Here is a 144,179-nt window from a genome sequence, read left to right on the forward strand (position 1 = left end):
CAAGTTTTTTCATCATTTTCATCAGCCCTTGTCCAGAAACCTGTTCATGAGTTTCTTTCTACCACATCTTTAGCACCTATCATCTGAATTACATGTAAGGTGATGGTTTAAACTTTGCTTTCCGAGATGAGCTCATTAACCAAAATTTGTTCCCAAGTTATGGACCAAGAAGATTGGTTAAGGTGATGAACTACTTTGATGTGAACTTCTACCAAAGTTTTGCATCAGTTCAGATCAAGAGCTCCTCTCAATAAGCACAACTTTCAACTGTGAGTGCAGTTTCTGTAAAATAGGACTTTATTATCATTAGAACAGAACTGAGAACAGAGATCTTCTCAAATCAGTTTCCAATGCAAATAAAATGGCAAACTGTAGAATCAGCACATATGGCAGTAGATATTTATTAATTGTTTAACAGTTCCAATAACATAGATGCTTACACATCAAAGTCATGTAAACAGAGCTCGATCACCATATGGAACTAGACCAAGATGATAATGGGCAACAAAGCAAGACAATCATATTCATGTTCCATATGGCTTCTGTTGACTTCTGTCTATTATGCTAAAACTTCACTGTATGCTATCGTGTAGTGTTTTGCTTTTCAAAATGGATGTATAAAATCAGAAATGGCCAAAAATTACAGAGAATATATAAAGAGAACTTAAACTGTATTATTTAATATTATTTCTTTTATGTATCAGTGTCATGCTTGCTTTAACCCTATTTACTTTTTCCTGTTGATGATGATGGTTCAGCTAAGTCTTACTCCACTACCAGGAAAGCCCCTTCTACACTAATGAAACTGGTCCTTCTGTTATAGCACAACTATTGCAATATTGAACCTTGGGAGAGAAATACAAAGTCTGCTGGCAACAAATATCAGCTAAGGTATCTACATACCTTTCTTTATACACATTCCTTTATCTGCAGCATTCCAAGTGTATAGCACAATGTAGATTATTTCCCCTTCTAGCAAGACAAACAGACTTAGATTTTTATTTCAATGAAAGGGATAGAAAGGGAGAGATACTCTGAGGAATCGACTTGGGAGAAACAAATCATTATTGGGAAAAGCCTAATGCTTTTCTTGCTTTCAGCTTGAAAGGAAATATCATTTGGAGCTAATAATTAACAGTTTGGATTTTTCAGACAGATGTGCTAAGTACACGTTTTGAAAATCAGACGTAGATGGCCCTTGCAGAGTGAATTGCCATTGAAATGTAAGTGCTTTTCCAAGTGACATGGAAAAGTACAATCAAAGCACAGTAGCCTTCAGCTCCCAAGATTCAGTGAGCAGGGGGAAGAGATCAGGAGAAAGCAGAAAGAATAGCCTTCCACCTACTGGAAGCTTTGTTTTTTACTAGCTAATTCAGAAATGTCTGCAATTCTAACAGCAGTACAGTCTAGTAACCACCACTTGCAGAGCCCTTTGCTTCCATATATTGTAGCATATAACTACAGATTGGGATGCTTCAGTGATAAATGGATCAGCCTCAAACCACTGCCTGTCCTTTCCTTGCACACTCCAAACTCTTACTAAAGAGTCAAGTGTTCAGGTCTAAATTATTTCAGAAGTGAGATGTGGGAAGAAAGGTATTGCCTTTATATTTCTTCCTAAAATAGGAAAGTGATTTGAACTGCAATACCTGTTTGAACTTGGAGCTTTCATTCAGAAATTGAGAAGGGCCTAGATGCTGTCTGTTGAACCACATCTTTATACACTACTAGACATAAGTCTCATGAGTTTAAGTGCTATTAACCATGGTTTCTGTCATTGTGACTGGAGTGTTAGTGATTTTTTAGCTGGACTAAAGCCAGTTTGATGTCTGGTGTCCAGTGTGTGAGAGAAAGCAAATGAAAATGGGGCAGCTGTTGTTTGGGAATCCACTATCTTGGAAAATGAAGTGAGATGAGAAAACTTGCAGCATCAGGAATGGCTGGTGGTGCAGAGTGAAGGAGGCACTACAACAGCTAGTCATGTTTCCCCATAAATAACTACCTGCTTGAACAATCAACATTAGTGCCCTGCATGTAATTAATTTTGACTCAGATCTGATGCCACTTCTACGGTCAAGTCAGAAGAAGGTAGTGCTGCTTGTTTCCTCAGCGATCTTGTAAACCTGAAGTGTCTGCCTGAAAAGGATGACCTCTGTCTGGCAAAGCACAAAAAAGAAACATGGTCTACACCATAAAACACACACTAGTGGGATTTTTCCTCTCTCCCATCAATGCTAGTCTTATGAATAAAAGACAGCTGAGAACTTGCATGCTTCATTTTCCTAAACAGATTTATAAACCACAGCAGCACCCTAGCAGGTGCTGAGGTTTGAAGTCTCCCATTTGCTTTTTTTTGTCCCCTGAGCAAAGGCAGCTGGTGAACTATAGGGAAATTGCAAACTTTCTTTAAAAGGGCTTAATCCACCATCTGAAATTCATAGAAGCATTAAGTCATTATTCAAATGAAAAGCTGCTTTTAGCCATTAACATATTTTCATCAATAACAAAAAAAGGAAGATGCTGATATGAGAGGAGATATGCACATTCTTATTTATATGGTAATTGAATGGTCAGGGAGTTTGCCTGTTATTTTCCTAAGACATGGTATGCATCAATTAAAACTACGTTGCGCTACACTTCTAATAGAACCTGGCACCATTAAGAAATCTTTTCTTCTTCCTGAGATGTGATGGGGAAAGAGGCATTGAAAATCAACCAATTTATGCAACCTACTTTGTAACATGATTGCTGGCTTTTGCCTTTCCACAGACAAAGCAAAATTAATAATTCTTCTCTGTAACAAGTGACAAGAGAATTATTTCTATCAAACCCATCCTAAATAGGAGTAAGAATATTGCTTCCCCTCCCATAAATTTGCATATTTAGTGTGTTCTTAGTAAAATCTGGCGAGTTGTAATTCAATGGCTCATATTCTTCATCAATCAGGCTTCTTTCAAGAGTGAAAATATTTTTAAAAGCCAGTGTACAACTGCAGTTCTCTTCAGTCCCAGCAGCACATGTTGCAAATGACGGTGCAAAAAACTCTGGCTTCATTTAGATGGGCAGAGTTCCACAGATGCTGGTGGTGCTGCAGTTTGCCTGAGCTGGGTCCAAGAAGTTCAGCAAGCTCCTCTGCAAATGCATCATTAAGAAATAATTGTCAGTGCTGAAGAAACACCATGAAAAGACAACTCTTAGTGTTGTATAAGTACGGTTTTACCACCCTCGAGATGACTTAAACACCAAGCAGCAGCTCCAGAGGAGCCATTCTTTACGTTGTACACTACCCTGTCCCTCAATGTATGCAAGTTTATCAGGGCCTCATCAAAAAGACAAAGGCAAGTTACTGTCCAGTGGTGTAGAATTATTAGCATGTTTTGCTGAACATGCTTACACACGTCCCATTAGTTTTCCTACCTATGAAGCCTCAGCCTGAAAAGGGACAAGTTAAGGTAAATATTCAGTGCTATCAGGAACTACAGGGATCAAACCCATCATTTAGAAAAGGGTTTGAAAGGGTTGCTGTTGTGAAAATATGAACTGTTCACTAGAAATTTCTAAAAGGTGAATTGCCTAAATCTCAAAGTAGCATGTCTAGATAAAAAATATAACACAAAAGGACAAAGCTCAGATGTGCAGGCTGTCCAGCTCCCCTCTGCTCTGAATGAGTTTCTGGTGTCCCATGTGGAGGACACGTCAAAGCATGAGCATGGAAGACAAATTGCATAAACACTGTGCATGCTAAGCACAAGACCAGTCCCTAAACACAGACTGTAATTCTGAAGGGAAGAATAAAATATCTTCCCAAAGATATTTTTGCTAAATCTGTATGATGCCTTTATCCTATCATACATTTTGGCCATGGATTATTGTTCTGCAAGTGTAATTTGGAGAAAGTTTTAAGGAATAATTGGGGTAGGGTGGCAGTTCTGGTTTTCTAGTACATATGACAAATAATGAGTATTTACAAATCCCAGTGATGCTGTCATACAAGTTCTCAGATTTGGATCCCACCTGCAGAGCCTTAAAGTATATTCATTTTTCATTAAAAAGGGGGAATGTAGGATTTAGAAGACAAGAAGCATTAATAAGCCAATTAAATATATGTACTTAAAGCTAAATAACATGAGTTGCCAAAGCAATGCTAGACAGTCTAATGATCTTGGAACGGCAGCTGAGAAAATGGGGAACTTGAGTGTGCAGTAAGCAGTTAGACTAGCATGGACAGTAACTATAATTCATAAGAGAAAAAAAAAAAAGAACCAAGAAAAAGCTATACTGGACCCTGTGGTTTTGTAGGACAAGGTGCAGCAGAGGAAGTCAAGATATTTGCAGGTTGATTTAGAATGTCCAGAGTGGTTAAAGAACTCTGGCCTTAGCTGAACATGTGACAAGTGGAGTTAGGACTTCCCCTACTGATAAGGTAAGCAGCCCATTAACAAATTCCTATTGAAGATGATGGTTCTACTAGAGCTCTTTGCCTTAAGAACAGGAAGTACATAGTACATGCCCCAGCTTCAAAGGCTTGTGGTGTTTAACCTTTTTAAATACCTAACTGGCAGAAATGCATCCTAAGAAGATGACATGTAACAACTTGCTAACACTAAAAAAACTTGTACTGCATTAGCTGTATTGATACACTTGTTGCAGAACAACTACCTATAGAAATGAGTGCTGATCCAAATAGGAATAATGTATTCTGCCATTTTCACCAAGAATCATAATTTCCGCAAAAGTGTTTAGGATTATTAAAACAAATAACAACAACAACAAAGGAAAGTCAAACAAAGGCTTAGACCAGAATCACATATTGTAGCTGTACATGCTCAAGAGCACTACTGGTAACCACATGTACCAAAAGGCAAAAGTACAGATTAAAGATAGGCAAGTTATTGGGGAAAAAAAGAGAGATATTAAAAATAGATGTTGCACAGATTTGCACTGGGATTGGAATTCTCCCAAGTTACAGGACTGTAAAAGTTTATAACTTTTAAATTTTTAAATCATAATTCATTGAAAGACAAATGGGTATTGTGCATTATTCTTGAAAACATTGATTCAGAGTTGCACGCTATTACAGAAATATCCCACTTTCCAATACCAGAGCTTTTAATAAAAAAAACTGATTTGAAAAGCATTTCATTTCATCCATTTAGTCATGATCTGAATATAATACTTGGGGAAAAAAAACCCCAGCAAAACAAGAAAAACACAAGACAAAAAAAAAAAAAAGAGTACATTTTCTTACTGAAATTATAATGTTTTTCATCAGGAAAGTAGAAAACACTAGCTGCTATTCTGCCTCCCCTTCATTTTCTGAGGGAAATCTGTTTGTTATATACCCCCTCAAAAGATAAGGGCTATATGCAAAGACAGTGCTGGAGCCTAGAACAGAGTTGAATGTTAGAGCTGAATGTTAGAGCTGATGTACTGGAAATAAGCCTGCTGACAGCTAGTGCTCATCATGTGTGCAGGGGGGGTGAGGAGATGACAGGAATATAACAGCAGAGATTGTGGGCATCCACTGAAGCTTTGCGTGGCTGAAAATAATTCTTTGTAACCAAAGAGCTTATGAGGAAGAAGGAGTTTCTGGACCAGAAAAATTATAGCAGTTACAGAGCCTGGCAGAGCAGTGCAGGGGCTACACTTTATTCCTAGGAAGGCTTGAGAAATCAGTAGAAAATAACAGAGAGTCAGAGAAGACAAAATAATGCTATAGAAGAACTGAGTTCTGGAAACAAGGAATTTGTGCTTTTTTCATGGAGTTTCCCAGTTTTCATGCATATTTTCACTCTGAGCCCTTGAATGTACTCCTAGAAATCTGCCAAGACACAAGAAAATGAAACAGACCCCATTTTCCCACTTCACCCCTCTGTGAGAGGTTTTTTTCTGTCCCTTCTATTTTAACCCCAGGCTTTCCTAATGATTTATTTTTCTCATTCATCATGTGTGCTGTTCTGCCTGCCTCTGGTACGTTTATACATCTCATTGTGCTGCACACCTTACAGGACACAGAGGTTGCCAGAGTGACGATGAATATTTCAAGGATGACAATAGAAGTCATTCATTTAAATAACACACCAAAACTTGTGCTGAACATTCCCAAACACATCAGTATTTGGCAGATAATCATTCTCCTTGACAGCCTCTTCCTAAGGACGTACCAAGTGAAAAATACTCAGAATAGGCTGTAAATGCAAAACTGAGTTGTGTTTGAAAACCACCAAAGTTGAGGCAGCTTGACAACGTATAGTTTGGAGCTCCTGTAGTTATAAAACCCCATAGATCAATTTTTTGAATCCCTGGTCCCATTATAAATTCCACAAACAATATTCTGCTCCTGGATGCTAACATGCTGAGTGTAGCAAGGAATCAGTTTACAGAAGTCCCTGTAGAGAGAGCAATGATATTACACGCATCTGTTGTATTTTCAGAAGTATTATGCTGCCTTTTCTCTTAGGGGTTATTACTATGAACAACCACTGCACATGAAAAAGCCAAAAGCTGTTGTAAATAAAGCAGGAAAAATTTCAAGAAATGTGTATAGAGCTTAGAAATTCCTTGAAAATCTCTGTACACAGAAACTTTCTCCAGAAAGTCCCAAAACTACAAGGGAAATTCTACATATTCTATAGATGATACTACTCAGCCTCTGGGCTATAACCTTTTATTTCTTTATATGTACTGGAGAAACTCAAGCCTAGGGCTTCTCCGTGCTAGGATCTTCACAAGTGCAGAACAGAAGGGAATCAGGCCCCCAGGAATTTACAATCTAAGTAACACATAGGAATCAAGCAGAAAGGCAGGGCCAGCAGTGATACAGGCTATCTTAATAGAAGGTGTTCCAGAGAGTGCAGGCCAAGTACTATCTTCTAGCTTATCCCACCAAGAATCTCAAAACCAATAAAATTATGAGGAAGTAACTTAAAATAATTTTTTTGGTGCTTAAAGCAAGATTAATCTCTGTGTCATATTAATATTCCTTATCCTATATGCGTGCCTGCATTTTAGCATATGATAGCAGTTTATTTTTTTATTAAGGTTGATTCTATCAATAAAGATAGCTGGAGTTTCCAGTGATAGCAGATAACAACAAATAACTTTCCCAGTAGTTGAATAGTATGTCTGATGAAGATCTTTGCATCAGAAGTGAAAGGATTTTGCAAATCCACTTACTGCCATTAGAGGTAGTTTTAGAACCCCTTATACAGTGTCTTTAGAAGCTGTAAGCTAAATAAATTCCTTGGCACCCAGGAAAAAAGGCCAAACAAAAAGCAAGACTCTAAACTTGAGCAAATAAGCCTTTCACTTTGCACTAAAATCTCTAAGCCTATGCAGATAATCAAGCATTGTACACTGAACTTCAATTAGATTTTAATTCAAGATTTGCCTGGTAGGCTTTGATATTTTTCCTCATGTAACTTTACATTTGATCCATCCTTGCCAAAAAGAGTGGGAAATTTTGGGGCACAGGATATGCTTCATACGTTTCTGTTACATCTGTGTAAACTCATCCATAAGTATCTATTGTATCTATGACCAATTAGGTATTACTGCTAAACAATATATGTACATTAAGTCCTCCATTTGGGATGATCAAAAGTCTCCAGATCTGGAAGCAGCACTACAGCAGTTACTGCCCAGGAACTTTAGCTATAGAAGAGAATTGATACTTCAATTTACTTTGCCATCTCAAACAGCCAAAGAGCCAGTGCCATGTGTGCTTCCACAGAGAGCAGCTGAAGTCTTAATGGAAGTAATTGGTAGCTCACCAGTTGAAAACTTAGGTCAAAATCAATGGCACTGCCTGCTGGCTTTCTACGAATTGCTGCTATCCATTGCTGTAAATTATTATAGGTCACCTTGAGAAAAGCACTGGAAGAACAGACCAAAAGCCTACTTAAGTAACTCATCATTAGTTATATTTAGACAAAACCTCCTGTACTGAGTTCACCCATCTTTCAAGTAATTTAAGCAACTATGAACAAAAAGGGGTCTGTAATTATTTAAAGCTGAAGTGTATCCATCCTTCATATGTTACATAGATTCTAGTGAAATATTGGGCTTGTCCTGTTCATTTATGTTAATGCTTTGTCTCTCATTAAGGTGAAGATCTCCAAGTCTCTGAATCTTTTTCCATGTTTAAGATGAAATGTGATTTGCTGAGCACTCCATGGTTTATAGGAGAGGGCACACAGTGCTCGAAATAAGCATTTGGCAAGAGAAGAGTGTGCTATCATTTCCATACTATCAATTTTATTTAGCTTTGTTATTTTTTTGGCAAGACGCAGGCATAGTTGAAGTGACTTGTCCCAGTATGTAAAACATTAATCTCTGGTCATATATTGCTGTTCTAGGGATATTTGTTGTGCAAAGTGATCTTTAAAAATAGAGAAGTGAGTACAATGAAAGCCAACATTATTCTGAAACCTATTTAAGAACAACAAATTTCTTTGCTGGAACTCATAATGCATCATTACCATGATCAAAAGTTAGAGGAGGCTTTCTGATGACATTGCAAATGCCTCTGGCAGATGTGAGAAGTTGTACAAAGATGTTGCATGAAGTGTCATTACAAATAGAGTGATTCTTAAACATTGGAGACTGCCAATTGCCCTCATGTAAAGTGAACAAAGCCAAGTTACACCAATTAGTGCTACCAGTAACATCCTCAGCTGGCATAAAGTTTTTAAATGAACATTAGGATAGCAGTGCCTAACAAGCACTCAGAGACAGATTCTTACCTTGCAAAGTACTCGGCAGGGCACATTTATAACTCACTGGGCTAAACAGACAAGGTGACGGCAAGTATCAACTCTATAATTATTACTTTTTCCTCTTGTGGGTTTACTCTGGAAGTGAAGTGGTATATGGAAATCAAAGCAACAAAGAAAGGGAACACTGGAGAAATAAGTATTAGGAGAATAGGAGATAGGGTTTGAGCAAAAGCCAGGTAGCATGAGATGAGAGAAACCTGAGCAAGAGCTGTTAGGTGTCTGTGGGCTCCTGCTTTCCCTATTTCTGTTTACTGAAATTGCTGCCTGGTTCTCAACTCTAGTGTTTCACCACCACCACATGGTTGAAGGGAGGGGCTGTTGATTCAAATTAGTGCCAAGTGCTCTGATGGATGGTAGCTGGATGGAATTTTGCTCGATGGAGAGGTGGCACCCCTCATGCTGTGCTTACCCCACACCTTTTAGAGCAGTTCCAGAAGACAGTAATAGAGGAATTGCTGTAATGCTGCTGAAGTCTCACCCTAATGTTGGAGTAACAACCTCTGGAAAAAGGCTACTCTCATGCCATCCAGACTGTCTGCATTTTACTCTATCATGTGGCAGGTGGCCTCAGTACTGCAAGGTAGAAACCATTGCTCAAAATCAAATAGCCTTCACTGGCATCTCACTGGACTGAGCTCAATTTTGCTTTATAGGAAACAAAGCCAGATGAAATTAGAAGCCAAGCAGATCTTGGCCTCCAGCGTAATCAAATAAAATAGACTACATGTAGCCCATCCTACAGTGGGGCCAGTAAAAAAAAAAAGTGTCAATCAGGTGTTAAACTAATACATGAAGAAGCAATCTCCCTGCCCATGGCAGGGGGGGTGGAACTTGATGATCTTAAGGTCCTTTCCAACCCTAACTATTCTATGATTCTATGAATTAAGATGTTAATGCATGTGTTTCCAGGCATGGAAGTAAAGGGTTTCACTGAGTAGTTCTAACTTCCAGGTAAGCCTTGGAATTCAACCAGATCTCAGTTTTCTAACCACATTCCCCATAAAACCACATAGCATTAATAAAAAAGTAAAGTAATAATAATATTTGTACTGCATCTAACATCTCAAGATCTAAAATCCAGCATCTAAAATTCTAAAATGCTAATAGCTTTTTTTATGCCTTAAAAATGTAGTTTGGTTTGTGTCATTATTATCTATTTCAGAAACTTGAACATTAATTGAAGAATCTTTCTGTTAATTCATATGACATTATCAAATTATGCCTAGTCTGAGAGTATTTCAGTAAACAAAATTCTGCTTTAGCTTTCTAAGTAAATCTGCCTCTGTGCAAGATCCACTAGGTGAATGTAAAGTTAATATATTGAGCTGCTAACAACCAACAGCATGCAGAGAGCGTCACTGTGGCAATGAATGTTGCTCAAAGCCCAACATACGAATTTTAAACCGCCACACAGTTCTGTCCATGTCAGGTATCAAAGCAACAAACTGGAAATCCAGAGTCTGACATGCGTTAACAGCCTGTACTCTTTCTTTTGGGGTGTGTGGATGAACTGCAATCACGGCTATTTGCCTGGAGATGAGGAAGAATAATCTGCTGCTCTCAGCACCAAAGCTCATTGAATTTCCTCTCACACACATGCATTCACATACCCCAACCTGACAAAGCAGAGTTAACACTCTATTTATTAAACAAAAAGATAAGGACAATTGAACTGATCTCAGTGTTTAAATACGCCATAATGTTTCCGTGTCTATAAATCTTGCAAAACAAAGCTGAAAATAATTAACAGTGCTGAATTCAGCTATTTACACTGAGGCTAAAAACCCTCAGCTGGTATTTCCTGACTGCAAGGTCAAAGGCTCTGTGGCTTTGGAGGAGGAGAAAACTTTCAGGAGTAGGAAGGAAGCATCGTTTAGTTGCAAAGCAAGAATATATAGAAAACACTTTCTAGCAGGGAAAAGAAAACCCAAAACTATAACAGCCTATGTTATAAATATATAAATTGGATCCTTCTGTTCTAATTTTCTTCTCAGCTTTTTGCTACTGTGCTTTTAGCTTTCCTGTCTGCAGCCAGGCCTCAATACTGCAGTGAAATCCAGACACCAACTTAGGCTCAGGCTTCAGTGTCTCAGTTAAATAAGGTCTACCAAGATGTATGATTTTAAAAAGATTCAGTCAAACCTGTGCAAAAGGCTGCCTGAGTGCTTATTTTGTCTTATTTTAGTTCAGCTGATATGAGTTAACAACAGTTTTGCTCAATTTGTCCTGGTCTGGCATAAACTAATGAATTACAGCCGAAAACAGAATTCTAAGTGTTAGGGAAAATTACACACTTTGAGCAGTAAAATTTTCCTTCTGGTCTACAAGACTTTGATTATAATAAGAGTTGGGTCTGTGTTATAAACAACAGCAAACAGCAAAAAAATCTACAGAAAAGCTGTTTAGAGGTAGAAAACAGTCACAAATACAGTGTCTCTTGAAGGTGAAGAAATCTGCACGAGTAACAACAGACTATTCCTTTTGCTATTCTTTTCAGTGATGTAGCATCTCTGAGATGCCCTTAATGCTCTGTAGTGATTAGGGAAACCTGCACTCCCATCACCTACCACCAGCCAAGTGGTATGTACCCTGGAGGACAAGCTCCATAGTAATGCAAATACAGAAAAAGAGCATGGCCTCACTGGAATACATCATTTAGACCAAAGAAAATGAACATCTGCACACACCTTGACATTTTAAAAAGTATTATTTCAATGTGGAAAAATGAAATTGGTGCCATCCCCTTTGTTGCAATAGTAATTCCACAGCAGTATTGTGCGGTTGGTTTCTTTCTTTCTTTCTTTCTCTCCTGGGTATAAAACAAAATAATTAATGAAGCTAGGATAATTTCTGTTAATTTCCTCTCTTGAGAGATTCCCTGCTTTGCTTTTTACATTCTTTTTTCTGCAGGTAATACATGGTGAAGGTCAATACTGAAGAGTATGTACGTATCTTTGTGCTTCCCGCAAGCTGAGCACAGATATCTTATCCCATCCATTTCAAATCAGAGGATTCATCCATTTCCTTTCAGGAGACAGAGAGATACCAAAGGCAAAGAATTGCCTAAGAAAGTTCTGAATGCAGTTGGACTCAAATGATCTTAAAGGTCTTTTCCAACCTAAATTGTTCTGTGACTCTAAAATAGATTTATTTTTTTTGTTTCTTAAAGGTGAAGTGAGAGAAGTATATCTAGAAATAGAAGGTGATTGCATCTTTCCTGCTTTGGTGATGAAAGAAAGATACAGCTTAAGAAGTTTTCTGGGGAGGAAGAAGCATATTAAGAGTGATAAATATTTCTTTACAAAAAAACACAACGCAAAGATCAAAAACAGGCCTGCCACTTAGAAAACAATGAGTCCATACAGGCAGGGAGCACTGGAGCCTTGTCCTTTGGACAGATTCTTGGATGCTTATGTTAGTGCTGGCATGTTACTAGTGCTACTTAGGTGGAATGAATTAATGGAGTAAAGGACAAAGTTTCCCAAGTTTCACCTCTGGCCTGGGCTTCTTGCACCCTTCTTTGCACAAACATCACAGAATGGGATTTTCTTCCTCTGCACAGTGGCCATTTATATCCTGCTGGTTTCAAGAGAACCAGCACAGAACAAAGCACAAATCTTTTTGAAACTTCCATTGTTATATGCTCTGGGTCATGACTGAAGAAAAGCATAAAATATAATTTTTTTCTTCTAGATGTTGTACTGTCCATTCAGACTCAGGGCAGGGGTTTCATTCAGTAGTTTTTATGAAAATACCTCCCACCCTAACCTGTCAATTTACTTTCTCCTCTTAGCAGAGCAACATAACCCAATGCTATATGAAAATTATGGTTTGAACCCATTTCTGTTTCTGCTTGTGCTTTCTCAAAGGCTAATCTTAGCCCACAGCTGCCACATTTTCTGTACCTCTGATGATTCATCTGACCATTTGGAGGAGCCTAACAGCTCTGAATAGAAGGTAAATGGCTGGTAAATCAATTTCTTGTTTCCATGCACAATAAAATGTCACTTGCCTCACCTACAAAAGTCAAGTTGGCTATAGCATCTGAAAGCTTTGGCTCAGGGACTAAGTAATCAGTATGATAGCAACTGGATAATTAAAACATGTTGAACATAATCTCTTTTGGCATCAATCCAGTTATAGAAGGCTACAGTCTATACCAGGAGAGCCACGACCAACAGTTACTGAAACCATCTCTACAGGGAGGTCAAAGGGAAAAAAAGGCCTTGCACGCTATGTTAGACTGATAGAAATTGGGCAGTGGAAGTGAGCTTGCCACTCTGCTTGTCCTCCTTGGGTAGAAATTTAAGTTTGCTTCTTCCTCCCAAAGGGCAGAATTCACACCAAGGAAAAAAAAAAAAAGAAGCCAAAAAACACAACAAACCCCCCATATCCTTGAAAAGATTGTCAGCAAGTTCTCTGTGGTTATTTGCTTGGCATTTAATGTAATGCTGATGGAAAATAATTTTCCCTTCCCAGTCATTGTCAAAAGTCACTAAGCCTTTTTTACGGTGTTTTCTACTGGTACAAAAAAGCCTGTGCGCAAGAGATGTCCTTACACAAGGATAACTTCAACACATGGTACTTTGCTGCCAAATATTTAAAGGGATGGAGAAAGGGCTGTGTAGCACATAGCAAGAGACAATCCAAAAGGGAATCAGGATTTGATATTATCTCTCCCTCCTTGCAGTCTGTCTCCCACACTGCCACTTCTTGACAGTGTTATTTTATCTTTATAGAGAGCTTTTAATTTTGCGCAGATGAATGCCCAGAGACAAGCACCAGTGACCTCAGGGCACAAGGCACCAGGCATCATCATTTAACAGCTAGAAATACCATGGCATTGCTCTGTAGCTGGAAGTAAATGAGTCAGCATGTGACAGTGTGCATCTCAAAGCCACACCTGTGTAGCTAAAGCCTGAGAACTAGGGGAAGGTCTCTAGAAAGCATGGCATGTGTGGGTGCTTGATAATACTAACCAAAGTATAGTATGAGACATAACACTCAAAAGGGCAATGCTTTTTTTGCTTAACATGGTAGCTATTGAATGCCATATCCTCTCCATTCTGAAGCATCAGGTGATGCTTCTAGCACCTTGGCTTCTGGTGAAACCTTAACAATTTCAGTGCTAAGTCAAAATAAATCCCACAAACCAACCAACCAAAAAGAACCCCCCCAAAAATGCCACCAAATACAACACCCTCCCCTCCGCCACCAAAAAAGGAAAAGAAAAAAAAAAGAGGAGTGAAGGGCAATTCCAACTTGTTAGAAAGCTTGGAAAAGGGGAAAAGAGTCCTTGCAAGAGAATGGAAGAAGAGAATGGTATGGGAGAGGCTCCCAAGCAGAAATGCGCTCCATGCAGCAGCCCTCATACAGGGGCATACTCTACCCTAAAACTTCTCGGATTGTGAGCAAAAGACTAAAAGAAAGTAATGACAAAAAAGAACAACAACAGAAGGAAATAAAATCAAATGGTTTTGGAGGTTAGCTGCTGTTTAAGTCTCTTGTCCAAAGGTGATTTTGGTTTTAGTCTTCACATGGCTTTTTAGGAAACATTTGCTCTCAGTAATTACGGCTCATTTTAACATGCTGATTTTTTACAGATATTTTTGCAGTAAAGTGGGTTATGTAGAAAGATTTGGAGGAAAGGCGTGTGGCTTTATGGATCCTGCATCTCATTTCGAATTGCACTGCGATCCCACAGAGCCCACCACAATCTCCTGGGGTGTCTCTTGCCCTCCTTCCCCTTCTTGCTCCACTGCAGAAAGCGTATCCTTCAAGAATGACCTAGAAAGCCTTCGACTGTTTCTGGTGGCATTCCTGTCTTGTGAAAGTACAGCTATTAGCAGAGTAGGATGCTGATTGAGAGGAAGAGGATGATTTGGAGAAATGTGGTTGGAGAAACTCCTCCCAGAATCCACATCTGTCTGCAGCTGGTGTTCCTGCCTCAAACAAAATGTGGACAGACATACGTATTTCTCCTAATTAACAGCCAGTTTGTTTTTACAAAGCCTTTCATGGTACTACCCAGCCCCTGCCAGATATGATAAATGCTGAGCTTATGATAAAAAAAAAGTGTTTTCTTTTCTGACTTAAGAACCAGATAATGAGATTGAAGAGCTTTGAGCCAGTACTGCTGAGGAACACAAATGATTTGTTAGTCAGATTCTTAGAGGGGGAAAACACAGCCAAGCCCTTCATCAAGCACATGACATTTGAGAAGGCCCTGAAGACCAAAGAAATGAGAATCAAGTTACACATCTTGTTCCTCCCCCATATTCAGCCATCAGACACTGACCGGTTTCTGCTTCAAAACAGCCTTCACATCTGTAAAGAGAAAATAAGGCATTTTGCTGCGTTTACCCACATGTCTCCTCTCTATTAATGCTCAATTGAAGTGGAGAAATGAGATCAAACCCCTGCAGATTAGAAACCCTAGAAAAATCCCACCCGAGAGTTACTTGCTCCACTCCAGATGAAAAACAAACAGTAATGTCATTCTGCTCCTTTTTGGTGTCTGAAAATCTCAACATAAAGTCTGGTCTTCTGTGCATAGCTTTAGGTTCACAGCATGCTCCTACTCCAGAGCTTTTGGGGTGCCTTACTTCCACTTGATATTCTGTCCCTTTTTGCACTTCTGGTATCTGGCTGCACAAAGTCCATCAAAGGGAGTTTAATTCGATGTCCCTGCTATGCATTCCTTGTAAGGTCATGGATTAAACACCACTGTCCTTGTCCATTACAAGCCCTTTTGTTCCAGTTCACAAAGTTAAGGAAATTACATGCTGTTATTTAGTCCAGTGTACAGCAAGTGCTTGTAGTTATTTGTATTTTTCCAAGTGCTTTCCAGAAAAATCCTGTTGCAAATTCCCTTGGAGGTACAAAGCAAGATGGCTTTTATGGCACCACACAATTCCATGCATCCTAATAACTGACCTTCATATGACCAGGTCACTTAACCATTGTGCCTGTGTCTAGCATTCATCACATTTCCACAAGTTCTATTGCACTCATGACTCCGAGCTTATGCTGAGTGCAAAAAGGAAGGCCTTCATTGGAAAGTCTGATGTCACCTCCTGAACTGAGACTGTTAAACACTGCCACTCCAGTCTGGTGAAAGCCATTTGTGAAAGGCTTCATCTTGAACTCTTCCTAGTCGTCCTCATGTGGCACAGGGCAGAAAAGAGCCTGCAAAGTGAAAAGACCACTTCAGGTTTGGACCGTTTTGCTTGACCCTGAGTGCAGAAACAGTGCAGGCAATAGCCAAGGTGCCCAGGCACTGCAAACATGTGGAGCTGGGAGAAGTATATGGCACCATCTGATGTAGCTATGACCTTGATGTGAGCCTTCAGCACAGCCAGAAAAAATAAGGACTTGTGAAAGGGTAGAGGACCAAGATCTGATTTTCTAGGAGTGAGGCTCTCTCCACTGATGGGAGCTTTGTGCAATTCCCTTACAAGTGTCCTCAGGCTTTAACTTCTCAGTCTCATTTGTGTTTCCTAGCTCTCTGCTTCATATCTGAGCCTGGAGGACTGTGTGCTCACTGGACTATGAAATGATCTGCTCAATCATTAATTTAGATAAGTTCCTTTTATAGCCTTGGACAAGCCCTTGAACTTCTGGATCATTTGTGCTGGTTACCTAAGAAGAATAATAGAAACCCCCAAAGGACATGAGTAATAATACAGTCTGCCTAGGCCACAAGAATGCTGTAAATACTGTAAAATGACAGCAGATATCTACACTTACCCCTGACTTCACCTATACTTTCTTTCCCCTCATGCCTAAAGATTTTAAAAACCTGAGCACAATATTCACCTTCACAGTATATAAAATGTGTTGATCCAGAAATGTCAGCAAGTTAAATGTAGTTTTGTCTTTTAAACTAGGTGTGCAAACCAAACCAGCTACTATGCAATTTAATATATTACCACATTAATGGCATATAAATAAAAGCACAAAACCTATTATCTCAAGCTCCAAGTTATATATTAAATTCAGGCTTTTGTCAGACATATATCATAGACCTTTCTTTGTAACATAGGAGGAATAACAGCATAGAGCTTTTATCAACAACAAACAAACCTTCTTGCAAGCATAAGTGAATCATCCTAAGCATCCCTGAAAATGACTGAAAAGTTACATCAAAGAATCTCAATCACAGCTATTTGTCAACTTGTAAAGCTGGGTTACTTCCTACTTATATTGAGGATATATTTTTAAGATACAGATTCTTTCTGAACCCAGCATTTCCTTAGGGCATCTTAAATTACAGCTCAACAATGACTGCAAAGCTGAACTTCCGTGTTCCCACAATATATCTGGTTTTCAGTGAAATAAATATGTACTCTGCCTTGTTTCTTAAAATACCAGCGCTGGACTGTATTGTACAGATAATCATTCCTGCATTCTCTATACATACAAGTATTCCACTGACTTTTATTGAAATTCTTTTTTAATTTAGTCAAGGTCTTGGGTCACAGTGATAAAGCAATGAATATGTCCTGCTAGACATGAGTTAAGCGCCTCAGTCTGAATTTGTTTTTAAGTCTGCCTTGCCTTAAGACCATCTACACATGAGCTAAACAACTAGATGCAATGATAATCACTCCTCCTTTTGAATGCTTTGTGAATGGGTGTCCCTTAGCTGTGTTGGCCCACTGCAACACCTGAAACAAAGCAAAGCTATTCTCATGATTTCAGTACCACCTCTTCTCCCGTGCCCACAGCTGTACTAATTCTGTGCAAGTGGCCTTACATCTTCCTCATACCTCAGAAAAGCCATCAAGGTGGCTCATCAGTCATAGACTTGTTTAGGTTGGAGAAGACCTTTCACGTCATTGGGTTCAACCGTTAACCAGCACTGCCAAGTCCACCATTAAACCATGTCCCTAAGTGCCACATCTGCAGATCCTTTACATACCTCCAGGGATGGGGACTCAACCAATTCCCTGGGCAGCCTGTTCCAATGCTTGACAACCCTTCCAGTAAAGACATTTTTCCTACAATGCTAAGGTTTTCCTCATCATTAAGGTTTTGCTCAGCATTTCAGGGTCTTTAATGGTGACTGCATTCTCTGAAAGGTTCTCAGTTAACATCACAGATTTCAGACACAAGCAATCAAGTTAATACTCATGAGAGGAGCAGTGTCACTGGAGGAAAATGGGTCGTATTCCATGCTGAGCTGGGCAGCATAAGCAGGGCACAGATGAGATGGGAAGATACAGAAAGCCCAGCCTAGACGTCCAGAAGCAGAGAGAGCACAGCTCTGGCACAGGCACACAGAAAGAAGGAAGACTGAGCACTTGGCTGAAATGCAGAAAGCTCAGTACAGACCACTGAGCCTCACATACACCATTAGCAGGTACAGAACAATGCATTTCAAGTAAAAATGTTGTGAAATGGAGAAGTCAGCTGCCTCTTGGCTATATTTTACCTCCACTGCTTACAGGAAATACATGCCATTTGAACACAGGGAAAGCAGGGGAGGATGTCTCTCAGAGGCAAGGTGCTTCTGAGCTTATTGACAGTATTGTGCATCCTGAAAACTTCACACAGAGAAAGAGACAGGAGACTGCCTTGCTCAGGACACCCTGGCCCTCAGTTCTTGACTCCATGCCAGCCTCTATGTAACCTGCCCATTTACTCTGCTTGGGACCTGTGGAGGAGGCTGGAGGGCCTTCCCTAGACACCTTGATGTGCCAGAGAAATGCCTAGACTGTGGTTTTCAGGTGAACAGCAGGATATGAAATGTGGCTGCAAGGCAGCCAATTGAAAGTCACCACAGAGAGTCATGGTCTACTGGAAACTTGCAACAACTGAATAGCACCAAGGCAAGACAAAGAAGGATCTAACTGACTGGATGACCAGAGATCTCCAGTATAAGCACAAGCTGTGGCAGGTCAGGTTTGGGGAAGCTCCCCCTAAGACCTCAGAGGAAGCCTGCTGGTGGACCTGGACACTGATGGTAGAGGTCCCTGCCTTGCAGAGTACCTGAGGCAGAGTTGCTGTGTGGGAACCCAGGTCCAAATCTGTAGAAGGGTCATCTGATCTCTCTGCAGAAATGGATCATGTAGTTATCGAGCTTCGGCAGCCCTGTGTCAGTGCCCCAGTCTCAGGCTGCTGGCTCCTGAGCTGCAGTATCGCAACTCCAGGCATGCCTAGGGTTAGAAAGCTGATGTGTGGTATGAAAGCAAGACAGCTATTGCAAGAGCCATTTGCTCCAGCTCATTAAAAAGGCCTTCTACATCCCAGCTTTCCACATCTCAGAAATGGCCCTGCTGTGCTGGCTGTGTTAGGCAGCCTGAATTCTGCCTTTCTGCTGCTATCCTGCTATCCTTATTCTCACCAATGTCTTTCAAAAGAGCAATTAGTTCTTCAAGTTGCTCAAGCTTCTCACCTTCACCATGAGATGAGAGACCATGGGAGGGGTGCTCTAAAATGCCACACAGCAGCTTTTGCCCAGCTCATCCCCATACTGTGCGTGGCTGAATATGCCATAGGAACCAGGTCCTGAGGAAATAAAAGGGTGCTAAGGTTGTCAGGTTTTTCAGTTCTCATCAGCCCTCAAATCATAGAATCATAGAATGGTTTAGGTTGGAAGGGACCTTAAAGCTCATTTTGTTCCAGCCTCCCTGACATGGGCAGGGACACCTTCCACTTGACCAGGCTGCCCAAAACCCCATCCAACCTGTGGATGGGGCAGACACGGCTTCTCTGGCCAACCTGTTCCAGTGCCTCACCACCCTCAAAATGAAGACACGAGTTTGATCAAAGACTGATTACCTTGTAACAAGCTCAGCATGTTGCTGCTAATTCTCTCAGAGGGACTTTGGAAAGTGAGAACACAAGGCATTTATATTAAAAGCTCTCCTCTGCTCTCAGATGCTACATTGCTTCCAGATGCATTTATTTGGAGCAATGGTGCAATCCAGTGGCCAGCTGGGATAGTAGCACAATAATATTGTACAAGCTCTTAACCACTGCAAAACCAGGAAGCACCTAAAGAGAGCTGTGATACCACTAAGCCTGCAGAGAAGCAGTGATGCATATCAATCAGCAATCTTAAGATGTACAGGAGATCCATGTTTCTTGGTAAGGCTCAGGAACAAGCTATTGGAATCAATAAATGGAGCTGCTGTTCTTTAGGGGCAGTAAGGCCCATCCTCAGAAAACTGTACAACCCTCACTAACACTTTTTCTTGTATACTATTTTCCTGTGGTGCCAAGCACATGTGCTGTGCATGCTGACACCAGGACATAGAAATCCTGCAGGAATAGGCTGTAGAAAACCTTAGTCTGAAGGCTGACTGCTACACAGCCAGTTGTGAGGAAGGATTTCCCCTCTGAGAATTGCCTTTAGACTCCTGAACTGGGAAACATCGGCTTGTGGCAGTGATCGGAGCAAAGCTTGCACTGTGCATCCCTCCTGAAAAACCTCTGCTGGAAGGGGGACTGTTTATGCTGAGTGTCTCCTTACTCTGAGTAATTTTTACACATGCTTTGGTCTGGAGAAGTGAGGGGAGGAGGTGCTGCGGGAGGAAGCTGTTCACCACTTCTGACCATGTAAGGGAGGAATTGTCTTCTGCAAGCCAGGCTACAACACAAGTACCTCCAAGGAGCTGCTCAGCTCGGTGCATCTCCTTGCCATCTTCACCTCCCTCCTCAACAGGCTTCTTGGTCATACCAAAAGGAGCCTAAGAATCAGATCTTGAAGCCCAGGAAGAGTGTTCTGGTGTTTTCTTTTGTAGCTTGTAGAGTCAACAGACTGGCCTGAGAGGCAACAGCAACTAGATTAATGAGGGGAAAGTGAAATTCCAATGTAAAGAGTAAACAACATCACCATTTTAAGTCAGTGCTCTTTATAGTTATGCAACAATTATGTTACAGTTATCTTAAACACCCAGCCTAGACACTGGCACATCTCCTTACATGAACCCAGTGGTCAGCTTTCGTCAGAGTATCACAATAAGCTGGCTGGCAGGGCTACTGCACAAAAGAAGAAATAAAAAGTGCAGCCATCTGTATTGGAAAGACAGAGGAATAATCCTGGCATGTGCCAAGAGCAGAAAAGCAGGAATTCGTGTTTGATTTAAAACATCCCCTGGGAAAAACCAAACAAGTAAAAAGCCCACCCACCACACACAGAAATCACTAAGATCTACTTAACCAGTAAGAGGGAAAAAAAATGACAGTTTCAAGAGTAAGGGGGGAAAACCTCCAAACCTATATCTTTGTATGTATGAGACTCTTTAGCAGTGACTAGGTGCTATATTTGAATACTCCTACAACCTGAACCAAGACTGACACATTCGCTGTGAGTGTTTAAAATGAAGCATTTGAACTGCAGCATTATCAGCCAAGAACCCCCCATACAGAGCATTTAAGGAACAGCTCTTGGAATATGCAATAGGTAGGACATCAAACTAGTTCTTCAGCATGAGCAAATCAAGTGAGTCTTGCTGGCAGAAAGTTGGATTCACTTGGTTCTACACAGTAGCCACGTGCTTGGTCCTTTGGGACTGCACATGCAAACGTGATGTGCAGCTTCTTCCCTGCTAAGCGTGGCACCAGTTTTTCTGTTTCTTCATCATTTGCGAATTCCAGACTGACAGGGCAACCTCCTCAGCTGCTCTGAATGCTTGCAGTCTCTGGTTGCAGAGTGGTGCTCCATGGATGAGTTTAGTTAAAGCATCTGGATGGATATATACAGTACAGATGCATCTATAGTATCTTTCAGGGCTTGACACATGCAAGACCAGTTCCAAAATATTGGAGCAGTTTGTAAATAGCCAAGAATTATTTGCCTTAAGAAGTCAAAGAAAAAGAGGAGGCAGGTGGACTAGCACTGCCAGAGATACGTTTGTCTGTGTCTAGATCTGACAGAGTAAAACTCCAGATGCCACCTTGGGTCTTGACAACCAAATGCCAATTTCTGCATAAGTAGAGTCCTTGGTGTTTGACCCAAGGAGGGGAGAAGTCAATCTGGAAAAGAACTAACATTCCAAGCTTTTCCTTGGCAATGTTCATCATATCCCAGGGAGTGCAGCTGATCACCTTCCCCCTCGCTGCGCACAGCAGCAGCTGGAGAGTTGCAGGAAGGTTTGTGCAACAAAGCCTTTTCTTCCTCCTCTCACTCAGCCTGCCCTGGTAATCTGGACCTTTCTTCAGAAAGCTTTTATCCACTTGAGTACTGCCTGGTTTGCCAGCAGTACGATGTACTCGACTGCCACCGTTCCTCACTCTGGGAGTGGGTGACACAAAAGGCAGTTAAAAATAATTTTAAAAGCAGTTTTACCAAAGATTGGGAACATTTGTGTGGCAAATCAGAACTGAAACTGAACCAGTGAAACTGAAAACGCTTTCCACTCTTACCCTGACAAACGCCTCCCCTCACAAGCCTTACAGAATTCTCTGCTCAGAGCTGTGCACAGCCTTTTTCTTCAGAATAATTTCTGTTCTCTCCTCCCCCAGGGAGGCTTGAACAAGGCTTAAGAATAGTGAAATCACAAAGCTGCTGGCACAGAGGTGAGGCGAGATCTTTGCTGCATTTGAAGTCAGTTCAGTTTTGCCTTTAAATAGGTTACATCTTTCGCCTGCACTCACATGCCGTTCTGCTCCCAATTTTTAGGTACAGCATTTCCATTCTTCTATTACTACTCTATCTTACTGTGCAAAGAGGTTGCCTGTGGATACCCCAAGAGGTTACCAACTTCTTCAGCTTTCTGCAGTGTGTTACCATCCACGATGACTGCATACCCATGAGGTTTAAGAATGAAGTAGCTTAATAATTCACAGCAGATAATAGAGTATTTATGAAAGACAGACATTGTCGCAGAGAACTAGGGAGTGCAAGTACCATACCTGTATTTTAACATAACCCTGAGGCTATCATCCAAACACAAACTAGCAACCTTTACATCTGTATCTGGGAAAAAAACAGTTTAAGTGATTGTGAAGAGCAGAGCATTATGATCTCAATTTTCCACAAAACTATCACAAGTGGGAAGATAAATTTTCCTCTTTGGAAGTCAAGCCTAATGGCTTCCAGGTTTTTGATTGAAAGAGATGGAAGAAGTGTGAAGGAGAAATATTTGCTCCCAGGGATTACTAAGTATATTCAGGACAGAACATGAAGCATTTCAGAGGGATCGAAAATATTTAGAGTAATGGGCAGTAAGAAGCTTGATGCTGATAAGAACAAAGTTACAAAGGCTGAGGGGAAAAACCCCACAAGGTGCTCAAAGCTCACAAAGTATTAGAGGTAACATCAGGTAAAGGAACAGCCTAGTGTCGTGTGTCAGCAAAGATTGCTGCTGAGGAGAAAAGCCAAACAAGGCATGTAGGCAGATAGGGAATGGATCATAAATAAGAATTAATTATCATGTATAGACCTAAATCAGTGATGCAGCTACATTAAAAAATATGATTGCAACAAAGTTAAATACACAGGAATTAGGGTTGTACTGCGAATGTTTGCTCAGTCATTCTGCAATACACTGCCTCCTCTCCTCTTGTCATGCATGCTTTATCACAAAACCTTCAAGCAACAGAAAATCCACTCAGCAATTTAAAACGTAGGAAAGACGGATAAGAACATTATCCCCGTGTTCTGAAGAGATATAGAGCTATTAAGTGACTTAAATCTATGCAAAAAGCCTGTGGAGGACATGGAATTAAGCCATCTCAGTTTCTGAGTTACAGTGCACCAACCTGATCCCAAGACTGATCTTCACTGTAAAGACAACAGTGCCCTAAGAACTCCCTTCAAATCCTGACTTCCAAACCCAGAGTTCAGAGGGCTAGGACTTATTTTAGAAGTCACAGAATAATCAGGAGCTAAATATATTCTGAAACAGTTAGCAACCTGAAGGTGAAAATGCTGATGCTGACCCTCAGTAACAGAAATACCACTTTAGCCTCTATTACCTAATTTTATGAAGGTAACTAGCAAAAATCTGTGGCAGGTTATTACCCCAGCAGTCCCACGGCTGTTCGCACACCCAGTTTTCCATTCCCTCTCTCCTCTGGCTTTGGCAGGGCATCCTGGCAGTTCCTCTCTCAGGTAGGCAATGCTGCTATAAGCAGGCGAGCAGCCAACTTGCTAATCCAATTATGCAACACAAGACCTGAGGGGTGCACCCTTTCTGAAAGAATAAGCTATTTTCATTATTTAATTACCAGTCAAGTTACTTGCCTGAAGAATATTAAAATGCCAGTGTAATTATGACATTAAGGTACTCAGTCAAAGCAAGCTGCTTTCTGCTGATCACCCCAAAAAGTGGCTTCTGAGAGTGATGCACAGGAGTAAGCAGCAGCTTTAAACCACATAAATGATTCAGGGAGATGATGCATTAGCTTGACTCTGATGAAACTCTGAGTTTAAACATCAGTTTTGATGGCGCAACTAGGCCAAAATACAGCATCTGGAAGAGTTCATGTCTACTTGTTTGCAGTATCCTGGGGCCATAAAAAACATTTGAACCACTGTCTGGGCCTTCTCTCAATAGCTTGAGGAGTTCAATCAGTTGGCATAATCTCTATCCCTCAGAGATAACTATTCTGTCTGATTTTGCCAGAAAACAGACAAGAGCCTGAGGTCCTTCAGGCCATACATAGGGACCAGGAGCCACATTGCATGACTACAGCAGCTGCTCCCTGGCAGCTCTTCTCTGCATCACGCTCCTGGGAAGGGTAGGCTGGCAAGTGAGCCACAGGAGCCTAAAAAACCCCAAGTGGTCTGTGGTGTCCTGAAGCCTGCTGCCAGTTAAGGCAAATTGTCTTGAGCAGCTCTAATCCAAGTTGGATTCTAGGAGACACAATGGCACCGCTGCTTTCTTGGCGCTTTCCACCCTGTGCCCAGCTCAAGATGCTGGTCTGCTCTTCCAGCCCCAAGCACCATCTCCTCCCTTTGTACAGGAAGAGTAGTCTAGGAACTTCCAAACCACTCAGCACAGCAATCTGCTGCTGTTGCTACCACAGCATGTGAAGAGAAAGGGATGTTAGAAAGCTCTTCGAGGCAAAATGTATTTATTCCCCTCTTAGAAGCAGATTTTCCTTTGTGCAAAAAAGACTCCAATTGTAAAGCTAGCATTTTATTCTCCTGGAGAGCATGGTAGCAAGGATTTCTGTATTATTAAGATAGCTGCATATGTTATTTGCAGCAGTGCCAGCTCAACTGATGTCTGGGTTTTCGCACCCCACCTCCAAATTTTGGTACTTTGAGAAAAGTTCTAGAATGACAGTCACATTCTAAAATGACATGACAGTCACTCTGCAGACCAGAGCTCAAAAAAACCCACTAAGAGCTTTCCTACATCTTTATTTCCAAGGTGTTCTCACAGCATATTATCTTAATAAAGAGTTAATCCATGCATCTATAACCAGAACTTGAGAGGTATCCAATATTTTCGTATTGTCACATGTTGATAAGGTAGCCCTAGGAGAACACAGCCTATAGTCTCTGTCACCACAGCTTAGTGCTTCAGATGGTATGGGCTTGTGCATTTGTTTTAGTCAAAAGCACTACCAAAACCAGCCTGCCAGGAGCTAATAGAATAATGTAAAGTCATTTTCCCCCTTTCTTAGGAAAAAAAGCCCTGTATTGGGGCAACACTATTTGCAGCCAATTATTCCGTTATCTCCAGTTGTGCTCCAGGGAGCTGTGTTACACAGAGCTTAGAAGCTGTTCATTAGGTTAGTCTCCCAGTTCCTTTTGCTTGCATAATGCCCACCCTGCAGTGCCATATGACAGGAGCTTTAAGTGCTATCTGTTGCTCTGTATTATCTCTCGTAGGATTTTGGAAGCCGTCCTAACCAGGAAAATTGCAGAGAGCTTTTAATTTTTTTGGATTAGAATACAAAATGCCACAGTTTATCATAATAAAGAAAGGGTGGAGAAAAATAACTGGCATACAAAGAATGCCCCTTAGGAACAAAACTTGAGTACCACTGGTGAATTGGAACACTTCATGTAGCAGTATTTGAAGCTGAAAGCCATCACTTCATAAATATATTTTGGCAAGAACCTGTGCTGTTCTTCAATCCACATATTTGTAATGACTTCATGATTTGCCTCTTAGACCACCACATCTGTGACCTGTCTGCATTAGGATTACTAGTAGATGAATCGCAAATCAGGGTAGTCTCACATCTGTGCAGCATTTAAAGTCACTGAACACTGTGCTTTGATTGCCTGCACACTCCTGGTTCAGCATCATTCGCATGATTGGTCCTCCCAGGGCCAGGTCTGGTTACACCACTCCGCATCTTGCACATTCACACACATGAGTTCTTGCAGCTACAAACCAGACATACCTCAAAGCCCAGAGATAAAGCACAGCTGCACTTGCATCTGCCTACGGAGAACACATTGGTTCAAGTCATGCTACTTCTTGGGGAACAAGCTGATGAGAAACATCGTCTCTGAGGACAATGGAGATGGTGGCTTTCACAGGGATCAGATAGGCCGTCACACCCAGTTTTTCAATTTACAGTTGTATCTGCCTACATATTTTAATACAAACTTGAAGGACAGACAAAATGCCACCCTATCACCGTTGCAGTAAGGAACTTAACTCTTGACTTCAGAATTTTAGGCTCTTCATAAGCAACCCCACCAAGATAATAATGTTTTCTTTAATTAAAAAAGACCCCTGAAACTGCAGCTGCAATTCCTAAGTTGGAATGTGTTTGCTCCCTCCTTAGCATTACCCCCGTATGGGAACTTTAGCATAGCAAAGACAAGCTTAGTTCAGCAAGCTCTAAACCACAGCAAGAGGAGAGCTCAGCCTGCTCCATTACACTACCATCAGGTTTAAAGCCTCTTCATCCCCCAAAATACAAGCCTTTTACTTCAGCTCAGCAGTCCTCACAGAACATCTCAACATCAAGTAATGAATCCTAACAGGTCTGAACCCAACTTCCTTAAATACTCATTCAACCCTATCATAGCGGGTAGTCACAGTTCTGTTGGTGGTGTGAGGCAGGGCTAGGTTTGATTTGGTTTTGGTTTGCTTTTCTGTCCTTCTCCAATGTAGTCCTGGACCTTGGTCGGTGTATTTTGAAGGGTTTACATGCTGCTGCTGCTGCTGCTGCTGTTGCTTCTGAAAGGTCACAGAAGATTTTTCTGCTGCTTGAGCTTTGACCCTAAAGAACCCACTTAAGGGATGCCACGCAGGCATCCAAGCTGCTCTTGCTGAGGGCGTGTTCTGCTGCACCTGTGTTTCTGCCAGTTGCTGTTAAGTCCCTCCACACTGACTTTGCCCCACATCCAATGGTCTCATCCAAGAGTGTTCCCCAACTGTTAGGTTTGAGACTGTTGGAACAAAGAAGCAATTATCTCTGTCTGAAGGAAACTATGAAATATGACCTAACTTATGTGCCTACCTGTAGGGAAGGCTGCCCAGCTGAACATGCCAAACACAAAGAAACAAAGCAGATACTAACCCCCTGCCTCATTTACAGGGCTCCTTCCTCAGCTGGCTTCTGTGGTTCTCAAATCCCTGTGTCACGGGGAGCCTGCACGTCTCTCTGGAAGCTGAAATCTGCAGCAGTGAAGTAGGGTGGTTGCAAAAGATTGAGCTAACGCTTTTCGAAAGGTCAAGTAGCGAGGCCAAAGGATATCAAGTATCAGAAGTGGGGCCCTGAGCCTAGAAATGTAATCAAAGCCTGGGGAAGAGTTTTGCGAATGCTGGGGTCAGCAGTGCAAGTGCGGAGCAAAGCTGGAGAGTCCTTGAGCATCTGAACTAAGCGCCAGGTGCTGCCAGACTGAGCTGATGATGAGTCTCTGCTGAGCAGCACAGGAGTTACCACCAGACTCTTTCTTCCAGAGGAGATGCCTAGGATGGAGTGATCTGAAGGAGCTCTTTATTCACTGGAAAACCATCTGATCAAAAATATATAATGCATCAGGATTTCTACTTTACCCATGTACATCAATCCTCTGTAAAACCATTGACACCGCTCTTACAACAGCATATTACTGTGAGGGGAAAATCAAAGAGCTGGGAGTGCTCCGGAAGAGAAGAGCTCCAAGGTTCACAATCCCCAAATATCAGTACATAATTGACAGTATACGCATTATTGTATTTCTTTAAGAATATAAATATATAATGAGAATTTCCACAAAGGACATATTTTTATTTATTTAGGAAACAAGTTGAATTCTGCTGGAACTGCTCCATACAATGGATGTTCCAGGAGTTAACAGTGCACAGATTTCTTTGAAGTGCCACATTCAGAGCAAATTAACATGGTCTTAAAAGCCAGTTTCAAGACAACTCTCCCACAGACACAAGGCATTGGCTGTGAAACAGAACATGAGACATGAGGCATCGCATGACATCAGGTCGCACATTTCTGTTTATCTGCCTTTCTTCAAGAAATCTTAACTCACCATTAGGCAAAGGAGTGCATATAAGATGTACCAGATTAAAATAGGCTTCTTTATCACTGGATTCTGTGGCATGAAGGCCCACAGCCTCTGGGCTTTTTTGTTTTTTTCAAAAGGATATGTTTTTTTACTTTGGCTGAGGTGTTACAGTTCAGAGAACAACCTGCCGTACAGGAAATCTCTTGAGAAAATTAAAAGTGAACACAGCTATTTGCTAGGCTGTTTTACTGAACAAACACTGCCAGCTGTACTAATAGCATTTCACCAGACACTTGTCAGCTTCTGAACAGCTCCGTTTAAAAAGACAACAGGAAATTCAGCTGCAAAGTGATGGAGACAGGGAGAAATGGCACTGGAGTTTCTTCCCCCTTGCAGCAGATTCCTGCCAGCCGTAAACTTGTGCCTGTGTACTTCAGTACAGATGTGATGACCTACAACAGAGGTTCTGCCCTAGACATAAATAGCTTGCCCATAGTCCAACTCAATGCGCTAGTAACTTTCATATATTATATTAAACTCCAAGGTTTGTCTCCTAATGTCCTTCACATGATGCTCTGTCTGTTCACGTCCACATTGTATGCCGATGAATTAGAGCAGCCTCGGCCAAAATCAATAAAAATGCCTTCAGAATCAGAGTCAATTGACTCCAAAATCTGATCCACTATGTTCTCAGGGCTGGAAGAGGGAACTGGAATCAAGGACGGGTCCCTGTCCAGCTCAAAAGACCTATGTGGGTCATCCATTGAGTGGAAGAGTCCTTTCTGTTGCTCAGCTGTGCTGAGTTTGCTAGAGCACTGCACTGACCCCGTGCTGGGCCTCTCCTGGTCTCCTGACAGCGAGCTTTTCGTGGCTGTCATGGAGCTCTTGGAACCATTGTCCATGATGGTGGTGAGGTTGGAGTACCCCTGGAGCTCCAGGCAGGAGGTCATTTCTGAAACAGAGTGCCTTCGGATGCCTGTTCCATTGGCAGCCATGCCCTCTGTTTCATACTCGGCCACTGGTGTCAGCAGTGGATTGTTGTAGCTTTTTGATCGCACCACGGGGTTCTTGGCAAGGATATCACCCGATTTTGAACGCCTGAAGAACCGCTTTTCTGTGAACAGAGGAAGATCCAGAGTAATATCTTCAAAGTCACCAGTTATCATGGTACTAATAATTACCAGTATTAAAAAGAAAAGTCATATCCCTGAGCTTTTCCTGTGTGACAGACCCCTTTATAAGCGAATACATTTTACTAGTTTAGTATCACAGTATCACAGTATGTTAGAGATTGGAAGGGACCTCAAAAGATCATTGAGTCCAATCCCCCTGCCGGAGCAGGAACACCTAGATAAGGTTACACAGGAACGTGTCCAGGCGGGTTTTGAATGTCTCCAGAGAAGGAGACTCCACAACCTCCCTGGGCAGCCTGTTCCAGTGTTCCGTCACCCTCACTGAGAAGAAGTTTCTTCTCAAGTTTAAGTGGAACCTCTTGTGTTCCAGTTTGTACCCATTTCCCCTTGTCCTATCATTGTTTGCCATACATTGTTTCCCATAGTAGATCAATGGGCTTCAGATTTCCTAGATTTCTTTAGCGTATTGAAGACCCCAAACCTGTCTTTACAAATAATAGCTGAGATTTCCTTATATTCATGCAACTTCAGCAGCTGGAGTAAACCAGTAAATATTGTGGGAGACCTGACATACAATTGCAAATACTTTCTTCAGGCAAGAACAGAAAGTGCAATTCTGTTCTTGTTGAGGCTGTGAAGGTCATCACTAATTTATAGTACTTGAAATTTTAACTTTTCTACCACGTCAGGAAAATCAGGTGTCCTCAAATCTAGGGCACAAGGATTAATACAGGCATTTTTACTAAAGAACTTAGATTTAAAGCATCATTCAGAGACCACAGAAGGAGAGAGCACCAAGCGCGTTTGGAAATGTTAACTGGAGGGCAGTGCCCACAGCAACTTTTCTGGGGAGCAAACCTCCACTCTATGCGTCAGTGACTGTGTGACTACTGCTGTTAACCAAGTGGGTTCTTTCCAAAGAATGAGCAGCAGGTGGCAGCAAGTCAGCACGGAGATCCTCCACCGGTGGTTTAGGGCTGGAGTGCTCTCCAGGAGCTAGACCAAAATGACCATCGTGCAAACTTACTGCAGACCTCAATGCTCAGACTCACTTGTACTACAGAAAAAAAGCAGTGTGAACAATAGGCCTCACTTTTGAAGCTTTCTTCCTACTATTCGCACTTTGCCATTCCCATGAAAGGGGCACGGCTGGAGAAGGGAACCTAATTGCACTCTGAAAGTCAACCACTGACACTACATATAAATTGCCTGCTTTAAGTCAGGCTGAAAACCACACTAATTCCTTTACAAATGCCAGTCTCCTCTAAAATTATGTATAAAGTGGACACAAATTCCAATTGTCTGCTGTACTACTGAAACCACCAGTGTCTGTATTTAAGATTGTATTTTTCAGTCGTGTCTGCCTCAGTAGTGAAATCAACTGAGCCAAGTTCACTTTTTGGACTTTTTCTTTGTTAGGAATTTGACTTGGCAAACAGAAAAGGTTCCCTGGGGCTGCCCTGCCACAGGAACACTGGCTTTTTGCTCACACCAAGGCCTGAGTGGAAGGAAAGGCTGGGTGCGCTGGCCAGACAAGGAAGAAAAGAGGTCAGCGACCTCATCAGTCCCAAGGATGGTATGTCACAGCTTTAAATCATTCTACCAAAACAGTGGGACAGAACAAGATGTGCTAGTTTAAATGCAGCAGACTTAGGCACCCCACAGTCATGTAATACTACATGTATTTTCTAACAATAAATTTCACTGGGGTTTTATTCTTTTTTTGAATGCATTTTTTCTGCCCTGACATACAAAAGCTTGTATTCTGAAAACACCAATTTGGGGCTCCTTTTAAATGTGTATGACCTTTTAATGGCAAGCAATGAATACAAAGTAGTAATCCCAAGCCGTTTTCCATAAATAATTGGCCTCTATTTACTCATGTAAAACTGATTTGTTTCTTTAACACCTAATGCAATACAACCATTTTTCCACTCAGCTTCAAGGGAAAATCATCTACCTTATTGACCATTTCTGACAAGCAAACAGATTAAATTGACTGCACAGGAAACACACAATTGAACTTATTTTCCCCTCTGTTTTCTCTATTCAAGCAGGACATCACAGTATTTACACTGAATTACTCAGGGACTACCACATTTCCTTTTTGATTTATGCTGGTAGCATCCCCTTGCAATTTCAACAGATTGAATTACTACATGGGATATTCAAAACACCTTCATCTTCACCAAATCTTGCCTTCACTGAATGCTTCAGAGCTCAAAGATTCACAGAAAATAAGCTGGAAGGGACCCAAGAGGGTCCATCACTCAGCTTCTGCCACCAGGCAGGACCACGTTTCCCCACCTTGCTCCTTACAGATACCTATGTATGTGAAATGTATACAGTGCAGTGAAGATTTAACAGCCTCCAGAGGTGGTTTATGTGGCATTAGAGATTTTTCCTTCCATGTTATCTGAATTTCCCCTGGTATGTGTGGTCCACTTTGTTGTTTTTATCTCCAGTGGGTTGAAGAACAGCTTATTACCTTCTGCCCTGGAGAAAGCTTTTTACATGTTTGAAGGCTTATCAGTTAGTCTTCTCTAAGACAAATTCCTACTCTATTTCCTGTTTTAAACAGTCTTCTATGATCTTTGAGCACTAATGAACAGGTACTACCCAGTGCTCTAGAAATGGCTTCTTGCTTCTTCCTCTCACTGTTCATAAGGCATCCTGTGTTAAAGCTCTCCCACTAAAAGGAAATGCTAAACACACTCTAGAATCAGATTCATTTATGAGCACTGTTATGATGATCCGTTTTCATTTTCTGCCTCTGTAAAGTTCCACTGTGGCTTTGCACATTGCAAAGAGTATGACCTTAGGAAAGGAGCCTGACCATGCTGAGTTATTACTGGCAGTCTCCACCTGTGAGGCGCTGGCCCTGTGTGGACCAATGTTTTCGTGAAGCCCCCTCTGCTGTGTCAAATCAAGCCTCTGTTATTCTTACCCAAGATACAGGAAGAGTGCATGAAGGGTCCATCACTGGAATACAGACCATATGTGCCCAAGTAAGGAGAAACGACTTTCTGGATTAGGGATTCCAGTTTCAAATAATCTTCAGTCACACCTTTTGACTCGTGAACACCCTGGAAGAGAGAAATACCCAGATGAGCACTGTCCCCTCCAACCATTAGCATTCATTGCTCAGCAGGGCAAACAGAATGGCAGCAAGCATTTTCAATGAGTTGCATAGCAAAGGTGCACTGCGATGTGATAATGGTTTGTTACTACAGCTGATTCCTCCTACTGTAAAGGCAAGAGATGTGAGTCAAAACAGACAGACTCTCCACGCAGGCACTACACACGTGCTCAGAAAGAGGCAGTAGCTACTTCCAGGACATTTAAAGCCAGAAAGGTACATCCTGCTTAGTGCAAAGGCACTCAGGGAGGAAGGAGGATGTGGTCTGTGAAGGTGAATTAAAAACAACCCTGGTTGGTTGGTTTTTTTGTTCAGGACGACTTCCTGAAGAAACCACGGCCGAGGGCTGCAGCAGCGGCTAGTACCACAGGGTGTCACTGCCATCTAAGCAATACCAACACTTGCTCTGAGACGCCCGGAAATGTTCCTTCCAGGATGTTTTCAGCAAGAAATATTTATAGTGGAGAGGTTTCTCTCTCTTTCCGCACCTCCTCCCTGGCACTTGCCATTACCCAGGCAAAAGTCACGTTATAATTATCATGGCAAGATTCACCCACAGGCAACATCTTTTGTCCTTAGCTGTTAACTCCGCACTTCCACACAAATGGGCTTACAAGGCTGCAGAGGTGACAGGAAAACCCTGTGGAGCTATAGTACCCCTTCCACTTTTACAGCTGCAGTGTGCATGCTCCTGCATTGTCACAGCACAGCCCTGTATTACTCATGTGTAGGATTCTTCTTGCAACCCTAAGTAAATTCACATTTTTAAAGTGTTGCTATGTAGGCATATATTTGACATACCTTCTTTCAGAATTAAGATCCTAAATGTCACACTCAGCAAGAAGTTTGCTTGAATTTAGCAGAATTTCAGATTTCATAATACATCCCTGAATTATTGTAAAAAGAAGCAAGCTGGGATGAAAGCCTCCACAGAGCAATGTGCAGATCAGATGAGTGAAATTGCAACACTTCCTTCAGCATGTGAAAGGATCCTGATGTTCAGGGTGTATTCACTGCTCAGTATGATTCACCAGCCAGTGTCTGCGGGTGACTACCAGCCTGCAACGTGTTTGTAAATGGCTTACTTCACCTCTTGGCTGCTGCAGTGCCTGAATGCTGCCTGGCGCAACTTGATGAAAGTTTATGAATGGAAAATAAATAATGGCCAGCACTGAATGGATGGAATTTGGATTTCAGTTCACTGGGTTTTAAATAAGGAATAACAACCCTTGGAGATGTGCTATGTCCTGCAAAACTTTGGGAGAATCACAAATATAAATACAAACACAAGGGCATATGCAGTGAATCTGAAAGCTTGCAAACACCAAAATAACAGCAGAATGATCCCATAGCTATTCAACCAATTTAAATCAGACAGAAATAACACAGGAATAATTCAGAACCCTTAGTAAAGATGCATATATTATTTCCAAGTCATTGTTGTCCTATATCAGAGAAAATGTTTTAAGTAACAGAAGGAAGGGTCTCAATTTTTATCATGTTGAAATCTGCTCCTGGGTTTTCCCTCATGTCTTGCTGGGATCTAGCCAAGATCTTTTCAGCCCTCAGAAGGGTGACAAGCCTGCTACCTTACTACATATTCATGATTGCATCAAGCTCATAACCCACTGCCAAAGGCCAGTGCGTTAGGCCATCTGCTCCAGGCTCCCATACCAATTACATCTGGAACTAGTCTCCTAAATGTGATACATAATACTAGTGGCAAAAGCCAGTGATATTTAGCACTGTTCATGCTTACACTTTGTGGTAAGGTTTTATTTACTTTTCTGACATTAAAGTATTTTTGGTACTTGTGAAATAGGATAACTAAATATCAGCTGTGGAGAATGAAACCCTGTAAGTCACTAGTACCACGCTGCCCATAAAATGACTTTTACCATTAGCAGAACTACAACAGTGTATGAGTGATAAAAGTGTCCTTGCCCAGTAGTAAGGCTGATTTCATATCAGTCTTACATGCCTGAAAAGTTCTTTTGGTTTCCCTCTTGCCTGTGACTTATCTGTTCTGGTACACAATCTTGCTTCTCTGATGAATGCTTCAAAAGCCCAAGCTGTTTTCTGCATTGACTGATGCTCTGGCAGGAATACATGGAAGCTTTCAGCAGCTCTGTTGGGTTAGGGAAGGCTCCTGGGGTGAGCTTAGAGGATGAAAACTTGACCCCCAAGGTTCAGCTGCTGCAACACTCCCATCACAGGGCACAGATTTGCCTTGTCCCCACCACTGCTGCCCTGCAGTTGTTGTGCCTGGAGAGCCCATTGGCTCAGTGCTCCTGATGAACATCTTATTCTCTCAAAATCCCAACTCCCTAACCACTTGCATCAGCTTTTTCTTCAGCCTTGCCCTAAACCTTCAATCCTGGTCTCCCAAGAGTAGAGCTAATCTCCACCCCACTTTTCACTTCAGCCTCTTTCAGTTCCCACCTTCAAAGTGAAGAGGCTACAAAACATCACCTTTACTATGTAAAGCTCCAAGTATTAACACAGCCTGCCATTAGTCTTATTCCTCAGCTCTGCAATCATCCATGGGATGCTTTTCAAAACATACTGAAAAGTCATAAAACATCTGGTGTCTGCTGGAGCCATGGTAACTTCTCTTCTGCTATTGCACCTTGGCACAGATGTGCTGTATCCACCTGTGATATCCTTCCTGTGTTGGCCATTGTTCCAGGCCTTCCTGCAGGAGCCCAATGGGACAGTTCCCTTAAACCATTTTCTCAGTGAGGAGCTCCTGTGAGAGCAGGAATGTAACAAGCTGCAGACCATGCCCTGAACTTGTAAAAGAGTGCTCTTCCTGCATTCCTTTCTGCTGTGTTATTCAATGACAAACATCCTCCAGGCCTCTATTTAACCAAACACAAGTACATCCCAATAGTCAGCAAGGGCTTTCTCAACCATTCCACACAATAACACCATCACTTATTTATTACTTACTCCAGTGGAAGTGGCCCAGAGGAGTGTCTCAGAGCAAGCTCAGAGTAAACCGGAGCCACCTCTGCCTGGCTGCAGCACCTGCCCAGGGGCAGAGTAGCACCATCACTGCATGCCACTCAGAAAGCCAAATGTCCCCTGACCTAGAGGCAGCTGGTCCTTGCTGCAGCTGTGTTAACATGACACATCTGGGAAGTGTCCTGACCCAGGGGTCTGGGCTGTCGGCTGTCAAAGGCTGGGTCACAGGGTGTAAGGCAGCCCCTTGCTCCTCTTCATGGGCTGTTAAGATCATGGACCTGGAATAAGGTAGCTGCAGGTTCACACATCAGCTCACAACAGGTTAGCTGAGCTATATCAAAGGTAGTAACAAGGTCAGGGGTGCTTCACAACCCTATCAAGAATGAGGGGCTTTACAATTCAGCAATTCTTCCAATTTCACTTCTTTAGTGAAACCCAGGCATGGCTGGGCTGCCCTTGGTGCAGCTGAAGGGTGGCCAGAGCAGGGGCTTCTGAACCAACTTGTAGTTCGGCATGAGGAACAGCAAGTGTCTGAAATGGTGACTGACCTGCCAATTCTTGTTACCACAGCAGCATGCAAACCTCACTTCAGAGGGTACTGTAATTTAGCACCATATGGGGCTGAAGCAGGCAAGGAGCTTCAAGGGAAAGGGTGAACACCTCTTAAAGCACACCAGCTCTAAGAGGGTGGGGGAAGCTTTTGATTTACTTTAGCTGCCAGCTCCAAGGGTGCATTTAAACTTTTCTCTCCACCAGAGGTTTCCACCCTGTGCATTGTGCCATATGTAAAATCACTTGTTCATGTGACACCATATTCAGTGGAAGGCACTTCTGGTGGAAGTTTAGTATGAAGCAAAGTATGGTTATAAATGCTTCATATATCTATGTGTAAATATATATAGATATACATGTATAGATATTTATGCATCTATCTACATGGTTATCTATATATATTTAAAGATATATGGAGTCCTTTTTAGACCCTTTCTCAAATTTGTAAGTGATTGTGCTTATACAGGCAAATTAGCTTCATTGTATAGCCAAACTGTGATTGTCATCCATGTCACAATAGTTTCTGAAAAACTGATGGAAGGACTTAAAAGCCACCAATAAAATAACAAAAAGTATTTTATTGTTATTGTGGCAGCTCATGGTTTTTCACGTACTTACTACTTGATGCCTGACTAGTCTGGCATGTCACTATACAGCAATAAAGCAAAAGTATCTAGCAGGCTGGCTGCTTAGTTTGCACGAAGCTATATCATAATCTGGAGGAAAGAAGAAAACTTTTAATATTACCGCTAAAACAGACTCTAACCTTACCTTTAATGCAATATTTATTCTTCAGACATGCAAAAATCTTACTTTAAAAGGTAACTGTGACCTTTCATGAACCCAATTTCATTTTAGCAGTGGAGTTTCATGCTTCTCTCCAAGTATGAGATGTATCTATTAAATTTCTTTCAAAGGCCTTGCCTGACCTATTTATTTCTCAATTGAGGGACAATATAGCTCAGTATCAAATAGCTGCAAGTACCTTAGTACTTCTGGAGGAATGTAGCTGCTAGATCAAATGCTCATCTTGGTCATACTGTTTTGAAATGCAACAACAGTCACCTCATTATCTTTGGAAGGATTATAATGTAATATTATGACAAGAGTCTGCCCTACTCTCAAGGCATGGGTAATGGTGATTTCAGTCCTGAATATGTGAATACCATTGCAAATGGAAAAGGTCTATGCTCAGCATCAAGAGCAGAGAAAGATTATTTCTGCAGGTAACACGGTATCCAAGTCCTTTACTTGATTAAGCTGTAATTAAATCATTTAGAAACAGAATTGTATGTAGTAGTCTCAAAGCATTAAAAGGACCCTATACACTACTATTTTTGATATGTAAGTATGTACACACTCTCAGAAGGGTCTTATACCCTAAAGACTACAAGTTATTGAGGTAACTACTCTGTGAAGTTACTGTTCCGTCTGCTGCACTGTGGCACCAACCACATGCAAACCCCCCATTACTGCACTCAAGCATGTTGCTGGAGCAAACATTCCTTGTGTTTGAGAACAAAACCCCATGAGTCAAAACTGTAAGTCATTCCAGTAAGAATGGACACACTGAACCACCCAGGTTTTTATCCCTGTTAATTAAGTCAGTTAACCACAACCTCCTTCCTACTGAGTTTTTAAAGGGCACAAGGCTTCTTATAAAAGCACAGAGGAAAGAATACATTTGTCTTTTGACACTGAAAATAAACAAATGTGTTCATAAGAGTAGCTGGGGTTTTTGTAACCCCACATAAGGCTACAGCCTCCTTTTTCAATATATAGAACTTCTCTAAGCCTCAAAATGGTCCTAAAGCAAAGGCCACTCTAAACAGGCATTTAAGGACTTGAAGAGTCCTCCTCAAGCACAACATTAAACCTTCCGTGAAGCTAAGGGGAGTTATTGATCTCCCTAGCCTTTTGAATGCTGTGCAACAAAGATGAATCTCTTTGGCCATTTTTTAATGAACATACGTTTTAACAAAAAATACTACTAAGCCATTATCAACCTTGTATCTAAGCACAGGGTACACGACTTGCAAATCTGACAGAAACTGAAACTATTTTGGTAACACCTGCCACTTTTCTTAAGGAAGAAATAAAAAAAAGTTAAAAAAAAGAAGTATCAAACATCCTTCCTTATGGCAATGAAATAACCACAGTCATAGCCCTTGATTTCTGTATCCTATTATATCATTTTTTAACACCCTCTTCTCTTTACAGGGAGTGAACAGTGACAGTAGTAGGTATAACTACCATCAATCCAACTCGGGGTAACATGCAAGTCTGCCTGCTGCCTCTGCCCCTCTGCAATGAGGTCAGCATTGCTACACGGCCCCAAGGCTCCAGCTCTGTTTTTTTATTCATTACCATAACTAGAGTCCCTTAATTTGTGTTAAAAAAAAAAAAAAACAACAACAAAAAAAAAAACACCACCTAAAATGTAACTGGATAGTATCAGCACTTCCAAGCAAATGCTCTGAAATGACCATAAACTGGGCTGCAGTGAGCCCAGCCCATCGGGAAGGAATTCAGACTGTGAGTTGCAAAGGAGTGCAGAAATTAATCATCTTTTCACCTGGTGTTGGATACTTCACTTCCTCAGGCTCTGGTAAAAACCCCAGACATGAAGTGATCCCCAAAGACATCACCACGAAAAACTGTTTAGGCTGCTGCTGGTGTGGTATGTCATTAGACAGCGCAGCTAAATTAGGTTCCAGGATTGCAGGCTTCCCATGCTCCTGTGACCAGATGTAGGACATCTCACAGAAAAGACCTGGCTTGTGAAACCCTGGCATGTGGCAGAAAGGGAGCTTGTGTATCATTTGCTGTTTATGCCTCTTGCTTCTCACCCCCAAAACTGGATGCAGAGCTGAACATCTCCTTTTCACCTGCATTAGGGAGCAAAGAGGTAGCAAACCCTTGCTGTTTCAGTGGCAAATCCCCGTTGTTAATAGCCTGCCCAGGGAGCTCAATAACAAAATACAGCCCCAGAAACAGTCTGTTCTTGGGCCACTGAGCAGGTTGCTTCATTTTCTGTCCCACTGCTCTGCGAATTACAGCCTGCTCACAAGTGCTTGCTAGCACATCACTAAGTAGAACAAAGATGAAATTTTCTTCCCAAGTGGGAAGAGCAGCCAGCAGAACAATGGTACATTCACCACTGCACCCAACCATCTTGAAATCTTGGGAATTGGCCGGTTACACTGACTTAAAAATTATTTACCAAAAAATCCTGAAATGCATCACCCTCTTGAAGGCAGGCAAGGCACCAGACCAGAGAACTGAGCACATAAATCACAACAGTTGGATACAAAATTGCTACAGCTAAAGCTGTCAAGTCCTCTGGCTATCAGGCACACTTCAAGGGTGATGTCTCATGCAGGCCATGAGGCTAGAAATAAACCTAGCTGCTGGCTGTTCTTTTTGCTACCTACCTGCTTTCCACTGATGCTTGGCTCATGTTATTCTACTCCGGTTTCATAGCTGGATTTCCACGTGGCCATCACTCTCTCATGCCTGACTCCTTTTGTTTTAACCCTCTGCTTTGTCCTTTTGACACCTGCTGTTTCATAATACCCCACATCCATCCTGATCTCCTCTTTCAGAACCTGGGCAAGCTCTCCATCATATGCTGAGCTCCTCTGCTGTATGAGCCTCCCTGTATTCATCTTTACCACAGGCTGCTTCAATTCTGCTGGGACAACTGCAAGTTGCCCCAGGTAACTCCCCAGTCATTCTTCTGAAAATAATCATAACCCTGTATTAAACACCAAACTGTTTTTAACTGAGCAGCAGTAACTTAGGGTTTTCCGAGTACTTAGAAAATGTTGTAGGTCCTCTACAGTTTACAGTTATGACTAATGTTATTACTACGTTACCACTACTTATATCTACAAATGGTGCTATCACCCAGTTTCTTTTCACTTGCTTCTTTAACACAGAGTATTATAGAACCATTTACCTAATAAATTACACATTAAAAGATATCTCCCATTTTTAAGTGTACCTAACAACTGGATGTAACAGTGGGAACTACTAAATGCCCACCTGCAAATGTAGGTGTGCTGAAGTATACACTGGTCATTGATCAAATGATGTAGCACTCAACTTTAGCATTGATGCTTCAGCTGATCAGCATGTTTACATGAGTAAGTATTGGTGCACAGTTGCCTTCTACTTCAACTGACAAACTGCTGGATGGCTTTTAAATGAAAAATAAAATATAATAGAATGTGAATAAGATAAAACATAAACAAAATCTCTCTTCTCTGAGGTCAGGGTAGGCAAAAGAATCAGGACCCAAGCCCAGCATCTTGCCAGGAGTGGACATGGCACTGAGGGAGGCGCAGCATGTCTTGGTGCTTTACATGGGAGTAGCTCTACCGCAGGGGACACCAAGCAGGAACAGCCATGAGCTAGATCCTGTGTTACCAACTTCTAGACTCAGGGAAGGTAGGAGTAAAATCCAGACTTCTGGTTTATTTAGTTGAGTCATTTCAGCAATGATCACTCTTGGTGACTTGATGGCCAAGAAAAGCAAAGTTCTCTGCCCAAGGGACAGGAAGTGGTTGTATACAACTCATGGCCAAATAACACACCCTGAACCTCAGTCTTCTGGGGCATCCCTGATGGCTGGCCTCCACCTTAGTCTGCCATCAAAAAGGTGTGACCTACCACCTGCTGAAGCAGTCCTGAGCTAGTGCTATGTGAAAGGAAACACGCTGCCAGAAGAGTTTACAGGGTCAGACCCAAATGTAAAGTGAGGTCCTGGCCTCATGTACTGCCCTGTCTTAGCCACACAGGAAAAAGCTAAGAAATATAACTACTTCCTGCTTAAAAGCAGCAGATTCCTTGGAGGAAAGGAAAACTCATTAAGAACCACATTTCTTTCTTTAACTGACAATAGGTCAGATCAATACATCTGAAAGAAACACACATGCAGTGGTGTTAAACTAACAAACACTAGATATTAGGTGCCCAACTACTCCCAGGGAAAACTGAAATTAAAAGTCACAAGACATACCGCAAATAGTATCTATAGTGAAAACACACGTCATTCAGCCAACCCTGCTGGTGGAGAATTGGCAAGTGCACACCCTGGTGACCACATAAACAGTAAGATCTGCTTCTTATTTTAGTCAAAGGGATAGCAGCAGCCTTGCTTGTAAGAGATTTGGAAGACAGTGTCCTTCCAGGCCATCACTATCCCATTTTGGTGCATGTAGCACCTTTCACTGCATCACATTTAGCCTTCCAAAACTTGAGTGACACAGAGATACCTGGTCACAGGGCAGGCATGAAATCACTGTGGGGCGGAACTGAGGACAAATGGGCTACCAGTCCTTGCCATGTGCACCACTAGTGGCACAGCATGTGCTCCTGGTTTTGATACATGTGCATATTCTGGACTGAGGTCTGCATTCCTCCATCTTGCTTTGCACACACTTAATATAATCTAATAGCTAACCATCTAATTTTTACTGATATGCTCAAGCACAAACCTAAGGCAATGAAGTTATGTTACCATTTGTTTGGTTGAGAAAAGGCTTCAGGGCTGTTCCCCAGGTGTGTAAAAATTTTGTTTTCTCTACACCATTGTGGCACTTTCATTGACCAAAGCCACACAGTCTCATGCTTTGAAGGAGAGCACAGTGCTGTTTAGAGCTGCTGCTCTTGCTGCACCGTGGAGCATCATCGTGGGAGTCTCCCACTCACATTTACTCCAGCTGACATGCACAATACTCTACTGAAAAACTTGAAGATCTTGCTCTCATAACCCCTGCAGGAATCCCCTGAGTTCCAACACAAAATCAGGAAGCCCAAATAGGTAGAGATAATTGGGCCCTCTCACCCCCAACTGCCCAACTGTTCCCTGGGAGTCAGCCCTGCAAAGCAAATCCCTAGTATTATACAAATTAATTACATTTGTAAAGCAACAGAGTAAATTCGTGGAGGTATCAGATGTGATAACAAATTCTTCTCAGTCTTTGCAATCCTGACACCAATGGTAACCCACTGCACAGAATTAGCTGTGCAGTGTCAGACCAAACGTTAACTAAATTCAACATTTTCTTGCTAACAGTGGTAGCAGGAAAAGTGCACAGACAAAAAAAAAAGGAAATAAGGCAGGCTCAGTGCAGGCTTTCCTGTAGAATACATCTGTGCTTCTGGGAAGGAGTGATGTAAAAAACTTGCGGCACGGGACTTTGCAGTAGCCCTTAAGCATAAACAGTATGTGCTAGAAATTATTTAACCAACAAGATGAAGATGGTCAATAATTGATAGAATAACTAGCTTCCAGAAATAAGGAACCAACATAACTACTGAGCCCTCTGAATGGAAGAAGATGGATTTCTTTCGGCTTTCACTAAGTGCTTTTCTTATGTAGTTGCAAGCCTTCCAGGTGAGCGCAGTGCTGAACCCTTCTACTGACAGAGAAGGACCAGACTGTTAGCCACAACTATTCAGCTCAACTCTGAATGCTAATTGCAGTTGACTATGCTGACTGGCATCAGCTGGCAGTCCAGCCCAAGGGTGGAAACTGGGTGAAAACAGGTCCGTGGAGAGAGTGATGAATTTTTCTACTTAATATTGATGAAATCCTGATGTTCACAGTATCACAGAATGGCTGAGGCTGGAAGGGACCTCTGGAGTCACCTGGTCCAACCCTGCTGCTCAAGCAGAGCCACCCAGAGCAGTTGCCCAGAACCATGTCCAGGTGGCTTTTGAATGTCAACAAGCATGGAGATGCCTCCACCTCTCTGGGCAACTTGTGCCAGTGCTCAGTCACCCTCACAATAAGACTGTGTTTCCTTATGTTCAGACACATCCTCCTGTGTTTATTTTATACCAATTGCTTCTGGTCCTGTCACTGAGCACCACTGAGAAGAGTTTGGCTTCATCTTTACATTCCTGTTTCAGGCATTTGTTGGATTAATAAGATCCCCCTGACCCTTCTCCAGGCTGAACAGTCCCAGCTCTGTCATAAGAGATGTTCCTGTCCCTTTATCATCTTCATGCTCCTTTGTTGGTCTCTCTACAGCATATCCATGTCTCATACTGAGGAGCCCAGAACAGGACATACATGTGATCTCAAGAGGACTTGAGGGGAAAGATCACCTCCCTTGTCTAATGCAGACCAGTGTATCATTAGCCTTTTTTACAGCAAGAGCACATTGTTAGCCCACGCTCTTCTACTACTTTCAATGGGGTTCAGCATTTCTGGAGGGCTCTCCAACTAAGAGCTTCAAGTCCCATAAAAACATTGAGTAAACTCTGGTGGCTCAGTAAGAGAGATTACAAGATCAGTCGATCCATTTTGAAGAGACATCTAGGTCAAAAGAAACACCCTCCAACAAAGTAACTGGGAGCAGAAAGGGGTCAAGGACTGGAAGTTTAATCTTCCTGCTCCTGGTTCTAGCCCATTTGTCGTTTTTGCCAGGACAGACTATTTCAGGTACTTCCTCCTGGGTTTCCCTGGTGATTCATACCACTTTCATTCCAAGCAGACAACTTGGGCATTTTTTTAACCTTTAGGAAACAGAATCAAACCAGAATCAAAACTGCTTCAAGCAGGGATGAGATTTTGTTTTGTTCAAGCCTGTGTTGACTAAGCTGAACCTGATCTGCTTAAACTACTTGTGCCCTCTATCCTGTGGAAGGTTTCTCTGCAGCAGTCCAAAGCAGTATGAGAAAGTGTGCCTCAGTTGGGGGGAAATGGAGGACACAACTTTGCAGACTGGAACAAGCTGGAAGAAAGCAGTTTCCCCACTCAGAGGGCGATCTCAGTCCAATGGAGGAGGCTAAGAATTCGTAATGGACTCATTTTCAGTAAACCCATAAGACTTCACTATGTGTGCTGCCAAACAGGTATATCTCACAGTGGGAGGAAACGTGAGAAGCAGGACTTGTACGTCAAATTCTCAATTGCTTTTAGGCAGAATAATTCCTGTTAGGTTAACAATTTTATACTGGTTTAGAACCACAGGAAGCTGTGCCCTATGCATTACATGTTAACTCCCAGGCACCGATATCCTTTTTGCAAAGTAAGGACAGATGCAGCTGCACAGTTCATGGCTGTATTGTTATGAGCCCTCGGTAGTGTTACCTCACAATATTTTTTCCTCTCTTTATTTTATCCTAAGTTGCTGGCACACTGGTAAAGCCTAGAATATTTGAAGGGTTAAATCATGTCTTGTCTCATCTCAGCTTCTTGTTTTTCTCATAGCAACAACGTGCACGGGAGGGAGAAGGAGAGAAGCTTGCCATTGCCATATTGACAGAAGTCAGCACTTCAGATCCTTGTGGCTGCCTCAGAAATAAAGATCTTGTCATATTCACTTTAATCTCCAGCAAGTGCCAAGTTATGTCAATGTCAGCGTGAGAAGCTGCTGTGTCTCTCTCTTCCTTTCACTGGTGGCACTGAGACACAGACAAAAGATAAGGAAGACAAAACACCCAGACACGGTTTGTGTTCAGCTGGTGAGACAGTTTTTCAAATGGCTTGGCTGCAGAAAGATAGCAATAGGATTTTAGTTTCCAGAAAGGATCAAAGACTACGAACAGGCTAGTCTTCCCATGACCCACAGAAATCCAAAGTATTATCTCCCTTTAAACTGTTACTAGACATTTTATATGAGACTGCAAAAGACAAAGCAGAAGTTGAAGACTGAAGATAAGTAAAATATGAAATGATTAAAACTAAGGAAGTCCCTTTGAGGACTTAAGTACTGTGCTTAGGATCCTGCAGAAGCTGAACAGCCAGTTTGCTAATAAAGATCCTACAAAATAATGGTATGCGCTTTTGTCTTTCATAGTTTTAGGGCTAGAGGTTGTCTGCTTCCCAGCTAAGTGACTCCCCTGGGCACAGATGAGAGCTGCAATCATCTCAGTCAAATAAGCTAAAATGACTTTGAAACAACCCACCAAATGAATCTATGCAGAGGTAAGTGTCTCTGAAGAGCAGTTTATTAGAATAAATTTGACCTGGAGTTAGTTTATCTGCATTTACAAATGCTTTACCACTGCCACACTGCAATCACAGGCAAGCACACGTGCATAAAAGTGCTTGTGCAGCCCCATGCAGAGATCACCCTGCGAGTTACCAAATAATTAGATGTGATGTTTAATGTCCAAGAGAATAAAGCTTCTCATTTGTTTTTAGGCTCCCTCTTGAAGTTCTTGCTGATCTATACACATTAAGCTCATCTAACCTTGCTGGGGAATTGATGACTTTTAACTCAGCATTCAAGTCTTTGACCTACTCTTGGCTCTGAGTGTTTTCTCATTTAACATTTATTAACATTTATTACAAGAAAATCCATCTTGCATCTATTTTCAGGTGGGTACTCATACAGAAAAAGGGATGGCAGAGCCCTCCCTCAGTGCATCCAGAGTCTTTTGAGGAGACACTCAAGAAAGGCTTTTGAAGAGCTGCAACTGTTAACTTGATTGCTGTTGCCTAATTGTGAGGATTTCTGATACTGCTTTTCACAGCCACACTCCCCTTTTAAATCAGTAATGAAAATTCCTCCCTCAGCATCCTCCTTGCTGCCTCATCCTTTACAGGTGACTGAATCTACTCCATGAGTTGTCTTCTTTTCTGAAATACCCTTGAATAGACTGAGCAGATGTGCCAGCTCTGCCTTCTGGATTTTTAAAGTATCTGCTATTTCTGGCAGCAACACCATTTTAGTTACCAACAACTCATCCCCCTGAGCCAGGAAGCAGCAGATCACCTCCAGATCACCTATTTCTCCTGGCTTAAGAAGATGCATGGCTCAGACACCAAACAATGGCCCAGGCAACCAATCTCTCCCGACAGCTGCTTGCCCTCAGCCTGCTGCTTGTGTAGGCACAAGTAACCCACCAGGGTAACTGGAAAATGAGCAGTGCTTCATGGTAATTCTCTTGCACAAGTAGGTAGAGCTTCCATCAGTCCCACATCACCTAAGTTTTGGAGTCCAGGTGCCTGGCATCCTGGGCCTGAGGGAGCCCTCCTGGCTTGCAGCAAAAGCTTTGCTGAAAGCAACACATTTGTACAGAAGGATCTAATTTCAATAAAAATGTCTTTGCCAAGTCAGAATACTTGGAAAATAACTGACTGGATCTAGAGCAGAAACTCTCTCTCAGCAGCCCAGTAAGTAGTGGATAAAAAGAAACAAAAAAAATACAAGCATACAAAATCTGAGTTTGCAGGCAGAGAGCACTGAGCAGAGCACTCCCCAGTTGCAAACACTACACAGATTAGGGATGTGATTGCAGGAGTGGCTCTGAAGGACAGACCTTCCCTCCTTCATCCCTACCACCCACTAGGGACATGCACTCTGGCAACTCCATGCTCTGGCAAAATTCAGCAGCATTCAGCAAGTTGTGGAACAACTGTGCTAGGTCTTTACGTAATGGAAACCTGTGTGGTTGAAACCAGCAGATGCCCTGACCTACCTCTGGTTGATATGACTCTAATGCTGAAATGAAAGTCCCTTTTTTTAACTCTCAGTGCTGGCTGGTGCTTTAATCTAATTCACAGAATATCACACAGCCAGCTCCTCAGAGCAAGTCTTCTCCTTGGTTCTGTTTTAAATGTTAACAACACAGCTACATATCTAACCATGTTCTAGAGCTTTCCAGGCAAAACTATTATGCAATTCCTCATCTACTATACACAGGTTTTACTACAGCTGCATTAGCTTCATACTGCCTAAACATCTATCCTCATGCCATTCAGACATTTTGAGAAACAGTGGAAATACCCCGATGCTTCTTCCAAGGTTTTATTCTCTTCATCTAAACAAGGAAACCACAAGAAAGGCTCATGAGTGATACAGGAGGAATGAAGGATTTAGTTTTTTTTTCTTGAAGCCCAACAGGCAACCTACAAGAGGGCAAGAAGGACCACATCTAGAGAACACCTAGACCACTAAGGCAAACAACATATTATATATCATAAAATCACTTTGAGCATAGAATCATAGAATAGTTAGGGTTGGAAACGACCTTAAGATCATTTAGTTCCAACCCCCCTGCCATCGGCAGGAACACCTCACACTAAACCATGTCTCCCAAGGCTTTGTTCAACCCAGCCTTGAACACTGCCAGGAGCATTCACAACTTCCCTGGCCAGCCCATTCCAGTGCCTCACCACCCTCACAGTAAAGAATTTCTTCCTTATATCCAATCTAAACTTCCCCTGTTTAAGTTTTAGCCCATTACCCCTTGTCCTATCACTACGGTCCCTGATGAAGATTCCCTCTCCAGCATCCTTGTAGGCCCCCTTCAGATACTGGAAGGCTGCTATGAGGTCTCCACGCAGCCTTCTCTTCTCCAGGCTGAACAGCCTCAACTTTCTCAGCCTGTCTTCATACCGGAGGTGCTCCAGTCCCCTGATCATCCTCATGGCCCTCCTCTGGACTTGTTCCAAGAGTCCCATGTCCTTTTTATGTTGAGGACACCAGAACTGCACACAATGCTCCAAGTGAGGTCTCACAAGAGCAGAGTAGAGGGGCAGGATCACATCCTTTGACCTGCTGGTCATGCTCCTTTTGATGCAGCCCAGGATACAGTTGGCTTTCTGGGCTGCATGTTTGTCTTCTTGTTTCCTCCTGTTCCTTATTTGTCTGTTCAGATACATCTACCATCTCTGGCATCAAGCTACACAAGCTTTAGTGCAGAGACTATATTTTTGTTGTGTTTATATAGTGCACGGTGCATGAAGGTTCTTGTCTACCCACACTAGAAAGAAGGGAGGCTTAGAGATACATGGTGGCCAGCAGCAGAAGCAGCTGACAGCTGTCAGCTCCTCAAGAAGAAATGTAATTGGTTTTATGTGAGAGCCACTCCAGCAGCTGTATTTTGCAAAATACCTTTCTGACAGATTCCAGCCAGGCTAAACAATGGCTTTTCCTCTTGCCAGCAGCATCTGCTTGATTGCAGCATGCTTGCTTTTAGCTTTGCATTTGAATCAAGAGCACAGCAATCTCCCGCCTAATGACTTAAAACCAGAGACCTCTGGATCCATTGTGAAGAGCGGTCCCCTTCCCTCGCTGCACCCATGGCTTGCCCACCACAGCTCTCACCCTCCTGATGCATGGTTGCTTCTCAGCAAAACCACACCACCATGGCCAGCTGGTTCTCTCACAGCAAAACCATGTTGTACTGGGGATGCTCGGCATGACTACCCACACAGCTGACTTGCAGTCATGACCTATCACATCGCTGTCACCTTGTGCTGAAGAAGTTTTGCTGCTCGGCAGCTTACCAGAAACAGGAGAAGGCTGCCAACAAATAACAGTTTAAATCAAAGTAATCTGACTCCTGCTCTGTCACATGATTAACTGTTTACCTTTTAATTGCTTGTAATAATTGGGTAGTGACAAGTTAATGAATTTCACAGTATGTGTCACATATCACTGTGCCACATGGTTGTTTCTTCTGCAGCTGCAGCAGAGCTAAGGCTAAGTCTGTGAAATTACTGATAGACGATAGTTAACCCTGTCCACTCACCATGGAAGAAAGGATGCCTCCAAGAGACTCATTCAATCACCTCCCTGTCTTTTCCAGACTGCAGCACACAGCCTTTTTATTTTTGGAAGAAATAAACCACAAAGCCCCTTGCACAAGTCCCCATGCCACGAGCATGGTACATGCTGTCCCTGTGGGCTCCTGGTTCTGCCACTATCAACCACAGACCAGGAGAGGAATGGCTTGGGGTGAGCTTGGGTAGCACTACAGAGCAGAAGCTTCCATACTTTTCACAATGTTTTCCCTTCTCAGTGCACCTTATGGGGAGAAGGCAGAGGCTAGGGCATTTTATGTAACCTGTTTTAATCACCCTGTCAGCATAAATAGGAGCACATCTTTCCATAATAATAAAATTCTATAGTATAGACAGAGAAACAGGCAAGCGCCAAAACCCAAAGAGAAATCACTCCTGACTGAAAGCAAACAGCTGCCAGAGTTGCTTACAAACAATTCATACAGGAAATAATTCGTTTCGCTCCTCTCTAATTACAGGGGACTCTTCCACAAAGTTGCCATTCACACCAATGTGGGCAAACCATTCAGTGCCTGCTGCTGGGGGACACCTCCTTTCTAGGTAAAGGACCTCTGACTGTGCCCTTGTCTGTTCCCAAACCAGATAGACAGATGGCCGCCTGCCAGAGAACGTAACCAGCTCCAGCTCCCACTGCCTGGATGGCAAATGGAGCTTCACAGCATCTGCATTTCCAACAGCTGCTGCCCACATCTCCGTAACTTGCTCAGGTCATCACTGCTTCCAGGAGGACTCTGCAGTTTGGACATCGCTGAGCGATGCTTGTCAGTTGAGGCTGTCTAACAGGCCAGTGGCACAGTTAGGCCTCCATGTGACTAACAGGCTGCCAGCTATTAACTTCTCTGCCTTCTTCCCTTCTGTCCCATGAGAAAAGAAGATGGTGTTGGGAGGAGAAAAGAATCAGAAGGTAATGTATGGGAAGGTAAAAGGTGACACAGCAGCATGCAAGATGATGGAAGAAGCTGTGCTACCAGCAAGCACTGGTGTTAAAAATGCAGTGAGCACTTTGGAGCCCCATGTCTGCCACAAGAAGGGCTCAAGGAGCAGAACAAGCACATGGGCTGCCTCTGAAATCTCCTGGTGGGAAGTTTCTCTGCTAGCTTCTCAGCCAGAAAGCTTTAGGCAGTAAGAAGACATAGGCATGGTGATACCTGCACAGGGGACTATTGAAACCACTCCAAATCCAGCTGCAGCTCAGTACAGATCCGACTGGAAAGTGATGTTGACTTGTTTCCAAAAAAACATGGGGAAGCTCATGTATGCAACACTACAAAGAACCGCGCAGTCTTTCTGTTGGACATTACTTGTGTTTTAGTTCTTGTGAGCAGAGACAGGTGAAACCCAGCAGGAAGAACAGGAGGTGCTGCACCAGTGACCCCAACCACAGAATCGGCTCACCTGGCTACCTGCATGGACACAGCTCAGTCACAAAGAGCAAAAGGTCCTCCCCTTTTGTGCAGGGTACCATCACTGCCATAGCTGGTGGCACCTGGGATGGCTCCCAGGTCTGTGGTCAGATATGACAGCCAAGAAGTGACTCCCCCTCTTGGGATCCCATCCTGTAAAGTCCTGGGCAACTAAGCACATTTCCCCTGTGGCTTTGTCTACCTGGGGACACTCAGGAAAATGAAATTATATTCACTAAATTAAGAAGAGAAAGCTGTTTAGATAAGTTGTGCTTAGGTCTCTGATATAGAACTGAAGTGTGATTAATTTGTATCCCTTCCTACCCCTTTAATTCTCAGAATGAGTGTCCATACTGAGTTTCAATGAGGTTTAATTAATCGTCTTTAAAAGGTAGCTTAGATTAACTTTCTTATGTTCCCCCTGTAGACAACCCATGAATTACAGTATTAAAGCACCATGCCTCAAAGGATTCTTGCACCGTGGGAACCTTTCCTACTCAGAGTTTTTCAATAGTCAAAATTTCTAAGCTATCTTTTATGCCAGTTTTAGTCTACTGGCTCAAATGGGTCCACAAAAGACATTTGTACAAATTAATGCAATTAAGTGAAAACCTTCCTCTCTTACTTGATAAAATCACAAGTTCTGCAGGGACATTCTAATTCAAGTTAAGAATTATTTTACTGATTTAACTCTGGTTTGTTAAAGATTAAGGATTTGCCTAACAATGAACTTATAGTGGGTTTAATAGGCCAGTTTCATTAATGGAGGCAAATTCCAGGAGACAGACATATATTTTAGTATAGCTAACCTGGTTTAGCTGAGGTTCAACATGCATCTAACTGACTTGAGTTGAAACAACTTACACTTAGGTTGCACAAGTAAATTATTATGGGCTAAGGTAGTCTCAGGTGCCACAGGCAGCAGCTACACCAGAACTCCATGCATGCCCACTCTAGCCCCAAAGCAAGTGTTGAGTAATTTGAAGGAGGACAAGTAAGCACTTTTCACCTACCAAAGTGCAAGACAGCAAACTGGCAGTAACTGCAGAGGACCTGATGGATCATAAGTCAGGGCAGTCTAGACAACTGCTGCAGTGTTTGATCAACTCCATCTGAAGCCATACCTTTGGTAATCTTCATACTTAAAGAGAGTTACTCTTAAAATGCAGTGTTAATGTATGCCCAAAGGGAGTTTGCACAATGCAAACTGCCTTCTAAAATTGTTGTGTTTAATTGACATGGACAAAGTTACGGTCATGTTCCACTGAACACTGTCATTCTGTTAAAGAGGAGGGACAAGGCACACATTTGAATTACTACAACACAGTGTTCATGAGACTGGTTCGTATGTAAAACAACTACAAAGCAAAACAACTACAGTATTTTTATATTGCTTTCCTGTTTTCCCACTGCTTAAGATTACAGAAGTGGCAACACAGTGTTGGCAAATATGATGAGAGCTAGTTTTGGAGAGTACCTGATTTCAAAATGAAATCTGTTCTTTTCACATGGCAATGCACTTCCATTGGCCTTAGTTACAAATAGGATCCACATGAGTGCAGATATTTCAACCTCTGTGGTGCAGAAATGGAGGCTATGTTGGAACTAATACTGATAAAGCCCCTGTCAGTCAGGCTTACAAAATGGTTAAGAGCAACCACACTCACTCCCCCTATCACTGCCCCTAGAGAAAATACACTTGTGGTGAGCCATGAAATAAGTGCCAAGTGGAAGCAAAGCTAAAAGCATTACAGAGGGAAAAAACTCTGATGTGGTTTCCCTCCTCAACTATAAGCCTACAGCTTGTAAATGGAAAACAGATAGCCACCGACTGTCACTGACTCACATTCTTACCACTTACATGAAGGTCCCCAGCTATGGCAGGGTAATTACTCTTGACTGACAATCAAGCAAGTCAGTTACTACTTTGGTTAGTACAAATAGTGTATTTAGCGCTCCTGCTTGGCACCATTGGCCAACCAAAGTGCCAGCCAATGGTTGGTACTTGCTTCCCCTTCACTGCATTCTGGCTAGTGCTGCTGTCACTGTTTTGAACTTTCTGGTCAGTTCCCAGCTTCTTGTCTCGTTAACACAGCACATCCTAACCTGCTCTAGGCAATACCCCACAATGTACATGAAATAGTTCTAGCATTTTTGCTGCCTCCATGCACAAATGATTCCCAGCACCAGAAAACTAGCACAACAATGAAAACCACAGGAAGAAATTAAAAATCAAATATGATGAGTACTCAATAGCAAAAAGGTCAAGACTGTCTTTCAAAAAACTTTTTCTTACAACAAATGAATGCTACGCCTTGTTAAAAATGGTGGCAATACAAATTCATTCCAGAATAACAAACCTGTGTCAACTTAATTATTGCAAACTCCACTTGCTGGTAGAGACAGATACTTGCTGGTACTAAGGCAGATGAAGAGAGAGGATATTGCTTAGAAATGAGTGTTGTTTCTACAAAATACTCTTAAGGTGCAAATCTTGAGGACCAGATTCTCAGTTTTATGTATGTTAACACAAAGCAATGAAAGACTCTTCCTTTAGTGTCAGCCAGTGTCCCAGCTTTGAGATTTCCTACCTGACTCTTTATGTGCTTATGGGGCTGATGCAAATGACACAGACAAGCCACCCTCTCACCAGAAAAGAAGAAAACACATTCATGCACAACTCAAGGGAAGTGCTTGTGGTTTATGGGGATTTTTTTTTATTATTGTTTTTAAATGTATTTTAAAATACATTTATTGGTTTCTACTTTGTCTTATAAACCAAGAATTCAGAAAAAGATAAAGAAAATTAAAGAAATTTAAAAGCATGTTAAAACATCAGGCCCGCACTGCTTTGTTCAACCTGTGCTTCAGGTCTAAGAGACTTAGTAAGACAACCTCTCAAAACCAACCACCAAGTGCAAAAGCCTATGACTATAAAAATTTGACCCCAGCTGACACATACTGTAGTATTACGGCAAAACTGCGGGACCCTGCAGTTTTCTCATAGCAAAGGGTGTTTTGTTTTTAACCACTACACTGTCTTCAGTTTGCTATGTGGCTGCTGAGATGGAAAACTAGAAGTCTGGATTTTGCGTTCAGCTCTTTCAGTGTGTTTTTCCACCCCTCTAAAGTGCAAGGAGCTGAACTTATATTTAGGAATTTTTTCAGAGATAACAAATCTGTCCCACTGTGCAGTTTTATGTATTCATTTTGTCTTCTTTTACAGAGAAAGACAACAGACAAGGGAGTTCAAACAAAGCTCAGAGAAGCCAAAAAGGAAACCACAGGTTTTATTTTTCTCTTCAGAGCTTATGTTTAGTGAGGCCTCATCCCTCAGCATGTAAGATATTATGCTGTGCTCTTCTAGGATTTTTAAATACCACGGATTACCCAGAGAGATTCTGTGAATGCAAATAAACCTGATGGTAACTGAAAGACACATATAAACACTCTTCAATGCTTCTCCTCCAATATTCTCAGACCTCAGGAGAGATACCTGGAGAAAAGATGTTCCAGTTTCAGTGGCAAAGGTCGCCTTTGGCAACATCCTTTGGGAAGTAAGTCAAGATTGTTTACCCTCTAGTGGTACTTTGGTGTTCTTTGGTTCCCAAAAGCACAAAGGAGAAAATTCTTTTCCAATCTCTACTTCTGTTTATCCTTCTCCCTCCAGCTTCTTAATTTCACCCAAAGAGAAAAGTCATCAAGGCAAGACCAACTACTTGGCATAGTTAGGTGAGCTCTATCTAGAGCCTTGGGCAATGTGATATAGGGTGAGGTATCCCTGCCCATGGCAGGGGAGTTGGAACTAGATGATCTTAAGGTACTTTCCAAATGAAACCATTCTATGATCCTATAATTCTTTTACTTTACTCAACCATGACTCTGCTCTTGAAGACCCTGAAACTTAAAAGAGGAATATCCTGAAGGCACTTCAGCTTATGTTGCCTGTAAAGTTGCCACAAAGGATAAACATTTCAGTTTGTGCATTGTAATTGGGTCAGGCTATGCTGGCCCGTTTACAGTGGACAACAAAAAAGGATACAAAGAAGGAAAAAAAGTATCACCCAAACAGTGAAGTTCAGGCCCTTCTATTCAGGAGGTCTTCGGCAGGGACTGTTTTATTCTCCTTCACAGAGTGCAGCCCACTGAGCAAGGAAGGAACATGTGCAACTTGCAATAGGTCAGTAACTTCACAGGAGTCAATAAAATTGCTCACATGCTGAAGCCAGTGAAGCTAACGCAAGCTCAGGTAAAATGTGTGCTTACTGAGCTTTGCCAAATCAGCAACTACCTCCTGAATTTAAAGTCCAAGGATTGCTGCAGCTTCCATTTCCTCTTTAAAAAAAGTTTCCTTTCCACTCCATAAGGAAATTGTCTTTACCTAACAAACTGATAGATCTTTTCCCGTACACTACAACAAGCTAAAACATAAGCAATACCAGATGTACCCTGCATTAGTTACCAAATCTCTGCCACTTTAATCCAGTCTAACAGGACAGACTAGTGCATGTCAGCATGGGCCTTTGTCAACCTGTAACCTTCAGCTGACATTACAGCTGCTGTCTTGAAGAACATGGCCTACTCCATAATTAGGTAATACAGCTGCACAAGGCTGTCCAAGACAAAAATAGTTCAACTTAGCACCAAGTTCAATATTGATCCAGGGTCAGCATCACTAGACTCATTTTCCAGACACAGGAGTCCAATCCAGTGTCACTGAGATTCTAATGGAAGAGATACACAAGGCAGATAGAAACAGGGATTAGACAATGCCCACACTGAGACACCAACTCCCAGTCTGGAAAGTCTCCACACATAATTCCACCATACGCTCTTTAGACAGCTGAATTGTCATCACTTTTCCAGCCCTGTTCACATGTTCAGTTAAACTAAGACAAGAAAATTCCATTATTACACCATAAAAGTATAAAACTTGCTTTTGTTTAATGTGACATTTGAGCCTGGGAAAAAGCCTTTGCTCTGAAATCCAGTGATTGACTAACACTGCTAAGCATGTAAACAGCTAATTCTCAGATCTTCTTTTGACCTTTTCCTGTAACTTCCATTAGATTTTAAAGCACAAGTTTGGCAGAGCTATTGCCAAGAAAGGGCTTTCACCATCCCCACCACATGTAGGTAACGTATGCAGAAATAAACGCCCAGGGACAAACTCCCTTTCACTTCATTATTGATTTCCATCAGCATATTTGCAATGAGAATGGATTTGGTCATTTACGGTAAACAGGCATCCATCTTGTTAACACTTCTGGTTGTTGAAGAAAGCAGATTTGCAAAGCAACAGTTTCTTGTAGCACTGATCCTGGCAAATGACTCCATATCACCTCCTATGAACTTTCTAAATCAGGATGTTACTCAGTTCCCAGCTCACCACTGAATTCATTCGAAGCCGGATCCTGCCCATAGCCAACAGACTCTCTAATGAAGGAACCACAAAAAAAGCCTGCAGATCTGTTAGTAATGACACTGCTGAAGCCTGGTTTAGAATGCATCTAAGGGATGAGGCCTGATAGACAACCCTCCTGTGATTAAGCTTTCCGCGATGGTGCTCTCTCTCATGTAGTGTCTCTGGTGTCTATTAACACAGCTGGGTTCACAGTTCAATTATGTGAATTCTTTGATGTCTCATTATGCAGTTAAAAACATACTCCAGTTTTACCCAGAGGCTCCTCTCCTCTCTCCAGATACTGATTTCCATGAACCTCCTAGGAATCTTAATATCTCTGATACTACTGTCATTGTGCCACAGTTGGCCAGCAGTTTCAAGAAGCATTTGGCAAGATGGAGGCTAGGGAGAAGTGAGACATGGGGCAAGATGGCAGTCCTATCATATAAGTATCTTTTTCTGAGAAAACTAGGTTCAACACACCATTATACACACTCCAACAAGTACACTGTGATAGTAGGGGTGAAATACCATTTCTTCACGCAGCAAAGAGAATCTTACTCCTTGCTCTATTTTCATCACTGAACTTTAGATTATCCTGTTATTTAAAACAATTTCAAATACAGAACTAATTCATATGGAAATGTACAGCAAAAATTCTAAATGTGAGAAAGTATATCTTTTCATTTGCTGTAAATCAAATTGTTTATTAAAAAAATCACCAGCCAAGAAAATCTCAACTTCCTCACCCCCTAAGAATCTGTTTCTGACTTTCTCCCTTCCTTCTGCCTCAACCTTTCTTCTCCTCAACACAAAGTCATGCTTTTCTTTTCTTTTTTTTTTTAAGCAAATTAAGCAAAAAAATCTTAAACCTGCTTTTTGCCTGGAATTCCCCATTTTGTTTCTCCTCACTAACACTTAAGACAAATAACAGTATCTGGTCTTAATGGTTTTATATCAACAGCTTTGACAGAATTTGGTTCTAGTGACCAAATATGACCATGATTCAACCATAAACTGCCTACTCCAGATGTGAAGGTTCATATCCAGAACTGCTAATGCAATAACACACAACATTTAATGTCACATTATTACCACATACACTGATCTGCTTGCAAAACTTTGTATTTCAAGGCCCAAATTTCAAAACAAGTCTTTACTCTCAGGCCCTCTGGATCGTAAGGCATGAGATCTGAACCTCTGCAGTCTCTACTTTTAGGTATCAAGACCACAGTTAATTGCACAGAAGCTCTGTAATTCTGCGTAAGAAATGTTCAATGAATGAGCAAAATCAGAGACTGCTTAAGAAGGCTTCAGCAATACAGTACAAAAAGATAAAGAAAACAGACTGAGAAAAGTAGCCAATTTACCTGGAGTATTAACAGCATCTGAATAATAGAGGGTGGAACTCTGGCCCGAGAACGTGATAATGCATCTTCCAACTTAATATTGAGGGTAATTATATTCCTAAAGTGCAGAAGAGCCAGCTGCCGAACTGAGGGCTCCTTCCCCTTAGAAACAGAAACAAAACAAGACAGATTATGAGCAACGTGAAAATGAGTTTCAATATCCACTGTCAAAATTCCTTCCTCCACTAGTGGGATTACAAGAATGGTAAACCTAAATGGATCTTAAGGTCCTTTCCAACCCTAACTATTCTATGATTCTATGAAAAGCAAAGGAAACATACAAAGGACACAGAGCAGCCCACAAGTCTGAACAGTGAATTTGATTTGGCAGTAATGAACGCTGCACACAACGACTGAGCCTGACTGCGTGCGAAAATGGTGGGGTGCAGTGTTGGGGATCATATCCGAGCACAGGATATATATGAATGTTTTGTACTTTAACAGTTTGGTTTGGGGGTTGTTTGTTTTTTTGTTTGGTTGGTTTTTTTTAAAGCGGGGTTGAAAAAGAGAATTTCTATTGCTTCTAAAGATTTTTAGTACTGTCTGGTTACTGTCTTCAAATTACAATGGGAATCCCAACTCAGCCCACCTATGGATCCCCCTTTTCTCTACAGTCTGGAAGACTTCACTATAAGGCACGAGAAGAGCTAAAGTTTCATAATGCATTTTCAAAGGCATCTTTTTGCAGGTCAAGAATACATTCGCATTGAAGAAAATCTCACCTGAAGCATATAATGCTAGGTCTGCCTGCAGAGATTAACACTTCATGCCTTATGAAGGGCTGCAAAACTGTTCCTGTGTTTCGCATCAAAGTTTTTTACTTGGGTATATATGGCTGTACATACATATTCTTGCCTGCAGTTATGAGTGCTGCCAGCCAAATATTAGCGCTTCCAGCAGGTCTGATACGCAGCTAGTACTGACTTATCTTAGTTTGGAATAAAGAAGTCTGACCCAATTCCACTCTACCTCACCCATTCCTTTTCACTTTGTTAGCAATTTATACTGAAGGCCGCAAATTTGCTTCAATTTCTAATGAACTGGATTCACAAGAGCACCAGCTGGGCTCTTAGAAGTAACCTCAGAACATCAGGCACCCAGATCTATTTGAAATTGCATGGGATTTAAGGTTCTTACCCCCTCTAGGCTCCTTTGAAAATTCTAGCAATTATTTCCATCTCAAAGGTGAGGAGACTTGTGTTGCTAAATTATTTTCAAAGGCTTCAGGAACACAACAGTGAAAAGGAGTATTTGATGCATTTTTCAGAAACATCTGAGTTCTAATTTAGTCAAGTGCTTTGGAAAACCAGGTTAAGAGCCTACCTATATCTCCAGGTGTTCAAATGCCTTACATCTGAATTATGTGGAACACAAAATCTCCCACTGTGTTCTAATACCATCTTATTTCTATCATTTTTAAAGTTTCTGTTAGTAAGACGCACATGAATGGGTGAAGTAGCCCTGCTTGTTTTTAGAGGTCTTCCCTTTCAGAATGAAATTCTGTGTAAAGCTGAAGCTTTTCCATTGAATTCATGCCTGTATTATCTGCAAATGGTAATACCATTAGCATTGGCACCATCGTTTTAGGCATAAAGTCCACTTGGAAAAATGGTAGGTTTCTGAAGTTTCCTCAAATATGTTTAGGCACCAAGCTCCTACTAAAATCCTTAGGCATATAGGAGCAACTCCAGAAGGTCACTTGTACCTATCTGGTACAAAGATTTCCTTGGGATTTAAGTGACAAACAACACCCTGGCCATCACTAAATTAGAAGATTGATCCTTCATCCGAATCAGATCAAGTACCTATTGTGGATCTAAAATTACCGGGGTCAAATTCTGTGCTCATGTAAATTGGGCTCACTCCACTGACTATTGCTGTGCACTTGCAATAGCATAGAATTCAATCTCGGAAATACAATTCCTCTTCAAAAATGGAGATTCTTCCAGTACAAATTCATATGCAGATATTTAAGTCAACACAGCTCCACTTACTTCACAGTGTGCATATTAGACCTTATCTTCCATAACCTTTTTGACTTTTAGTGTCAGTTGGCAAAAGGAATCACCATCCTCTGCAGTCACTTTGGTTTTCAAAGTCCCCCTTCATCTTTTTCACACAAGCACTTCAAACCTGTTTGCATAAGTAACTTATTTGCATGACATGACTATACAGAACAGCTGCACTGGGAGGTTGGCCCAAGGGGAGAGAGTTAAGGATTGCATCAATCTGTTGATAAACCAGTAAGGTTGCTTTTTCCAGTTTTTCAAGATTGTATAGTAACAGAGTGATTTTTCACCTGCACAGGATAGAAAATAGCCTGAAGCATGGGCAGGACATCACTGAAGAAAAAGTCCCAGGTTTCAGCTAAGGTATCCAGTAGTTTCTGCCCTGCAAAAACACAAAACAAAACAGTGAACTATTTATGTTGCAATAAATAACTGCAACAATTAAGACATGTAGGAAACAATGTGAATATGCTACTGTACACAAAGATGAATCATGTAACAGCTACTATTAGCAGTATGGAAATAGTATTCCTTTTGTGTATCAGATCATTCAGTATTTGTGTCTTTTCAGGTGACACATCTGATGTTCTTAGTAAATTCAAAGATTTTCAGGTTAGAGCTTACTCAAATTTTCTGAGTATGAAGAATAAACAGTAATAGCCCAGGTTGCTGCCTCCTCCTCCTCTTCTTGCAGTTAATACCTTGTGGACAAGGAGAGCAGTAGGAGGAGGACACAGCAGGTTAAACATGGAAGCATTCCTACAGAGAAATCCCTCCCCCCCCCCCCACTCTTCCCTCTGTCCTCCAAGCGGCAAGGCAGCAGAACAAACCACTCTTTGTGGAGATGCTCCACAAAGCAACTCCTCAAATCAAACCCTTAAGTTCCTTGTATCTCTGGTTACATAGAAAATCTCACCCAAGATCTATGGAAAAAGATGGTGTGTTGTGGCTCAACTTTTTACTGTAATTTTCAAAGGATGCAGTCAAAATCTGGATGCTGTCTTCAAATCCCTGATCCCCAGAATAGCCTGTGTGACCTTGGGGAAGCTCTTTAGCCTTGCTGTGCTCCTATTCCAACTGTAAATGGAGAGCAATGCCACTGCACCTCCACCAGCAAGTATTATGGAGATATATGCATCAATGATTATGAGGCATTCATAGAAGACAATATGGCATATCAGGAAGCAAATTCAGTAGCAACCAATCAATACTACTATTGGTGTCAGAATCAGATACTATTCTTAATTTCTGTATTACAGCATTACTTAGGGACTCAGCCAAGGAACATTTTGCCCAGAATTACCCACATATCACAAAGAAACTATGCATGAAAGCATCTCCTACTCAAAGTTAGCCAAGTGCCAATCTTTATTGTGGGATATTTGATCTGCCTGCATTTTTAAGTACATGACAAATAGCACCAGCTCTGGCCCATCTGCAACTCCTGAATTATTCCTGGGTTAATGACTTTAAGTGCTTTCAGTGACAAATGTGGATCACCATGCTATACTGCAGCTGCTGGCGTGTGAACCACGCCAAGGTCTTTGTTTCTGTACCACCAGGCATGAGCTCTCTCTGTCCTGCACACTTGTGCACAAGACTGAAAAGGGTATTCTTGGTTTCAATTTTTTCCTAAATTCGTCTTGCATTAATTCCAGTGAAACACAGCAGGGAATCTGGTCCAAAACTGCCTAGCAGCTGTAACAGTAGCAGTAATAATAATAATAATAATAATAATAATTACCTGTGCTATTTTTGGCTGGGATAGAGTTAATTTTCTTTGTAGTTGCTTGTATGGGGCTGTGTTTTGGGTTTGTGCTGGAAATAGTGTTCATAACACAGGGATGTTTTAGTTATAGCCCAGCAGTGCTTGCACAGAGCCAAGGCTTTTCTTCTGCTTCTCACCCACCAGCAAGAAGGCTGGGAGTGTACAGGAAGCTGGGAGGGGACACAGCCAGGACAGCTAACCCCAACTGACCCAAGGGATATCCCAGACTATATCACATCATGCGCAGCATACAAACCTGGGGAAAGAGGGAGAAAGGGGGGGGACATTCGGAGTGATGGCATTTGCCTTCCCAAGTAACCGTTACGCATGATGGAGCCTTGCTGTCCTGGGGAAGGCTGAACACCTGCCTGTGATAGGAAGTGATGAATGAATTCCTTGTTTTGCTTTACTTGCGTGCACAGCTTTTGCTTTACCTAATGAACTGTCTTTTCTCACATTTACCTTTCCAAGCCTCTCCCCCAGAACACAAGGGAAGAGTGAGTGAAGGGCTGTGATGTGCTTAGTTGCCAGCTGGGGTTAAACCATGACAATGCTGTTGCATTATAACCTCCATATACTAGTGTCTGAAATATGAAGGTTTTCCAAAGAGGTAAATCTGATCATGAAGGAGAAGCCAAATCCCTCTATGGCTTGAGGGCAGAGTTTTAAAAAGAGTTAAATATGCTAGTTACCCACAAGCTAAGGTTAAGTGGAAACTAAGCCCTTACAAATCTGGCTCTAGCTGAACATCAGTCATTTTCAAATCTTACTGCTAGAATTGCATGAAATCAAATTACCCTGTTGAGATAAACATGCATTTACTATCGTACATTCCTTTCATCTTGTGGCCAGCTTGCTTTGTGAAGTGATGGATTTCTGTACAGCGGCTCAGAAAGGCTGCAGGGTGAACTGCCTTTGCCAGGCAGGCCTTTTACAGGGGGCTCTGGAAGAATTCCTGTGGTTTATTGATGATGAACATCTTTCACACGGAGGAATGTGACTTTCACTTCCATTCAAGGATATGTTTGTTTTGCCATCAGGCAAAGATCCCTACATTTACCAGAAGCATTTGCCAGATTTTAGGAAGCTGAGTTACTCTAAATGCTCATTTCAATGATGCACGATATAGTCAATTTTGTATGACATAAAAATACATGCAATACTTTTCACAGCGCTTCTAAAAGCTAACTGAGACTCCTGTAAGAAATATAAGAATAAAAAAATCATTGCTTCAAAACCCACTTCAGGACAAAAACATTCTAAATTGTGCTCTGAAGTGATCATTTTTCACTTTTGAAAACTTCAACACCAACCGAATAGGGAAACTCAAACCCTGGGATGTGGGACAACCTGAGATTTGAGGGCAGGACTGCTGCTGCTGCTGCTGCTTACCCAGGAAGGGAGCCCTGCTCAGGATGGAAGCTCCCAAAATTTCTGTGCTCCCAACTTTGTCTTGGGTGTTTTGGGAGCCATGGAGTCACTGACTACAGGATGGACTCTGCAGTGCTGCTGCCTCTACTGCAAAGAACCCCAAATTCAGCCCTGGAAACTCACATCCATCCCCAGCTCCCCAGGCAAGTTACCAAACAGCTGTCTGTCAGAAAGACCTCTGCCTCTGAATGAGATTCCTACATTACAGCTACCCACCTGAACCCTGCCAGTTTTAGTGAGCTCACATTTCTGAGGCTGGACATGGAAAAAACATGACTGATTTAATCATCACCTTACCAGGTTTTCTGACCATATTTTAAGGGGCAACCACAAAATGATAAAATAAATTAAAACCCAAAATAAACATAACAGCTTGCTGAACTTTTTTATTTGCTAAACATGCTCCTATATTTGAAAGCTATTTAGTGGTCTCATATTTCAGTTTTTCATCTCAGCTTTGATCTCAAACTTTAGAGATAGTATATTTTTGATTTTCAAACTAGTAAAACCAAAAGAAAAATGGGTTGGACTTTGGTAGGTCTTCACATCTAATTTGATGATTTGATACTTTAAACCCAACTTTGTGATTTATGCAGAGCAGCTATGAAGGCCTTGACATCCTTATAGCCCCCCTTATGCTCTCCAAGCTAGTATTTTATATAATGGAAGAATTCTGTGTTCAGCTAAAGAGTGCGTACCCTTTGGGGGTATTCTTTTAATGTGAAACTTGTTGTCTTTTTGCGGTGTTTAGGGCTACTCTCTTCTCATCAGAAAAGCTGTGTCCCATAGCACCATCTTAATCTGACCAGCTGTACTGTCAGTGATGAAAGGTCACATCTAGAATTTATAGATAGCTGAAACTAATGGAAATAGTTGTCTCCAGGATAAATATACTGCGTAAACAGCATACTTAGCCTAAGTGGTATTAAGACTGCAGCTTTGGAAAAGAAAAGATGCACTTCTTTAAAATCACCTCAAGACTCCTCAGAGATATTCAGGTTGTTTACATAGCAATAATTCTTCAAGATATTCCAAAACCATTTCATCCTTTGATGATGTATAGAATTAAAAAATCATTTAGGGTGGAAAAGACCTTTAAGATCAATGAGTCCAATCATTAATCCAGCACTGTCAAGTCCACCATTAAATCAGGTCCCTAAGTGCCACATCTACACATCTTTTACATACCTCCAGGGATGGTGATTCAACCACTTCCCTAGGCAGCTTGTTCCAGTGCTTGACAACCTTTCTGGTGAAGAAATATTTCCTAATATCCAATCTAAACCCCCCTTGGTGCAACTTGTATGCCTACATCTAGGACAAAACAGCATATTTAAGAGCACATCTAAATGCCACACAATAGCATAGGACATGAAATGAGGATGACTGTAAAATGACACTTCAGGTGGAGATTATCACAGAATAGTTTTGGTTGGAAGGGACTTTCAAGATCATCCAGTTGCAATCCCCCTGCCATGGGCAGGGACAATTTTGACTAGGCCAGGTTGTTCAAAGCCCTGTCCAGCCTGGCCTTAGATGCTTCCAGGAATGGGCAGCCACAGCTTCTCTAGGCAACCCATGCCAATGCCTCACCACCCTCACAGTAAGGAATTTTTTCCTAATATCTACTCTAAATCTCCCCTCTGCCAGTTTAAAGCCATTCTGCTTTGTCTTATTCCTACATGTCCTTGTAAAATGTCCCTCTCCAGAGTTCTTGTAGGCCCCCTTTATGTATTGGAAGACCTTACACTGTCATAAGGTCTCCCAGAAGCCTTCTCTTTTTCAGGCTGAACAAGACCAACTCTCTCAGCCTGCCTTCATAAGAGAGGTGCTTCAGCCCTCTCCTTGATATTTACTTCCATAAGGTGACACTTACAGAAGGTGCAGACAGACAAATGGCTCCTTGACCTGTCTGACCCCATTATGTATACATCAATCCAGATTAACTCTTAAAAAAACCTACAACATTATTCTGGACATAGCCAGGCACTTCGACTAACTGGGATCTTAGTGCTTAGTTTTTTGTTTATTAAGAAATCTCAGTCTATTTTTCTACTTTTCCTTAATATTGAGCAGGCTATAACTGAAGGAGAAGGAAGTGTCCATACTGCAGTTAGTCTTTCCTTTACTTTCTTTCTGCTCCTCTAGGCAGTCACCTCTCCTTGATGAAAATCAATGGGAACACCAAGGCGGGACACAAAAAACTGCAGGAACAAAATGATACAAACTAATCCATAGTCCCAGAAAGACAGCAGAAGGCATCATACTACCTCCAAAATGCATTTGCTGAAACTCCGGTGACAGATATAGGTAGCCATGCCAAAATTCAAGTTACCTTCATAAAACCGGATCTTGTCCCTTAGGATCACCATGCCTTTTGTGAGCAGCTGATTCTGTAAAATACAATACAGACTACCTTTACTCAATTCTGTACTTCCCTACAGCCATCACATTACACATTTTGTTCTTTCTTAACTTTTGACAGTGAAAGGGGTCTTTTGTTTTAATGATCACTCATCAAAGGACTCCTCCTGTGTCCATCTTGCTTAAATCACTTGGGACACTGGCCAAACACTAATATAATCACCTACTGATTTCAGGATACAGTACGTATTCTGTGCAGTACAAAGTGCTTCTCAAACTTCAAATGGCTTACCTACAAATCATGTACTGTCTTAGAGAAGCAGAAAAATACTGCTTCAACAGATGGCATGTACTTACTGCTAAATGTCTTTCCTATTAACTATACTACAAGGAACTTAACTGATTTACTCAAGAACTTACAATTTTAAGCTAAAAGAGAATGTCTGAAAGTCTACTGAAAGAAAGCAATGTCATACAGCAATACAGTGACTGGACAAATCTATTCCATGGTTTGGGCTTCCACTATCTAACTATATATATATAGAATTCAAATCTCACTGCTCCGTAAATAACACAACACAGAGAAGTCAGTGAACATCTCTGAATGGTTTCAAGGATCTCTAGATCACTATTTAGAGTGGGTGAAATGGTTTTGCTTAGTAGCATATTAGGAAATCTGACTTAAAATAGACACATGCCTACCTGTAGATATTCAGTGAAGAAGGATCCCAGTTCTGTTTTCAATAATTGCCTGTATTAAAAGAATAAGAAAAGGTTCTGCGTAATTGGCAAATTGTATTAGCTATGCACTGCATGGAAAAGGTGAGGTCACTAATAGCAAAACATTTTCATATGAACACAGAGCCTGTCAACAATGCCTAACTACAAATAGAGCAAACAGGTTCAACAATACCAAGACTCCCAACCAGCATTCTGTGTGATCAAAACATCTGCTGTGCTTTTAGATGGCTCAGTTCCACAAATACATATGAAGTAAATTAAGATTTGACGAAAAGAGGATGCTTTCCCTCCTACATCTAATCCTTTTACAAAGGCTGGAATAGTTTTCCTGCTGTGCTAGGGCTTCAGTGGTGCCTGGCATTGCAGACGTGGGAGAACTCCTGGTGCTCTCTGCCCATCTGTGGGTCTAGGCCAAAAGCTGAGCACGTGACTTGGCTGGCATGTTCAAACCCAAAACATCCCTGTCCTGCTTGAGGCTGAAAAAAAGAGCTGTGTCAAAATATTTAGAGAGAAACCCAAAGCAGGATGACAATTCTGTGGGTTTTGTTGCGGGTGTGAAACCTGGCCAGTGTCCATTGAAAGGGTCATGATTTTCCACTCTGAAGACTCAGAACAGCTTAAGTTTCATGCACTTTCAGTCAAAAAGCAGGTAGGTATTTAACAGCTTAGCTCTGCCTTTTATGACTCCTTTACACTAAAACCTATAAAGCAAACTCAGTGAGCAAACCAAGCTCACAAGCAAAAAAAATCCCACAAACAACGCTCAAATTTGAAAACAGAATTCAATCTGATTCCCAAGCTCAATGTCTGTATCCAAGTAAAACTCACTACATGTTGCTAAAAAGCTGTATTTATGTCTCAGATATTGGGTCTTAGATATACTTCTCTGCACTCAGGTTGCCATTTAGATACCTAAATGAGAGCTTGGACCTTACAGAGTGTAGTCCCAGCTGGGTTTTCTAAACACATGAAAATCTGCCCTGGAGCTCCTTTGAAAACCTCACTCTGTGACCACCTCAGGGCTCACGAAGAGTGATATCAAATTCAACTTAAAATCTAAATACCTGCTTCACTTAGGGTAGTTATGTAAGTTATGGTTTCAGTAGCATGTTATCGTCTATCTCTTTGGGTTATGTCTTTAACAAATAACTAATCATTTTTTTTAAGTAGTAAATAAATACATGTGGTTTAGTTAGTCCAGCATATCCATATGCTCCATGAAAAAGACTGCAGGAGCTGGATCTGACGTTTTTAGCACCACATGCTTCAGCAAGCCTCTTGAGATCTTCTGAAAGTTCAGGGAAAAGAGAAGAAGGTCAATCTTTAGGAGGCTGAAATACAGTATCTTATTTATTTATCTATACTGACCTCATAGCACCCTATGTAAACACTCCAGGCATAAATGAAATAGAAAATAAACAAAAGGAAGGAGTTTTTCAGATGTTCCTAAGAATCAAAATCCTTTTCAGCTAGAGACAAACTATATATGGACCAAAATTTTCAAAGCCAGCTCAGGCTTTAGCCATATATCTCTCCATGAATGGTCATTGTACAGCTAGGCACCTTGGCCTGCTCTTGCAGCATATGGGAGAGGACAACCCCTGCAGTGCCCAGAGACTCCATCCTCAATGTTACCCACTGACAGCCCCTTGGCAGGGGCTAAAACTCATTTCCCCCAAAGACTGTTAAAGTCTTAAAGCCTTAAGAGAACGTCAGTGAGTACAAGAATGCTACAGACAAATTGTGGAATGCTCACCCAAAGTAAAAATTTACTGTCCAAGTGGTGTGATTTTTTTTCTGGATCAGAAGCAATGGCAATGAAGGTTTTTCTCACTTTGAACATAAATAATATTTAACCCTATTTTTAGGGTTAAAATAACAAGGAAGGTTTTTTTGCAGTTTTGAATTTTCCTATGATAAAGACAATTTATTCCTATATATCTCTTTGTGCCACTGATTCAAAAAAATCCTGATACTTTATGCTGACAGGTTTTGCTTAATCTTCTACCCTCTCCTCAAGCTAGCAACTCAGTGAAGTCTAGTCCCAGATTCCTCATTGTCTTGAACAGGCAATTTGCAAATACCTTCTCTTTTCATATTTTAGGTTCTACTGATAATTCCTGGTATTTAGGGCAGGAAATACAAAATTATGTTCTACTTGTCCAATACCTAGTCCTCTGATAAAATCCCACCACATTTCCATTTTTTCAACTGTAAGTGAACTAAACAAACCCCTTGTAGCTAATTATATGCACTGGACAGCATCACACCAACCAGTACTTAGCTACATTAGCATCTCTATTTACAGGGTAGAGGAAGAACTGACAGCACAATTAATGTGTCTTGCTTTGTGAATCCCTAATGACACAGATACTTCATGCTACTTAATTAACTTCTAGTGAAATAGTGAGGCCCTCAGGCCACATCAGCACTGGTGTTTGATGTTCTCTGCACCCAGGTTCATTTCAGATTCATTTAAAAGAGATCTGCAACAAAACTGGATCCAAGACATTGCTTGTAATTTTGTTTTTCAACCTTGCAAAATTTTTCTCAACAAAAATCAGCTAGGTTGTCACCTGTCAGATCTTGGATCATTCAGATTACTGAACAACCATAGATACATGGGCATCATGGTAGAATCTAGGTAAAAATCTGATTAAACCTAAATAAGATCCCTGATCAGATAGAAGACCTCACTTCAAGAACATTTGATTTTGAAGCCAGTCAAGGGCTCTTATGAAGCTTTTCTGTCATTGGTATCGGGTCTTTGCCTGAAGTTTAATAACTACATAAATTAAGATGATAATATACATTCACATAAAATATGACAAAATAGCTCCTGAGTTTTCTGCAACCTCCTGCTGCTGCTTCTTTGGTTCATTTTGAAATTAACTCTTGCAACATTACTTAAAATAGAAAGTCTAACACTGCATAATATCTGTTAAATAAAATTAAATGAAGCAAATGCAAACAAGTGATTTTACTAGATTTGAACTCTTGCTGCGAAAGAGGAAATGCCACTAAAATGTGCTTTGTTTGCATCAAGTCAGTATCCTGAAACTCAGAAAAGAGGCAGCTATAAATATGTATTAGCTTTAATAAAGGACATCCGGCTTCCACTGTGTTTCCCTTTCCTTTTTTTTCTTCCTTGATTTACAAGTGGTGTAAATAAACACTTTGAAATGACATAAGGTACATGAAAAGAAAAAGGAAAAAACACTATACGATTCCTATACAATTACAATCACATGCACCAAGAGAAACCCTGAACAGTAAGTATATGCATATAGATTTTTATTACATGACTTTTGAATCAATCCCCTATTAAATCACCTCGTAAGGGCTCATAAGAAGTAATGTACAGGCCATACACTGGTGATACTCCCAGTTACTGGAGTATCTTCTCATCACTTCACTATACTACTTCATTAGCTTTAGCAGTTATTCAGGAGTTACAGTAATATGAGAGAGACACAAATCACACACTGTTTTTTGGTAACAGGGTTTCTGAGAGCTATGAAACGCCATATTTAAGGCCACTTTCTAATGCCAGAAAAGTGCAAATGGTGTCAAAAGGCATTGGTGTACATGAGTGGCAGCTTTTGAGAGTCAAACCTAGAAAAGTAAATGGTATTGTACAGATCTGTACCCACTGATGTTTTCTTAAATAATTAGTGCATACATAACCAGGGTTCAAAGCCTTGAGATGTGTGTTCAGAAAAAGAAGTTATACATATTTTTTGCATGTATGTGACATGCAATAGTTGAATATATGTGACATTCCTGAGTCAAAATGATGCTGTGCAAATATTGCAGGTATAAGCTAACTGTTTATAAATATTTAGACTTGGTCTGTGAGTCAACTTTGATATTCATGGTTTAATTATGAAAGTATCCCAGAATATGCTGTAATTAAAGTGGTAAAATAAAATAACTTCTCTTAGTCCTGCTACTGTTGGAAAAAACAGTTGGAAAAAAAAATGTTTACCTGAACGCTTCTGCACTCAAATTCTGCCCAGCAGAAAGAATGGCTATTTGCTTCTTTGCATTTATGTTCTTGTGGGGAAAATGTATCTAAGGCAATCATAAGGCAAAATACACTTGTTCCAATTCTGAGAACATGTTTATGAATCAGATATTTTTGTATTCAATAATAGCACTAACCCAAAGAATGTTATTTTGAATTAAATAACAATAGCAGTAAGCCAGATATTTTTGGCTTGTGTCAAATCAGTATTTCTTAGTTATGTTTTGAGCTGAATTTAAGTGAGGCAAAAGGGCTTTGTATGCAAATTATCAGGAGGCCCTAAAATGTTATTGACTGTGATCGGCAATAAAATGAAGCAAACATCAGGAATGCAGTAGCTTCTGTCAAGAGGCCATGGCTGGGCACGTGAACAGGCATGCTTTAAAAATACCACTACCATGCTCTCATTTACAGACAGATCTTTTGGCTGTCGCATCCTGTTTGCTCACTCGCAGTTTCCTCAGTTTAACTTTTCTATGAATGAAGCAAGCAGGACACACACGAGAACACAAAAACAAACTCAGAATTGTCACTGAGAGGGTAGACAGCTTTTGGTAGTAAATTAGAAGGCTGTTCAGGCCAAGCTGGACACAAGAAGGAACAACCTCAAAGCAGCAGCAGAAAAGAACCATCCCTGAAAGCCACGCTGCATCTCTCCAAACACTCACTCATCCCAGGACAGCTATGCTGCTGGTGCCTCATTTATGACAGCAGCTTGCTAGCTCAGTCTAGATTTCACAGTATTTTGTCCATCAGCTCAGGTAAAAGTCACCAGGCATTCCCCCAAAGTGAGTGATCAGCTGAGGTAACAACAAAGCAGCGTTACCCTTACCCTAACAAAAAGAAATGGGTCTATCATGTGGAAGCAAAGCCCATCATAAAATGGAAAAAAAGAACAGTCTATCTGCAATGTCTGTCTTCTGTTTGTTGGTTCATACAAGACTGTGTTTGTCTCTGTCACATCAGCAGATAATTTTTCCTCTTCTCCCTCACCAGCAGATGAGCATCCTGAGGGAAATGCATTGGGCCAGGAAATTTCAGCCCAGAACCATCTTTTTTTTGTCATTCAGATAAAGCTGAAGAATCCTAACTGCACTTCCAGTAACAATGATTAACTATTATTCCAATAACTAACTTGAAATGATTGATGGATCATGCTAACTGACAGCCATCCTAGAAAAGCTATTCTTTATATGTCACTTTCTCCCCAGAGAAGCAAGAAATAGCTGGAGAATAAGTTTCTTTTAATTTCAAAAAGACAGAGGGAGCAGGAAAAGAGAAACCAAAGAATAAATGTCATTCACATGGATATTTCCACAAACAAAGGAACCAGACTGGGCCAGCTATTCCAGACTGAGAACCAAACAGGGAAAGATAATCCCAGAATATCTGGATATTCTGTGGATATTGTCAGATTCTGGAATATAGATTGAGTGGGAATAAGCAGTAAGGGAAAGGGAATCACTGAGGCTCTTATTTGAAGACAGCTAGGAAGGTAATAAGCTGTCTGTCTTTTGGAAGTGAATATTCTTTCCTACCTTTATTCTACGGTGTTGGGCATTGGGCCAAATTTATAAAATGAAATCTGGTACACCTTGCCCTTATCAAGGAGAGAGGATTTAGTAAGCAACAGTAAGTGCTAGAAAATGCAGTAAAAAGTGAAGTGCTATAAATCCAGATATCAGCTTATCTCTTGGTAAGCTTATCTTTACAATTATAATGTAAATAATTGGAATAGTAGGATTTTCAGCTTCTCTCTTGGGGATTTTTTTGGTTGGGATTTTTTTTTTTTTTTGTTCTTTTTTTTGTTTTGGTTTTTTTTTTCGGTTTACATTTTCAGGAAGAAGAGTTCCCCTTATACATCTCACTCCTATTTAGTCTCCTGCAAATGGTATCATCACAGTATGAGAAAGAAGTAGGAACCTTAAACTGTGTTACTCAGGTTACTGTGTTGAGAGGACAGCTTTATAACATTTACAGCATATTCAGCTTGTGCAGAAGAAGCAGCTAGATGTTAGAGACCACCAGGCTTTACATCCTTTGCAGATGAAAGGGAAGGACTTCAGAGCTAGGCCTGACACCGATGGAAAGGGCAGCGTTGTTGCAGCAGAATAGGGCTGCATTACTAGAGGGGTCCCCATTTTCCTTTTGTTAATTTCAATCTGGTATGTCAAGACAGACTGAAACAATCCATCCTGCTCACATCTGAGTATCTCTCTTGCAGAAGGAGGAACTCAGCTCCTACTATGCAATGAGGTGTTCACACATACATCAGCAACAACTATGCACTGGGGCCAAATTGACAATACTGGTTGAAACTACCACTGGGAAAAAAAACACTGTAATACTGCTGTAGGAGCTTTCTAGTGCAAGTGTCAGCAGACAGTTATGCGCAAAATGGCTAAAGACACCTTGTGTAAAGGCAAGTCTCTTACCTGACTCCTTCATTGAGGTTGTAAAGTTCATGGTCTGGGAGACCCTTACGCTGGAACACCGATATTACTCCATTGTGGATACTGAAAGAGGACATCAGGAATTATTAGCACTCGATCACATTTTAGAAGGGTATCACTTCCACAATAAGTCTAACGTCTCTGCCTAGGCACTTCAAGACCTTTTAAAAGTCACAGATGACTGCTGGTACCCTGTCTCAGATGCCTTAAAGGGAATTACTGCCTAGAAAATAGGCAGCATCTTTAAAAATCAGTTCTTTTTGATTTGCTCCAACTTCAATATTTGCAATCTAAAACCACCAATTAAAAAAAAACTTAAGCTTATTTATTTATTTTAGGTACTTTAAGCATATTAAGTAAACTTATATATATTTTACGTGAAGCATATATTAAGCATTTTAAAGTTTATTTTTGTCCCTATGGCTCACTACAGATACAAGTAACAGCTTCACTATAAGATTGGTGATGATATTCCTGCAACTGTGGGCATGTATTTGTCTGAGCTATGGTTACTTGATTTCTTTATCAACAAATCAGCATTTATCCAGGCTAGACACTATACCTGAAGTTTAACCCACAATACGGAATCAATTTACCAGAATGCAATCTCAAGAATGGTTAGTTCTTAAAAAAAGAATAATAAAAGAAACACTGAACAATTATGAATTTTAAGTCAATTTAACCAATCTCTCATTTACTTTCAAAAATGAAACAAAAGAGAATGGATAATTGGTTACAAAGACTGATTCCTATCACCACTAAGTCATTTTCAAAGATGCACACTCTTTCTTCAGCTAAAGGAAAGGAAAACCAAGGCTGTGCTAAAAGAACAAGTCTAGAGTTTCTAACACAGACAGGAAGAGGCAGCGATATGCTCAGCATAGGCCAACCATCTGTCCTACAAAAATGTTCCCTTTTCATTTTCAATGCCATTTTTAACTGTTCTGCAAGCAGAAGTTGTTTAGAGGTGATGACTTCCTTCTGCAGTCAGATGCAACTGAAGACAGGATTGAAACCACAAAATTCTCTAGCTCAACAGAAAGTCACATACCCAACACTGCCTGTTTCTGGGGCACGTGGTCACCAGCCCTGTACATTCAAGGATGCTCAATGGCAAAAGCCTTCAAGGTACTCTAGGTATCTGCAATCCACATGCTTAACAGGGATGCTTACCAGTCCCATGAACTGAACAAGGCTGCACCTCAAAGTACATGTGCACCTCAAAGTGAGCATGTGCTTCAAGATGAAGCTCTGAAATACACCTGACACAATTAGTGTAATGACACACCAGCCTAAATCACTAAGCTTAGGTCTGAGGACAGTGGTAAAGAAATGCCAGTGAAAGGTGAGACCAAACCTGTTTCTAGCACTAGTAGAAGGGAACAGAAGCCTTACTTCCCTTCCCCAACACGGTGCCACCCTTCATAGCCTCACAGCTTTGACTCCAAAAGGAAAGAAGATTCACATGGTCCCTCCATCTGTCAGCCCATAACCACTCCTTCGCTCTTGGAACTGCCTGGGAACTTCTACCAGCTTTAACTATGGAATGGAAGCTCCAAAACCATTAAGGTCTTTCAGGTTTCAGCTGGCATAGAGGAGCATCTTTCAGTGACGAAGAATGTACTTCAGGATAAGCTCAGCCTTTATTCAACACGCACACAGATGCTTTAGCTTCCTGATGATAGCACACAGCCTTTATCCACTCTACTGTTCATACTACTGCTACTTAATTTCCAGTATGACAGCCTTTACTAAATTGACCATTCCCACTGCTAGCAGTGACAGCAAGTTATTTCATTTCTGTCTGACTCAGTTACCCCATGTATAAAATAAAGATGATGGCACTGATCACTAAGGGGCATTTTAAGATGTATTCATGAAAATCATAACAATGAGTGTGATTACCAATAGCAGTGTTAGATGCCATCATTGTCGCTGTTTTTCCTTCTTCACTCACAATCCTATCTGCAAAGGGAAAATACACATTTTTGGCATGTGGCTCTCCCTATTCAAGGCTGCAACTCAGAAGAGATGACATCTTAAGGCATATGACAAAAAACAGGGAAGAAGTCTTCCTGCTCTGTGCCATTTCTCATTCTGTGTGTCTCTCATTCTGCATGCCTCCTCCCAGCCTGTACTCCACAGTAGCAAAGAACAGCAACAACAAGCCTCAGGGACACTCAGGAACATGTATTTAGGAGCCACTGAATTAAATCTCACCCTTAGAACATCTAAAATCTTCCAAGAATGAGAAGCTACAACATGCATATCCCTCCTGGGGATGTGGTTTTACCAGTGACTCCACGGTGTCTTTTTTCTGAGCTTTGTATCTGACCCACCTCTGCTCACACTGCACTGGAGTATGGTGCAATGAAGCAGCAACCAACTTTGGAGGAATGGAAAGCAAAACAGGGACCAGATTTGCCCATCCTGGAGGTACCAGGATTTGGGGTTGCCCAGTCTTGTGAAGAAGAGCTAAAGGTGGCATCTGTTTATAAGGTCTCCAGAGGGAAGAAGCCTGATTCCTCCTGGTGAATGAGATTGGTCAGCTCTGCCTGGTGTCAGCTCCAGGGCCAGATCCAGTCACAAGCCACTGCTCCTACTGCAAGGGGATGTCACTGCAGGCACTATGCCAGGCAGCAGTGGAGTGTGCCTGGGGACCTCAGGTGCCCACATTAAACTTTCCCAGGTCCACAGTAAGACAGCTCCTTTCAATGCTTGCTGAGAGCAGAATACTGGACTGGAAGGCAAACCCATGCTATGCACTAAGAGATGTGAAATGCAGGCACAAAACAATGTTGAAGAGCAAAGAGATGCACTTTTAGACAAGCTCAGTCACATTCATCCATGGAAAAAGGAAATTAAAAGTGGCAGGTGAAGGATATGACCTGCTGAGGAGAAATGCACAAGCAGATAAAAATAGGAACCACTGTCTCCTTTTTTGCTCCTTTAACAACATTTCCAAGGTGTTAAGCATTCCTTCTGCCATGGCAGTCCCCCTTTCCCCCCACACCCCCATACTCACACATAGATACATTTGTGATCTAACCCATCTTATTTTGGCTGGTTCAAACAGACACACTCAATTTATGATTATTTGAAAATTGGCAGCTAAATGTCTCTGGTATACAGTGAAGTGATTTGGGTATTTTAGTATTATGAGTAATATGTGAAGTACGATTAATGTAGTGAATAAAACAAGCAGTCTTTACACACTCTTCTGGTTCGGAAATGAACTTTGCAATGTTCCCTGCCAGCCTTCCACAGAAAAGAATGACTAAATATCTCTCCTAAAAGCCAACGTGCTCTCTCTCCTTCTCTCTGGCACTCCTTTCTAAACAAGGGGGAGGTTTTGTCTTTCCAACTTAACAGGGCCATTATTATTCCTCAAAGAAGTAAGAGAGAGCAAGCTTTTTTAACAAGAATGAAGGGGACAGGTTGTGAGCATTTAAGTTATTGTGTGTGCAGTAGAACTGCACCTACATAAAACATCCCCATGGTGATCTTTCAATCTTCCTGGGATCTTCCTTGTAGTGAGGGACAACTTCCTTGTCTGGAAAACAAGTCTTGGCTCCACTACATTGACCGCCTGTCTTTCCTTCCCATTGCAGACACCAACACTTGCATGCAGGGTGCAGGCATGAAGTCCCAGGCTGCAGGTGATGTGTGAATGCCACTGTAATCTGGCCCTCCACACTTGTTGAAGAGGCAACAAAGAGGAATTGGAATAACCGGAATGTATTGGTGGCATAAACTGGTGTCAGGGTAATAAAAAGCTAGATTAAATCTTCCTAGTTACCTTAAGCTAATGAAAAAAACAAACCCAACCCTTACTTAAAACAAAGTAATCCTATGGTTTCTATAATGAGTGTTTGTTTAAAAGGGTTTAGTCAGAAAGGAAAAACCTTTTGGTGTAAAGAAAATCTGAGCTGCTGCTTACAAAGAGAAGTCCTGCAAGATGCTTGAGGTGGGTGGATTGGCTTTATTTGTGCCTGTGACCAACCTTCACTGAGGCTTAAGTCAATAATGTGCGTAATTAAATTTTTATTTTAATAGTTAACCTGAACTAAAAATGCCTTGTAAACTCCCCTCTGTAACTCTTTTACAACATGAAAGTTAATACTGGGTGCACTCATGCACTGATACTATGCTGAACAACTTCCCTGTAACTGCTGTGTGTATAAATGTTTGTACATGAACACAGCACCTCAGAGGAAAAAAAAAAAAAAAGCCCAAAAGAAACACTCCTCCCAAATCAGTTCCTGAACTGCCCATGCTCAGTACTGAACAAGGTTCCAGTCTCCACTCAAGACCAGACCTTACACTGTATGGCCAGGGTTTGCTGTATTGTACCAACAGACATGTCTTCCACAGAAGCGCAGATGTAACTTCCTACTCCTGCAGTGCTGCACTTCCTTCTGCTTAAGAAAATGAGCAGTTTCTAATGTTTCTTCCCCCAGTATCTTCTGCTAGAACATGACACACTGGGAATAAATGAGGACCTGAGCAGTGCACCTTTGAAACAAGACACAGCCCCCTTCATACTGCAAGAAAACGCAAACCTCCCAGTCGCGGGATTATGGTATTTCTTGAAAGCACAGAACCAGTTCACTAGCCAGCTCCTCAACTTGTATGAATGAGGTAAGTTGCTATGGAGGTATTATTTAACCCGAGTCCAAGCAAAAGATATATTGTGCAGGCAGCTTTCCATAAAATCCTATGCCACAGGTCACTCTTGGTCTGTAGACTATAGCTGGAAGAAGACATTTTGATAGACCAGCAGCAGAGCAGAAAGAAGCCTTCAAGGAGGCTTCCACAGGTCATGGAGTAGGCAGGGAAGAGGCAGCATGACTAAAGCAGGCTGGCTGTAGGAAGGGAAATCAGGATTGGAAAACTGCAGACACTAGGGGTTTTTTGGGGGGTTGCCTTTAGAATTAAGACAAAATGTCAGGCAGCTCCAGCAATGTATTGAATTTATCCATCCCCCAGTGTCCACAGATTGCCAGAAGAAAACTACCTACAACCAAGAAGGCATTCAGAGCAACAAAAATCAACCCAGCAGCCCAAGAAACTTCACCTCTTTGGACACTCGTTATAGATTTGGCTGATACTCCAGAGGAGGTGGCTGCTTCAGGACTTACTATTCAGCTGCCTGAAACATGGGAAATGGAACTTAAGCACACCCAGTGCAGACCTTCCCCACTGTTTGCTTCAGCATTAAGGGATCAGGGAGGTGTAAATCCCCCAAGCACAAAGTTGGATGCTCACTGAGGGCACTCCCAACCAACCTAACAGCATGAACACCAAGACAAGGAAGGTGAGAGTTATTATTCTGATTTTTGCATAATAGAAAACCACTGCCTATTTAGCTCAATACCACCAAAACACACATTCCTCTTGAGTGTCTAATTGTACATCTGGACACCACTTCCTCCTATGGGTGGGAAGCTGGCTCCCTCTAGCACTAAAGTACCACCCACCCCAGTTCTTCACTGACCTGTTTAAGAAGCCAAGAAGGAAAAACTATTGTGAATAAAACACCGTTTTCTGCCAGGTCAGAATCAGATTGTCCACAATGTTGAGGAACAACTAAAAAGTTGAGCTCAAAAGTCTCTGTCTGAATCCTGACCTTCTGGTTTGCTTTGACCATGGCCATGGTCCTCCCAGTTCAGCATTTCTTGGCGAAGTGGGAGGAGCAGCCCACATTTTCATTTGTGCACAACACACAGGTAATGTAGGTTCTCTAAAACACTCACCACATTTGTATGCAAACAACAACATGGGTAAAAATATCATGGTGGTTTTTATTTACTGTTTGCAAGTTCTCCCTTTCCAGAACTCCAGGTAAAGTCCATGAGCAAAAGCAATGTTGTGTGAATAGTCACACCCTGTAAGTACTGGGTAGTTAAAGGCAACATTCTCATTTTCAAAAGGGACTAAGTGACTTAGGCCTCATTTCCTCTGAACAGTTATGGGAATAGCTAATTAACAATAATTAACCTGATATACTCGCATCAAAACATCCTTGAAGGCACTCTTGTTCCAGAATAAAGCCTCATTTTTCAGAATTAGCTTAATCCAATAGGGAAGAGACCATTTCCAGCACAGCTTCGGTCCAGCTGCAACTCCACAGGCTTTCCATGAGGCCCTGACCCTTTCAAAATCAGCTTGCAGCTGCTAGATTGCTTATGTTTCTGAAATTTCTACCCAAGGTAAAGCAATCTGCAGTGAGGGATAAACTGCAATTATGCACTGGATCACAGTGAAAATAAACTGGTCTGCAAAACTCCTGTCTTCAAAGAGTTTGAGAGGAATTAGTTCACTAACTTCACCAACTATAAACACTACTCTTGCATATGAAGAAGTTGAGGAAGACAGGTAAAGGGACTTCCCTGAGGTGTTACTCAGAGTTAGTATATCTACAGAGCGTAGGACTAAAGAGATTTTGGCTTCCAATTACACCTGCATTCAAGCAAGTACGAATATGTCTGGAGGGCTATGAGGAGCAGCAATTCTCCTCCACCACCACCACTTCCTATTACTGCAGTCGAAGCTAACGTGTTCCATGGTGCTGTGGTGGCTTGACGGGCTGGTAAATCCCCTTCACCCCCCAACAGCTCAGCTCTGTTTCCCCCCATGCACACACGAGCCAAATTTTCTGGAAAGAGAGCCAAATTAAGGGTGAGGAAAAAGAATGCGATCCTGACACAGGCAGAAATACTTCAAAATATTTAGAATCATAGAATCAACTAGGTTGGAAAAGACCTTTAAGATCATCTAAATAAACACTAAATACTGGAAGAAATAAAATCTCCAAGTAGAAATCACAGATAAATATTCTGGTCTGGAATGTTTTTTTCCACTAGAAAAGCCTCCCTGTGATCTAAAGAAACATTCATTTTTAATTAGAAGATGAAATTTTGCTCCCACGACTGTAAAACTTACTTTACAGAAAGTTGTTGTGCTTATTACAACACTGTAAAAATTAGCCCAAACCATAAATCCATATGCCTCCTTAGATTTCCTGCTGATCTCATTAATGTCACAGGCATCTTCTCTGTGTTTTCTTCACCTTTTCTTTGCTGTCTCCTAGTCCATGCTTCTGTGAATTTTCCCCACTTTCTTACACCAGAGAGGAAGCAAGTGCTTTTGACTAGAGGCTTTGCACAGCACAACTCAGCTCCTGATCAGGCATTCTGTGCTAGCTCAGTCAGAATGAAAACCTCACAACGGATTTTATTTGCCCTGAGAAGGGCCCCCATTGGCTTGCAAGCTCAAGATTAAAAGCCCTGGGTTTTTCAGTCCAATTGGTTTAGTCAGCATTCATTCAGCCCTCCTTTTTTTGCCTGAAGCAGAAAAGGGGGAGGCGGGGGGCCCCCCCCCCAGACAAGGAATTGAAGACAATGCTAGTGAAAAAATCTAAGCTATTTTAATCCAATGCAAATTCTGTGAGCTGTAACGAAACTGTATTGTTCCACTATGTTGCTGTTGGTTGCTAGTTAATGTGCTCTGCTGGTGTGTTGCTGTACAGATCTTTTGGGGTTCATGGGAAAGCAACCTCAGAAAAAGCTGTGATATAAAACCTAATTTGCATAGTAGCAGACAGCAGTTCAGTACTGATTTCCTTTTGATCTAACAGTGTCAAGAAGTTTCACAGAAATTTAGTTTGGAGGTGAAGGAAAGGAATCAGGGAGAAAGACCTTCCTTGCTAGCACTGTGCTACATGCCTCTTTCACACCAAACCCTGCGATTAAGCCCCTGCAGTCTGCCCTCCCCTGCAGTCAGAAAGCAACAGGCATCCTCTGCCATAAACAGTCTGAGGGCTGAGACCGGTCTGAGCAGAGCGGAGGTGGTGGAGAGGACACTGCTTGGCAGCCAGACTGCAGCCACACACAAACCAACTGCAGAAGGGGAGCAGCACATCCCATCCTTCTCAGACAAAGCCCACAGTGGCAGAGCTGCTACCTTAGAGAAGACACCCAAGAGCAAAACTCTGGCTCTGCAGAGTTCCAGCAGTCCCCAGCAGGGTAGAGGCAGCATCCTTGCTCATCCTCACATTTGAGCATGGGATCAACAGTCTCATATGGGGCAGGGTCTGCCATGCTGTTGTGCTTTAACTCTCCACATCAGTTTTGGTGAATCTGGTTCAAAGCCTCTTTCAAAAGCAGATACACACACACCACATCCAGGCACAGCTGCTAATATTAGGCAAGAAACCAGAAGACATTCAAATATAGAACAGCTAGGCTTGGTGATAGGGAAAAGCTCTGCTAGTGCATCTTGACTTCTTTGATCAGAAAGCTCTTGCACTCGACATCGCACAGAATGAAACAGCACAGGCAATCCTTTAATTTGGAAGAACAAATGTTCCCATTACCCAAAGTATAGTATGCTAGGCCTCTCTTGGGAAGCTTTAAATTTGCAGGGTGAAAATAAAAAGCCATCCACAGCCCAAGATTTCCAAAACCCACCAGAGATTTCTGGTGAATCAAAGTTTAGACACCCAGTTTCCAACACTGACATTGTGGTCTCACCAGGAGAGCTGAATATTGACTCCCCTCAGGATCAGACCCTGTTACACGTGCCAAGATGGGCATGCTCTGGTGATAGGGAGGAGCTACAGTGGATAACTTCTTAATACAACTAATCCAACGTCACTTAAGCCGAGGATAAGCTCCAGTTTTACAGACTGTAGAATATCTGAGTTTCTTAAAACCAACAGATACAGGCTTTTTTGCACATGAAAGAATTACCCTCACTCTCTCTTCCACTCAGGACAAAGGCTTGCACTCTCAGATAAGTAATAAAGGGCCTTTGCCCATACAGTACATGTTGCTTGTAATCTGCCATTCTCGCCATAGCTTTAAGCAACAGTTAGTGCCAAAGTACACAATGCCCACTTGACTTGACACTGCAGGCAGCACCAGCCTGCCCTGCCAGCACTCCCAAGATGTCTTGAAGGCCCATGCCACCAAACAGCAGGGATGGTCCAGCAATCCCTGCACAGGCAAAAGGCAACCCATGGCAGGAAAGCACAGTTAGGCCTGAGTTCATACAGAGCAGTGACAGGACAACTTGCAGACACCTATGTCAGAAACAGGCAACAGAAGAGTTCTCTAATTGTTTGGATGAAATCTGCAGATGTCTAGCTCAATAACTGTCAACTGTGTCTAGCCAGAACTATACCTGACCTGTCTAACTAAAAAATAAAACCCTTACTCCAGCTCACTTAGGAAGACCCTGTGGTTTGACTGCCTGTAGTTCTCCCCTCTCCCATCAAGCCCAGTAACTGACTTGCTGTCTATTCACGTCTGTCTCCACAGCTCCCTCCCCACAAGCAAGACCTGGAAATGCTAATCCATGCCAATAAAAGCTGTCAGCACACCGTCACAAAAAGGCTTTGGGGACTGTATTTTGTCACCTTGGTTCACACTATGGAATATCTTACTCCCTGTTGTTTTCCATGGGACTACGGACCAAGAGAAGTCAAAATTGGCAAGGGCCAAGGTGGCCAAGTCTAGCCCTTAATTAGCACCACCATCCAGACCTCAGGTGCAACTCCAGGTCATATAAATTGCATGATATTTGAGCAGAAACCAAGTCTCTTTTGTGATCAGTACACAGTTTCAGTGCTTGGTGTGCTGCCTGCATTCAACAACTAATTCATAACGAAAACATAAAACCATAAATTGAGTGGTGAGAGGGACAGAGAGGTGATTATTTTATAATTCTATTTTTTTCCCCTCAAAACTCAAATATCTTTAACAAATGTGTCTATAGGTCACTGTTGGTTTTCTTCCTACCGTCATACAACTATAAAACATTACAAATGACACTTTCTGAGCTGTGACCAAGTAGAGAGGACATTTGATTTTCAAAAAGGACATAAGAATATAATTTGTAACAACTCAGACTCATCTTTTAGAGTGTCACCAAATGGTCATTAAGATGCTTTCTGAGTATCTGTGCTAAGTGACAAAACAATAAAATGTCTGCATATGTTTGTTTTTTTTGTCAAACAGTAATAAAATTCAAACGTATAAACACAATAAAGGAAACAATCAGGGCTTATTTCTCTCTGTCCAAAGTGTGTGTGCGCTTGCGTGCGCACACACACACGCGTATTTGCATTAACGTAAGAAGATTCAGTAGACTTTGTCATATCTGTATCAACAACCAGCAATATATATAGCTATGCAGATAAAGATAATGTAATTTAATAGTTGTGTATATTTAAACCTTTTATAACTAAAACCAAATCAACCCCAAATGACAGTATTTAGGTAGACACAAAGACTATTTGTAGCAGGGCCCTTTGAAATAAGTCCTTATCCATCACAAAGAAGAGCAGGCTGAGCCATCTGCAAGAAGGGCTCTCTGCTATCAGCCTTGAAGAGGAAGGTTAACAGCAATGGGGAGAAAAGCCTCTCCTGTCTTTTACTTGAACGCAAACTCTGATACGTGGAACACGCAAATGCAGAAGCCAGACATACTGTAACCTTGCCAAGCTGGGGGCAAGGCAGCCTAAATAATCACGGAGAGGCTTCAGGGGAGTCGGCACATGGTGCGAGACCTTACCTGTTCCAGGTAGCGTTGGAGCAGGCCCGTCGCTGCTGGGTCCCCCGCTCATCCAAGGCTGCCTGCTCTCTCTTGCCCAGATCACTGAGGCTGGGCGAACTCATGAACTTCAACCTGCGAAGAGTCCTCATGGTCAAATGTGTGTTTGCGCGTGGCAGCTACAGATACACCATCCTGTTTACACACACACACACGCAGCTGGAGCAGCAGCAGTGGCAGCAGTGCGAGAAGTTCCCTCCGTTTGCTGTTCAAAAAAGAAACTTAAAAAAAAAAGAAGAGAGAACCAGTCTCTACGGAGCACACCTCTGCCAGCAAGAAAACAAACCTTTAATCAGATCAACTCTGACGTCATCAACTGTGGTTAATAATTTCTCCAGTCCTTTCAAAAAATAAAAGTCAAACTTCTGGCTGCTGCTGCAGCACTTGGAAGGGGCCCCTTGCAACTGCAGCTGCCCCAAGTGCGAGGGCTTGCCCTCCCCCTGTCTCTGGGCACCATGACCTGGGAATCTTGCTCAGAGCCGCGGCAGCATGCTCCACCTGTCGTGGGAACTGCTCGGCTCCTCCAGCAGCATGAGGGGCTCTGCGAGCACTTCTCGCCCTTTCCCTCCCTCTCTCTGCACTCGGAAATGAAACTGGAGGGCAACGGACAGGAAAAAAAAACCCAACACCCAAGCAACCAATACTGACGCACTGAGACTATTGGAAAGTTTCATAACTGCTTGTGCCCTGCCACGTTACGACACTGCACACACGCGCTCTCGCTCCCTCGCTCATACATATACATAGGCACACTCCCGCACTCCTGCTCTCCTGTACACACCCAGCACAGCCTCATGGCTCGCCTGAGAGCCTGCTTCCGCTGAAGTGTCACATAAGCCACGAGATGGGAAGTATTCACAAGCAACATAAGTGCAGAATGAAAAGCGCTGGTTTGGTTTTTAGCATTTTGAGGAATTTTTGTGGTGCATAGAAAAGCCAGACGCTTTGTCTTTTTCTGCCTTTTTATTTTTAAATCAAGATAACAGCTGCACAACTCGGGGCATACTTGGTTTCTACAAAAGCCCCAGGTGTCTTATCTTCAAAGGAAAAATCTCTTTCTCTCTGACTGCAGCACTGGAGCTGAAGGATATGCTGCTACAAGACTCTAGCCCATGCTTAGCTCTCTGTCACTCACTTGTGGTTCTGTTTTAAATTCAGGATTGCCTGGCTCTTCTGCTGGGATGTAATGCAACAAAACAGCGATTAGCTTTCTCAGAAACAAAATTGTTTGCAATAGACTGAGCCAGAGCATAAGAACTGCTCTTCTGTTGCTACTTCATTGGTCTGCAAATTAAAAGCCGCAAGGGCTCCCTGCAGAGTAACCTTGCACTCAGTGGAAAGGGGGATGCAATACAGAAGAATTTACACCTTCTTTTTTTTTTCCTCACTTTCTACTTACTGTTTTCATCTCTGATCACCTATTGTCTAGACTCAGGCTATAATTGGATTTGTTTGTGCCCAAATAATATGGCAAAGCTTACATTAGAGGAGAACTGAATTTCTCACAGCGAGATCTGCCCTATGTGCCCTATGTGTGTCATCTACTGACACATCTTAGTGAAAACTGATTTCTCTCACTACTCACCCAAACCCACCTAAATTTACTGCATATAAATATTTACTTCCAAAATGTATAATTGGTATTACCTTCACTGGAACCAGCTGCAGAACTACCTAGGAACTAGATGCATTTTAACCTTCAGCAGTAGTAGTTTTACCCAGCCCCTTTGATTAGCATTATATTGATTGTCCTTCCCACATCAAAACCCTCAAATACACAAGTAAGCATCACAGTAGATGGCACATAGGTACCACTTCACTTTGGAAGGGACCTGCAGATCCACATCTAACCTATGCACAAAGACATCACTATCCCCGGTCTCTTCCAGATGTTTAAATCTCTCAAACAAACAAACAACAATACACTATGTACACAGCAGCAAAAGGAAAACAAACACAACAATATATGGCTGTATTCTAAGGAATGAGACAGCTTCTACAGCATACAAATCAGTACCCAAAAATAGATAGAGCAGAACACTGCTTTGTTCAAATCGGATGAAGGGCACTCCATTTCTGAGGATAATACAGACAAGGAGAGCAAGGGAGCACAACCAGGTCTGAGCTTCTGCTGAGTGCTCAGATAAATATGTGTCTAGCCTGTTAAGTGAAACAACTAGCTAGATAAACCTGTGGCAATATAATTCCATCTAGCTTCATTTTCCAGCTAGCTCAGTTGTTTCTCTGCTTCTTAGTTACTGCAAACTCACAAAATATTATTATTGAGACCTCACAGAATATTATTATACTGGATTGGAATTTTTAACTCCTTGATCTCTCAGCAGCACCGGAGATGGTACAAACCATACCCTCATGATATCAATATGTCAGCAGCTGTGTAATAATATTTCATCTGCTTTTTTTCCTAAAATCCCCCACTAGCTACTTGACTGAACTCAACGAGCTGCTGTATCAACCTTGGATATTCCAGACAAAGGCTGCAAAAAACAGTACTTCACTTCCTCATAAAATGCCAAATCCCAAAAAAAAAAAAAAAAAAAAAAGAAAAAAGACCTCTTTCCATCTGTACATTGAAATATTACATCTTTAGAAATCAGACTATTTTTATGCCACTCCATCAATCTCAGCAACCAGTACTAGATTCAGAGTCGACACATGAACGAAACACGTGGGAGAGGCAGCATTCCAGCTTCCCGAAAAATTTTAGATTGAGGTGAGAACAGGCTTTCTCTACACTTCTTCCTTCTTCCTATGATTCCACCTAATCAAATGTTGATTTATAATAAAATAAATAATTTTCAACAAGATTTACCTCTACTCATAATTATAGAGTAATACTTCACATTTACATTGTGCTGTGCATACACAGGCATCCCTGACTTCACAGCATTCATTAATTCAGTTTGAGCAGCTCTTGGGTATGAAGGTAAAAGATACGATCCACACTTCAGCATTAACAGCGAAGAAGAGAAAGGCAATGTGCCTTGCTCAGGCCATCCCATGAGCAGGTGGCAGAGATGTCAAGAGATTCCAAGACCTCTGCCTCCTGTTCCAGCACATTACTGAGAGGATGCAGCAGAGATTGGGTAGCCAGGGACACCTTGGGCGCAGGCAGCTGCAGGGCGATGCAGAAGACAGAGCTCCTCACCAGGGCTTGCGATGCAGCCACTCCTCAGCAGCCACTTGTGAAGAGAGTTGTCGCAATACAGCACTGCTTCAGGATCGAGAGGCTAAGCGCGCAGAGATTGCTCACTATTGGTCATGTAGAGGGAATAAGAGCACTGACCGAACTAATTTGGAGGGAGGGGAGGACAGAGGATTGGCGAGGGCCCTCCTGTAGGCTCAATAACGAGCACTACAAGGTTCTTAAATAGAACAGCTGCACTCAGCACATTTACAGAGCTGAGACTGTAAAGTACTGTTACGTTAATTCATTTAATCCCAGCATGCCAACACGGTGCTTATGCCACTGTTTCACTCACTTGAAACCTGCAGCTCAAAGGTTAAGTGATTTAATCAAAGCCACACAACCACGTCAGTGTGGAAGGCACATCCAGCCCTAGCCCCTGCTCCCTCCCTTTCCCTTCAATATCTCTCCTCATAAAAGCAGGCCTGTCTCTACTAGACACCATTCTTTCATCTGTGGGGCCCACATCCTGCGGGTGACTGCATGGTAAGTCCCGGAGCCGCCACAGTGCAGGAGAAGAGGGGAATTCTGTTCACCTAGACTTACTTGCTATCTTGAGGCCTAAACCAAAGTACAGGTACACAAATATAGGCTGACAGCCCAAGAGGATTTATGCTGTTATTGCATGAAAACATTAGCATACAGATCCAGGACCTTGTAGCAAACACGGCTTTTAAAATAATCACCAAAGGTAATTCCATAGTTACCTCCTGGTATGCTGGCAATGCCTGCCATGTTCTCACTGGGAGCTGTGGTTTAAAAATCATGTTGCTGCTCCTAGCAAATGTCAAAAAAATCCAGGCAGACCTCCCCAGGCATACACTTGGTTTCAAAAGAATGAGATTTGCCAAAAAAATAAACCAACCCAAAACAACCAAACCCAAAACAACAACAAACCAACACCTTGTATTTTATCTACATAATGCTACATTAATTTTGACAGTACAATCATATTGTCTTCTTACAAGTTTCTTTTTGACTGTGATTAGAGGGGAAAGGAAGCAAAAAGTATTGTTCAAGAATGAGAACATTAAGAAATTCACAATATATAAAATTTGTAATAAAACTGCCATTGCTGTGACTGCTACAGGTCAACTTGCCTTTGGCTACTCCGTGCTGCTACTGCAATGATAGGTTAACACTGCAGCATTATTGGTGCCAGTGGGAGGGTATAATCAGCTAGAGAATTTGCCATCTCAGCTTTACTCACCAGAGCTTTGCTGTGTAAAAAATAACTCAATAAATATAAATTTTAATTAAAGGAATAATAAAAAAAGACCCGCTACTTCACTTTATCTTCCCTCCCCTTTTGGAAAAGAGAGAAGTCCCTACGGAAATGCTGAATGGTGAGCACTCTGTAAGCAAAGAACAAAGAAGTAAAGTGTATCTATGGCAGAAAGGAGTTAAAAACCTCCTTCGACAAATGCACTTCAATTTTTCATAAACCACACCACAAAACTTAGGGCATGCCTCAACACATGCCAAAGCTCAGGAATTAGTCTTCTGAAAAACTAGGCTTCTTAAAGGCACAGCACGTCCTGCTGCGCCAGCAGAGGAGGGGCAAGGCAGAAAGGAAGAAGGAGATGCAACTATTAGGAAAAAAACAGAAAGGGCAGAGAGGGAACAGAAGTTGCAAACCTTATGACTCACCAATTCCTTTGCTACAATATCTACATAGAGCTCCTTTATCATCAGAAAACAAAGAATAAAGAGAATAAAGAAAGCATGAAACTAAACAGGCACTATTTACACCCTTCCCCCTCCATCCCACTGACTGTCTGCAACCTCTGGAGATAAAGCCACTCTCAATGACAGTTTCTGGCTGTTTATTGAGGCTGGTCACAGGACAGCCTTGGTTTTGCTAGTCCTTTGCTTTATTTCTGCCCTCACTGCTGCCAAGCTCCGATTTACAGGAGGGGACGTGGGCTTACTAGGCCATCTTCCCAGTCTCTGAAGCACCTCCTCTGTACTTCCTGTACCTCTGCACCCTGTGTCTGCATGACCACAGTGCCTCCCTTTAGATAGAGCTGGGCTTTCTTCTCCTTCAACTGCATGTACGACTCTCACATGAGGTTTTTCTTTTATATTGTCAAAAAGAAGAAATGCTCAAGATAGTATCTCCTTCCCAAGCAAGCACAAGGTGACACCTAAGAAGAGTCCTTTGACTACCACTAGAAAGGAATGCTCTTTCACCCTCACCATTCCTGCAGTACCACCTGCAAGCACAGCCCGTCCTACAGTTTCAGACCTGATCTGCAGGCAGCTGTGGCTGATGCAGTTGCACTGCCTGCCTTGCAGATAACGCTGGCTTGCATCAAACACAGACACCCATAATCACTGCGAGCTGTAGAGGATCAGGGCCAGTTTCCTGGACCTTCCCTTCCCAGTGCTGTTTGGTGAGAGGCAGAGCAGCCTGAATATGCCTAGGAGCCCTTCTCAGCAGAAACAGAAACAAGCATCTGACCAAAAGGACCATGAAGCCTGCAGCAACCATCTGTGTCTAGTTTCTTTTTACAGTTTTCTGATGAATGACACTTCTTATCTATTCAGTGTCAGTTTGAGCTTCCCAGTCTCCCTACCTTGCTCCCTTCCTGCTCCTCCATCACCCTTTGCTCTTCTGCTCCCTCTTCCTTTTTTGTTTTTCTTGGGCATCTAATTCTTCCTCAGGCAAAGTTTTTAAACATAAAGGAAAGGGAAAGGAAAAAGAAAAAGGAGATCAAAATGCTGGTGCTAGCAGTGTTTGCAAACCACTCTTCGGCTGTCTGTAAGGGAATCAAGTCTTTGTCTTGCCTGTTTGGACTGTGAGCTTTTCTTCAGCTCTTCTTTACCCTTTCTACCTGGTGTTTGTATTCCAACCAGCAAAACAGGGCCCTGAGCTCAGAATAACTCCCCAGTCACCAGCCTAATCTAATACAGGTCATAAATCTAGCAATACCTGTAAGGAAACCTTAGCTCAAAGCATGCATGAAATACTGTCCCCTTTGCGAGCAGCAGATTCTGGTCTACAGAGCATAACGATATAAGCATTTCTTAAAATACAGTATACAGCTAAATCTTTTGCCCTTGAAATTAGCAGAGAATTAGGATGGGAATAGACCGGTTACACTCCCATCGAAAATATCAAGCTTTCCATCAACTGGCATTTCTCCTAGCTTGCAGTATCATTCCTCATTATCTCTTTACAGGTTCTGGGAATTAAAGATATTGCAGTGATCTGAATAAGCATGGTGGTTATGTTGGAGTAGGAGATGATCAGTGCTCTAGATTATAGGACTTGCAGCATTATCACCTTCCATTCACATTACTTCCACAGAAGGAGGTGCGTTTCTGAGCACCAGACATGCCTGTTGCAGGTTTCACTCTTGGCTATTCACTGAATTCACTACCCACTGCAACCAGTGTATACTCCAAGGCAAGCCCACAGCTTTGTTGTTAAATGGAAGTCAAACCCATAACTGTGATTTAGAAAGTAAGGTCTCAAGAGTTCTGATCAATAAGCAAATCAAGCATTTAAAATGCTTTATGCTTTTATTGCAAGATCATAAGATAGTGGAAAATTAATCTTACAAAGTAACTGAGCTCATAACACATACAGTTTTTTTCCTTCCTGAGCAATATGTGAATTCTTTCCTAAATTGCCTATCTTGCATAATTTTAATTGGATCCTAGTACATCATGACCTTGATACAGCATCTACAGTATCTCAGTGCTGTCTTCTACAGTTATATATGGTACAGCGCTTTCCAACTCTGTGAACCCTGGGAGATCAGAATTGTGTTCTGCACAATGCTATTTTTCTTACATCCAAACATTTCTGATTCAAGGTCTTCCAAGAAGGCTTTGATTGCCTTGGAAGGTCACCAAGATAAAGAATCCACTTTGGTAACTAGCTTGAGTTTCTAATAAACTGCACTGGCGGCCAGCTGTTAGTTACGAGTGATATCCTGACTTCACTCTCAAACCCAGGATATTACTGGCGTGATGCTCTCTCTAAGAACGTGAGCATGGCTGGAAACATGACCATGACTTGAGATTACTGCCACCTCCTCTGTATAAGTCAGGGAGGTCACTTCAGTAGTGAAAAATGCAATGCAAGGGACAGCTCTGCAAATCTGGGGGATCCTTCACTCTGGTGGTACTACGCTGCTGTTACTTCAAATGTTGCTAGAGCTCTCTGGCACAAACCTTCTAGTATTGTAAAAGTCACAAAAGCCTGGCTTTCACTACAAATGGGTTCTTTCAGAAAATTTATCATTCTCCCTTTGTATCACAAGGGTAATTTTCTGAATGGAAAAGCTGCCAGAGAGATTTTAAAGATAATCCAAAATTGCAACATCTAATGGTGTAGTTGGACTCTGTAGTGTTCAGCATGGTGGAACTTCCGTTAGGAACATAAAAGTGGGGACCTTTTGCCATCTTTTCATACACAGATGCTGAGACACTCCCTGAGGACTGAGATACCAGGAAGTGGAAACAGCAAGGATAAAAGAAGACTTCATCACACAAATTATTTTACATTTGTACCTTTCAATCTTCACCAGGTCAGCAGGTCCAGTGCTATGACTTCACAGTACATATCATGCCAATATTTTCTCAGGATGCTCTGGGAAATAACTTATCTAGAAGGGCAGAGTGCTGGAATTATTTAGACTCCACAGCAAGGTTTTGAAAAACCTTCGTTCTCACTCCAGATCATTAGCCAGTCTCAATCTTCAATAAGACATCAACATGACATCACCACTGGAGTTATCACCTGGAAGAAATGCCTCATTATCAAGGAGGTCAGGCAAATTCTATTACATTTCCTTCCAGAAAATATTTTCCTTCCTCCACAAGGTAGCAACAACGATGTAACTAGCGGAGGTACTTCTCCCTCTCTAAAGTCAGCATAAACAACAGCCTCCTCAAGCTACCAAGGGATGTGGTGGAAGAACAGAGATAGCATTCAGCAGGTTTTTGCATCTTCAGCAGCTTTGTGTTTCCCTTTCCTGATGAGTCCTGCTGCTCCAGCTTTCTTGTTCACCAGGCTTCCCTTTAGTCATTTCAAATGATCTGTTCTCCAAAATCAGACTGTATTGCAGAATACTTCAAATTCTCTACATGTAAGGAGAACTAAAATTCCTCCACGCCCATCCTCAGAAAACTGCTGGAACAATAAAGATTTCAGTTTTTGGCTTCATGGCATCGAAAGCCATGAGCCATCCATCGTCTTTCAGGTTTGCTGCTCTTGGGCCAGCAGTTTGAAAGCCCATGCAGACTGAGCTCCCACACTCCAAAGCCGAATAGTTGAAGGAATTATCTCAAGCAAGACTCCCAGATGCTCTGCTGGACCAAAAGTCATGGACCCTGTTTCTAGGATGCATGGCTCCTTCATAGAGAAAGCTGTAGGCCAGCTAGACCCAGGCTTGCAGCCAGCACTTGCTTGAATCACTCCCTGCAGAGAGTACTCCATTTGGGAAACACCATTGGGAAAAAATTAATGTCAAACCTCTTGTGAGCAGGGAAGCTTGAACTGTGCTGAGCTCCATGCTCAAATCTGTCCCATGTCCTTTTAAGATTCTTTAGTCTGTATGAACAGGTTGGTACCAAACTTCACCAACTCGATGCTTTCACAATGAGACAGGGTGACCACTGAGGGGAGAATCACAGGAGGATGGACAAAGCTCAGCCTCACAAAGAAACTCCAGTCTTTGCTCAGCCTGACCCTTAAAATCTTACAAATTTGTTTGCGTCAGCCAGCTAGTTTTGGTAATTATTTATTTACCTCAGGCCCATCTGAGTCACATGCCAGCTTTCACCCTCATGATACCTGAGAGGCTGAAGACCTGAGGTAATGAGGATACCTAGGAGGCCAGCCAGGCTGGGTTGGGCTTGGGTGTCCCCCTCAGATGCACCCCTCAGGGTGTCTGGGGAAGAAGCCTTGAAAACAGCCATGTAAAACACACACACAAAAGTGCACCATAGTGAAGGCATGCTCCCAGGCACGTTGCTTTCAACCAGATTCTAACTTGCTGACAGAGCCCCTCACAACTTCTTACGCCTCCTTCGGGCGGGATGCACGTTACCGCAGCCGACCTGAGGAGAAGCTGCCAAGGAAGCGGTGTCGCCCGAGGAACCGGTAACCGGCACCGGGCGGCACCGGCCGCTGCTGCGCCCCCTGCCGGCCGCGGCGGTCTCAGGGAAGGGCACACAAAACGGCAGCCAAGGTGGTCGGCTGAGACCCAGCCGCCCCTGACTGAAACAAATTCACTCCTGCAAACACCTAGAAATGGCCCACCGTTCCATAGAGTCACTGTCTGGTTTGGGTTGGAAGGGACCCTAAAGATCATTCAGTTCCAACGCCCTGCCATGGGCAGGGACACCTTCCTCTAGACCAGGTTTCTCAAAGCCACATCCAACCTGGCCCTTGGACACTGCCAGGGATGGGGCAGCCACAGCTTCTCTGGGCAACCTGTGCCAGTGTCTCACCATGCTCACATAAAAGAATATTTTCCTAATATCTAAATCTCCCCTCTGTCAGTTTAAAGCCGTTCCCCTTTGTCCTGTCACAACATGTCCTTGTAAAAAAATCCCTCTCCACATTTCTTGTTGTCCCTCTTTAGGTACTGGAAGGCTGTTATAAGGTCTCGCCAGAGCCTTCTCTTCTCCAGGCTGAACAAGCCCAGCTCTCTCATCCTGTTTCTGTGGGAGGTGCTCCATCCCTCTGATCATCTTCATGGCCTCCTCTGGACTCACCCCAACAGGTCCTGTCCCTCTTGTGTTGGGGGCCGTAGAAGTGAACGCAGTACTGAAGGTGCAGTCCATCATGTGTGGGTTTTTTTTACAAAAGAGGTCCAACTTTTGGTTTTCCAGATGGCATGAAAGAGGACACAGCAGCAGGGCAATACAACAGTCAGGGTCCGTCCCTGGTCCCTCAGGCAGCTTGCAGGAGCAGTTGTGTCACCTCCTGTTTAAAGGGGGACAAAAGCCTTAGGCCACTACCCTTCCCTGGCAGGAGATGCTTCCAGCGGGACACACTCGTGTCAGGCAAATGGAACTTCCTTGCCTTGCACTTTTGCTCAGCTCTCCACAGCCCAGCACCAAATGGGGGGCAAACCAGCATGATACGTCTAAGAGCTGTTTCTAGTATTTCCTGCTGTTTCGAGTCCCAGCCACCACAAGCTGTGGTGGTGAGGTGGGTTGGAACAGCACAGCATCCCAACAGCTTCAAACCAGCCAGGGTACCTGGGCATTCCCAGGCAGATGCAGGAGCTCCCCCACCACAGTGGACCCACAGTCTTGAGGTTTTCCTAAGAAGTGGGCATAGCCCTGGGAGTCTTCCAGTTTTGCCACTGTTCTGCTTTTTACCAGGCCACGCATCCATAAAGCCTGTGTCCCTGCCGAGATAATTTGATGCTTGCAAATTGTAGGCACCAGTGAAAAGATAAAGAGACACACAACCTTTTTTTTTTTTCTTCCTCCCTCTAAGACTCTCAAAGGTCAGATTTGGAATTAACTTCATCCTGTGTAATGTTTTGGCTTGGTTTGTATTTATTCCAAATGAGTTCACCCATTTCTACAGCAGAAATAAAAGGTCATGAAACCAGTGAATTATCTTTCTCCTAAAAGGGGTGAATCCCTTCTAGGTTGTGAATCACCAGTGAAGTGTAGCAAAAGAAAAGAAACCACAAAAATATATTCTGTGGGACTGTACTCACAGCTGGGTACAATTAAAAAATGCACAAGGGCACGTTGGATGCCATTTGTTTGCATCAAGGGGGAGGGAGGGAAATAAACCAAAACTTTTGCCTTTCTGCTAAGGAAAAAACCCCAAAACCCACGAAAGAAAACCAAATCATTTTCTTTTCTGCAGTTTTCGGCTATGCAACAGTAGGAGCCAGCACCAATATTTGGCCAGACTGGGAGAAGTGGGACAGGGAAGGGAGAGTTGAAACACTTTATACATAAAATAGATCTAAACCCTATACATAAAATAGATCCTGCCCCTCAGCTAATTCTCCACATGTTAAAAAGCAGAGATGTGTGTGTATATATGTTTGTGTCATTATGTTAGTTTTATTAGCCATCTGTTTTAGAGATTGGGCTTTAACAGAAAGGTTTGGATCCACATTTGAACACTTTGAGGAAGGAGTGTATCCAGAACTGAACTTTTGACTCAGACTGGCATAAAGATAAATGGCCTTTTGAATCCAGGTTTTTGGTTCGTTAACTCCATTTGAGTTTCCTTGCTTTGTTTAGTACAAAAATTTAGTGTCTCTCATGAAAAAAAAAGCATCTAAACTTATTCTGCTGGAATAAAAAGGAAAGTTTCAGCATTTGTTTACTGTAGTGTATTGCTTCCTTCCTAATGCTTTCAACAGAAAATCTTCTTGGTTCAAATGTTTTGAAGTAATTTTTTTTAAAGGCAAAAGGCTTTCCAACTCTACTGCTGGTACCCAGTAGTGCTTAAAAAACCCCAAAACTATAGCAGCAGCACAGTGACTTGGGAGATCCGAACTGGAAGTTTCAATTAAGATGCTCTTGTGCTAAAGTTCACTTTAGCTTGGCCTTCCGTTTTTAAGCTCATTCAGCACTACCTACTAGGTACCTAGATACGAGGTATCTTAGAAAATCTTAGAAATATATCTTAGAAATAAGATAGTGGAGAGCAGGTTCAGGATATATACATCTCACAAGCAGAGATGTATAGGAAAATCTGGACCTTATTCTGTAGCTGCTGGAGAAACCTGGGCACATCCAGGGGGCACTTCATCACATCCTATAAGAGATATTTAAACCTGATCCCGAAAGTCATGCTGGGAATGTGCCTGTTCTCTCCGCTGACTATAAAGAGAACATAATGTGAGCAGTTCAGATACGGATATGGTATTCCAAGCTGCAAATATCTAAAATTAGAAGAGATGAATGTCATCCCCAGTCTCTGATTGCCTTATTGATCATGATACAAATGTAAATAATCTGGCATCCAACTAATGAATGTTTCATTTCCTCAAGTACATGCTCTGACCCTAGATGAAGAGACCTCCGGGAGCTATCTTTGGTTTACAAGTTCAGTTGGTATTTCAAGTAGCGAGATATTAAATAAGGAGTATTTCTAGGAGAGTCTGCTGCTGACCAAAGGCATTGAGGGAAAAGGAAAGGGTAAAGGACACAGTTCACAGCCTTCATGGGACAGCCTCAACAGAAAGGCAAACCAGATTTGCTGGCTAAGAGCATCTTCTGGCTAGGGAATCAGCTGAAGTTTTAGGGAAGAGATGAGCTGACAGTAACACCCACTGCAACAGTGGACAAGGAGAATTAAACAATAAATATTCTCCTGTTTGTGTTGGAGGACTAAAAAGGGAGCAGAGTTACATCTTCCAGGAACTTCTGTAATGCTAATTATGAAAAGACTGAGTGCTTATCAGCTGTGACACAGTAAACATCGCTAACCTCCTTTATTATCTCAACACTCTCCTATTGACTTCTGTCTCCATGTAAGTGCAGCAAACGTATTATTTTGCTGCTTCTGATTAGGCCCCTGCCATGCCAAGGTTTCTGTATGTGCTGGATTTGAAACCTGTGACATTTCCATGGAGTAAGAGGGGAAACCTCCGGGAAGTAAAACCTGTGTACAATCTTTTCCAAAGGCTGTTTACAGATGTAAACTAATGGGGAGCTGAAACCTTCAAGACGTGTTTTCTATGGTCCCTGCTAGAGTAGGACTAAACTCCTAAGACCTTTAAACTATATCATACCACAGTGAAGAGCAAATAATAAATATAACTGTGAAAATATGCACATTGTTGGAATATAAAATTTGAATACAATAAAACCATAAGCATAACTTAAAGTCTATTATATTACCAGCAAGTTATGGCTTTTGCAATGAAAATACCCAAGTGGCTATAAAATGCTGGGTTAGGAGTAACTAGGCAGCATTTTTTCATTTCATTCATTAGTATTTTCAGTCAGCAAACACCCAATCAGTGTGGTGGCAAGTTCCTCAAGGCCTACTATTCAGCCTCCTTGTGTGGTAGGAAATCTGATCTGACTGTCCATCACAGTAAGGTTACAGATTACACAGTAATCTATAACTAGTTTACAGTGGAATGGTTTTTAAGTGCTCTGCTAGAAACAGAAGGCATTCACATGTGTCTCTGTTTGCTCTGAGGGGCAATTATTTAGAATGCCAAGAATAAAAAGTTTAACAGAGTGCTCACAGTGAACTTTTAAAAGTATTCCAGTGAAGCGTTAGAGCAGCTTTTAGTTCTAGTGGCAGTGGCTGAATCCTCCTAGCAGCTGCATTTGGAGCTGCTGCTGACAGAACTCATGTTTGGTAACAGATTAGTTGGTAGACTAACTTAGTTAACAGCAGGTGTATTTGTTTTAGGGAAGGTTCTGAAGCTGAAATTTTCTGTGTATACTTGAAATAACGTGGGCAGAGGTAGTAGGGATTTCCTAAATTATATGCAGATTCTCCCCTCAACTTTTCCAGAGGAATTTCTTATGCAGAGAAAAGAGACGCCCGTACCCGTACTCTCTTCATGACCTGGAATTATTAAGTTCCCATTTTACAATACTCCCTTCTCTGCTACTGATACCACTAACTCACTTCTCAGGGAATCCAGAGAGGCAGTAGCTAACAACACCCTAGAAACTCTCAGGGAATCCAGAGAGGCAGTAGCTAACAACACCCTAGAAACCCTCAGGGAAAGACTGCAGTGCAAGTGAAAATGATTTATCTTACTTTCAAACATCTGTGCCCAGTTTACAAAACAAGCAAAATTCTGCTGGAGGTTCCAGCCTTTCACCTGGTTATGGTGTGAGGCCCCAGTGGGAGCTGTAGATTATAAGGAACCATTTCCCCCTGTAGCCTTAGATGAAACTAAGTAACCACTGTAAGCAAAATCCAACTACCCCTGCAATGAAACTGCATGGAATAAGGATTGCCATCATTTACCACTTGCTACAAATTGGGAACAAAGCATGTGTTACTGCCAAGTAAATCAAAATAGAAATTTTCAAGAGCAAACCCTTTAGAAAAACGTACTTGCTTAAAAACCACAGGAAAAAAAAAATAAAATTAAGCCATAGCAGAGGTTAAATTCTTCAGCTTACTGATAAAGTACATAAATTTTGAGCGAAAATAAGTATCTTAGTATGTTCAGAAAGAAAATTATTTTAGAGGAGGAAACTGGCAATTGTCTTCTGAGAAAATTTCTAAGTTGCTTTGAAAAAGAGCTACTACATGCCACAATAATGTTAAAAGGAAAACCGAACATCAAACAGAAAATCAAAGACATATTAAGCGCATTTACTTTCCTTTCACATGAATGCACACAAACAACCCCATACACACTCTCCTTTAATGACTAGCATTTACTGAAAGTGATTTCAAGAAATCTGTATAAATCTCCTCCTTCCTAAAAACCCTGAATCTCAATTGTGGATCCAGCTCTAGCAATGAATGCTGAGGAACTCTAGAAGGTTGTGCCAAGCACCTCACCAGGAATAGCTGCAGCTGTGTAAGATACTGCTACCCCTCAGCTGTCCAGTGCCACTTCTTGCCACACCCACATACACATCAATCATGTATAGGTCATTTGAGAATTCCTCATATGCTTCAATACACTGTCAGCCAGGGTAGATTAATCTGGTTCTGCAGTGGTTGCCCGACTATGATCTTGGTGAACACTATCTGAACCCTCTCATTCACCTTAAGGTTGCCATGATGGGTAACACCCATCACCCATTCTGGCTCCCTGCTTCAGGGCTTTTTTTTTCCCCAAGGACATAAAGTTATTTAGAGACTCCTCTCAGAGAGCAGAAATTCAAGCAATTTTCTACATTGCATGCGTACAACCCTGATTCAGCTGTAAATAGATTCACAGCTGAAAGTTCCCGCATACCATTTTTTAAGCTGCACTAAAGCTAGAGGGATGTAGACTGACATGAGCTGATGTTAAAATTCCCAAAGTACTGCACTGTTACTCAGATATTTTTCTATGGCAGTAAATACAGTAGGTTCTGTGGAAAATATTGGAAGAGTGATATTAATCCTACTGAGTCCAACAGAATGAACTCACGAGGTATTTGAAATTGCACACATTTTCCACTTGCAAATAGCATTGCAGAAACACATGCTTACCTGCTACAGGGAGAAGAAAACAGGACTGAATAGCAAATAGGGAAGACTCTGCACCAGGCTTCCAAGAGTCACATGAACATTCTTGACAGGCGATACAATTTGGTTGAAAAAAGCCAGCCCTTGTGGATAAAGCACTTCTGTAACAAAAGATGAAGAAAAAGTAGTATTGCAAATATTGCTATTCTAGCAATTGTTTCTTAAGAGTGAACTAATAAGCCAGTACATGACACACACACACACACACAAGTAAAATAACCACAATAGTAAATGCTGTTCTACCTCATTGCTGACAGAATTAAACATTTCTTCTTGAACTTTTCCCTTTTCTGTTTTATTTTCTTCTGGGGGAAGCAACACCAACACCAAGAGCTACACTTACCACTAAGGAGTCTAAGAGAGTTTCCATGAGCAGACAAAGTGAAAGCAGTTCTATGTTCAGCACTAAAGAGGCGACAGAAAAGGTTTTAAATACGCTGCATGATCTGCAGTGATGACCTTTGGAGAGCAGCTGTCCTGTAAGGCCAAAAAAATTCTGAAATGCATAATTTACAAATACTGGAAATTCTTTCATCATCTTCAAATGATGGCCATAATATCATTGCCTGATCAGCTCTTGAAGTGCCTCTACGGGATGGCTATTAATACAATAAACCACCCCAGAGTGGATATCTTGGTGCAGCACAGAATTTATGTGACTTCTAATCCTAGTACAAACATCTTCATAATTTAAAGATTTTAAATTTTTTTTAATCACTTGTCAATAAATATAAAACAGTATTGGGAAAACATACATAAAAACACGTACAGACAGACACACCGTGGTATTCACACACATTCGCATCCACATTTTAAGAATGGTTCTTCATGCCTTGCATTTTGCAGAGTCATTAGTACCAGCTCTAACACACTGCTAAATTTAACTAGGAATATATAGATGTCCTTTTTGGCTCAGTTTATCCTGGGTACAAACTGCTCTTGCTTTTGTTTTGTGGCATTTCATACCCACTTTGCAAGGTTGTAAATAACTGAATGTGTTTAAAAATACACATTTTAAGGTTAATCTTTCCTGTGTTTGACAGAACTAAATAATCCCCTTTTACTCCCACCTTTTGTCTGCTCTATGGGTGTGAGCTTCATTCTGTTACCACTTATTTTAGTCAAAGTCAGAGGTGTTAGTTTAAATAACAGTGTGGTGTGAAGTCAGTGCATTTTGACTGCAATGCGTTAAGAAGTGCACACATAAGCAGCTCAGCAGACAGCCTGCAGAATGGGAGAAATTACCTGCAGCTTGTAGGCTACAGAGCCATGAACTGGTATTTTGAGTACAAGGCAGGGAAAGCAACCTTTTCAGTGACACGTGAATCTTGCAGATGACACATGCCAAAACGTGAAGCGAGGGATGTGTAGCAAAACCACAGGATATGAGCGCAGGACACTGGATATACCAAGAAAAACTCCTGTGGACACAGCTAGATGTTTTACTCCTATGTGAAAAACCGCTCTAAGCAAAGCAAGCAGTACCAGAGTGCAGCTTTCCTGATACAGCTGGATTTATATTAAAAGTGTCTGCCAAAACTGCCAGAGTGGTCAGGACACTGAGGTCTTTTAAAAGCTCAGCTGGAAGTAGATACTATTAGAGTATGTATCTAAAACAATAGGACTTGTAATGTATTCTGGCTTTTCCCCCTCCCTGCTTAAAAGGCACATTGAAGAAGATTCTTAATCTTCTAATGTAAAGTATATGAGAAGTCCCACTGATTTTAGACAGATATTATGGGCAGAAAATGTAATAGTAGCTATTTGGTTCTCAAAAGATTATGGGTATGAAAATAGTGTTTTGCTTAGAGATCAAGATTTGACATTTCTATGCTAGCAGATGAAAAATAAAAACAACCTCCATTTTGCCTATAACCTGTGATAATTTTATTAGCTGGAACAATAAACCAACATCACAGTGCTATTCTTCAGGACTTAAGGGGGTTACTTCGTAATAAATCTCCACTGTCTTTTTTACTTAAATCAACATACCTCTGATGATCAAAGCTCAGTTATTTCATCAGTGCATGCATGAAGTATAAATTAATAAGAAAAAACACTTCTGAATGACATTTACCTTGCTTTCATCTAATATCCTGTGTTCCTTAAACTATTCATAGGTTAAGGGGAAAGGAAAAAAAGAGAATGCCTGAAAATAAAAAAAAACCACCCAACCCATGATGCTGTTGTCCAGAAGTTCCAGGAGACTTGTAGTTAATCATTTACCTCACACCAGCTGAGCAATCAGTATGTTATTTTAGCAGGTAAAGCAAAACAAGAAGTCACATAGTCTTCTGTTGTAAAATATTGATACCATGCTTTAAATCAGGCATTTCCCAGAGACAGAATTTCAGAACTGCTTTACCATTTTCTCAGGCACATACATACTACTTACCCATCCCTCCACCTCATCAATGGGGAAGCAGCAATACAAGTCTATGAGGGGAATCACTGTGAACAACCCAAAATACTTCTGCAGACGTAACATTCATGTTGCAGCTTTAGAGACCTCCTCACATTCATAGAAAGAAACATGACTCCACAAGTTTTTGTACCCCAAAGCTGCCAGAAATTCAGATTCAGCTCAAACTGCTCTGAGCTGCAGGGCAATGTGCCTTCCAAATTCTGCATGCGAGGCAGAGGAGGGAAGGGTGTAGCACGGCTGGTGATGCTGCTTTTGAAAACAGGTATTTTGGAATTTGTTCAAAACCAAAATGTCACTTCTGTCCAAATGCAAAAGCCTATTCAGAAATCTAGGGTAAATTGCAGGATCATGCATTGCAAGTGCATTATAAATAATACATTAATGCAACTGCCCTCTTTTTCTAAGTGACTGTACTTTAAAAACATGTGTGAGTGTGGTTGAAATTAATATCGCATATAGCATGAACTTGCTCAGGGAAGAGAATGACAGTTCCTCCTCAGGACTGACAGTGAAAGCTGCTGTAAATCAGTATTTCAGAGGAACTGACACAGTTGCCCCACTTAAACTTACAGTTTATGGCCAGGGAATTATGGCCAGAGAAATCAGTCACAGGACTCTAATTCTGGGTATTACTGCACGTCTTTCAATTCAGCTGTAAGTGGCCAGCAAATAAGCTGTATCATTTCAGTGACTGCAGTCTACTAAGGAACAAGCCAAGAATCAACACAGTGGCTGGAAATGGGGATTGCAATTAAACTGCTATCAGCCTATCAGGCTGACATGGTCAAGACCTGCCATGTAAAAACCCACAGCAGCACCATTATGGATCTTTTTCTACTGGAAGGTTTTAATTTGGGACTGCTATGACTGAGAAGCATACTGATGGCTGGAAATTCCAAAGGCTTTGTCATTACTTTTTGAGTTTTGCTAGCTCAGCTCCATCAACCAGAAGTGTGGAAAAAAGCGCATGGGAAGAATGACGTGAGAAGACATCAATGAAAAATGCACCATCTGTATTCTTAGCTTTATTCATCGAGTTACACATGTGTAGATTTTCCTTTGGGCAGGCTAGCCTTATTTCAGCCTATGAAGTAAGTGGCCTTTAGAATTTCTGGCCTTCCCCTCCCCAGACATTAAAAAAGCCATTCTACAACTGCTCCCAACAAGCAAAACCATGGGCTTCAGCCTATATTATACCTGGCTTCCCAAGCACCTTGATTCACTCTTCTTTCAGACCTGTAAAAGATTTGCAGGTTTAAAACATCTTTTCTTCTTTTTTGTTTTGCCAGAGATAAAAAGATGGCAGTATGTCTTCTGGGTTGTACAACCCTTATCTTCCTCATTTAAAAAGATATTTCACTTTAATCAAATTAAAGCTCATACTTTAAATTATAACCAAAGGATGAATTCTGATAAATTCTGTCTACAGAAATGGATAGGAAAACCCCTGTTGACTTTGCTTGAGGCAACACTGTACTTCAGACAAATAAGAAGATTGTTTTTAATGCTGACTTCTCATAGCTGATTTTTTTTCCTGACAGTCTGTTTCTGTTTCATGTATTGCTGTTTCTTTTCTGCTGCAATAGTGACATTTAATCTGCTTTTATATCTCTGGGGACATAAACTTACAAAGATAGAAAGCTAAAGGCGGCAATTTCTCCTGAAAATCCTTGGTGTTACTCTTAAAAGAAGCTGATGCAAAACTTACAGAAAGCTCTACGTTAAAAGGTATCAAATTTAACTCCATGGAGACAGAGAAAAAGCTAGAACCTTCCAAAACCAAACATGTGACTTTAAGAGGCTAATTACAAGTTTAACATAGTCTAAAAGCACCAAAAGATCTCTCCTCTTATCTCAGATCATGACTTTCTCCACACTCTAAACTCCAATAATTCATATTTTAAACCTCTCCCATTATTTACTTCCCATAGACCAAATCCTATGTGTAAGGATCATAAGACCAAATGGCACACAGATTACAATTTCAGCAGGCAAAGACTGGAAAATCCTATTCATAACTTGCATCATCTTCAGCTAAATTCATATTTGATATATTAGTGCCTTGGTTTTACAGGTTGTTCATTTACAGGCCTCACATAAAAGTCAACATCTTACAGTGATTTCAATTTAAAAAATAAAGCTTCAGGTAACTCGAGCAAAAAGTTCTTGAGTAGGTAAATGCAGCATAACTAAATACTTTAAGTTCCCTTTGAACTTTCCACAGGCTCTTTCAGGACAAATCAGAAAAGTCTTTCCTTTGCTTCCATTAAAGCACAAAAACTGATGAATTTTTGAAGCAGCAATTGAAGGTTTTTACTGGGAAAGGATGCAGTGAGTGTAAATGAGGACATTTTGGAAGAATTTCACTTCAGCACCTGCTGGGTCTCCTTTGCTGGCTTAGTCATGTCTGGCAATCTCATGGACAGGGACTGTCAACTGCTTTACTCCTGTATGTAAATCCAGACAGGATCTTTTGTACAGCAGCCTGGCACTATATCTGCAGCAACAGTTCCCCAAAATATAATAATAACAAAATAAGAGGCCTTTCCCTTCAGCTGCCTTTGCTTTCCACTAAAATGCCAACATTTCTTGCTGGCCTTCTTCCTCATTCCCAAGAACTGTGGGAGGTGGAAAAACAAAAAGGGAACATTTCAATTTGTTCTCCTATTTATAAGTAATTCCTGCACTATGGGGAGGTCCTGCCCACAGCCATCCTCACCCCAGCCTCTCTCCAAGACCAGTGCTCAGCCTCTGCCTACAGAGGTGCCAGACCACATTTAAGCTGCCTTAAGGCAGCTGCTTCTGAAGCCTATGTGAAAAACATATGCCATGAACCTTAGCTTCCTATTAAGAACAGCAGCAACCCTGTATGGAGAGATTAACAGACTGATGGATCCTGGGCAACTGAGACTTACAGCCATCTTAGAGAAACAAATCACACCCTTCTCATCCATTGCTCCTGGCACAGCTAGCAATAAGCAAGCTTTGGAAGAAACAACAGAAGAAGGGGAGAGAGGCATCTGACAGCAGAGCAGAGCCAAAAGTTATTCTAGTGCAGCAAGGATTTAAAGTCTGCATGGCAAAAAGGAATGACAAGGTCACAACCCACAAGCCCCTTTGGCAACTTCATCTGTCTCTCTTCACAAATCTGTAGAGTTTGAACATGCTCCAAGGCCCACCAACATTAAGGTGGACATCTCCACTCAAACCATCATACTTCTGGGTCAGCACCTTCCAGCATACACCAGAGCAAAAAACCCACTCCGATTTCTTTATTTTTAGAGTAGAGCTGGGGTTACTTATGGCCACAGCAGGGATAACTAAGCCTAACAATGCCATCATTGGCACCAGATTAGAGACATATGCAAAAACCTGTAGTGCAGCTTTGGAAGAGATGCTCACAAGGCTCTGGCTGCAGAAGAAACTTTTGGTTGGGTGGCATCGGTTGGGCAAAAAAAAATGTGAAACATCGTAATTCTCCATTTACAGAATCACTGTGAGTGCAGGGAAGAAAAAAAAGGGAAAAAATAAAGAAAAAGAGTCCAATCCTTACATGGCTAGCACTCTGCAGTCATGCATCAGGAAAACAGAAGTAATTGCCACTTGCATTTCATAACATGAGGGAAAAGGGGAAAATAATTAAAAAACAGTAAGAACAGTAAGTGGGCAGCTCATCCTAAACACATTACAGATGGTTTCCAAATCTGCAGAGAGAAATGAAAGAAATTATAACATTACTACCCCTTTTGCCCCTTCTCCTGCTCTACCAAAGGGAAGCTGGCAGAGGGGATAAATTATGCTTTCTTTATGTGCAAAATCCAGTGGCGTCAGCTCTGCTGCCAAGGAAGGTGACGTTCCGGTCAAGCTGCCAGATGCAATACAGAGATACTTTCTGCTCTACCAGCCTTGCAGATTTTGAAGAAAGGTAGAAAATAGCTGGAGGCAGTGACTTCTCATATTTCCTTTGACGTTTCTACTACACCCAGACTCAGCTTCTCACTACGCATGAGACAGCAGCTGCTTAGTCAAAAGCTTCCTGAGGAAACTCAGTAACATGAGAATACAGCTCCACTGCCTAACATCTGCTGCCATTCTTAAAGCAGGTACTACTGCCTGAACCCTCTGAGAATAAAAGGAGAAAAGATACACAAGTTTTTGACTCTTCTCTAGTGAGGACGATAGGCCTGGATAACAGAGGATAAAGTACTGGTCAGAGAAGGCAGACCAGGTCTCTGATCTCTCAGTTGCCAAAGTTCAGGGAGATGTAGATGTTGGGCTTAAACAGATGCCAGCATGTTCATGGCTCCATCAGTCCTCCATCATTGAAACCAGCCAGAGGCTAGGTAGACTGTACAGCGATGTCAGGACTTTGTGTGCTGGAGGCAGTAAGTAGGGAACAGTTTTGTGGAAAATGAGCTGACTTCAAAAAAAGAAGAGGTAAATAGAAGTAGCAGCAATTACAGGACCATCACAAAAAAGCACTTTGATTCAACTGAGCTATCTTTTTTTCACTCCTCCAATCAATAATTTCAAGTCCTACAGTGCAAATACTAGTCATGTAAAAACTGACATTCCATCATCACCTCTCTGAAGAGTTGTGAGATACACCTTGAGCCTCTGAACAATATCCAATTTTTCAGGAATGCCTCAAGTGTAGACCTATACTTGGGGATTAACCACTGCCTGAATGGTCCTTCAGGCACAGGAAGGCACACTTGCCAGTGACTATCTCTGGAAAAATCTCTAGGCTCATTAGTAATCAGGACAGAAAAACAAAAAACAGTGTTGTGCTGGATTTTATTATATTGAATACACAAGGTATTTTTCTATTTATATCAACAGCCACTGATCAGAAGCCAGGTAGCTATGAGACCACGTGAAGAGCCTGCAGCTCCTGGAGTGGTGGACTCTATGCATCTTGCCCTGAGGGAACTCCTCAGACCCATCTTGAGCACCCAACTGTGATTTCAAGAAAGATACCTAAAAACATTCAGAAAAACACACTACACCCTTGATATTGCTGTTCAGTTTTGAGAATGTGCTACCCCTAAGTCCACGTTTGCCTGTTTTCCACATCCAAAGCTATTGATGCAAAATACATATTCTTCACAAATAAAAGAAGGGCATTTTCCACATGCCCCTGAGGTGGGACTGTCAGAAACTGCTCAGCCCCAGAGAGCAGATGAAAGCCCTAAGCTAATAAAGCATTTAAGCACATCCTTAACTAATTATAAGCACAGAAGTACTCCTGCTATAGCTCCAACTGGCCATTACCCTTTGGTTCTACACAAGCTTTTAATGTTCCAAAACTGATGGTGCTGCATTCAGAGGCATGGGACTTGATCCCAAAAAGGCATGTGTACCAAAATTATGTTTGGCTCCCAAATCTGGGAAAATCTGTGGAGAGAAAGGAGAAATGAGGAGAGGGAGATAATAGCTAAGGTTTTTGAGCAGCTAGGTGCTCTGCTTCACAATACAGTTTATTCTGACCAGGCTATTTACTAGCATTAATCTTCAGTGATTTGTGCTCACGATGCAAGTCATTTGGCTGTCTGCACTGGGTGGAGAGACAGCAACCTGTCAGTGGCAGAGCAGCTGCATAAGTCCAAGTGGACAGATGGCGAGAATGCAGCTCAATTCTTTCCTCCCTGTATTCCCCTCCTATCATTTTTCCTTCCTTCCCTGCCTCCCCTCAAGCCTCGGATTCTTTCAGCAGGGGAAGGGAGAGCTACTTGGACTTCCACGTGCTCTAAAAGCAAATTAAATTTGCCTTCTAATTACTTCCTGAGTCTCTGTACCAGCAATCTGTCCTCACTCCTGACAGATGGGAACTGCTGCTGCACAGCTGGTCTGGCACTGGCAAAGAAGGCGGGTGCACCCACACGGCAGGTGTGATGCTGGTTTGGCTCACAAGACACAAAGAAATCATGGAAGAAAACCTTGCCTATCGGTTGAAGAGAAAATTATCTGGAAGCTGTTCCTGCAGGATGGCTGGTAGTTAATCAGAGAAAAATTCAGCCTGAGCGAGCCTGAAGGATACTACAGCCTCTTTCAGTTTTCCAGAAGGAGGCTGTAGCATCCCCACTGGAGCTGGCTCTAGCTGTCTTCTCATTCCAAGGAGTTCTTCGCAGACCTCTTACTTGTTATTAACTTAGAGCATATATAAATATATGTGCATTTTAAGTGTCTGCTTCCATGTACTTATTCAAAATCTAATGTAGTGGTTCTGCTAATAAGGTGCTTAAGTTGCTGAAGTACAATCATGATTAAATAACTGCAACATCATTGGTATCACTAGAAGCCTACCTTTAGTCAATCTACAGCCAGAATACATCACTCCATCAACCATCATGGCACTGCTTTGTCCCAACTTGCCACTATTGTGAGCGTACAAACGTGAAAGCCTCAGTCCCGTCAGGGCTAAACTGGTATCAGCTGAACTTGAAAGAAACATCTTATTACAAAAAAGAAGGAGGAGGGGGAAAATGTACCCTGATACATCAATAAAAAAGGAAAACCTAAAAGCTCTCCTCCATTCTCCCCTCTTTGTTAAAAGCAATGAGTTATCCTGAACTACCCAAATAGTCCCCAGCTGGGTTCAAGTTCTACGGAACTTTAAACTGCTTAAAATATGACCCTTTTCATCCTAGGTGGTAGTGTTTTCTCCATTTCAATTTGCCACGCTATCCTGAAAGACTTTCATTGTCATGTGTTCACTCCTACAGAAATTTCCATAACTGTTGAGGTTTCTGCAAATGAATGGTTGGATGAGTTTGTATCCAGCAAAGGAAGAGTTACCACCTGCTGAGAGACTAAACACAACCTGCTACCTGCACTGCTTTCCCTGAGCTTTGGGAGCATGTACACATGGACAAAAAACCCACTCATAATTGAAAACGCCAAGTGTTAGCTTCTCACCGGGCAGAGGAGAGGAAAAGAGCTGCTAGAAAAAATGAATACTGGGCAACTTAAAGTCAAAACTAACATGTTACCCAGGCTCACAGGAACACTCTAGTTCTGCCAAAACATGATTGCTGCACTGGTGTTAAATGGGTTTGTTTAAACTAGTCTAAGCTTCTTCTGGTACTGTGAGAGAGACTGTCACACTGTGCAAACAGTTTCCTTTGGGGATGCAAGTGAGAGGGTTAAAGCTGTTGCCAGCCCAGGGATCCCTCCTGCCTGGGACAGAGGAGGAGCAGCCACCAGCACTAAGACAGCCATTCTTGTTTAAGCATCCCCTATTCTCAGTTTAAACTGAGGTCTCTGTGCCTGAAGAGCTCCCACGGTCTGTTCTGTTAAGCAGACACAAGCAAGACTAACTGCTGGCAGAGGGGCACGAGCTGTATCAGACAGCTGGGACAAAGGGTGCTTCTCCATATTTCAACAGGAAACAGCTGTTTGCAAAGTGGATGGCAATGCAGCATTTTTGCTATGCTTTATCACAGTCATCCAGCAAAAGCCCCAATGCAATTTTCTTCTGGTGCAAGGAGAACACAAGCCTACACACTTTTCAAATGCTATTTCCACCTTTTTATTAGCAGGTAACAACCCTATGCAAGCAGGAGTCATTTAAAACCTGAACAAAACTGCTTCCTCAACAAAAGATGATACAGTTGGAGAATTTTCAAGCTTCCATGAAAGCAGAGAAAACACTGGAGATTCTGTATCACAAGCAGTTGAAGGGCAAGAGGATTTAGATTTCAGATCCAGCAGCACAACCCAACCAGATCTTGTCACACATGAAACCAAACTTTGAGACATCTTATGATGTTACGATAGCTAAAGTTAGGCGATAACCAGGTATCAAGGCATACCGTGGAGCTTGTTCAGTCTATGCTGGTGGGCAGTACTGGCTGGTAAACAAGTTGATGAGAAATTTCTATGGAGTCTTGTTTGTCACTGTTCTGCATTATACAGAGACACAACCAGCTATATAGCTTTTATAATGAGGGAAGAGAGACTTTTGCCAGGGCCACAGTATTTACACTGGGGCATCACTTATTCCACTTATGCAACCAAAATAAAAAAAAAAAAAGGAAAGGAAAATATGAAGAAGAAGAAAAAGGTGATTCAGAAGAGACATCCTGAAGAGCAGTGGCCAGATTTGATAGATGAGAGTAAGAATCAGGCATGTACAATGGGAAGAAACCACAAGCTGAGGCACGTTGAGTAAGTGGGTGACTCTGAACCTACCCTCAGCTGGCATCTCTAACTTTACCAAATGCTATCACTCAATCTCCACTGAATTAGATGCAGGAGGGCACCACTCTGACACTTCTTCACAGCAGGTTGGAGAACAATGCTGGAAAGCTGCCAGGGGTTCAGACACAAAAAGAATAAAGAGGGGGAAACCCCCAAGAACCAAGCCCCAAAGCTGAGAGCTGCTTGAGAGACTGGGCAAGCCTAAGCATCGTTTCTCAGACTTTTTATTCAGCGGAAAGTCTCCCTGAGCTGCAAGGGCAATTGCACCTTAATGAAAATTAACTATAGTAGGACAATCTTTCCTCCAAGCTTTATCAAGCAGGCTCGTAAGCCTCTACAAAGTAGTGTAAAAGTAGCTGTATTTAAAGATTTCTAATTCGTATTTGTTGGGGTTTTTTTGCATTGTTCCCAAACTCCAGAGCCTCGGACCAAAATCTAACTGAGGTAGGTGCTGTGGGAAGGCAGCACAGAAAAGGATAATTAAACAGAAGCAAGAGCAGAAGCATATGTTCTCTCGGGACATGTTCTAGGCACAATCATTCATGGGTAACTAAAGAGCAGTGAAAGCGTTTCCACATAATCTCACAGCAGCATGCCAGACAAAAACAAACCCCAGGATTCCTCCTCATTTCCCTTCATTTTCAAATGCTGAGGGAGTAAAAAGCTTTACAAGACACCACAAAAGGCTGTTGGACTCCTTTTCTCTCACATCAAGTTGGTATGTGTCTGAATGCTGAAGACCTCACTGACATGGCTATAAGGTAGTAGCAGTCCCCAAAGAAAGATGGTCTGGGTTGTTGGTGCTCCCTTCCCCATGCAGAGTAAACACAGCTTTTTTAACTCCTCAGCACTCTATTTAAAGGTAATTAAAAATTACTTCCCTGTGTCAAAATTAATTCGGAAGCCTCAGAAAAGGATGAAAACCTACTAATGGCTGGTGTAAATTCCTGGGGCTTTTTCCTTCAATTTGCCTTATGTATACACCAGGAGCATCTTGGTTTTGTCAAAATGTTCTTCAGATGATGTTTGGTAGCTCTCATTCACTAATTAAAGGCCAGGTTTGTTTCTAGTAAGTTAGTTTCCAACATGATAGTGATGCTCAAAAAACAGGAAAAAACTTCCCAAAACACACAAACAAAAATAGCTCTCAAAAGTGAAAAAAAAAAAAAAAACAACAAAAATCAGAGAAAAGAGAAAGCTCCCTTCTCCTCAAACCCCTCCATGCATATTTTCTTCAGTGATGGAGCAGTCTGCCGGCAGGCTTTCAAGAGCTAATATAATTTGCTGCCTTTCTAATTAGTGGGAGTTGACCAGAATTCTACAGGTTCTGCTGGGCTGGATCTGACTTTCTATTAAAAAACTAAACAGAAATTAAGAAGGGCTAAAGCCCACTTGCTTTCCACAGTAATTTTCGAGACTTGAAAACCTGGGTCAATCCCCCTTATACATATTTGTTCCTCATTTTTACCAAATTTAACTTCCACCTTGGGAAAAAGGCTGAGCAGGCGGCCAGAGGCTCAAGAGAACACTGAATCGCCTGGAAAATGACAGATTAACACAGATGCCTTTGTGTTCACCGAAAGCACACAGTGAAATGCGACAGTGGACAGCACTGCCAGGGAGACACGAGAGCACAGCAAATAAGATGTTGCAGCAGTCAGCCTTCGAACACAGTGAAAACAGGGATTTTGGGTTATGTAAAGGCTCTGCTTGTTTTTACTGGAATATCAATGTCCTCTATGGAGCCAGAGGGCTCTCCAGGCTTGGTATCCCCTGTGAAAGAAAGGCTCTTCCCCCTGCAGGAAGGCATTTACCAGACCAGCTTTTAAAAATAAACAGCTGGAATATCACCCTAAGGACCAAATACAAAGGGGCTTTGGTGGCTGGACAAGATTTAACTGAAATGAAGACCAGATTTCTGCTCTCCAGCAGGAGTGGTGGGTTGATGTGGTGAGGCTTTTAACTGCTTTGGCTTCAGGGTGACTTCATGAGGCTTAGATTTTCCTGGGAAGGACAGGAGAAATCTGAAAAGTTGCTTCTCTCCTGTCCTCGTTCCCTGCTGCCACTGTTCGCTGTTGCACAGACTCACAACTTGGGACAAGGCACAAGGCACAGCTCCATGAAGCTGTACTCTGCCAAATGTCCATCTTCGACTTAGGTACCAGGGTGCTGCACTGCATTTCACTTAGGTGTGCTGAGATACAGTAGCACTGGCAAATCTGCATCCTCCATGCATTATTCCATGCATAGAGGCTACAGTAAGAATTTCCCTTGTATATCTACAAGCTTGCAGTATCTGCTCTTCCACTTAGTAGAAACTAGAAGACCCCAACATGACCTAGTATCCTGATTCACAAGGTCTTATCTTTTAGGCTGTTACACAGCTTCAGTCAGTAAAATCAGCAACAGAAACATAACCGCAGACAGTAATAGGTTTAGTGTAGCAATTTACAGTTCTTATATAGAAGAAACCAAAAAGTAATTGGAGGAGGAGGGGAAGAAGGAAGCATGTGGACTAGGACAGCACCAAGACTTGGCTGTCAGTGATGCAGGCATCAGCTACAGCACAAGACAGCACTGTTTGCATGGAAAAGTTCCAAGGAAAAGGGCATGTGGTGCTGCGTATAGATCGGATTCATAACTAAAAACTCAATGCAAAATTAACTGCATTTAGCTGCTCTAAATGCACAGGCATAACTCGACTTCTCTGCGCTTGTTCACTTAAACGCTGCACTTGGATTTGTTAACCAAGTGCTCTCAAAGTGCTCTCACGGAATTCGCCTAACTCTCTTACACAGCAGTGTTAGCCCCTCTCATCAGCTACAAAGCAAGCTATGAGCACCCAGATTGTTTGCAACAGCCCTGGACTCAGCATTCCCAGACACCTTCTCCCACCACCCAAAGTGCCACAATCTCTTGGTAAACAAAAAACCATGATAAATTAAAAATTTAACTGAGTGTTGGTCTGTGGGGGACCTGCACCACCAGCATGCCAAAAGTTTTGTTCTTTGTTTCCACAGTAGGAAGATAAGGGCTTTGCTGTAGTCAGCAAAAAGTGTATTCAACAACAAAGTGTTTTTAAAACATAAGCAAAGTGAATGGCTCTTAAATGACTTTGGACACCCTGACCAAGGACACCATCCTTCAGCTTTATTCCGGCACACCATGCTGTGCTCCTTGGAGGTCAGCACTGTCTTCAAATGCCATTAAATGCATTGTTATTCCCTGTTCTCTAATCTATCAGTTTAACAAATGTGCTCCACCATGTATCATTTGTAGAGGCAGGCAGGAGACTGTGCAACACAGCAGATGCAGGAGTTAAAAGAAAAAAAGAAGCAGGGGGGAACAAGCAAATGGCTTTTATTTCCTTATACCTGGGATCTCTCAATGCATGCATGGAGCTGCTGGGGCCAGCCAAAGCAGTACCAGCAGTTGCCTACGCTCCCCATACACTTCCAGGAAGAGTTGTCCTAATCACTGTGGCCATCTCAAACACACCTCTAGGCTTCACATGGGATCATACAGTGATAGAGCATTGGGTAATACCCAAAGACTAAATGACAGGGGTTCCTGCCCCAAGTTATGTAAATATTGCTCAGTAGGACTTGTGGATAAAAAGCTATTCTGAGCTCTTCAGTACCAGACATTGAAAAGCTCAGGTTGAAAGAGCAGGAATCCCAATAGATGTGTCAGCTGTTTTCCAGGTCTTCATGACTATGTAGTATTCCCCTGTAAAAGCGTGAAACAAGGAGTATAGGTAAAGCAGCATAAAGCCACATCAGTCCTTCAGAATACCTGCTGGTGACAGGATCACCACACAGAAGCTGACCTGGGCCTGTCTGGATATGCTTTCTCCTGGGTGAAAAGGATGGCAAGCCCCAGACACTTTTTCAACCAGGTGTGTCAGTACCAGAAAGGCTTAATACACAATGTATCTTTCCAGAGCGCTATTCCATTTAATTCCCGAAACAAGGTTACACAAGGCACTGGGGAGGACAGACTTCGAAACCTGCAAAGTGGTGCCTGCTGTTTTAAGAGCAGGTCAGCCTTCATGCTTGGTCTGTTAAACATGGTGTGACTGCAGCTCTATCTATATATGTACGTGTACGTATACACACCTGTATGGGAAACTAAAAGAAAGCAAGGCAATATTTAGAAAAGAACCTAGTTCAGTTAACTGCCCTGACATCCCTGCCTTTGAACCTCTGCTGCCTACAGGATCGCACTCCAGGCTGTAGTCTTCCCAGGGTACAGAGTGCTCCACATACAAGAAAGAGTTTGCACTCAGCAATGCAATGATTTGTCATTTTCAGTGTGCTTTTACCATTCTTATTGCCATCACAGATTTAAGGGCGAGCAAGGAACCTTTCTAGTTTGACCAGTTCTAAATGAAGCAGAACATCCTTCTTCACAGGATTATACAGTAATAGAATATCTCAATTTTTAGTAGTGTTTTTCTTCCCCTGTTGTTTAAAACTGAATAGAGAAGCTGTTGAAAGGTGGCAAGCAAACAAGACAGACAATAGGAGGGGCACATTCATCAGCCCATTTGCTTGAATGAGGGAAAAAAGCAAGGCAAAGAAGAGTAACACATTTTCGCCTAAGCACACAGATGATAGGGAGGCTTTATGAACTTATATTTTTACAGCTTCCAACAAGCACAAGGCTTGTTTTTGCAACAGTGGTGCTCAGTTTTAAAATGTTTTCCATAAGGTGGAGATTTACTTTCTAGGATATCTAAATGCTGCTAAAGTGACAACTGACAGTCCAGAGAGATCGAGTACAAACCACTTAAAAGGAATCTCCCTCATTTAGTCATAAAAAGTTACGGTGCAGGGCAAGGACTTAGGTTTGTGCTTGTCCTCTGGGGTGGTCTTAGATCCTCAAACCAAGGGTTTAAAGGAAAAAAAATAATGAAATCACCAATAAACAAACAATACTAAGGCAGCTAAATGAGGGAACTATTTGTTAAGTAAGAATGACAAAAGCTTCCAGAATTAGCACCTACAGGACTTTCCATACACTGCAGAATAATTATGAAGGCCAGGATTAAAATGTGAATGATCAAAAAAACCTTCACAGGAATTCCAGACCTCAGTGTATTCAGGGGGAAAGAACAGCTCTGCAATTCAGTTGCATCTCTCACTAAAAATTGTTAAAAACTCCATGAAAGGGAAATGAAGTTAATTGAATTTAAATCAGCTAATAAATATTCTTTTGGATGCTTTTTCCCAGGAAAAGAGTAAAAAGGGATAATGCCAGTAGTTTACAGCCAACTTTTAAAACTCAGCCCTAAAAACAGAAAAAGAAAGAGGAATTTACTATACATAAGTATGTCAAATATAAACCTTGTATCTTGTTCCTGGCAGGGACCATTCTTCACATTAAATTTTCTAGCAAATTTTGAGAAATCCGTGATGGCTGTAACGAGGTCTACACAGTGCTGTATATGGCAAAAAATTATTCTCCAACCTGCATTAATGTTTTCTGTCCCGTCTGTATAACCACAGACAATTCTGCTAGTCATACCAACACATACTTAAGCCTGACTATCTCCAAGAAATTGTTTAATAATGATAAATGCAAAAAAGTCACGCAGAATAAAACGGAGAATTGACTCATGCTGGAATTACACATTGCAGAATTAATCTGGGAAGCATGCTGCAATGCCAAATTTCATCCATGCAAGCAAATCTCCCACATCTGGGCCAACATCTGACTTCTTATCTGAACTTTCCAAGATGCTTCTCAGTTATACAAAACTGCCTTGGATATTTTATGGAGAGCAAGCTCTTTCTCAAATTTTCCAACATTTTCTATCTTCAGGAATGCCAGAATTACCACAAGTATGTCTTTTTCCTGGCACTTTGAATTGGACTGATTCAGGCCTCACTGATAGGATACAGTACAGGATAATTTATACTAGGAACAACACTTTATTTAGGAGTAGAGGTTTTGTTATGCCAAGCCAACCAAATCATCTGTTAAATCCAATGATATGCTGACGGAGGCCTTTGCCTCATCCTCCAAAGCAAAAATGGAAATAAATTTAAACAAAACAAAACAAAACAAACCACAAAACTCCACCACAAGAACAGCAAGACAAACAAGCGAAACCATGACCACAAAGTCATGGTAACCACCAGTGGAGCTGTCAGGAGCAGATCAAGGCTCTCTTTATGTAATCCGTAGTGCCTGCACTTTAAAAAGTAATTGATATTACAAACCATACCTATGAATTAGTGCAGATAACAGTGTGTGTTCCTTTTACAGGGACAGTTGTTTGTGAAGTTTACTCACTCGTTAGAATAAATGAACATTACCAAATTTTACCAGTTTGCTGGTTGAATTACTCTGGATCAGGATATAAGTACTTAATCAGAACAAAAGAAGTAGCCCTCCATTCTTCCTAGAGAGAACTTTAACAGGATATTTTACAGAAAGAGAAATTAATACAGAGGTGAAAAGAAAACCAGCAGCATTGGCTTACAGAGGGGCTGGATGAGCACCTTCAAGCTGGAAGAACACTTAACTTCTCTCAACTTTCTGATTTCCTTTGCAACCAAGGCAACAAAATTTCATAGTTTCTTTTCTTCTGACTTTCTACTTCAAACGGACAATGCAGGAAGTAAAAACCTGGTAACAAGTCACGAGATGAGGCAATTTTGGACTCAGGGTACACTTAATTAAAGGAGAGTCATCCTTAAGCCAGTGTTATAAACATTTCTCAATGTTTTCTCTGCCTGCCTTCCAATAAACCATTCCTGCTGAAGACAGTCAAACTGTCTCCAATTTTTAAAGCAGCCACTATGAATCAGAATAAAAATATTCCTCCTTATCCAGCAACAACATACCATCATGTTGGAGCACTTATAACTCCACCTGCTCTGCAGTAAAAGCATGTCTAATTTATATAAACTCTGGTTTATTCTGGGAAACAACAAGAAATCCAGCAGAGGAAAAATGATATGCTAAACCATCCAACCACCCGGGAGAGGTACGTTATTGTACTATTATACGTCATACTATTCAGCGGTCTCTTTAATCAGACTCCTCATAAACTGACCCACCTTGCATCTGAAGAGAGGAACACAGTATCATGAGTAGACAGTAACACCATAAAACCAAGTAAGTTCAAAATTGCAACCTCTTTATATTCTTGGACCCACATTCTAAAAAAATACCTTAATCCCAAAGAAATTGATTAAATCCAAACATAAGCAAACACGAGTTCTTGGACTGAGGAACTGTTGGAGCTGATCCAAAGCAGCAGGCTCCGACTGTGGTGCGTTCTGAATCATGGCTGTCAGCCCTTCTAATCCCTTTGTCCATCACCTACCACTTCAGCAGAGCTGAGCACACTTTTGAAGTCACTCTTCACATTTTGGCAAGTATGCAATGTTGAGTCTACTACAGGAGTCAGCAAAGGAAAAGGTAACTACTGTCAAAGGACATTCATTTTTGCCAATAATGGCTGTAACTTAAAGCAGGAAAACACTCCAAGCCTGTTGCTTTCTAGCTTTTCCTCAAGAGCAGGATTCAACATGGGTCCAAAGACTCAAATGAACAGAATCAATGTAAACTGAGCAGTATTTGTAGCTTGACCTGCTGTGCTCACCACAGGAAAGCATCTTCCATCACTTCCCTCCTCCCATCCTTCCTCGCTGCATGATCAGAAAGGCATACAAGATGCTATAGCATTTACTTTACAGCATAACTGCATGCATGACAGTTGCCAGCAAGACAAGCACACGTGTATTTCCTGGATCACCTGCTAAAGACAGAATAAGATCTATGAATTCAATCAGTCCATCACCCTCCCTACAGGCATCTTATCCAAGCTAGCAAAGGATGACTTTGTCCCTTCCAGCAGACCACACAGGGTTGTTGAGAAGTTGATTCCCAGCAGAAGAGCTGGCCTGCTAACTAAAGAGCCTTGTCTCTGAAACCTCCACCCTAATCACTAGGCACAGTTCACCCAGAGGAGATGTGACCCTAAGCTGCCAGCCTTACAGAACATTGCCCAGAGCTCTCTATGAGCTGTACAAACCCCCAACCAAGAATGCTACCAGCATTTTTCCATGGAAGATTCTTTAGCTTCGTTACATCAGGAAGCTTTTTTGATATTCAAGTTACCATCTCTTTTGCAGCCCACTAAGTCTATAGTTGACCGCTCTTGCAAATGCTAAGTGATTATCTCTTGAGTGTCTCCCACCTGAAATTGTTGGTATCTTTGCTTTCTGAATATCTATACTAAGCATATTTAATAATTCCTCAGAAATCACCCCCTTTGCTCTCCTTTTAAATGGCTCTCCCTTCCTTCTCAAACTTCCAAAGGCAAAGCCGGGGAGTCAGATGCATCCATGCTGCACATGCAAAACCTGTTATTCTTGCATGCATAACCAGGATATCACAGATAACTGAGCTGCCTTGTTTCAATGCTTCACTGCAGCAGCAATGCCTGACCACAGGCCCTTGATTTGTTCCAGTCTTTGACTCTGCACGTGCTCTTTCACACCCAGTACACACGTTAACCTATCATTCATTTTATTTTCCCATTTCCATCCCTCAGGCTCCTCAGATTGCTCTGCACTGTCAAGTCTGTCTGCAGAGGGACAGTTCATTGCCAGTAACTGCAGATACCCAAGTTCTCTACATAGAATATATCATAATCATAAAATACATTAAGTTGGAAGGGACCCATATGGATCATCAAGTCCAACTCCGTGCCTCTCTCAGGACAACCTAAACCATACAACCAAGACCATCATCCAGACGCTCCTTGAGTATCAGTTCAGCTCTCTTCACCCTACCAGTGTTGTGCTGTCAAATTCAGTGGCCCTTACTACTGTTTGAACTATGGCTGAATATTTTTCCTAATTTTGGTACCATTCAAGTATCAAAGGCCCAGAAATTCAGCTCAAATGTGAGTGCTAACAGCCTTGCACCCCACTTAACGCTGTGAATTATGAGGTTTAAAGATGGCAGCGAGAACTAAACTGAAACCAGACCCAAATACAGGTATCATTAAGCAGATGAACAGGTAAAACCCACTGAGCTCTTCCAATGCCTTTCACATTCCTTCCTTGGTTGTGGTCATCCTGGCTTCTACATCACACCATCACTGAGCATTAAATATGTTTTATTCTTGGAAAGGACATGCATCACCAAGTTCCCCAAAGGAGCTACTGTTTTGTCTGCTTGAAAAAGCAGCATAAAGTGTACCTCTGTGGTGATACCCAATATCTTTCAGACCACAACTGCTCCCCGAAGGACTCATCAGCCTCCTGAGCAGATTGAATTTCAGCTTAAGAGACACAAAGGAGTATATTGTGGCTAGCTGATGGGCAGGAAGGATTTGGGGTTTACAGTTCCTGCAAGTCTTCCAGCAGTCACAGAGTAATGCAACAGAAAGTAAACAACTTTCAAGTGAAAACAGTTTGGAATTAAACCAATGTTCATTTTCTTTGCTGCACCTGTCTTTGTTTCAGATCCATAATCATTACAAGAAATAATCTTCAAGGCAGTTGTCCAAGCAAGGGAATGCCCAGCATCATTATGTGGAGTTTCCCGAGCTAGCTGTCAGGTTTTGTTTAGCATTCTGCACTGGTCCTACAGTTTGGCTCGCCTGAAAATTTTAAATGCAAATGTATTTGCAGGGTGGCACAAGAGAACAGTATCAGAATTTTACCTCACACCACAGCTTCTCGCTCGGCTCCATTCGACTCCTTTTTCCTCCCTCTCATATACACAGATTTTTCAACCACCAAAGAAAACCCTAAAAGACTTAAACAAGAAAATCTTTACCTCTTATTTCTTCCTAAGACTTTCCCTAGCCCTTCTGCTAAACCACAGTTTAAATAATGCTTTAAAATTGTCTATGATTCCAACTTGAGTAGAGCAGGCAAATAATTTATTTAATAGCAGGGAGTAACAGCACTTAATTCAAATGATCCCCATACAGTATTTTCCACCTTCTAAGGGCTAGATGTGCACTAGTTAATTAACCACTGTCCTCTCCACACCCTAAACTCGCCAGTCTTGCCCTAATAAACCAGGGGGAAAGCAACCACCACCAAGAGGACGTGCTTCTGGACAAGCATTTGTCATTTTCTTTTCTCCTTTGTGCTCAGTGTCAATGAGTCTGAGCCACAGATGTAGGCAGATAAATAATTACCAGCTCTTATAATTCAACAGCTCCTTGAGAGGCCACAACCAGGGCTTTCAGAGAGGCAAAGTCTTCATTGACCTTAATATGAAAGCATTTATCTAGCAGTAATGTTGAAAGACTTCAAACACTGCTAAAGGATCAGAACCAGACCTAATTCTTTTCTTTCTAGTGCACGGATGCTCTTGCCCAGGTGCAAGACCAACCCCTTGCGTAAATCTAGGAACAACCTGAACACAGCTCAGCAGCTTGCACCAAGCTACAAAAGATCAAGATACACTCGAGGAATTACAGTGCCACTGTGCTCTAATTTTCCCTTTAAAGACTAGCTTTTTGGTTTGCATTGTGGTTTACTGTCAAAAACACATTCAAGAGTGATACTTTAAAGGAAAAATAAAGAAATAGGCCATGAGGTCAGCAGGTACAAATGGTCAAGGCCTCTAGCTCTGGACCAATCTACCTTGTTGCAGTTAATATCCATTACAATATTTAACTCTATTGTTCAAACAGGAAATACTATTTTCAGCCATTACCTATTACGTTTGTCTAAAGATTAAGCGCCCCTTACATTCTATTACCAATCTTGCATTTTATCATACGTATTTATAGAGCTGTTCATTAATCCCACTGGCTCTTACATTGAAAAAAATACCCAATTAAAGTAATTTTACTGGCTTGCTTTATTGTGGCTACATTTTACAGCTATAATTCTATCTGCTGTAAAAAGAGCCTCTATAATGGAAATAGAGGGAGATATGACTGTAACCCAAGGATCAAGTTTTCTGAAGTGCTCAGGGCTTGATTTTCTTAAGTGTTGAAGACTCAGAACTTGGCTTTCACAGCCACATTTCCCTCAAGGTCCCCCAAAGAGCTGTGGTTATAGAAGTCTGAGAACTGAAAAAAAAGACCTGAAAATCAAGCAATTTACTCTGGAGCCTAAAAACAAGCTAAGAGTGTCCAAAATGTGGCTCTGCCTTGTGTGATGAGCACTTCTGGAAATTCCTCTTACACTGTCTGCTTTGCAGTGTCTTTTTCACTGCAAATCCACTGGGAATGTGTCTCAATTCCATATTCCTTCCAGAGTCTTCCCCTAATTAGATTATTAATGAGAAAAAGAAAGTTGAAGCATTAAGTCATTTAGTCAATGGTGCGTATCATAAATATGAAATCCTTGTCAATACATGTTCATAGCAAGTCATGTATGAATAGTCTACCATAGACTAACTATAGTTACATGCAGTATTCATGTGACTCCCAGAACTAAGTTTTAGAGATGCCATGCTTTGGCTATGACAGAAGTTATGAACAAAGAACCGTTTTGCTAGGCAGTACCACAGCTCCACATCCAGCTATGCCCTTTATGCCAAGCATGTCCATTTTTCTATAGCTGGCCTATACTGAACTATTTCTTTTATTCAAATTGTAAGAAAGCTGTCTAATCATCACCTAATAGTCACCTTTTTCCTAAAAGTTAATAGGTATGGAAGACAGAAGGAAAAGTGTTTATTTTACATGAAGCATCAAAATTTAGTGTCAGACTTATCTTTCCGTCATTAATCAACATGCTGGTGAAGACAAAACCTGATTGTTTCCTGTAATTTAAAATGAAATGTTTAAAAGTGTGCTGGCTGGAAACGACGACCATCACAAAAGCTAAATCATTTCCTCGATCTTTTCTCTGAGAGAGACTTGCTGCTTCTACAGTATTAAAACACTGGCACACATCCCATTTCATGTATTCTTGAAGAAAAGGAAAACACCGGACCTTTACCAATGATCACTTACGAGATGCCAATATTCACAGCGACTGCACACACGCACATTGATACGGACAAGCCCATCTTCTGCCAAAGCCACGAGAGATTATGCACTTCAGGGTGGAAACATGCAAAATCATTCTTCAAAAAATTATCTTACTCATGCACATAGATCTTACTTGCGTGAATAAGGCTTAGAGCAGTCAACCCACAGGAATCACATTTAGAGTCAACTCCAGTTACCTGAGATAGCTATTTCAGACTGTAAAAAAAGAAGATGAGTGTCTGCACGAACGCTGATTTCACATTCTCCCAGGGTGCAGAAACTGCTACCCCGAGGTTTAGAATTAACAGAGAACCCCTAAACAGCTACGAAAGCTGCTATTTCATCGCACTTCGCAGGAAAAGACAAAGCCGGAGCCCCCTCGGACCGTGCCCCTGCGGACTCGCCCCTATCACTAACCCCCTCCGCCGCTCAGCCGTTGGGGGACAAAAGGAGTCCCTGGAGCAGCCTCCTTGCAGCCGCTGCGCCCGCCGGCGGGGGACGGGGACACAGGGGCAGACCCGCCTTCCCTTCCCCCAGCTTTCCGGGCGAGCCCCGGGCTGAGGCGCCTTTTCCCCGCCGCCCCCCACTCACCGTGTGCAACCCCGGCCGGGGGAGCCGAGGTAGGGGGGGAGCCGGAGGCTGGGGAGTGTGGTGGGATGGGGCGTCCGGCGGCTCCGCAGCGGAGAGCAGCCGGTGCCGGCACTGCCGCCCGGGGCAGCAGCGCGGTGCACAATGCGCGGCCGCGGGATCCGCGCCGGCGGGGCGGGACCGGGCGGGGCGAGCGGGGCTGGGGCGGGGGGTATCAGCCCGCATCGCTGCCGGGAGGGAGGTAGCCATGGGGAGAGCAGGACCTCAGACACCCCGAACCCACCCACCCAGCCGCACCCCGGTGTGCTGATGGGCAGCCCCTTCCCGCTGCAGATCTGTGGGCAGGGACCCTACCGGCAGGGAACGGGGTTGGCCAGCGGTGGCTGGTACGGGAGCAGCGGGCGGTGCATGGTAGCTCCAAACCGAGCTTAGTAGTTCAGCCCCCGAGAAGCTCAGCGGGGCTGCAGCTGGCTGGCGAGCCCCCTCCCTGCGTCATCGAGGTGCTGGGCTGCGGCTGAGGGAGGGGAAGGAATCGGGGAGCAGAGTGCGGGCAGAGAAGGGAAAGGGGCAGGTGAAGGCAGGAGTGCAGGTGAGCCCTTCTACCTGTGTCAAGCGAAGGTGTCATTTCTCGAGGAGAGCCGGTGCTGCTCCAGGCATTACGGTGCTGGGGAAGCTGGAAGCCCAGGGGCACGCACCAGGCCTTGTGCCATCAGCACTCGCATGTGCTGAGGTCCCAGGCCAGGGTGGTGTGGAGCGTGTAGTCCCAGGCAGGGACAGCAGCATAAGGCTGGCAGGCTTAAGTTTGCTTTGTGGCTGTGTATCAGTAAAAACTTGTGGTTTTGCCTGGTCTGTAGCTGGTAGTTTTGATCTGAGTTGTGGGATTTAAAGTGTACCCTGCAGGGATTTAAACCCAAGCGAGTTTTATACAAAGCAGTTTCACCACGACTTTCAGCCACATCAAATTGCAGCTCATCTGGGGTATCTGGTAGGCATGCTGCTTTGGTTTTCTATCTGCAGGAATGGTGGTGCCAAGAAGCAGACTCAAATGATGGCTGTGTTGGGGTGCTAATGCCACAACATCCTGTCACAGCACCCTAGGCTTCAAAATACATGGTCTTCTAATCTCAGGAGTGGCTCACACTTCATTTCTTCCCATTTCAGAGGAAGCTGGACATCAGTGACTTTGTATATTGACTTGATCCGGTTTGTGTTCAGACTATAATGACTTTGAATAGTATCACTAGGTGGAGGAATGTAACAGAGGAAAAATAAGGATCATGAAAACAAGTCCTCTGCACTGTTCAGGGCATATTGTTGCACTTTAAAAGCTGTTAATAAAGTATACCGTTGCCTGTTTTCTGACCACAAAAAAACAACAGTGCATGAGTTGTCACTGGGAATTTATAGCCAGTGATGGAATTCAATGGTGCCTTTTGCAATTAAATGGTGAAACAGCCAAGTTCATGACAAAATAGTCCCAGAGTCATGTAATCTATAAAACTATACTAAACTTCTTATCACCTCAACTAACCAGAAATCTGGGGAAGACACCTTTGCCTTTCTAAACCTGCAGTGAGAGAATGAAAGGAATGTCCCAACTTGTCCCTGAACACAAAGAAGAGCTAATCTGAGGACTGGGAAGCAGTTTCTTCTCCAGAACTGGCATTGTTTTCAAACAGCAGGTCTCTAGTTCAAGCTGAAGCCCGTGGAAGAGACATTTTCATCTGTTTTCTGTCAAGTTACCTCCATTTTAGAAAATCTGAACCACATGATTAAAACACAGTTCATTAACATGCAAAGGAACCTGAGCTGTGTCTTTGATCCATAAGTGTTACAGAATCACTATTAAGTGATGCTTTTTTAGTAGGAACTGGAATCTGAATTTATCATCAAAAACAATGTATCAAATGCATTCGTTTGTTTATTTAACAAAGCAAAACCACACCGATTGCTCTCCCTCTGGAAGCTTTCTGAAAGCTTTGCTTTAAAAAATGCATTCTCCCCAGCAAGTAAAAATGAGAGAATTGATACTTACAATGATTTTAACAATTACTGCCAGGTTTAAGCTTCATCTGAATGAGCAACCTCTCTGCACCCTGCCAGGGGCCAGCTGACTTCCATCAAAACTAGCATGGCAACAAAATTCCTTTTGTTGGAAATGTCTTTAGGGGTCAGCGACTTGTTTTGCACTCTTAATTTGGGATTACTCTGGGTAGGTGAAATACTATTCCAATATGTCATATTGGTGTGAGAAATATTTATTTCACAACAGGAAAGAATTACTGAAGGATTCAAATCACTCTCAGTGCCAGATGGAGTAATGTCAGTCAGAATATGCTCAGATCCTTTGCTAACAGCCAACTGCATCCAGTTGTTTCAGAAAAAGAACCACATCACTAACAGCATCTTCCTACTATGGTCTAATCTGCCTATGTACAAGTTTTACTAGTGTGAGTACAAATATGTGCGGAGTTTAGGACAGCATAGCTACCCTGGTCACAGTTCTAACATGAAGACAGCAAAAGTTCAGAAAAAGCATAATTTTATTGCTTCCCATTAGTTAAATACTAATATAAGTACCTCAAGAAGCAGAATAGAAGTGTTAGAACTAGTCAGCCCAGGTGCAGTTATAGACAGTATATATAGGCAGCATAACTGTATCAGTACATAGGAACCAATTCTTAATCTTTTCCTCTTTCTTAAAGGACACAGCCAGAGAGAAAGCAAGCCCTCTTCAGTACCTGGATAAAACTAGAAATGATCAACTAATGCACGCTCAGGAAGGCAGCAAAACCAAATCATCAGGCAGCTCAGCCCTATTCTCAGTGTTTCAGTTCCTTCCCTCTCAGAGTCACTTTTAAATTCCTGTCCAAAACTGTGCTTCCAGCAAAGCAGGAGGTGTGTGGAGCCAGCCGGCTAGGTGGTAATGCAGGAGGATCCCCTTGCTGCTCTTCACCTCCTTATAAAGACAGCTTTGCTAGCAGGCTGCACACAAGAGCAGGCAGGACACACTCACACTGCCAAAGCCCAAGCTGCTGCCTTGCACATGCAGATGCACTCTTGATGGGCTGTCAAGGGAGGCAGGAGTTTGTACAGCCACAGTAGGAGGTTTCTCTACCTGAGGGAACTTGTGCAAAGCAGCAAGGTAATTAAACCTTATAGGAGGGGCCAGGTCCTCGGGGCTGTCCTACTGACAAGTCCATGTCTAACTTCCATCTCACCTTGTTTTCCTGTACTAGATGACCAAAGGGAGCAGCAGCATCACACACAAGTAGCCTGAGATGTGGAGAGAGAGAGCAGCAGCTTTTAAGTTAGACTACCAGGTTCATGAGCTCCTTTTTCCTCACCTGGTGATGTCACCAAGGAGACTTAATTAGGTAGTAAAAGCCAACTGGAATATCTGCCGGGAGCATACCCACTGCTGCCATTCATGTTGATCGCTGGAGCAGCCTGAGGCAATTGAGAAGAGCATCTATAAAAGCCACACTGAGCTGGGCTGCCAAGCTCCGAGCTGCAAGCGACATGGTCACTCACGTGTTGTTGGAGACTCTGGTGCTCATATTCTCAGGCTGCCAAAAGAGAGAGGAGATTGGTAAAGTGAATTTTAAGCAGACATTTCCTGGTGCCTAGTACACTGAGGTGGAACATTTTTTGGAGGTCTCAGCTATGGTAGCGTAAAGAATGTGTAGGCCTTTGGGAAATGTAGGGTGTTTGCTGTTAGGTTTTTTTTTTTTTTGTGTGCCCTCAGCAGTTCACAGTTGTCAAAACAAGGGCAAACCTCTTGCCTCACGAAGTAAAAGCTGCACAACAAACTTGTGGATGGAAGGAAATTCACACTAGAACAAGCACAGGAAACCACAGAGATGCAGAAAGGATGAGTTAATGGAAAAAAGCTTGATGTCCTGATACTGTGTAAAGGCTGTGGAAAACTACCAGCTCACACTATCAAAGTGTAGGACTGCCAGAGAGTGTCCTCAGTTAAGCTGTAGCATGCCCACTCCAGGCAACTTCATTCCACAGATATTACTGAAGGCAGAAATTTCCCTCCATCTGCAGGAACAATGCCTCGCCAACCATTTTTCTAAACAATGAAGTAAGAGCATGAAGAAAGCTCAGTTTTCACCAGCTGGTTAAAATTAATACAAGGCCGGGTTTACTTTATTGCTCACAGTTACAGGGGCTTTGTGTGCACACTTGTTTTACATGTCCCTGCTGTTGTATCTCCTCAAATTACACAAGGGTTTGTTAGAGAAGCTGAAGATGGGAAGCTCAGGGGAAGTGAAAATGAACCATAATCACAACATTTTGTAAGGCTTGTAGCACAACGATACAGTTGCAGAGAATGGAAAAGGAAACCTACCTAAGCAATCAAGGCACAATAAGGTGATTAAATAACTGTCTCAACTATACGGCAGCAAGGGATAAAGACCTCTTAATTTCTGATTTTTAATGGAGCCATAGGAGTTTGACCTCCTTCATAGCCTAAGCAACGCAGAAGGGGGATGCTTGTCTTGGCCTTTTTCTCACACCCCTTCTCTAGCTCCAGCGTATTTGATAGCTATTTAACTTAGCAGGTAGCCTTTTCTTTATTGTTGCTTGGCTAGTGAAATTGTTCAGTGTAGATGACTTTTTCATCTGGAAAGGGAAGATATTCTCTGGTTTAGGATTCCCTCAGGCAACTCCATCTTACTTTTTTTATGAGTTTTTTAGTTTTTGCTATCAGCCTTAGATAAAGCAAGTATTTAGGAATGAAGTGAAATCTGATTTACAACATAAGGGATAATAATTCGGGTTTTGTAGTGTCTTTTATGCAAGAATACCAAATGCTTCACTAACATTAATTAATTTTTTCAAAGCATTCTGTTGAGGCAGTGATAGCTATTTGGCAAAATAGCTGCAAAAGGCAAAACACTAAAATACATTTAAGCATACTTACATCAAAACATATATAAAACCAGATGTGAGTTGCTGAAGGGCATGTAGCAAATCAGCAGTGTATCACTGATATGTGTCTTAGACATCCTACATCCCATCTCATAGTGCTTCTCACTGGTCCAAGAGCTTTCCAACCTCAAGATATTTCAAAGTGTTCTGTTAAGTTAAATGTAAGTACATGGATAGATGGCTGCCACCAAGGACTCAGTGTAAATAAATGGGTTTGAACATTAGAACCATATTTTGTTTTGGAGTTTTTGGGCCAACATCAGAGCATATACCAAATAAAGCAAGTTTCATCTTGAGAGTCAGCAGAGAAGGGAAAATAACCACAGTTGAGTTAACACTTCAAAAGAGAGCATCTTTGATGAAGCAGTTCAGTGCAATGTCAGCCCTGAGCACAATTACTGGTAGCGGTACTGCAGCGCTCTGCAGAGGTGCTGGCTGGGATCTCTGCTTTTGTACACTTAGCATTGCTTAAACACACACTTGGGAGAAGTCTGGCAGGAGCCCACAGTCCCAGATCCCCCATCCCAGATAGGAGACGGCTTTCAACCACAGAGGGAAAAGAGATGCACTACCCTTCCTCCGTTTTTTATCTTATCTTTCCAACAAGGATTGCGTAATTTATGAATAAAGCTTTTGTTAGGAAAGAATCTCAAATCCAGACTAAAACTTCTGATCAAAACTAGTGAGGCTGCCCTGAGAATACATGATACACTGAAAACACTTGTCCAGGATGTCAGGGACCCAGGTTCCTGCTTTGCTTCAACTGCTGAATTTGCAGACAGGTCTTCCACAGCTTCTGTAGGAGTAAGACTACAGTTGTGACTTTGGATGCTTGAGGGAGGATCTGTTTCTGTCTTGTCTTTGGAACTATTCAATTCAGTGTCAATCATTTGCTATGAAGTGGGCAAAGAAACAGGCTTCTGCCCAGTGAACTTCCTGTTGGATATCAGGGAACTGCACTCCATTCCTAGCACATGAGATCTGCCAGCAAGGGGAATCTATCCAAGAAGCTATTGAACTGTTACTGCACATCTCTGCTGCAGGTACTTCAGGAAATGCTGCGGGTGGTTTGCTGCTGTCATGCTTCTGAATCAGTAACTTGCTCTGGTCCAGGGAACTAGGTTACAGGATTTCCCTGGACATCCTTTCCAGGATTTTAGGTGATCAATAAGTTGGGACCACTGTTTATTTCACCACTGGATCAAATTCAACTACCATTCCATTACCATGATGCCATGTAGCACATTTGCCTTGCTACTGAGCAATTACCACACACCATGTCAGCGCTGGCTGTGTTTCCCTGACTGCACAAGTGATTCTTACACCTCATATCATTAAAAGTTTGTTAAGTGCTAATGGTCTTTGTCAAAGAAGAGATGGTACGTAATTACCACAAATTTCCCAGGACAATGAGACGCTCAGAGGCAAGTGTGAAATGATACAGAGACTTTAAGAAAAATATTTGGCTAAAGAATGTGTATGCATCATTTACAGTGATTTTGGGGTTTTACAAAAATATTTTCATTTTAATGTTTTTCACTTCGTGTTTTCTGATGTGTTTAAACAAGTTGTTTATTGCGCTTCTGAGGTTCTTCCTTAAGAGGGTCTGTTTTCTTTTTTAACTAGTATTTTTAATACCCTGAAGATCAAACTCACAGTAGTTCTATGTAACAGATTTTAAATATTAATAGCAGCATGCTAGTAATGCCGTAGGGAATAATAATATCTTCTTTAAAATATATATACCAAAATGACTTTAATAAATAACATTACAAATCTGATGCTAGACTTAAAGTAATAAAATTTTAATTCATGCATATTTGCTCCCTTATTCCCACTGTTCTAGCAGTTCTTTCAGAAACATTACCATAAAAAGATCTGAAATTTAAGTAAGCCTCCAACAGCATATCATATTTGTCTTTGCACAGCCTCTGCTGTTTCCAAATAAAGAAGTGTTTGATCTCTCTTAATGTATCCAGATACATTGCACAATGACTGTCTGCCCAGGACTGTTTAGATACACTCGTTCTCTTTTATACTTTGGCTAACACTTGTTTGCAGCAGCAACCGTAGCTTGACTTATCTATTTGTGGGTTAGGAGTTTGGGTTTTAAGCTGCTGGCCTCTACTGGCTGAATAAGGCGGTGAGGTATCATTACAGGTGCCTTTACATGGCTCACCCCGGGGAGAAGTGCAATAAAGGCAGACTGAGAAAAATCCAGCCGTTCATGAGTCTTATCTCTTTTGGAGAATGGCTGAAGACTTTTGGAATTGTATAGTACAATGTCAGAAGGTAGTGTGCTACGCAGTCAAGATCTGAAGTCTGATGACCTTTATATTTTCAAAGGTCAAGTGGCATATATACATAGATAGGTACATACGTAGGTATGTAGTGTTCGTGCATTTAAAGGAGAGCTTTTCTGTCACAAGCAACTCAGCTCACTTGTCAAAACATCACATTCCAAAGAACTGCTCTGTACAAAGAGAAATATCCTTGATCATGGAGCAGTGTGCAGTCATTAAGGAGTTTTTATTGTTGAAACCTTGAAGAGAGACAGTTCCAGTTCAAGAGAAAAACATTTATCAATGCAGAAAGATGAACAACCTATGCAAGTAACTGGAAGAAAGGCTTGTGTGCAACCAGAATGGTTAACACTCCCTGTGTAATTCAGTTCATTTGGAAAAGGCCTTTGCTCCAATTCAGCCCTTAGCAGGCAGTCAAAACATACATGGGTGCAAGTATAATAGTCCTTTCTGCTTTCATCTAAACTGGGATTTTCAATCTTCTTTTAGCTGTGCAAGTGTAAAGCCTTCCCAAGTGACTCTACAGCCTCCCACATGCCAAATGTAAGCCCACTTGCCAGCAGGATGGCTTTTTTGCTTGTACCTTTGGGTGGACCCCTTAAGATTGGAGACTCTCATAAGCACACACAGACAAAAAAGAGCAAAAGGCACCAATTTAGAAAGCTTGCCCCTTAGGAGCAGCTGGAATCGCACTGCATGGAACACACAGAAAAACAAGGTAGAAAAGCATACTAAAAGCAGCAGTCATAGATGAATGAGGTGGGAGGAAGCAGTAGTAGGGCATTTGCTGGCTCCCAACTGCTCTGACAGTGTAAATCCTTCATGTACTGCTCAGGAATACGTTGTCCCTGCCCCTGAAGGAACATTACCAGCCATTCACACAAAAGCAAGGTGTGTTCTAAAGAATGATTAGAGCTTTTTTCCCCTTGCACTAGAGATGTTATCTATGTCATGTGCTGCAGTTTCTGCTCTAATAAATACCTTTGTTTAATGAATAATATGTAGGGGAAGATTCCATGATGTAAAAGACTGGTTAGACCAGCTACAAGCCTACTGAAGAGTTTCAGAGCGATATCGCATAACATTTTTTCAAATTCAGCTGCACACTTATGATGTTGTTTTTTTTCCTGTGGGAGGTACCTATTTTCCTTTTAATGTGCTTCTTTCTCACATGGACAGTGTGGACTTAATACTTGTGAATTTTGGGCAGAAAAGAACTTGCTCCTCCCTAGGAAATTTTCCACTGCCTTTGCCAAAACTGAAGCCTAAACCCAGATTGGGCAGGTTCAGTCCATAGAGAGCTGTGGAGAAGGAGAAAACAGTGCTGCTGGACCGACCTTTGGAGAGGTTTAACATTCACTCCTGCCATGCAGGGTTGACTTGCTGGTATCTGAAAGAGGCAATATGGTTAATGCATCCACCTGGCCCACTTGGGCCAGCACAACAGCAGTACACCTGATCTGCCAAAGTCAGAGGAAAGAATTGCTCCTTTTTCCTCTTCAGAGCATCTTCCAGCAGCCTCAGTGCAGAGCAAAACCATCAAGGTGCATCTACAGTCACACAGGGTGAGACAGTCCTAGTCCCAAGGTGTGCTAGTTGAACAAATCTGGGCAGAAAAAAGCCACAAAAGGTAGTGTTATTTTCCCATCACACACTTCATCTGACCACTAGCGCAGGCCCTGCCAGTGCCCTCTACCCCCAGGACAGAGGAAAGCATAACCTACTGCAAAGCACTGCAAAACTTGAAGGTACATATTTGAGAGGCAGTTTCTCAGTGGTAGAGATGTACAGCACCCTGATGAAGGAGGGAATTGAAACATCCACTACTCTGCAAAGGTGAAGTCCCTGCAGCCAGGCAGAGGCAGCCTGACCATGCACCTCAGAGCAGATCTGCAGAGACCAGGCACAGTGAATGAAAAAGCACGTTATCTTCATGGTGATCTGATGATTCAGTCTCAGGATTTTCTGTTAAGTCTGGTAACATGAGAACAAAGTGTCATTTACTACAGTGTGATTCAACTCAAATCAGGTCAGATTGCTAACTCATTCTATGAAAACCACCATAGTGGGTGATAGAATCCCAGAATAGTCTAAGGATTGATACGAATCTCAAGACCTTTTCTTTCACAGGGAGCTCAAAGTCAACCTAGAAGGCATTAAGATTTATAAAAACACGGTTTTTATTAGACCAAAAACCTGTTAGATCAGAAAATGCCAAATGACTAGGTGAAAAAGTAAGACAGAGTAGCTTAAGAGGCTTATAAACAAATCTCTCCCTGCCCCTTATATCCTAGAAAATCAGTCCATTGCTCTAAAGATACCATTTGGATTTTGTTGGTGGGTTGCAACTATCTGCTGAGTCTCCTCAGCTCTCTAAGAAGTTTTATCTACGTAAACATGGAGCTCAAAGTGTGCTTGCTGTATTTCTCAGTGCTCTCTAGCTTCCTTGCTGTGCTGCAAATTGTTGCCTTGCTAAAGCTTTGCTGCTGCTCCCTCTGATCCACCTCATAACCCAGATGTCTCCTTCCCTTGGGCAGGTTAAATTGCTCCCTAAGGGAAAGAGCATCCTTTCTTCTTCCAGAGGTCTCTTCTTCCAGGGAGATAATCTATGAAGCAAGAGCAAGAAAAACAGATACTGTTCATAATGAATAGCTGTCACTGTTAGTCACCAGATGGCAATCAATATCTGTTACCCTTTAAACTGTACTAGGTGATCTGGTGACACGACTTAGCTTTCTGGCCTTTGCTTGTGCTAGCATCACAAGTGCCTCAGCTCAAGGGACCTGCTCTAAGGACCAGCACTGAGAAACGTGCTTTCCAGCCCCTTTAGTACACACAGGCAGGCTAGAGGGGCTCATGCAGTGAGGAATCAGTCCTCACATCTGTGGGGCAATGGATATGATGCAGATGAAGATAAAAAGAGAAGACGTCATCAGATCCTCCCACAAGCTAGACTTCATAAATCTGAAGAGGAACTTTCAGCATACAAAACTTGGAAAGAGGACATTTCTAAAGAAAACCACTTGCTTTGACAGTACTTTGAGTGTGGTGGGTGTGAGATTCACAGTGTTGAGACACTGAATTTGTCAAAAGATTGGGAAGATTCTTTAGCCAAGAAGCCCCAACAAATATCTGTTGGGAACAGACTCCTTGTCAGATCTGATTGAAGATATCAAGGGAGTCAACTTTAAAATGGTATCACCGTATCTGTTTCCAGTAGTGTTCTCAGAGTGATATAAAACTGAAATACACGTATTTAAATGTAAAGAAATACAAGACTTATTCAATTAAATGTTATTTTCTGTCACGTTGGATGTTAAGAGAAGGCTGCAGAAGCAAACACCTGCACATTCCTCTTTTTTTTTCAGGAGATTGCATAAGTGTATGGTCAAACATTGCGTGTGTGTGTGTGTGTGTGTTTGTGTGTGTGTATTATGCATGCCAAAGTAATTGTCAACAAAAGCCTGATGACTGAAGGAGTAAAGAACAGGCGCTCCTTGTTCTGCCAACAGCTCATGATTTTAGTACTTCTGAGACCATTTTTTCCAAAAAGCAGTTTTTTCTTTTTATTTTTTTTTTTTTTTTTTTTTTTTAACCTATATTGCTCTTGTGCATGAGGAAATACTTTCCACCCAGGCATCCACCTCTTTGTCAACTTTTAACTACGCTATGAAAATCTCTGGAGCACCATCATGATAACTGCAAAGCATGTAGAAGCAGTTCCACATACACATGCTAGAATGTTATTAGTGCAGGCAATAAACTCCCAGTCCTAAGTTCTGTGACCTTTGTCCTGCCACTGTGCCCATTTCATCCATTTTGCCTCCTGTGAGTCTGCAGTTTTACAATGGGAGGACCTGTGGTGGTGCTTTTAAGGAGGCATTTAATTGTCTGCAGGCCTGGAGCTAAAACCTCCATAACTAAATGAAAATCATCCATGACAGACCCTGGGCATACCCAAAAGTCAGGCTTCTCTGAGTTCCACCAATCTTGTTCTCCCAGCATTTTCACCTGACAACACTAAATGAGTTGAAAAAGCTTTGGGAAAACCCTCAGCAGCGCACAACCTCACTGCAGAAAAATATTCCTTGCTCAGCAAAAAAAGAAAGTGAGTAAAACAATGTGAACGATTTATATCATTCCACTTAAACAGCTTTTCAAAGGGCGGTGTGTGGGCATGCCACCATTATTCATTTTTAAGCTGTATCTCACTACTGTTATGAAGTGGATTCTGTGAACTGGCTGGCTGAGGCACTGTGAGGCTGAACCCACTGGCTCCCAACATCCTCCCCAGCCCTGCCTTGCTGAAAGTCTCTGAGGTTAAGCTCAAAACATCTCATTATATCGTGTGTGCCATTTTCACAGCAAAAACAACCCCTATCCTAACAATGACATTACAGCTGAAACAATGACCTGTGGGCGCTTTGTGTGCAGAAGTGCCAGCCTCAGCTCTCACAGCATCCAAATTCAGCTTTTTTTAATCAGAAGGTCATAAGACATGAGGATACAAGGTGAAGCTTTACCCTCACAGCTTTTCCAGCATACGGTGTACCTACAACGGGTACAACACTGTGGAAGAGCAAAATACCATGGCCTTGCAAAGATCTTTTTCTACATCTTGCCATATATTTGCTAAATCACACAGGTAAAATTAAGCACACGCATGTGCAAGTGCCTGGACCCAGAGGGCTCAGTCCTCAGTAAAACCAACAGTGGAGAATATACACACTCTTCTGAGCCCCTTTTCACTTTTGGGGCAGTGTTTAATAGCTCCCGTGTAAACAGAAGGTTTCTCTTTTCCTGAGTTGCTTGGGCTGCAGGTCACAACGTGTTATGTGAAGGCTGGTGAATATTTAATTTTCCTACATAAAGTCTTGGACACTCATGGGTGCCTCTGCTTGATCATCTGGACTTTCTGGAAGCACCCTCTCATGAGCCCCTCTGCTAACCAGTGCAGTTTAAGCGTACATGAAAGGATTTATCAGAATCTTAAATTTTTGCTTGAGCTTTAACTGATGTTTTGCCTAATTAGAGCATTCTTTCATTTTTGATTCTTTTTTTTCTAAATGTCAAAGCTGGTTGCTTCAAAGGATCATTTCAATCACCCCTGCAGGAAGAGAGAAAATTGCTCAGAAAGATAAAAGAGAGCACAAGAGAGGGAGGTGCAGACGGATAGACAGAGTGCAGAACAAAATATCTAATGAAAGCCTGATCCTACTCCCACTACAGTGAATCTGCAGAGAAAGTAAAGAGATCAAATATAATTTTTGCATCTAAGACACATCCATGACAATATACCAGAATAGTAAATGTGACTTTTGTGACACTCATGAGAGATATTTTGGATGAAGCTTCTCTCCTTCAACAAGGCAGATCATAGCAATTCTGTGCTCCAGGTATCATATTGCTGATACACATTCCAGCTCAGAAGAGTTCCACAACAGCTAATTTTAATTCTGCATTCTCGATTCCTTTCTTCTTTCCCCCAGCAATTTAACTTCAATGGGATAGGCCTTATATCACAATACCACGGTACGTTTTTCCCCTAAATACACACCATGTAATGTATTAAATCTTTGTGATAGAAATGTATTATTTGACATATATCTGTAATATTTTCATGCTCTGCAGTCACTTCAGTGTGTTTCTGTTCTAGTTCATACTGACAGAAATGTATAAATGTAGAATTCAGAAGAGTGAACTGTAGCTGCGTCATTATGCTCATATCAAAAATATCAATTTTGCTTCAGCCTAGGCTGAAGTGTCTTATCTATACATTTTATCTATACAATGCCTTATCTATGCATTTTAACAAACAAAACTGAGGACCTGATGCTGCAAACAGTCTGTAAATACAGAACCACTGACTTCAATGGGACACTGCATGGAAACAAGAATATCTATGCAGCACTGCAGCATGCCATGCAGATATAGCCAAAGGGAAAATTCACACTAGCTTCTTCAGGCGTTTAGCTTAAGTTCCTCATTTTCAGAATAATGCTTATGCTGCCTGTGTAGCTAGTGAATAACAGAAGCTAGATTTACTGGTGGGGAAAAGGGATGATTCAAAGCACTGAGGTTTAATACCAAAAGCAGGTGATTTGGTTAGCCTTTCTCAAAACCATCTAACTAAAGTTCTGTGAAGGACCAGGATCTTTCATGACTCTGAATAGATACAGATAGGTCCTAGCATTTGGAGGAAGAACCTATCCACTATCAAAAATGTTCTTAGAAAAACATATCTGCATTGTATCACATAGAGACAAAAGTAAACCTAAGAACCATGGATATTTCTAGCCTAAATCTGGTATTATCCAATTACCCAGATTCCCGCGTGAGAGAAAAAGACAAATTCAATGGCAAAAAATGAAAAGGCTTAAAGATCAGTGTGTCTTGACTCTTCCCTCTCCAAATTACATGGCAGCAGATTATCTGCCAGTGTCCATATTTTAGAAAAATCAAAAAAGAAGGTGTAAGGATAAGATGGGTGGCTTAAGGGCTGGAAAGCCTGCCTTCATTCCATCACACAAGATAAACACTTGAGGAGACCTGACAATGATCGCCTAACAAGCTCCATAAAGAAAAGACTTGTGATACCAGAAGGACAGTTAAGCTACTAGCAAATAGTACTGCAAGATGCATTGATTGGAAGCTAAAACTGTTCAGAGCCAAACAAAAGACATTTGTCTTTTTTTTTTACATATCACACCAGTAAAATGGTGACCAATTAGGGAACTACTGCACTGGCATCACCTCCCAGGTTCCCACACTGCAGTGACCAGAGCATACTCCAACCCTAAACACATGACTGGGATGTGATTTGTTTGGCTTACAATTAACATTCTGGATGTGTTATAGGTGTAAACATACACATGCAGGCACATAGGCACATACACAGAAATGTCATGGGAATCTCACAAGACTACTGCTTTTCTGGACCCTAGCCAAGGAATACAAGAAATGGTCTAAATAAAATAGTAAGTCCAGTAAACATCCTTGCCTGAACTTCTTTGCTCTCTTGTGTGTGCTTTAGTTTGGACCTAGGTCCCCTGGATAGCCAGGGCCTCCTACTCAAAGCTTTTCTTGTGACCCTTTGACAGTTCTTTTATTTCACCTAAGTATACCTGGTCCTTCAAAGAAGTCACAGGCAAAACTCTCATCTCAGGGAATTTTTATTTATTTCATTCAAACTATTGCCTACTAACAAAAATTTCAGATCATTAATTCATGTAATTAATTTGAGGGTAAAAAAGGAGTTAAGACCTTTTCTTCTTTCTAGGGGTGGGTGTGCACAATCTGAACATAAATCCATTTATTATATACTCCACCCCTTGCTCTGGTCAGCTAGATAATTTGGATTAACATTAACACAGTACTTAACTGCATGTACCTTGTCCCTGTAAAACATACAATAAAGAACATCAAACCAGTTTAAACTATTCATTGTACCTTAGCATAACAACCATTATCTTAGTTCAAAAATTAACATTACCATTACTAGTAGAGATACTAGTAAGTTCATAAATCCAGCAGGGCATTGTCGAGGCTCCAAATGGATGGTGAACACTCTGCATAAGCCTCTCCCCATGAGTAAAGTGATGCACTGAGGGTAGCAGCTGTCCTGGAGTTTGCTCCATGTCTGTAGCATTAACTGAGTCCTCACCTTGCTCCAGCACTTGCAATCCCTTAACCTTCACCTTTTGAACTGTGAAGGGCTTTTTCTCTCACTTCATCATATCCCCCACCTCCCTTTAGGAATATGTGAATCCCTCCCTACACAGTAATAATCCCTGTCAAACATACCAAAATTGCAAAGTGTTTACCTGCATTTACGATTTCTAGCTAAGGAGAGGTTAAAGAGGGAGCAGCTATGGAGTTCCATTTTACTCCACATTATCCACTATTAAGATGAGCATGCTAGAACCACACTTGCTTTATATAGCCTAGGCTCTGCTTCATTTGACATGCTTTAGGAAAGACATGTGCACATTTAGTTAACATTTGAGCTAAACCAAATGGGATGTTGCAGAAAAAGCTCTGTAGAAGGCTACCCAAGCAATGCAATTAGATTTAATTAGGCTTACAGCGGAAGAAAGCTGCATAGGCATCACACTAACACACATGCAAAAATAGAACAATAATGGGGAGTGCAGGGGGAAGAACACAGAAAGCATGTCAGAAAAACAAATGGGAAGAACTGGTAGGAAAGGGGATGACGGGGGCAGGCCTGAACCCTTGCCTAGTTGAACAGTACAGGGTGGGCCAGGCTCATTCAGAAATATTCCTAGGGCAAACATGAGCCTAACGTTACCAAGAAGCAACATCTTTAGCTCATCAGAGAATTCTGGGCGCAAGATGAAGACACATTCCTGGCTGGGATTCGTAGCGTGTAATCTTTACGTCTTCTTGGCCTCAGAAAGAATAGCATTGCATGGACAGGGCAGGTTTGCTAGGTTTTTTCCTTCTGCTAGTCTGAGGACAGCATGCCTTTCACAACCTGACAAAAAATAAATAGGAGAAGCAGCTGTAGGTTATATAAGTACTAGCTGTGAACTTGAAAATACTGAGGACTTTTGATCCATCCTCTTGTAAAAGAGTAGGCTATTCTGCTTGGCCACAAGACCTGAAACCACCTGCAGCCAGAGTGGAAATCCTAACGATATTTCAGGGGAATAATTGTTGTTTGCTCCACAGTTACCTGCATTTGTTTCTGCTACGGAAGGAGACAAGTAATCACTGAGGGCAACGGGCTTCGTAGATCATTTTCTAAAGAAAAAAACTGACATGGCTGAAAACATGAATGCACCAGAAGAGAAGACAATAAAGGTATTTGTCCTAAAAAAACCCCATAGTTAACAAGGCTGAAGCACTTCACTGCGTTTCTTTACTTGGCACGCACATATGGCAAGTGACATTCCTAATTCTTTGCTACGCTTACTGGTCTTTCACATGTGCCAGCTTTTTGATTTTTCCTGTATTCATAGGAATTCTCTCTGAGGGAGCCCCATTTCCAACTTGCCTCTTTTAGAAAGATCTGCAGATGAAAGGAGCAAGATATATTTTTAGGAGACCTACATCACTTCATGCAGTGCTCCTCCAAGCTCTGCTACGTGAATGTATTCTTCACCTGATCTGTTTGTCATTAGAGTAGGCAGAAAACAAACTGAGAAAAACAAAGAAGAAACGTGATTGTGAATGGGAACACTGACTTTGATCTGCTTGAAAGGTTGCACTGTTCATCCCTTTGGAATATTTAGATGATGTGACGGTATGCCTACTTATTTGAAGAGAGGCAAGTATTTGAGATAAATGAAATCTAGGTATGAGCCTATATTATAATAGCAACAATAACATTTGCTGATACAAAGCTTTCAAGAATCACAAAAGAAAGGACTTTCTACAAAATGAAGAAAGTCTTCTGTTCCCTGTTTGGGATGAAATTCTGTATAAAATCTGGATTTCATACAATGTGCTCTCCAAAAAGAAAGGAGGTATACTGTACACAACCTTGATTTGGCAGGGGTTATGGTGAATAGGGATACCTGTATGCATATACCTGCTGATACACATATTAAGAAGACTTTCTGTTATACTGCAGTCTGTAACCAAAACCAGCCTTCAGCAGACAGATACTCTGAGCTACAGCACACCTAGCAAATACGACAATGAAGATCAATACCCTGTTTTGGGTTGCAGAAAAAATGATTGTAACAAATCTATATTATTGAGGATAAATTTCTTCATCATCTATAAACTGAAATGCAGAATTATGTGTTCAGTCCATTTCCAAGGAGATGAATTAAAAGTTAATTGCTACACCTGTTTTATGACTGACTTGCATGTAATCTATGCAGATATTTGTCTTTTATTTAAAACTATTCTAGAAATATCTTTCTATTTTCAGACTGATTTTTCTAACAGTTCGTATCAGGACAATCTGAAAATAAGCACAGAGGCACCTAACAATGAACAACCATGTGTACCTGATAAATTCTTCATGATTAACTAATCTGTGACTTACAATACTTCACTTTGCATTGGTCATTGTTGATTTGCTCTGGAAGATTTCCGGCTGCCCAAAATTAGAGCTCTGAAGAAGACAAAGAGACTTCATCTGCTTTTCTTCCAAAAGAAACCCAAACAACCAAAACAAAACAAAAAAAAAAACAACCCACCTGTGAGAAAAAAGCAACTCTGGTGACAAGTATCCATAAGTAATTCAATTTTACTGTCTTGGCTGAAATTCAGATGAATTTTAAGTGGGTTGTCTGCCTGCATGCCACACGATGATACTGCATCAAAGGACATAGTGAGGTATGAACAGTGTTCAGTATATGTCAGTGTAGCTGTGATTGCACCAGGTACATGAGATTATAACTGACACATCTTTCCTGTGTCTACATCTATGAAAAGAAGTTGACTATGAATATCTGAACTTCTAGAACCACCATGGCAATATGAAAAGGGTGTAGAATATGTACGAGATGTTCTGAGGGTAAACCTGATGCACTGCATTTTGACTAGTGACAGATAGTCAAAAGACCTCAAATTCTCATTTTTACCTTAAATATTTTGCAGTTTCTGCATGGTCAGTGAAGACAATCAGGCTGTTGATTAATGTGCTGAGAGTCAGCCGGTGGGATGTAGCTCCTTGTTGGAGTTGTGAATGTTACTTTGTACTGTGTAAAGGAATGGTAGGCTAAAAACCGTTTACCCTACCTCTGGAAGCACAGAACAAAGATGGTAGAACTGAAGGTTTGGTTATAGGCTCAGTAAGCCTAAGACAAAAGCCAAAAGGAGCATAACACTTGGATTATGAATGGAATGCAATGGATGAGCAGGATGCCTGACTCAACTTGGAGAAAGTGAGGAATGGAGAAGTTCAGTTATAGCCCTATTAAATGAAAACAGACTTCTGTCTAGAAGAAAGAAGAAAATCTGGACTTTATTGGTGCCAAATTTAGAGTCCTGCAATGCAGCACAAGTGTCAAAGCAGTGGTTCTGCCTCATCCTTTTGCTCATTTCACTTACCTCCTTTAGCACTCCCTTTACTTGCATATTTACAGCAAGTTATCAGACGTTCCCAGCAGTTGGCTGGATGGAGCATTCTGCCTTTCTGAGGAGGTCTCTGGCAATCATTGGCACTTCCTTCCTAAAATGTTGGAACAAGTATTTGGCTAAACATCAAATTAGATATCTGTCATCATTAAGACAGTGCGGTGGCTGATGTTTTTACTGCTTTTCTTGACTTCCATGGTCTCACATAATGTATACAGCTGACCTCTACCAGACACATGGCTGCAAAACACAGATGGATTCACATCATCTTCTAAAGTGTAAACAGTTATTTGGAAAGTAAAAATGAACAGCATTAGCAGGAGAAAATAGCTACGTTTGCATGAGTTGGTACGGAAATGTCACTTGAAGCAATAACATTTGTTCTGACAGAACATATGGAGAAAGAAGATAGTATCTTTGCATTGTACCAACATTAATAACAACTCTGGTACCCTATAATTACACAGTGAAATATTGAACCAGAATGAGTTCTTCTGAATCACCCATATAGGAGTTAGTCAGCAATACTCAGCAGAGTTGGATGGAGCAGAAATAGGTGTGGGAAAGGAGCAAGATGAAGCTATAACAGTGAAAATACCTGACACAATCCATCACTCTGCATAAACATCAAAAGTATCACACTGACTGATTCTCCAGAGCCTTTCCCTATACAAAGGCAGGAATCAGTTGCAGAAAGACAACACAAGCTGGCTAGAACACAGTACCATCAGATGGAGAGTTTGTAGGAGGTAAGTAGGGGCTATATACCCAATTTGCACTTGCTTTATTGCCTCTGGGATGTCTGGCATCTAACCACCCTTAACACCTGTGGAGATTCTTTTCTGGATAAATTGTTTGAAAATTTGCAACAGTCATTGTTTAAATACATCTCCTGAAGGAAAGTCAATTGTAGATTAAGTTTTTTAAGATGTTCTCTTAGTACACTTATACAGGCTTTTTTTGCCAGCACTTCATTAGCAACAGCTGCAGATCAGGTTTTAAAGTATCACTGATACAACACTGGCTCAAGTCTCATCCAGAGATCTGGAGAAGTTAAACTAAACATTCTAGTGCTGATGATTTCATGTTTTATTCAGGAGCCAGTCTTATCCCTCGTGTCCCCAGAGAGACCAAACAGGCTGATGCACAACAGTTAATTTCTCAAGTACAGCTGTAAGTGTCCCAGAGCTCTTTTCTCTGGAGAGACAGCTGCTGTGATCAAGTTGTTTTCTTTCCCAACTCTACCTGTGGGAACTGCTCTACAGCCTGGGACTATCGAGCGTCACTTGGTACTGAGACCTGATCCAAGGTCTGGTGGCATGAGCTGTTTCTTCAGTGCTGCGCACTCCTATTTTGCTAGCCCATCTCACCCAGGAGTATCTCCAATGGCAGATCCACAGAGAAAAGGCAGGTCTGAGGTCAAGCCAGGAAGCCAGTCTGTGGGTTGAGGTCCAGGTGAATGGAAGGAGAAGCCTGAGACCTTTTATTATGGGATCCTGCCATACATATGGAATTGCATAAAAAGATTTGGATTGAAAGCTAATTGAAACTAAAGGGAGCAGCAGGGCTAGTAAGCGAAAATATTCAACTTCTTGCCAAAAGGATTACCCCTTTTTTTTTTTCCGTTGGAATTCTAATTCAAAGTTTTGTTCAATTCCAATTGTTATTTTTACACCAAAATTCAAACAGCAATTTATCAGTCACTGAAATGTTGAGTGTTTTGTTTTTGTAAGCAAAAGCCATGAGAAGTACCAAATGAATTCCTACTGGTAATGAAAGTAACTCAGCTGCAAAGCAGCCAAAGATACTTGGCTGTGACAAAAACGGATGTGTATCATTAGACGACTATAGATTAGATATATTTTTCCCATCTGAAGATAGGCAGTCAAGGAGTCCCCTTTCCTTCTTACCAGAGCAGCACAATACTGATTCAACAGATTTTATTTGTGTGGTGTGGCATTTGTCAAGTTTCTCAGCTAATGCCCTGGGTCCAAAGATTTTGAGGGAAGGTCTTTCATTCAAGATCTAGATCTGCTTATCTTCAGCCATCAGGTGTGATTCTGGTGTGTTCAATCTGTGTACTCAAGCCTGACCTCCCTAATTTTGTTTAGGGGTTCTGACTTTGGGGTTCTGTCCTAGACACCACATTTTTCCTATCTAGTACCTTTAGGAACTATAGTCTCCTTTACCTCAGCTGCTGAGATATAGGCTTCTCAGCTGGTTCTCCTTTTGGGGACAGTTAGTGAAACAGTGGATGACGAAGCCTGTCCTTTCAGGAAAAGTCAAAGGATAACTGAAAATAAGTAAAGGGAAGGAGGGTATATACCTGAAAAAGATATTGTGGTTCAATGGTAACAAATGCTAAGATATTCTCCAAGACTTTTTACTGTCTATAGTTGACCAAAATACTTACAGCCACCCTTAAATATATGAAAATAGGGCACTGAAGTAAGAAAATCAAGCCTTTGGTCCAGACTGAAGTGTTTCAGCAAACTGGGAAAAAGCGAATAAGAAAGCCAGTGAAGAGGAATAATTTTACTCCTAGGAACATTAAACATACTTCAAAAGGATGTCAGAAAGGTCAGATCACTGAGCTCAAACTATTTACAAAACAAACTCAGCAAACACATTGCTGAAGGTACCACTCCACTGAAACGCCTAATAGGATTGTAATGGGATTAAAAGTGTTTTCCAGGGAAAGATGAATAATCTATTCCTGGGTTAAGAAGTACTTTCTGTCTAGGAGTGGAAATATTACAACAAAGACTTGGGAAGTGACAGCCATTGTAGACTAAGACCTACAGGAATGATAAAATTCTGTCTGGATTTTCCTTACGTATAAAACAAGGACCTGCATCATTGTCTATGCTTTTAAATGCTTATTGAGCTTGTCCTCGCTCAATACCAAAATGAAGGGAACAGAAGGCTGAACATGGCTCTTGCCATGGCTTCTTTTGTTGTTTTGTGTGATGGTTTAGAGGATTCAGGAACAATTGAGATCACAGAGAATCATCAGGTGAGATTCTCCTTCCAATCTTGGGAAGACCATTGCCTCACTCTGATATAGGACAAGTCTTTGACATCAGTCTGTGCCTCTGCCTTGATTCTACTTTTCTGGAAGCAGTATTGAATAAAACCAGGATTGTCTTAGCTGTATTTGCCTTGGGATAACTCACCTGCACAAGCTATTACAATGTAAACATAAGATAAACAAGTGCTAGTGCTGAAGACAGAAATATGAGCTATTGTCATTACAATTTTATGGAGGTACCTTCTGCAACAGCCTAAACCCATGTTTGACCTCATAATGTGTAAGGTTCAAGCTCATGCCAGCCTATCTCATTGTGAAAACCTTGCCTCTGTCAACTAAGGTATTATAGCTGTCTCTAGGATGTAATACTGAAACAATATAGCCAGTAGGGAAAACCCTACAGCTTTATGGGGCATGAGGTCTTGGACATTTTGAAAACCCTTCCAGTGTCAGAACTAAACCCACAACTGCTAGATGTGATAGCTCATGGTGCTGAACAAATACAAGCAACTGCAGAGTACCAGGGAGCTACAAGGCTCTGCTTGCTGCAGAGGAAAAGAAATAGGCATGACAGTCACAGCCTGTCATAGTTAAGCAAATGAAAGACTAGCTGAGAGCAATCAAAAGGAACTGTTTGCTATCAAACACCAACAAAAAGAGCAAAAATAAAACAATCCCATGATATTTTCTTCAGGGATGGAGGTGTAATCTGTCCCATTCTGTGCACTATCACCACACTTCAAACCAAAATTAACTTAAATTGATCAATTTTCTACAAAAATCTGGTGTCACTGAGATGAGTTTCTTCATCTGTGCCAAGTGCTTATGTTGTTCTCTTAAGGCCTTTTTGTTATCTCTGAAATATGCCTGTGTCCTACCCAGCTTTGATTTTTCACCTTTAAGGGAATTCAGGGCATAGTCTGCCATACTGTGAGGCAACTGCCATGCTATAGAGGAAACCAAGGCAGTATCTCACACTGGTTGTTACCCCAGTCTGAATGCCATCATGGACAGTTGTGATTGTGGTTCTCCAGACTCTTTCAAGGTCTCTTCTTAGTTATTACTGCCCTGCCAATGTCAACCCTTGTCCTTGTCTGGGGATCATCTTCCCTTGGCTCAGCATGCACTGCTGACACTGCCCGTGGGACCTCCAGTACTGCTAAGCTCTGGTGTTTGAAATACGTCCCAGCCATGGCCCCAGCAAACCTGGCTTCATGGCCATACCAAGCCTGAGACCTCAGCTTTGAGCCCTGATTATTACACAGGGAGGTGAATGCATCCTCTTAGCACATGACAAGAGCCCAACACATCAGCTGGGTTACTTTCAGGTTGCTCCTGAACCATGTCCACCCACAACTCAAACAGAGGACAGGTGACTTTGCCCTACAGCAGAGTCATGGAAAGAGCACCGTGAATCAGTCAGGGTACAAACCTCAGCAGAGCTGCCTAGCTGCACAGAGAACCAGTGCAAATGTTTGAAGGAAGAGAAGAGGATGTGACAGCGTTATAATAAAATCAGGGAAGGAAATGCTTTGAATGTCTCACCCCACACAACCAAATGTATGACTGCTTATCTCAAGATTAGGGTAGACTAAGTGCTAAGCATTGCACTCTTAGCCTAATGCAGGTATTGATGTCTTCCTTTATTATGGTACAGCCCTCTGCTTTATATGGACTGGCCCACACAAAGTTCCAGGAGCTCCAGTCCCTCTTTCTCAGTCCCACTGAGGTGGTATGAGAAGGTCTTCTTTAGGATGAGGCCTATGGCCATGTGGTTTGGTCATGAATAGTGGTGTGTCCTAGCTCATGGACACCAAGGTACCTAATGCTGAAGAGGAATGTTTCTTCACTTCCCTGATGCCCAGCTCCAGTGTGAACATCGTATTACTCCAGGCCATTTCATTTTGTCATATATGCTTGTGCTTTTACATTTTCTGTCTTCCTCCTTTTCCCTCCTACTGCCCCAGTTTTATGTCTCAAGATGTGCAAGAGCTGAAGGCAGTCTGACTTTCGAATTTGAGCTGCTTTTGGCAGTGACGCAAACATACAGCTGTTTTCCTAATGGTCAGGAAGTGCTGAGGAGCTGTGCCCAAAGGAGAAGTAGGCTAGCAGGACCCCACTCTTTCCAAGCCCATCTAGCAGGCACTGGAACAACTTGGTGTTG

At 41.9% G+C, this 144,179-nt stretch overlaps 1 protein-coding gene across 8 annotated transcripts; it reads right to left on the reverse strand.

Moving 5' to 3' along the window:
* Positions 1-28,121: 28,121 nt before the first annotated feature.
* Positions 28,122-120,418, reverse strand: PRR5 (proline rich 5). Of its 8 annotated transcripts, none has more exons than XM_061359057.1 (10): positions 120,289-120,418; positions 97,458-97,594; positions 82,081-82,340; positions 71,485-71,565; positions 64,984-65,032; positions 64,253-64,310; positions 59,009-59,100; positions 56,671-56,811; positions 32,230-32,368; positions 28,122-29,263 (listed from the first exon to the last, which is right to left on the reverse strand). In XM_061359057.1, exons 3-10 carry the CDS (start codon positions 82,209-82,211, stop codon positions 28,713-28,715), a joined length of 1,242 nt encoding a protein of 413 aa, XP_061215041.1. In that variant the 5' UTR covers positions 82,212-82,340; positions 97,458-97,594; positions 120,289-120,418; the 3' UTR covers positions 28,122-28,712. The 8 variants fall into 8 exon arrangements, with proteins under 8 accessions (XP_061215041.1, XP_061215051.1, XP_061215070.1 ...); XM_061359067.1 differs by lacking the exon at positions 120,289-120,418 and adding an exon at positions 120,225-120,286; XM_061359086.1 differs by lacking the exon at positions 120,289-120,418 and adding an exon at positions 117,812-117,926 and having other exon boundaries at positions 82,081-82,194.
* Between the last annotated feature and the right edge of the window lie 23,761 nt (positions 120,419-144,179).

The sequence above is a fragment of the Neopsephotus bourkii genome, unplaced genomic scaffold (genome assembly GCF_033783945.1).
Source record: "Neopsephotus bourkii isolate Nb327-2 ecotype Australia unplaced genomic scaffold, CSIRO-AGI_Nbou_v1 NB_107, whole genome shotgun sequence".
Lineage (NCBI taxonomy): Eukaryota > Metazoa > Chordata > Aves > Psittaciformes > Psittacidae > Neopsephotus > Neopsephotus bourkii.

What these genes read in the sequence shown, in the direction of transcription:
- PRR5 (XM_061359057.1), bottom strand. Translation starts at nt 82,211, where the DNA reads ATGAGGACTCTTCGCAGGTTGAAGTTCATGAGTTCGCCCAGCCTCAGT. An exon ending in AACCTCAATGAAGGAGTCAG is followed by an intron (nt 65,033 to 71,484) that starts GTAAGAGACTTG and finishes CTTTTAATACAG; the next exon opens with GCAATTATTGAAAACAGAAC. An exon ending in CTATTTTCTATCCTGTGCAG is followed by an intron (nt 56,812 to 59,008) that starts GTGAAAAATCAC and finishes TCTGTTTCTAAG; the next exon opens with GGGAAGGAGCCCTCAGTTCG.